Below are 125,258 nucleotides of genomic sequence, written 5' to 3' on the forward strand. Positions count from 1 at the left end.
TCTTTTTTCACATATCATATTATAAAGCTTTCTTAGCTTATATTCAAACATCAACTGATTTTCAAACTAAGATAAGAAACAAAAAAGTTATTATGTAACTTCTGTAATATTTGTAATAATTATAAAGATGCTGTATTCGAATATAGCATATATGTAAGATACTTCAGTTTCATTTTTCTATTCAAGTATAATGTAAAAATGTAAGTACGTTACAACTAACTTTTCGAGCCCTTTATAGCACTAAAAGGAACTGACTCAGCGGAGTGAGGTTCTCTGATACAACACTGTTGTATAACAACTTTTCCGTATAGGAAAAAATTGCCTCATTTCAAAACACTGTTAAGAATACATATTTCAGCCAAACTTCAAGTCCGTATAGCACCCAAAGGAAATGACTCAGGAGATTAATATTTCTGTGGCACAGTACTCTAATGGTAAGGCAACTTTTCTGCTCTATTAGAAAAATTAATACAGAAAAAAAATAATTTTGTCCCTTTACCAATACGGTTAAAAATAGTGGATTTCAGTCAAACTTCAAGTCCCGTGTGGCACCCAAAGAAATTAATTAACGAGACTAATATTTTTGTGACACAGTACTTTAATGGTAAGGCAACTTTTCCGCGCTATTAGAAATATTAATATCCCCCGAAAAATTTTGACCACTATTTCACTCCACCCTACTGTACATGGCTATCTGCTCACGTATATTATTAATAATTTATTTCATACACACAACAAATATAACAAATATAGCTTTCTTTACACAGCACAGCGTTCTTTGTCATAGAACTTTGCCACGTTGCTTCCACGCAGTTAAGTCTTTTAATAACGGCTGGAGTCATTAGTGTTTCGGACGCAAACATGTATGTTGTATCGAAGTAGTGGAGTCGCGTGTTGAGATACTAATAGTATTTGCTTTTATGTTGTTGTATTGGCCTTGAAGGACGAACAAATGCCTTTTCGTGAAGTTACAAGTTCCCTTTAATCCGTGAGGTTGATATACTGTAGAAATGACCTATGCATTATTATCCCGATGTAAGGTAGGAAGATTTATGTTAGTTTTAGCTTAATACCCACAAATCTGTTATACCACAAAGGCCTCCGCACAACTTGTTGCAATCTGGCATAATATCACTAACATCACTACCATCTAGCTAACTATTTGGATTACACACAAAAGTATCACTGTCATGTTAGGGTTAATAATATTTATGGAACTAAAGATAGGTTTTAGACTTCCAAACTATGCTGTGCATAAATGTCGAAAGTCTTATAGAACTGCGTTATCCGTGTGTATGTCGAAAGATATTAGAGCTAAGACAATAAGAGATACCTAGAAGCCGTTTTCTGCCATTGATTCAGCGTCAAAATAAGTTTCCATTTCTTACGTTAACTCGATATTCAATCCGGTAGTGGTTCAAATTAGCTATTTCTGGTTTTAACATATAAAGCCATAGATGAAAATGGCAACTTACAGAGAGAAGCATATGGTTTTCTGCAAACAATTCCACGTGTAAAGGCAACATATCATGACCATCCACAACATTCTACCAAAATTGAATGTGTTTCAAATTTACTATTACTTCTGGTTTCAATAACTGTTTCAACTTTTATTGTCATATCATGAAAACGGTAACATAGCAAGAACTGATTTTCGAAAACGAGTCACCCTCTTAAGAAATGAAGATTATCCAAAATATTCTACCAAAACCGTAAGAGGTTGATATTTCCTGTTATTTCCGGTGTCAATACCAACTTCCGTAGAACATAAACAGTACATTCTTCAAGATATTGTATTTTGCAATTAATTCAGCGTCCAAAGAATAGATTCCATTCCCTTTTTTAACCTTCTCCTCAAGCCGGAATTGGTTCGAATTAGCCATTACCATTTCCAACATTTGTCGCAATAGAAAGAAAACGATAACAGTTTGTGAGAAGCTGTTTCTGTAAATGATTTAAAGTCTAAAGACAACACGTCATGACTATCTACAATACTCAAAAAAAAAAAAAAAAACTGGTTGTGGTTAAACTTTTCTGTAATTTCTGGTTTCAATAACGGTTTCGATTTTATCGCTATAGAACGAAAGTGGCAAAAGATAGGGAGAAGCTATTTTTGGCAAACGATTCAGCTTGGAGTTTAACGTCGCTTTCAGCGGCAAGGCTATATGAGATCAAACGATTCAGTCCCTCAACAATTCAGTTGCCTTCCATATAATTCTATCAAACCGGAAACTGTTCAAATTTCTAGTACTTCCGGTTCCAATACTGATTCCCGTTGAGCAAAAGAGGTACAAGATATTAAATCTGGTTTTTGCAATCGATTCCTTGTCTCAAGAATAGCCTAATCCTTCTCCGTTGAAGCTTTGTTCAAAGCAGTTGTTAAAATTAGCCATATTCTGTTTGAACGTTCATCGCCATAGAATGAAACTGTAACAGATAAGGAGAAGAGATTTAACAAACAATTCAGCGTTTCAAGGCAACATAACATATTGATTGCTAACATCCTACCAAAACAGGAAGTGGTTCAAATGAACTATTACTTCCGATTTCAATACTTGTTTCCATAGATCAATACAATAGAAGATATCAGGAAATGGATTTTGCAATCAACTCAACGTCAAAAGAAGATATTACGACAAATATTCAGAGTCCCAAAAACATTTTCCACCAATCCCTATTCAAACTAGTAGTCGAAGCTAGCAATGTCCGGTTTCAACGTGTATCCTTGCAGAACAAAAACGATAACAGACAACAAGAAGCAGACTTTTGCAAACAATTCCAATTCTAATGGTAACATATCATCACTATACACTTCACCGAAACCGGAATTGGTACAATTTGCCATTACTTAATAATTCAAAACCTTTTAACCCTTATCGCCATAGAACAAATATGGGAACAGATAGCGCGAAACAGTTTTATTCAAATAAATCAATCTCTCAATGCAATATATAATGACTATCAAGAACGCAAAAAGAAGTGATTGAGATTTATTATTATTTCTGCAGTACTGATTTCTTTAAATTATAAATGTTAAAATCCTATCAAAAAGGTGTTTCCTCGATCGATTCAGCTTCCCAAGAATAGGTTTTATTTCCCCTTTTAATGTTCTATTCGAGACGGAAGAGCTTCAAATTTACTATTGGTTCCGGTTTCAATACTGATTTCTATAGAGGAAGAACTGTAAAAATTATTAGGATGTGCCCTTCAACACGTAATTCATCATCTGAATAATGGATTCCATATTTTCTTTGAAGCTCTATTTAAAGCGGATGGGGTCAAAACTATCCATTTCTGATTTCAACGTTTATCGACATAGTAAGCAAACGGTAACAGATAGCTAGAAGGATATTTTATTTACAAACAATTCACTGTCTTAAGATAACAGCAAATGACTATCGGTTGTACTTATTTCTATAGAGCAAACATGGTAAGAGATATCGAGATGCGGGTTTCTGCCATTGGTTCAGCGTCCGAAGTATAAGTTCTATAAAGTCCATTAAGTCTATGTTCAATCCAAAACTGGTCCAAACTAACCATTTCTGGTTTCAAAGCTTATCACCATAGAACAGAAATGGCAATAGTGAAAAACGGTATTTGCAATGGACACAAACTCTGAATTGTATATATATATAAAATATATATATCATCACCACTCCGCTTGGTCTAATTTTGACCTTTGACCTTTAGAGCTGGCGTAAACCAGGTTATGACAGACTAACAGACGCCTGTAACCGTCAAAGGATGTAAGTTGCCATGGGAGCTGGTTTCCCTGGGCACTGATTGTTTAGTTGCTATGTGATATATAGCATTGTGTGCTCATATTGAAGTTCAGACATCATTGAAATTTGGCCTTCAGTCCCACGTGCTAGGACGATGTTGACTATGAGCTGAGGTTGAGATACTAACTGAACGAGGTTCCCCATAAGAAAAATTGGTTTGCCAAGGTCCGTCAAATTTGTTCTTGAGAGAAGAGATGTGTTAGACTCCATCTTTGATTAGTTGCTAGGGGATATAATGTTTCAGTGAAGCTGCATCGAATTTGAAATTGAATATTGCTTTGAGTTGCACAGAGTGCTTGGAGTATGGGCTTGGGTGCAGACGAGAAATAGGTCGTGGTTAGTGTATATTGAATATTTAGAAGATGTGGTTTGAAAATTGGATGTGGCTATGACTAATTTTTCAAAGTAAATTTTCTGCCGGATCAGATAATGTGTGTCAACTACGTCGAATGTAGTCTTGATTTTGTTTTTTATGAAAGTGATTACTCGCTATATTTCATCGAAGATCGGTGCTATGAAATTTTTTTTCAAAGTCACGGTTTTTTGTCGGAAGTGTATGTTCACGTGATGTGTGTTTGTGTGTGTGTGATTGAATCTTGTATAGGAAATGTATGAGATTAGTCTAGGTTGATAAGTGCTGAAGTCTGTTTGTGTACGTTTGACTGCAATTGTAAGAGTATTTGTTTCTGTATCTGTGTATTAAAATAGGCAGGTGAAAGATCATATTGTTGTAAGTTTTACGTTTCATGATTAAACTTTAGTTACATATTATAATAATATGTGAACTTGAATTGAGCAAACGACTCATACAGACATGTATCAAAAAATAATGAACTTATGTCTGTTCACAAAAAACGCTCACTTAAATGAGCGTATGTTTGTTCATGAGAAAAGCACACTTTCCCTTGTTGCATTCGAAGAAGAATGAATGAATAACATTGAATTTAGCGTTAAAAAGAGATACACGCATTTGGTAGTTCCAAGAATAGAATGCGAGATTACTGAATGTCTTCGTGAGCTCTGTCGTTTCATATTTCATTGATAATGCAACTCGTTCGCAGTTAGTGTATGTGAAACGTGTTATTACGGCACTAAGATGTCTGTAGGTGTAGAGAGAAAGAGACGCTAAGATGTTTGTCACTTGTATTCTAATAAAAGTCATTACTATAATATGAAAGGAGATGTGTGTGTGTTTTAGCATTGATAATATCAAACTATCAAACGATATAACTTACTAAGTTGAAAGCTTATCGTGGATCGTAAATTTTTAAATATTTCATTTATTTAATTATATGGACAAATTCTGATAATACTTATTAAGAGAGAGCTGAAATCTTTCAGTTTAACGTTCTACAAATATGCCTTTTACGCTAAGGGGACACATGATTAAGGCAAGTGAATGACAATGGAATTATAATGACAATGTGGAAGAAGAGTACCCCGAGAAAACTCATGGATGCGATGTTGTCCACCACAAATTTACTCACTCGGATATCGAACCAGGGACCCTAAGCATCAGAGGTAAGCACACTCTATCATTGAGACACCGTGCCCCGCATTAAGATAAGTTTGTCTCTTGCATGATACAATTGAATGATGAAAGCGATAGTAGACGTACCTTTGATGTGGGAGCTTATGTGAATCGAAATGAAATGAAATCTATCAGTTTAACGTCCCATGACTATCTCCTTTACGTTAAGGAGACAAATGATTATGGCAAGTGAATGAGGATGGACGTCTACTTCCTAGCCTACGGGTGATATAACGTTCGAGTCTTCTGATACTTTGAGTCATCTATTTCACAGAAAATTTGGGAAACCATTTCCACCACATAAACGAAACCAACTGGTTAGAATCGGGCAGAAAAGATATGTTTCAACTACTGCAAAGCGTTACCATACGTGCCGATACTAGTATTTCTAAGTGTTTGTTGTATCACGACGACGCAATTGTGTTCCATGAGTTGTGTGTAAAAAGCACTGAGATATGTTAAAGAGTTATTAATCTGGAAAGCTTACCGCTATACAGCTTAATGAAAATTTAGACTTACATTCTGTTTTTTCATGTGTAATTTAATACAATAAAAAATTATAGTTTTGTCTTTCACTGCGAAGTGGAACTTTGCTCGACATTATGTGAACGGAAATTCTGATGATACACATTGAGATAAATTTGTTTGTTTGCATGAATTTTCAGCCTAAAATGAAATTTGTGATAGAGTAATGGCTTTCAGGGGAAGTCAATAATGTTATAAAAGTTGATGTAAAGTCCCATAATTATATCCTTTCCTTTAGGGAGACGATGATTACAGCAAGTGAATGATGGTGGGGAAATTGATGAAAGAAGAAACTGAGAGGAAACAGGAATAATCCGTGATACAGTGGCGGCTTTCAGGGTGAACCCAATAATGTTATAAAAGTTGATGTAAGAACTCTAAGTTTAATATCTAATAGCATAATTTCTTGTTTCCTAGAAGTTTCAAAGAAGAAAGCAGGGAACAGATGTAGGTAACTTTATTTCTTAGCTGGAGGGCACGGTGGGTCAATGACAGACCAGAGCATTTACATTTACTGCATGGGGTTCTTAGTTCGATCTTTCGTAAATAAGTTTGTGCTGATGTAACGTCCCATGATTATGTCCTTTCGCTAAGGGAGACAATGATTAAAGAAAGTGAATGATGCTACAAGAACTGATGAAACAAGAAAGTGAGAGGGAACGGGAGTACTTGGAGATACAATGTAGAAAATGACTGGTATTAGTGTTGAATTCATACTTTTCGCGGTCACTGAGATCAACGGTGAAACTCCAATCGCATTCATCCCATTAGGCTACGGGACAGTTGTCACCGGGGGGACTAAGAGATACCGAAACATGTAAATAATCAAAATGACCCATATTAGTGTCAAATCTATAGATTTCGGGAATGAAACGATGGGAAGAAATTTTGCGGTAAAAGGGAGAGAGTGGGACAGAAAGTTAATCCACACAGTGTTTGTAAACCAAAGAACACTTGGTAAGATCTGGGATTTCACCCACCAGAGTTCAATGCTCTAATACTGTGGCGCTGGGTCCAAAAATATGGTTACATTGCTCTTTATTGAAGGAATTGAAAAAGGCTATTTTGGATTAATGTGCATTTACAAAACAGTTTTCTCTTTTAGCTTGTCACAAGCTAGTAACAAAGGAAGGAAATACGCAAAACCTCGAAGGTGACTGTGGTTGCTTTTACTGCGCAAATTTCGTAGGATGTTTACTTGTTGAAGGTTATGCTTGGTTACTAACAGGATACATCATCACGATTTTGACAACGTGACCCTGCATTAAATATGGAAATTTGGCTAATAGTTAAGGATCTGTGGACAAGTCATAGTCAGATGTGGATAAGTCTAGAAATCATGTCATTGAAATCTTCCGGCGGTAACAGTCACGCTGTCCACGTGTGTACAAGTGTATCACGCCATGTATCCTGGGTGCGGTTTCTTGCTAATAGCCAATCAGAACGCAAAAGAGAAATAAGTTTCCATATTTGTGGATCTGACGACAAGGGATGTATTGACTGATATGAGGTTTGGGTGTGTCCCTCGTAAAATAATAAAAAGGGACCTCAAGGTCCCAATGATTGATTCGGGCACTCAGAGACGCAGAGATTCGGAGATTCGGAGCTTCGAGATCCACCAATTCGTTACGTCGGTTATCAAGTTGCTAAGTGTTAGAAGACTTCTACTGCAAGGTATGTACGAGCATTTGTTGCATTATTAATTTCAAGTTAAGAGATATCATGCAGTACTATAAAATGATTTGTCAGCCTATCGTAAAACTTTCAAGGTTGAGAACTGAAGTCGCATATTCGTATTTCATCTTCCATTTCCAATAACTCAAATATTTGAATAACTTGCCTGTTAATCAATCTATATTAATGTACCTAATTATCAATGAACTATCAGATATCAAATTACTCTTGTTAAATCATTCAAATATATGTTGTTGTATATTATCCTTTTAGTTGTGTAATAAACTTAGTTAATAGAATTTATGTTGTTATTCCCCTAGAATAAAACACTTTCTCCCATGTAAATCATGGTGTAATTTAATTATATTTCATTTGTGACATCCGCTACGGAAATAGCGTGAGCAGTTCTCTCATGAATGTGGAATTTAACGAGCTAAGTAAACAGAAAGAGACCTGCACATCGTCACAAATGGGGGCACGTCCAAAGCCTTTTCTTCCTTTTCATTTTTCGGGACGAAAAGTTTTGTGGTGCTGCTATGACATCCTTCCTTTTCTGTTTTGTGTTTTTTGTTTATGCTTTAGTGTCATGTTCATGGTGCATGTTACTTTAAGTGATTTATGTAAGTTGTCGCAATTGTGTTATTGTGGATTCTAATGATAATTAGTGATCTGATTATATTGTTCATAGTGCAATACCCCCCATAAATTCTCTTTTTGTTAGTGCATACAAAAAGTTAATGAAATAATTCGAAATGTCTTTCCATTGGTTCCCCTTTTTCAAACCTAAGAAATTTCCACCAAAATTTCATGCGTGGTATATTGCAAAATCGGGTGAGGCAAGTTGCAAATATTGTAGGAAATCTCTTGCTCAGAAAACCGCGCTCACGAAGGCCTTGCGCTCCGAGTTATGTTCCATGGCAAAGGAAGCACCCGATTTGCCAGTGCAGCAGGCCAGTTTGCCAGTAGCCAGTTCGCCTACCTTACTTGAACCGCGAATAAACCATTCATAGCAGTATAGTTTACTAGATTCTGTGGATAGGCAGCCGATAACGCAAACGCAACGTTATAAGGAAAATTTAGCTAAGTTTGAAGAAACTGGTAATAAAATGCCATCCTTGACTCCTTTGGACAGTACACAATATAAAGCACTGGTCGCGAAACGCACAATTTTCCGTAAGCCAATTTGTTGGGGTACATAGAACCATTCCTTAAATTTGGGAATTATCAAATAACAAGTTGGTGTCCCTCTTATGACCAACTATTCAAATTTTAAAGGCTATTGACCTATTTTATCTTTTTTGATAGGGTTTTATCATTGAACGAGTACAGGATTTATTACCTTTTCATAAGACAGGTGTTTTTTTTGTACCAACCTTAAATTTTGGGAGGAGTACACTTCTTATTGTCAAATTAATAATTGTTCTTAGAATTGGTTGGTATCTCATTCTTTGGGTAAATCATTGTCAAATATTAGTATGATCACGTGATCTGTTATTGACCTATGATGGGATTAGGAGTCCAGGACATTGGTACATTGAAACTTTGTAGGATAATTTGAGAATTGTCAAAATGAAATTACGTCATTGGTTTTGATTATTCCCGCCAAATATAAACGTAAGCAACATGATGTATCATGTGATTGACCTTGATGAGGTAGTGTACAGGGATTCATTTCCTTTTCAAAATTCGTGGAAGTTATCAAATAACACGTTTCTAGACAACAGTTGGTTCTGCTAAGATAAACAATTGACCTAATTGAGACCTAACTACAACATGTAATTATATGATTAATTCTAAGACTTAGGTATATCGAGAGAGGTGTTCTTTAAATTTGGGAATTGTGATAAGCAAAATTTTAGTATGAGGCGCGAAATTTAAAACAATACTTTAAACTTTAGTTAAGCTCATAGTCTAAGATCATTGGTGGTGATTGAATTAACCTTGAATTTTCCGAAATCTGATAGGTAACCTTATTGAATTTTATGACTCATAGACGTAAGGCAATACATGCTACAACACTTTGAAATATAATCACAAGGTGATGTAATCAGTTATTGTTGATGCAATTTGATTGGTTAATCGCTATCTTTCATGGAATCTGATTGGTTGATCACTATCTTTCGTGCAATCTGATTGGCTGAAGATTTTCAAATCTCTGCTGCATTCAGTTTTAAGTTTTGTTTAACATTTAAAAATCATGGTTTTGTTCAATATTTTGTACTCACCGATAAATATGATCAAAACAGTTTATTTGTTAATCGAATAGTTAAAAACCGGATAATGTTTGACGGTTAACCGTGAAACGTTAAATTGAATAGTTAAAAACTGATAAATTTGACGGTTAACCGTGAAACGTAAAATTTTTAGTTTGAAATTTTTTTGTTTGATTTTTTTATGATAATTTGATTCGTTTCAAAATTTTTAGTTTGAATTTTTTTTCAAATTTTTTCGTTTCACATTTTTGTTCGAAATTTCTTTTGTTAGAAATTTTTCGTTTCCAAATTTTTGCTTTAAAATTTTTTGTTTCAATTTTTTGTTTCAAGATTTTTGTTTGATTTTTTTTTGAAAATTTTGTTTGAAATTTTTTTTCGTTTCAAACTTTTGTTTGAATGTTTTTTGTTTCAAAGTTTTTGTGTCCAAATTTTTTCGTTTCAAAAATTTTTTCAAAATTTTTTGTTCGAAATTTTTGTTTGTAAACTTTTTGTTTGAAATTTTGTTCGGAAAATTTTGGTTTGACATTTTTTTAAGTTTGTGCACTCATTAGTAAAGACCCGGAACTGTTTAGAACAAAAAACATCTTGCAACACTGTTTATCACGATGCAATAGTACACGTCAGAACATGGGGTTGTACTTGAAATGAAAAAACACAAATCATTGAAATGGGTCATTTCATTACAGTGCACATACATCGATACCAGATAAAGGATCTGGATATTGTAGATACAATGTATTTTGAAATTCTTGCACTAGTTTATCTTTAGCATATAATTTTAAATCCAACTGAAGTCTTTTAAGGTCTATTGGAATGTCAATAAATGGAAACTGAATGTCCATTTGGTCACAAATAAACTGTTTATCAATACAGGTATGCACCCACGAACGATGTTGACAACCATCACAACATCTAGATACATGTTGTGCAATATGCATAACACATTTCTCAAAATAGTACTTTTCAGGAATATACTTGTTTTGTTGCATGCTTCCACTGCATGTTTAACACATTGAAATACATTGATGAATTTGTTCCATTCCGTTTGCGTTAGATACACCATGTTGCGAGGGACATGCAATGTACTCTTTTTACGTAACAGCACAATCTTCTCTTCGAGGACTGTACGTAGCACCACTTCATGATTTGAGCCTAATGATTTGACTATGGTCACATTTAGCTCATCATGAAAATAATCATTCATTTGGTCGGTTCGTGAACATAATATTTGCCATTCTTCACAGGTCAGTTGTACACCGAATTGTTCTGCTTTGCCCAATCGAATCACAGGTTCAAATGTTCTAGCACTGATACCAATCATCATATGTTTTGTTTGAAATATATTTATTGGATAATATCTTGCGAAGAGGAATTCTTTATCGTTAGAAGTACACATCTTTCCTGCTGAAACGCACTTGCCCAAATAATTTTATGGGCTGACACGGTATTTGCTGATTTCATAGAGCTACGGCTGACGACATAGGCAAGGAATGTGCTGACGTTTGTTTTCATGATTTCATCACATTTGCTGACGTCATGCTGACCAACCAAATTCATAGATCGCGTTCAGCATACAGCTACGTCTGACGTCGAATTTGCTGACGTTTGAATTCATGATTTCATCACAATTGGTGACGAAACCAAATTCACTGATCCGGCTGTGTACTAAATTCAAATTGATGACTTCGACTCAAGAATCCTTTGTAACATAAACATACAGTTCCAGTGTTCAACAAACTTAACAGATCTTGTTTTGATGCTTCCATTGGTAAATATCTTGCTGGTAAAATTATATTATTCTCATTTTCAAGCTTCACTACGATTCTTAATCCAAACTTTGTAGGGATTATTTGGTTAGCTAAGATTCTATAAGGTACATACTGTTGTAAATCAGTAATCTTGTTAAATGATTTCATCACATCACGTGTGTTTAGAAACTGCAGGCAAGTAGGCATGATGACGTTATAATGAATACTAACTCGAACAATGATGCAAAATTGATGATGTTGCATTATCATGTTCTGACGTGTATTATTGCATCGTGATAAACAATGTTGCCAGATGTTTTTGTTCTAAACAGTTCCGGTACTTTACTAATGAGTGGACAAAGTTAAAAAATGTCAAACCAAAATTTCCCATAAAAAAATTTCAAACAAAAAGTTTACAAACAAAAATTTCGAACAAAAAATTAAAAAATGAATAAAATTTTGAAACGAAAAAAATTTGGAAACAAAAAATTTCAAATTAAAAAATTCAAACAAAATTTTGAAACGAAAAAAATTTCAAACAAAATCTTGAAACAAAAAAATTTAAACAAAAATTTGGAAACGAAAAATTTCAAACAAAAATATCGAACAAAAATTTGAAACGAAAAAATTTCAGACAAAAATTTCAAAAAAAATTTTAAAAGATTTTCAAAAAAATTTTGAAACGAGAAAAATTTAACAAAAAAATTTCAAACAAAGTTATGAAACGAAAAAAAATTTCATAAAAAATTCAACAAAAAAATTTCAATCTAAAAATCTTACGTTTCACGGGTAACCGTCAAACTTTATCAGTTTTTAACTATTCGATTTCACGTTTCACGGTTAACCGTCAAACATTATCCGGTTTTTAACTATTCGATTAACAAATAAACGGTTTTGAACATATTTATCGGTGAGTACAAAATATTGAACAAAACCATGATTTTTAAATGTTAAACAAAACTTAAAACTGAATGCAGCAAAGATTTGAAAATCATCAGCCAATCAGATTGCACGAAAGATAGTGATCAACCAATCAAATTGCATCAACAATAACTTTGCCAGTATCAGATTACATCACCTTGTGATTAAATTTCAAAGTGTTGTAGCATGTATTGCCTTACGTCTATGAGTCATAAAATTCAACAAGGTTACCTATCAGATTTCGGAAAATTCAAGGTTAATTCAATCACCACCAATGATCTTAGACTATGAGCTTAACTAAAGTTCAAAGTATTGTTTTAAATTTCGCGCCTCATACTAAAATTTTGTTTATCACAATTCCCAAAATTAAAGAATACCTCTCTCGATATACCTAAGTCTTAGAATTAATCATATAATTACATGTTGTAGTTAGGTCTCAATTAGATCAATTGTTTATCTTAGCAGAATCAACTGTTGTCTAGAAACGTGTTATTTGATAACTTCCACGAATTTTGAAAAGGAAATGAATCCCTGTACACTACCTCATCAAGGTCAATCACATGATACATCATGTTGCTTACGTTTATATTTGGCGGGAATAATCAAAACCAATGACGTAATTTCATTTTGACAATTCTCAAATTATCCTACAAAGTTTCAATGTACTCCCATGCGCAAAAAAAAATTGCGCATATACTGTAACTCACGATTTTCCGCATTTATTCCTTTTTCCTTACGTTTATGGGTAAAATTGAGTTATTAGTATGTGGAGATAATAGAGAGCAATCCATCTAAGGAGATATTTCCAAAAAATATAATAAAATAATAAAAATATAAACAAAAAACAAAATTATGCTCGGTTTTGGGTATACTGGCAACGATGATTTCTAGGGATTTTTTCAGTAGCACAGCACGATTGCGGAGGGAATTCAGTAGGGGAGTCGAGGAGATGGATCAAGGAACTGGATACTGGACTAAAATGTTGCATTTATTTTTTAAAACATAGTGTGTAGATTGCCTGCCAAATATAAATTAGCTTCTGTAACTAAGATGTCGTACGAAAATATAGAATTAAACAGAAAAACTCTTATGTTAAGGTTCGAAGCGATACGCACCATGGTTATGAAGAATATTTCTTAAGAAAAAAGAACAAACACAACGTAGCTTCTGTGGTTAGGTGGATAGAGTGGCGGACTCGTAGATATTTTATTATTTTGACACCACATCGAATCCCATCCTATCCCATCCCATTTTTTTAACAAAACATTATTGGAAGTGTATAACTTTGATGTTAATAAGAACCGAAACAGTATAATAAGGAAATAACTTATTGATAGTATCCTTTAATCGGCGTATTTATTCAGTATTTGAATACGTGTACTATTGGAAACAGTTATTGTTTTCAGTTTATGGTCTTGTATGTTACCTGCCCGTTCTTGAACAGCAGACAACTCACTTCGGATTTGTGTGTCAAGAACAGGAAAAATAACATACGCGACCTTGACAGTCTTCCCAAGTTTACCCCTTGTTATATCGACATGACGTTACATCGAATGATGCTTGTTGTCGTGAAAAAAAGGAAGAAAGGAAAAAGCTAATGTCAAATTATCGTGTGTCTGTGTGTGTGTGTGTGCTTGTGTTTTTTTCTTTTTAGAGTATTGACTTTCTCCCTCTCTCTCTTTTTTTCATATCCACAATTGCAAGAATATATGACCGACCTTTGTGGGTTTATTGGGAATAGGACGATTTATTTTGATTGCTAACAGACGACATTTTTTAACCATTTGCTTTAAACTTTGGCTTTGTGGCTCTTAGCACCCACGAAAGGTCATTATAAACTATATAAGCAGTTCCCGTTTTCACTGGCCGCTGAAAAGACATTGGGGAAGAGAAAAGTGCTTGCCGTAAAGATAATGAATAAAAGAAAAAAACAAATTAAAACAAATAATTTATAAATCTTTATAATACACTGTAAAGTTACGAAGGATTACGGCTAAGAATTTAACGTGAGATTAAAATTACGAGTATTATGTATTATGATTAAACAAATAATATACAATAAGCAAACTACAAGCAAATTATATATTTAACAACCTGAGTGCCTAAAAACAATTACTTCATTTTTAATTTTTATTTTTTTTTAATTATTTACTTTGATTAGATGGCCTTTTTGATTTATAGGAATGATTTTTTTTTAAATTTTATTTATAATTTGCTCTAGCGGCAACGAATGAGAGTAGGGGATAATTTATATAACACTTGCGTTTTATTATGCACTGCACAAGGAGGGTGGGGATTAAGTCAGCCGCAATTTTTTTCTTTTGGGCTTTTTTTTTACAGAAATTTGGTTTTCTGTAAAAGTCAAAAACTAATTTGAGTGTTATGCTTATATTTACTAAATTCTAACGACGACAAAAACACGATTTCAAAATGCAATCATAAGTCTGTGTAAGGAATGTTTTCGTTGAACGAAGCTAAATTATACAGATATATGTATGCGGAACACGAATATTTCCAAAAGATAGCATGAATATGAACGATAATCATACCATATTTCTACATTATATTGTAGCGTGAAAAACTGATATTAAAATGATATAACAAACAGGCATAAGCTTTTTTTTCTAGCACGGCAACACATTGAACTTAACTCATTAAGTTTTGGGAATTACAAATTATCACCTTACGTGTCGTTGTATTCCTATTCGTTTTCACGTTCGAGCGACGAAAGAAGAAATTGTAGTAATAGTGATAAAAATCGAATTCGAGATTTCAATGAATTCAAGTTTCACGCCCCCACATATCGAAAAAGTAATTTTGATGTCTGTCCATCTGTTCGTCTGTCGGTTCGTCACGCTTTTTCATGTATTCAAATAGAGGCCATACTGTTCGACGTATCTGGACCGAATTCTAGACATGAAGTTTTTATAACACTTTAAAAAAACTAACTAACTATATGGCCTATGGAACCCGGAGGTTCAATGCCGCGTTCACAAAAGCTCTCCACTGACTTCTATTCTTAGCTAACTGCATCCAGTTTCTACTTTGTATTCCAATCTCTGCGAGATCCATCTTAATATTGTCCTCCCATCTGCGCCTAGGTCTTCCTAATGGTCGTTTTCCGATTGGTCTTCCAGTCAAGACTTTGAAAGCATTTCTACTTTCTTCCATTCTAGCTACATGACCCGCCCACCTAAGCCTCCTAGACTTGACGACCCTAACAATGTTGGGTAGATCATATATATTGTGTAGTTCCTCGTTATGAAGTTTCCGCCATTCACCATTCCCGTTCCTCTTGGGTCCGAATATTCGTCTTAGGATCTTGTTCTCAAATACTTAGTCTATGTTCTTCCCTCAGAGTAAGTGACCATGTTTCGCAGCCATACAGAACAACAGGCATAATAATCGTTTTGTATATTTTAAGCTTCAAATTCCTCGACAGAATTCGCTACAACAAGAGATTTTGAACCGAATAGTAACACGAATTCCCTGCTTTGAGTCAACATTTAATTTCTTCGTGAATATGATTTTCGTCTGTTAATATTAATCCTAGATATTTGAAACTATCCACTTTACCAAAAGTATTATTTAATATTTTAACGTATCCATAATTTCCTGTATTCCGGTCCCGACGCACTTCCATGTATTTAGTTTTCTCTGCATTTACTTCTAAACCCATGTCCATGCAATAGTTTAATAAGATCTCTGCATTTCTTTCTATTGTTCTCCTATCATCCCCTATTAAATTTACATCATCAGCATATGCCATAACCTGGTCAATACCGTTCAACTGTATTCCCTGGTTGCTATCTTTGATTTTCCTTATAGCGTATTCCAGAACGAAGTTAAATAATAATGGCGACAACGCATCTCCTTGTTTCAGGCCATTTTCGACGTGAAAGCTCGTGGACAAAAATCTTCCTACCCGGACTTTACTTTGCGATTCATTTAAACATATCTTAATTAATCTAATTAGCTTTCTCGGTATTCGAAGTTCTGTAAGAACGTTGTATAATGTTTCTCTCCTAACCGATTCGTACGCCTTTCTAAAAACAATAAATAATTGATGTACCGGGCTATTGTATTCCCACTTTTTTCCGAGTATTTGGCGAATGGTAAATATTTGGTCGATAGTTGATCGATTTCGTCTAAATCCGCACTGATAATCTCCAATAATTTCATCTGCGTATGGGGTCAGTCTTGCTTACAGAATATTTGAAAGGATTTTATAGGATGTTGACAGAAGAGAAATGCCTCGATAATTATTACAGTCAGTTTTGTCGCCTTTCTAATAAATTGGAACAATGATTGATTCTTTCCACTCTTGTGGCAATTCTTCCTTGTTCCATATAAGGAGAATGAGTTTGTGTATCTTGTTCCACAATTTTTCGCCTCCAGCTAAAATTAACTCAGCCGGAATTTCATCTACACCCGGAGATTTGTGTTTATAACACTATCGTTTCGAATTCTATATCCTCCGACACCTAAAAATAAGGGTAGTTTACTGAAGGATGAAAATTTAAGATCATTAAATTGTCTCAAAAACGGCTGTAAAGATTTTGTTTGTATTTTTACAAATATAGTATGAATCATTGCTCTGAAAAAATACGTAAGGTGTAATTTACTGTATGGGATGCATTTTTTTGAACAATTTTCTCAATCACATTTTATAAATAAATGTATCATTAATAACCTGACAATATGACACAACTCGTTCGTCCTGTAAACATTCAGAAGACGTAGTTTAGCCTACTCTTCGACGATTTTCCCATTAACGCCTGACCCAATTTTGTTCATATTTCATAAATAAATGTTACATAAATAACCTAACGATATGGTATAATTCCATCATCCTAAAAAGCTAGAAGTGGTATATTACTTTTCGGAGCAAGTTTTACCCTACGATTTTGTCGATACTTACTCTGGCAATTTTGTTCGTATTTCATAAATAACATAACTCGTTTGTCCTGAAAAGATATACAAGGGATATTTTATTCTTGGGGATGACTTTTTTTAACGATTTTCTCAGAAAGTACTCAGACGCTTTTGCTCATAGTTCACATACAATTATCTCCTTAATAATTCTAATGTATGGCATAAGTTATTTCTAACAGAAATATGACGAATGGGTACTTTACTTTTGGACGTAAGTTGCTTCGAACAAAGTTTTCTAAAACACATTATTTTATTCGCATTTCCCAAATAAATGTTTCAGTAATAGCTGCAGCCTAACACGAGTCAGTTTAAGAAATTCGAGCGAGAAAATTCAGTGCGTTTCATCCGTACCCATTCTTAAATATATTTTTAAATGTTACACCCAATCACAATTTTCCTAAGAAAATCGAAACTTCTTTTTAAATGTGCTTTGCTGTGGCCAAATGGTTCAAGTGCATTGGTTCTGGATTTGATTCCCGGTGAGAACTAGTGTATTTTTATCCAACGTTAAGGAATAGGTGCAAAGAGAAAAGTGTTTAAACAAGTCTAACCAAGCTAATGAATAATACAAAGAAATAATACAATATTACGAAATTCTAGAAGAAACGTTGTTAATATTAGATATTTGCGTGTAAAAGTCCAACCCATGACTGTCAACTCCAAAGGTAAGAAAGTGAAACATCCAATACCAGGTTAATCAGTGGTCTCTAGTTAAAGCTATCCTACTAGGAAATGATTGAGATACCAAAAAATATTGTAATCGCTGGGAGACATGTTAGGAGAATACATTGGGTGAGAGAGTTTAATACTGGAACTCATGAATAGTCTCTGCACCTTCGTTGAGTATTGAAGTGCGTAGGTCTATATAGGTTTGCATTGAAATGAGCATTAATACACAACATCTGTTGAACATTACGGGGGGCTTGCGGACAGGTTTGCAGTACATTTTACGGGGTTCGATATTGTAACGATCCTAGCGAACTCCTCGGCCTTTCCGCACTGTACACTATAAGTTAAATTCGTGCTTAATTAAAACTATGTGTTTAAATTTAACACTGTTAACCGTTAATACCTGTGCACAACGGGCAACAATCCGCCAGTAATTTTTTATTTTTGCCCTTTGTTTTAGCGCCATAAATGTCTTTGTTCATAATTTTTTTTGTCTATGGTTTTGCATATACGTAGCGTGGACATTAAATTTTGACTTCTACGCCATATGGATCTAATTACAAACACACCTATAGAACGAACACAACAAACTTGGAATATATAGTTTATGTATGGAAAATCATACACGAGGCGCTGCACGGGAGAGCAGTGTGCATACATATGGCAGTCAACTTCCTAAGAAATTTATAATAATAATAATAATAATAATAATAATAATAATAATAATAATAATAATAATAATAATAATAATAATAATAATAATAATAATAATAATAACAGAAAACGAAACAGTTATTTACATAATGTATTTATTTAAGCATGGAAGTGCAATAGACTTAAGTTATTTCTCTCTCTCTCTCTCTTTGAAGGCAACAACCTTTAGGGTGCCAAGACGTAGAAAAGGACTTGTGGCACTCATGACTATAGAGTGGTGTGTGTTTGGCACATCGGGTTCCTTCGTTGTTAGCCCCAGCTTTCTAGACCGGATGCAGTTATTCCCGGTAGAAAATACAAGAAAATATACCTTTCTATTACTGTTAAAGTAAATAATTACACTCATTCCCTCAACGTGATACTTGTTTGTTTAACTGTATACAGACAGCTGATCCATGGGAGAATCGTTGATAATAATAAATAAAATAAACTCGACAAATATTCTTGTAATTTGCTGGGCACGCCAGTGTGCCTGTTATCCGGTTGTGGCACACTGGAATATAGGGTATGGCTTTCCAATTTTTCCCCTACTATTTTAACTGCTTCAATTGAAATTAATCTATAATAATAAGAGTGAATTTAGTCTTCTTACCCTTCGATTTAGAAATAAGGTCCGCTAGAATTGTATATTTAAAAAATAATAATACTCAGAATTTTATAGAGTAGTTTGTTTTATTCGAAATGACGTACTTCCTGCAACTGTTTGGGTTGGAATTATTTGAGATCAAATCTTTAAGTTTTACGACCCACGGTTATACCGACTAGGCTAAAGGACACGGTGATGATGAGAAATGAATGAAATGGTGGAATGAAGAAAGTGGGAGAAAACGGGAGAACCCCGAGAAAACCCATGCACATGGTGTTTGTCCACCACAAAATTCACTTGGCGCGAGCTGGGGTCGAACCAATTATCCCATGCACCAAAGGTGAACGCTTTATCACTGAGCCACCGCGGCCCCTCTGAAATTATTTATAGGAGAGAGTGACTACTTTATGAAAACTTGATATCGAACACATTTGTTTAAAAATACCAGCTTTTTGTGAAATATTGCTTAATATTCAGGAAAACCTAAGTCAATAAAATAATAATAATAATAATAATAATAATAATAATAATAATAATAATAATAATAATAATAATAATAATAATAATAATATAATAATAATAATAATAATAATCTTAAATTAAAAACTCTCTGGACCTAGTGCATTGGCACAATTTCACGAATTAAAAAGAGTTTGTTTACTTCTCATGTAAGTGTAGAAGGACTTAATCCCTGTTGCTTTCAATATACGAAGAAAGTGTCCAACTGTCAAATGATATGCTACATAAAATGCCCTATGCAACATAATGTAATATAGAGTCATCATTTCAGGTTGTCTAAAGAACACTTTCGTTTTAGCAAGAAAGGAAGAAAATAGAAAATACTCAGTTTTAACCTAGTAGAAAGTTTGCAGATTTAAGAGAAAATGTACAGAATTGTTGGATATTAAATGTAGTTCGGATTAATGGAGTAAGACACCGTAGTTCATTGTATGAAATATACTGGGAGTGACCAAGCCATTGCCTATGGAAATATCGAAAGAGATACGTTAATGGTGTTAGTTGCCAACTGTTGTAGAAATGAAAAATTTAAGGAAATCTCTAAAACTCTAAAATCACAGATCCAAATTGACTAACTGCTAAGTAAAACTGCTAAATTTGACTAAAGCAAAAAAAAAAAAAAGTCTTAATGACCTGTGTTACAGTTTCAGACACATCATTCTCATATCAAAACTACGATAGAAGTAAATTATGAATACAGGTGAATTTGCAGTTCTGGAATACCAACAAATGATTTTGCTAGATGTAAATTTTGGGAAAACATTTTTATAAGGTTTTAGATTTATTTATTGGTTTGTTTGTTTATTAGCTTCTCCATGCCGTAAACGTCGCGAACACCTAGTGGCCCACTTGCTGGTAAATAGCGATCCGTCAATATAGCGACGCGTCGAAGGATTGCCGCTAGTGTGCCACTAGTGGCAGGGATTCGTCGAGTCGAAGCAGATATCTAGAATCGGGGATATTGAAGTTACCACCACGTAACAGCGAGGACTTCATTTTGATCCCCGCTCCTTTGATTTGTCACGGAGAATCGCAAAGGGACCAACACGAACTGTCGCCAGTCATGTGCATGTGGTTATTATTATATATTACTTTTCCCTGACGAATTGTTATTATAAGGACAATACTTGAGCTCCGGGGGTCAAGAGTAACTCCTGCCTTTACATCATGAAGTGAAAAATCTTGAGATGGGTGCGTATAATTGTATGAAATAGTTGGCAACTGTCGCCGATCACTAGCAAGTGAATATGGGAGAACTATGAAAAAAGTAAATAGACGCTTGCCATGTTATTATAAAATTACATGACGAGTGCGTTTGATCTGATTCCAAACAGTTATCGTCAAATATACACGGTTAATGGAGCACTCTGATTAGAAATATTAAAAATACTTCAACGATTTATCACTCTACAAGCTGTGTCTTCATAATCGCCTCCGTGGCGAATTCGGAAGAACACGCAACTAATAACCCTAAGGTTGGTGGTTCACGCCCAGCTCAGGGCACTTTATTTTTACTTTTTTTAAAAATGTTTGTAGACTCACCTTAATGCAAAGACGATTTAACGTATTTTAGGGGAACAATTTTGTGGTTCGTTGGCGTTCCGTCGCTTCTCTGCCAGTGGTGGTATAATTTTCAAAGCGGAAGTGGAACCAATTTTTGGCTGCGGGACCACCAATTTTTGGGGACATGTCGCTAGTTGCCTATCGGTAGTCCACCGACGCTTACGGCATGGGGTTGTCCCCTCACAAGTGAGGCAGATTGTAATCGACCAAGAGTGTTTGGGAAAAATGGGAAACATCTTCCGACTTCGACTTCTGAATAATCCGTTTAGGATCAAGTCGAATCAAGGCTGCGTCACGGGAAGGTAGAACAAGTGAGGCAATCTTTCCAAGCACTACGCTGAAGAGCCTCTGTCTCATTCAAGACTTAGACTCTTCAGGAAAAGTAACAAGTTTATTACTTGTAATTTATTCTTTGAGTCAAAGTATTTTCCAATAAACCATCGTTTTGTAAGATATTTTTACGATTGTATACTATTAATTTCGAAAATTGTACACATAATATAATTTCCCATCATGGATTTAAAAAAATCAAAATTCGAACAAAGAAAGATCTTCGATCCACATGTCTCTTTCATTATTGACCCTTAATTTATTTTAGTCCTAGGCAAAGCGAATCGACGGGATGGCTCTAAGTGAAAACATTCATTTAGATGGTTAAGTAATCTGGAAATTCCTGCTGTTATTTCACGAAACACAACAAATCTTGAGAAACAAAAACAATTTTGCTTACCAGGGGAAGGGAGTAAATCATCTGCTTACGTTTGCTTAACTAGGAAGAAGGCAAGGGCGCCGATCCTAGGGGGCCGGGCCCCCCAAAGCTCATGTAGGCCCCCTTTGTATTTATGAATATACAATATTTGGCATAATTTGAATGCAATTTGCCTTAAAATCCTAATATATATCATCTGCATTTGAATGCCCTCCCAGAAAAAAAAATACAGAGAAATCGGCGCCCTTGGAAGAAGGTCTAGTGAAAGGAATAAAAATGTGATAACGTAATGTTTGAACAACTCTATCTAATGGAGAAAAGTAAATTAGTATTCAACACTTCTTTCAATTTTAAGCATTTCAAAGATTCTCGTAATTTAGTAGCGTCCAGGATTTGCATTTTTGAAGTACGGGTACTCTATCAATACCTTAACGTTTCAGACCACGCACTTAAGCCGCTTTGCCACAAGAGGCACATAGGAGTTTTTCTTTCGATTTCCTTAGGAATATTGAGAATGGTATGACTTTTAAAACTATGTTTAAAAAAAGAATACATATCGACACAATAAGATGATAATCTAATACCTAGGAAATATATTGAATTGTTTTTCATTTGTTCTCACGCTACCAAAACAGTATTTATTTTTTTATTCCAGCCTTTTAATATAAGCATTTCACACTATTGTCTGTTCTAGGACAATACAATTCTAGTTCATGTATATGCTAGCTTTGGAAATACAGTAGAATTTCGCTTATCCGAAATAAACAGGCAGGCAGAACGCTGGATAATATGGATGTGTTAAGAAAAGACCTGTTAAAAGTAAAATTTATGATATAATTTTACATATTACACATCTAATAATAATGTTTTATAACAAATAACTGCACTGCACTGAATCAGGGACGTATCCAGCGTGAGGGCCTGAGGGCTGTCCCCCTCCGAAACTCAAGCACTTTTTAATAAACATGCTTTTACCCTTTTGAGATTCTTTTATATCAGTTTACTAATAGTCAGTGTCCAAACTTTGGGCAATGTGCTGTCTTGTTATAATTCTAAGAACATACCATAATGCCATTATACCATTTGGAATTAAAGAACAGGAATTAAATAGGATTAACATTTTGTTTCCGTTCTGTTTTTAACTTTAGTATATTAGAATGATACACTCAATGCTCAATGTCTTCTTGCTATTTTTGTTATGTGATATACGTAGCAGACAGTTTTCTTTAGTTACATTTCTCTCGAAAATATGTTTCATTTTGTTTGTGCTATAATGCAGTTTCCAAAGTAAACCGGTTTATAAATGAAAAGTAGGAAAAAGTTTAAGAGAAATACAGAACTGTTGCATTATTATTATTATTATTATTATTATTATTATTATTATTATTATTATTATTATTATTATTATTATTATTATTGATATTGATATTTTTAAAACATTAGAATTACGTGCTTACGAGGATTCGTGTTGGGCCCCCTCCGAATAGAAAACCTGGATACGTGTCTGCACTGAATGATAGATGTATGAGCCAACGTGTAGACGGGCGCGCTAGGCGGTATACTCCAAAGCATGAAAAATAGATTAAGACCACAACTTGCAGTTCTTCTTGCCGATTGGTACTTTCTGCAATGATATATCGGATCATACGGTATGTGTAACAAAGGATGGTCGGATAAGCGAGACCATGGTGTATTGGTGTTTCACGCACCTAAATCTGTAAAATGTTTGTATAAACGATTATCTTTCACTCCCTAGATAAATTTGTGGATATGATCACACACCTTGCCTCATAAAGTATAGTCTTATAAAGAAAAAAATATTTTTTTAGCTAAAAGCTAAAGGAAAGTCAACTTCAGTAATTTACTTTAGTTTTTTTTTAAATATTGGCAAACTAGTCCATTTCATCACGATAAATCACGTTTGATACTAAGATGTCTTTTTCTGTCCGTATATATCCTTTACATTTTGTTGGAGACAAAATTGTTATTTTCCCAAGAAAACAGGGTGAGAGAAGCTATACAACATGAACTGAAAACAATAGCTATTACCAATAATACTGTAATCCTGGATATCAATAAGTTGTCCTTAGTATATTGCTTCGGTTCTTATTAATATGAAAATTATAATGTTTTGTAAAAAAAAAAAGGGATAGGATGGGATTCGATGTGGTGTCAAAGTAATAAAATATCTACGAGTCCGCCACTCTATCCACCTAACCACAGAGGCTACGTTGTGTTTGTTCTTTTTTTCTTAAGAAATAATCTTCATAACCATGGTGCGTATCGCTTCGAACCTTAACATAAGAGTTTTTCTGTTTAATTCTATATTTTCGTACGACATCTTAGTTACAGAAGCTAATTTATATTTGGCAGGCAATCTACACACTAGGTTTTAACCAATAAATGCAACATTTTAGTCCAGTATCCAGTTTCTTGATCCATCTCCTCGACTCCCCTACTGAATTCCCTCCGCAATCGTGCTGTGCTACTGAAAAAATCCCTAGAAATCATCGTTGCCAGTATACCCAAAACCGAGCATAATTTTGTTTTTTGTTTATATTTTTATTATTTTATTATATTTTTTGGAAATATCTCCTTAGATGGATTGCTCTCTATTATCTCCACATACTAATAACTCAATTTTACCCATAAACGTAAGGAAAAAGGAATAAATGCGGAAAATCGTGAGTTACAGTATACGCGCAATTTTTTTTTTTTTTGCGCATGGGAGTACCAATGTCCTGGACTCCTAATCCCATCATAGGTCAATAACAGATCACGTGATCATACTAATATTTGACAATGATTCACCCAATTCTAAGAACAATTATTAATTTGACAATAAGAAGTGTACTCCTCCCAAAATTTAAGATTGGTACAAAAATACACCTGTGTCTTATGAAAAAGTAATAAATCCTGTACTCATTCAATGATAAAACCATATCAAAAAGATAAAATAGGTCAATAGCCTTAAAATTTGAATAGCTGGTCATAAGAGAAACACCAACTTTTTATTTGATAATTCCCAAATTTAAGGAATGGTTCTATGTACCCCAACAAAATTTAAAGGGAACATAAAAATATAAAGGTGATAAATCTCTGTACACATTCATCCTTATCAAAAGACTCATTTACATTTTTGACAATTTTTTACCCCTGAAAGGAAACGAAATTTATAAGAACCTATATTATTATACCAAATTGGGCAATTTCCTAACTTTGAGGGTGAGCCAATGTACCTCTGCCAAATTTTAAGATGGAAGCATCGACGAATCTATATCTTAAGAAATAAAATAGGCCCCTGAACACATTCATATATTCATATAAGGTAATAAAACCGCATCAAAGGGTTCAATAATCTCCAAAATTTGCATTTTTAACATTTTTTATCCATAAAAGGGAACAAATGGACCACTCAAATTTATACTAATACATATTAGGCTCCTATAGTACTATATTAAATGTTTAAATTTGACAATTTCCAAAATTTAAGGTAGAGGCCAATGTACTACTTCCAATTTTCCAACGAATGCACCAATGCATCTATATCTTAAGAAATAAAATAGACTCCTATACATGCGCATATAATCATATAAGATAATAAGACCTCATCAAATGAAATAAAATGGGTTAATAACCTCCAAAATTTGATTTTTTGGTAGTACTTTACCAGTGAAAGGGAACGAGGTGGACCATCCAAATTTATAGTGGTACATATTGAAGTCCTGTAATATGATACCAAATGCTTATATTAAACAATTTCTAAAATTGAGTGGATGTGCCAAGGTACCACTCCCAAATTTTTAAAGTGTTGCATCAATGTACCCATGTCCTATGATAGGAAATTAACCCTTATACATGACCATATAACCATATACGCTAATAGGATCTCATCAAAGGCGATAAATTAGGCCAAAAGCCAAACACGTGGTACAACATATAGCTTATTTTTATACTTGGCAATTTTTTACCCATGAAAGGGAATTAGATGGATCACCCAAATTTATCCAGATAAATGTTGAGGCCCTGTACTATGATACCGAATGCTTAAATTGGAAAATTTCCAAATTTGAAGGAGTGGGCCAAGGTACCCCTCCCAAAAATTTAAAGGAGTGCACCAATATACCCATGTCTTATGATAGGAAATGAACACCTATACATGACCATATAACCATATAAGGTAATAGGACCTCATCCAAGGAGATAAATTAGGTCGAAAACCAAACACGTGGTACAACGTATTGCTTTCGTTTATATTTTGGCAATTTTGTACCCGTAAAAGAGAACGAGGTGGACCACCCAAATTTATCATTATACATATTAGGGTCCAGTACTATGATAGCAAATATTTAAATTTTACAATTTCCAAAATTTAGGTGGTGGGTCAAGGTACCCCTCCCAAAATTTTAAAGGGGTGCATCAATATACCCATATCTTATGAAAGCTAATGGACCCCTGTATACGCCCATATAACTATATAAGGTAATAACACCTCATCAAAGGGGATAAATTATGTCAAAAACCTCCGAAATTTAAATTTTTGGCAATTTTTTACCCATGAAAGGTAACGAGAGACCTCCAACACTACCAGAGGTACATACCATCGTCCTAGGCTACCATACCAAATTTTTAGATTTGGCAATTTCCCAAATTTAAGGAGGGTGGTCCTATGTACCCCTGCCAAAATTTAGGGGGTGGGCCAAGGTACCCCTGCCAAAATTTAGAGGGGGTGGTCCTAGGTACCCTTAGGTCATTGACCCCAGGCCAAGGTCATTGACCTTTGACCTATGACCTTTGACCTTTGACTCGGCGCAATATACTTCGGGGCATACTACTGCAGCTGTATATTACGCAAGCAACTTTCAGACCGTAAAGGAAGTAGTAAATTGTCTGTATGAAGAGATGCCTCGTCAATTCTCATAACACAACAACTGTTGAACAATGATGTGTGAAATGATTTAGCTTTCATTGCTACCCAGTATTCAATTTTGCCAGGCATTGGACCGCGGTGGCTCAGTGGTATAGCGTTCAGCTGTGGTGCTTGAAATCCCGGGTTCGATCCCAGCCCCCGCCAAGTGAACTTTGTGGTGAACTATCACCGTTCCCGTGGGTTTTCTCGAGGTTCTCCCGTTTCCTCCCACATTCTTCATTCCACCACTTCATTCATTACTCATCATCACCGTCTCCTTTAGCCTAACCGGCATAACAATGGGACGTAAAACTCAAACAATTCATTTCATTTCATCTTGAGCAACTCTCTGGAACATTTTCAATCTGTAGTGTACAAAATTTGCTATGTGCCCGGTGCCAAGGGCCAGGTAGTTCGTGAGAAATGTGAGAGAGTTATTGCAGCTAATAAGGACTTGGATAAACTAAAAACAATTTGACAAGTGTTGAAAGACGAACATATGCTCAATGAATTTGATCCACATGTCCTTACTTGCTTCAAATATGCTCCGGTTACATCCGTGGAAGTAGAACGATCGTTCTCTATTTTACAAACGTGCATTACCAGATCGAAGACATGAAACCTCAACCGGCTGAAAACCTCAAAAAATACCTTGTTATCATGTACAATCAGGATGAACAATACCTCGTGTCGACAAACTTTAAGAATGTATTCAATTAAAATACGCGGAACAATTTATCTTTTTATTCGAAATCTGCCAATATTTCATCTTCTGACTGTTGCGTGTTGTGGTTTGAACTGCTGTGTGTACAAATCAAATGTAAATTACGAACTGCCGTTTGTACTTTGTAGTGAAAAAATGCCGTAAAACTTTGGACTGCTATGATAAAGTGTTGTAAAACGCTGGACTGCTGTGTATACTGATAAAGTGTATAAAATTTGGACTGCTATGTGTAGTGATAAAGTGAAGAATAACGCTAAAAAGGTGATTTATTTACGTTACGCGTGCAGTTTTTCTATACGAATCCATAGTATAATTAGTAGTAGCAGCAGCAGTAGTAGTAGTAGTATTTGGAGTAGGAGTAGGACTAGAAGTAGTAGGAGTAGAAGTAGGAATTTGTTAGAAGCCCCGTAGTGATCGTTTTGTTCCACCATGACCCCCATGATATAAATTTAACCGAAGCTGCCTCTTCCATTTTCTTCTTCTCCAATTTCAACAAAGTGTCAGTTTTCTTCTATTACTATAATAAACTATATATATCGCAAACTGCGACCGATCAGTAACGTGTCTTTAGTTTTTATGGCTAGGGCCGCGAGGGAGAAAAATATGCTTGCTGGGTCTTTGCTGATGCAATAAGGTTCCTAAGAAGAAGAAGAACAAGAAGAAGAAAACTAATTTCCCCCAACATAACGCTTCGAGGAGTTCGACAGTGGTCGTTTATTGCCAGTGCCTCGTGCCTGGCGGTACTCTGTGAGGAAGAGAGGAGTGGGATTTCCTATACACCTACACTACAATTACACTTTCTTTTATATTTAAACGTACATACATCTCCTTCTTTTTAATACTCTTTTTTTTTTCATTTTCCACTTCCCATTGTTCTCAAACTTTTTGCCCTGTTCAACTTGGCTTTCAGCCCTCTTTCACTTCTTTTCCGATTTTGATCTTTTCCTGCCTTTGACCTTTTGCTCGATTGTGTCCTTTCTTCCCAATTGTATCCTGTATGCTATTCAATTTTGTTCCTGAATCTCAAAACATCCGTGTGAGGTACACATAAAGACAATTTTGCTTTACTTTAGCTCACATGACATGAATGATGGTGCACCTACCTATTTGACCGATAATGGTTTTAAGACAAGACAATACATGCCGCTTCGGTTGCTCATTGGACATCTGTTTGGAGCATTTGAGTTTTTCTAAATGCTAAATTTTACGTCTTCGTATTCCTTGGGATATAATCAAGCCTTCTTAGTGTGAAATGACATTTGTATGTGTATAATATATCGCCACTGTGAAAACAAGAGAACTAAGTGTTCTGAGAGTAGTAAGAATTTGAACAATATTGAATTAATAAGTAATTAACATATACTTAAGTGTGGCCAGATTCACATAAGGAAGGAATTAGTTTATTCTGACGGCGGACCTGAAGAAATTAGAGAATATGCCACTGCCTGCTGCTCTTGTTGCTCGATTGGCAAAACGTGGGATTCTTAAATCTGATACTCGCGAAACAGGTAAAGAAAATTAATATTTGAGTTTTTAAATACTAGTGACATTTTTAGTAAATTTAGTGCAAGGATAATTATTTTGCCATTTTTGTGTTTAACTCAAATTGTTCTTTTGAATTCATTTATCTGTTTTATGGCTCTATCAATCTACGGGATTTGTTTAGATGTGGGGGACCGGAATTAAGTGAAAAACAGAATTTACAGTCTGAGAAATGAGGTGATGCTACATAAGGGTAATTGATTTGTGTGTAATTTGGAGAGGCGAATGGAATAAAAGTAAACTACGAAGTAAAATGTAAGATAAGCTATAGGAACTACTGAAAGCGGAAACATACGTAAGTACGTATGAATACCTTCTTCATACCTATCCTAACCCGAAGACAAACTGAAATTAGAGTAATTTTAAAATTGTGTTTTACTCAAAACAGCTGGCACCCCCAAACTAAACATGTGCCCAATCTACCAATTTAGGTTTTATTAAGCTCGTGATGTACTCTCAATTGTCGTACATATTTAGTCTAACTTCGTTACTAAGATGCTTGACAAACATCTTGGCACTTGAGGGCGGCGCTCCAAGTTCCCTTTAAATGCTGGTAGCAAATGAGAGACCAGCGGTATTGCCACGTTTATTTTGCACACATCCAGGTCTATTTCCTGTCACCTGATCGCGCTGTAGTTCGTCTGCTTAGCCTTAAACCCCTTTACCACTTGGCAACGTCGCGCCAGAGTTTGCGTCTTCTTTTAGCTGAAATGCCAAGATGTTTGTCACAGGCTTTATATGCGATTATGGGAGTCAAGCCACTTCATTTCTTCTGCTTGCAACCTAAGTTCAAGGATCTAACAGCCACATTTTCGGTTTTTAACAAAGCTATATATACAAAGCATATGCCGGTGTACGTTTCACTTTATTTATCTAAATAAATGTTTTAACTACCGCAAATAGCGGACCCGAGATACCAAATTTACGTACTAAAGTTTATACGTTTAATTTACACAGTATTGCCGAGCGAGCGTTAGCGAGTGAAGGCGGGTTAGAGGACCGCAGGGAACGTTGTTTTCTGTCTTTATTACTGCTCAGTGAAAAGGGGGACCAGTAATCTAAAACCTTGCCGTTTCAAACCCATTGTTTTATTAACCTAGGACTGTATGCTTCATTAATAATGGGAAACACAACAATATAGAGCGAAAGTTAAGAGAACAGTTGCATCTGAACCAGACGTGGTGAAATGCGACAAAATTTTGGGTGCTTTCATTATATAGGGGCTTAAGTTTGTAAAATGCACGGAAAAAATGTTACTTGATTTTACAGTACAGTAGGAGTGTATAAGGGATAAAATTATATACGCCTAGGAATTTTACCTGTTACGTGTATAATAAGGTAAAATATGAACCCAATAATTAAGACATGATGAAGAGTAGTGGTGTGTGAAGGCAGTATACAAGTGATCATAAAAGTGTTACAAGGCTTGTGTGTTGTGATATATAAAATGTCTTTCCACTATCCTTGTTATGCGTATACCCTCCACCGCTGACGCGCCTGCTCGTACGGACGCACCCTCTCGCTACCTCTGGAGCCACTGTGCTGCACTCCTACTCTGACACGGTTAACTAGCGTTCGTGATTTTTAATATCCACCTCCTACAGGTTGGTTTGGGTTTCTAAGATGATTCGTGTTTTATGCCGTTTGTAACCCCTCCTTTATATTTAGCCTTTCTAAGGTCAATCTGACCCCATTCATTCAACTCCTTTCGTAAGAAACACTTTCTATGGAAGTAGGCCTAAGAGTGCGTTTCCTGCTCAGCGAAGTCATATTTCATGAATATAAATAATCCTTTGTTTGGCAACCTAGTACAGAAAAGAATTATTTTCGTATGCGTTTTGTAATTTTTAATATCATCGGGACATGTTTTGTGCAACGGCACGGATTATTGGAATTGAGCGAAAAGTGTGGGGAACGGAGGAAGGCTTTGGCAATTAAAGGAACAGTTGCATATTCAAATGTGGACATCGTGTTGATGATGTGAATAAAGAGTGAGCAAATGGAAAATGATTTATCAGAGTACGAATTGAAGTCCTTTACCACAACGGATTTTTTTTTTTTTTTTTTTTTTTTACCGATATCCTAGTTTACGCGCCTATTCACCGTCGGTGACGTGGTGCTCCATACAGACCCACCCCCTCACTTACACTCGGTCCCCCTGTCTGTACATACCAAACACCCAATAAAACTAATCATGAGGCTGACGTGCTAAAGTCAAACTGAGTGTAATAAATCAAAACACGCATTGTCGAGTGCCTAGAATCTGTGCAGGTGTGATATATCAATATATATTTTCGTAATTGGACTCAACCCGAACGAACTTTTGCAATTTGTAGAACACAAGTTAATGGAAAACGACTTAATGTAAAAATTCAGTAAACAAGTAAACGTACAACAGATGTGAAAATTACATTTTTACTACTAAAATATCAGGACAGGAAAAATGTGATGAGAAAAAGAAAGTAATAGTTTTACATTTTATTTTTTTCAAAGAATGTCTGCGAAGAAAATATAGAAACAGTAGTTTTCGTTGTGCTGTTAGATGAAATGAGCAAGATAAGAAGCAATCAATACAGGAAATCACATACTTACGATAGGAGTCGCGAATAGTTTAATAAATTTTAGAGCCAGGCTCCTTCTAATCCCCATAGATACAGACCACATAAAAGCATTCTTATTACAGCTTAACGTGGAATCCAAAGTACATCTGTTCCTGCCTGGAATTGAGCCCGGGTCTCCCGCGCCGAAGACGCATACGATAACCATATAACTGCAGTGGAGCTCGTTGGCGTTGGCATGACATACTTGAATCCGATTGGTGTTGAGATAGTATATGACTTTGATCCCTTGTTAAACTGTAGGCTAACCTTTGCTAATCTCACTGTTGGAATGAGACGCCGAAGCACAGTCAAACTGGTCGAGTTTTCTTATGACCATTGCGATTTACTAAATTTCTAAGAGACGCTAGACTATTTAATAATAATCACATATAATATCGTTTCATCTGTGGGTTGTAGACAGATCTCTCGTATGGTCATATGATTACCGTAACCTGCGAGATTCCGGATTCAATTGTCATCGGGACTTTTTATATATAACAAGCATTGTGTGGCAAGTGAGATTCCACTTACATTGAGAGGTAGTCAACTCTGGTGCTGGAAGAGAGGATTAAAAGCCCTATGGACGTATGTGGTGATTGCACATCATAGACATAAAAGCTGTACACATATGGTCAGTCATTCTTAAGCTCTCGTGTCAAGTTTAGTTTATTGATCGCAGATAGGAAAATATTTATTCATGATTGGTCTTGTAAAGTTTGATTATATTTCTTTATTTGCTGGTAGAAAACTTCGTACCTTTAAAGTTCGCAAAACTCTAGCCTATGGAGTTTCTTCGGGTGCTTTCGTATAATGTCTGCATTATCTATGAGTTTTAGTGATGTTACGATTTTCCTAGTAATATACTTTTTTAAGTGTTTCACACATTCTAAATCCTATGGATGAAATGTAAGTAGAGACAGAAAACCTATCATAACTGTCGCTTACCTTGCACACTGTCCAGTTTCTTGTAGGGTGTTTTCTGTTAAAAAAATCAAATTCGATGAGAAGCGCCTAGCGTTACTAAGGACACAAAGGAAAGCTAAGATATAACAGAGAATGAGTATATATGATGCTTTATTGATTGCAGGTTTAATAGGAATGTCAGTAACGACCTTGTTTGTCTCCATCACGATATGGGATACTGATTCGTCAACCCTTCAGAGATATGTAAAATGATAATAATTCTACATTTTACAATTAACTGTTGCCTGTTTACTATGTTTTAGTATGCGATTACGTATTACAAGTGTTGATACATTAGAATGCAGGGTTAATATTAGGGTATTTAGTGTTACTTATTTTGCCTTGTGCGTATGTGTGTAAGTTTGAATGATATAAAATTTAGTAGTGGAGCACCTACAAAATATCTGAGCAGGTGCGAGCTGAGCGAAGTTGTGAATTAAAATCCCCACTTAGAAGTATCTCCTATATGTTGCTTTGGCAGGAGATACTGTACTTTTAGGTGTGAAAATTAGTGACGAAATATTTTGGGATTTATCTTTGGTCCCAAAGGAAATTTGAATATTGGTGTCTTTATTTATATTATTAATGTTGTAGCAGGCTGGCTGGTGTTAATTAAAATGAAAAATGGCACGATAATCTAAACATTATGGTGATGTTTCTCATATCTCAAACCTTCTACGTTAATTGTATGTAACTTTTGCCTGTAATCAATAGATCTTGGATTCAATTTTCGGCGGGGCAACGAAATTTCTGTCAGGTGGAAACCGAGTAATGGTTCGAATGTCACTTTAAGCAGTAGGTCCTTTCCTTTATAACCTTACTGTTACATACGGATGTTAAACCTGAACAAAGCAAATGGGAAACCAGAGTTTACTTTAATTATATACAGTTACGACTCTGAAGGGAATTCACATCGGTAAAACTTTAAATTTTATCGCTACACGCTAAGCGAAGAAAGCTGATCAAATATACTGTCTCATATACAGCTGTTTGAAGTTGTCTACTGCTTGTATACAGTATATTGATAACATTATCCAAAATTTGTTGACGGCATCTGTAGCTTATCAATTTGACTTTTAAGTTTTAATTTTCTTTGGTGATATATACATACTAAATTTTTAATTTCTTTCAAATTAAGATCTTTTCTCATACACTACAAACCCAGGAAACATGAATGTAAGTAAGTGATTTATTGAAATCAAAATACAGTATTTTCTGGATATGCATGTGTATGAATGGCTTGGAGCCAGAGTGAACTGAAATAACTCACGTGTTTATTCACTTTTATTGATATGCAGATCAACTTAAGTCGCTGTATTTCAGACTCAAGTCTACAAACGAAGTTGGACTAAATTAGATCTTTACTCTTTAGTATTTTGTTCATGTATTTTAATAATGTGTATAACTGTGCGATGATTTCACTTATGGAGTTTTGTATCATTTTGTCCTCCTTAAAATATTCACAAGTCGCACATCGTACTTCTAGCAAAGATCAGCGCATCGTACTTCTATCAAGTGTCCTCCATGGACCAGTCGACTTTGTAATCAGTGAGTCCCGGCTTCGAGTCCAGGTGGAGGACAGTTTCTTTTGGTGCAAACGGAGTGGTGGTTCGATCCCAGTTTAAATTGTAGGTCCCGTCCTTCATAACCTCGCTGTTGCATGCGGACGTTAAGGTCAAACAAACTTATTTCTATCCATATGTAATCTAAATAAATAAATGGAATCTATTTATACCAAGGAACTGTTTTCTCATTTTTTAACGTGGATTTTTGCCTACTTTGTATTGTAGTGTATTACAGTGAAAACAAAATTGTATTGTTGAGTTCGGGCAAAAAATTTACATTCTTTCTGCGAATATTGTAGTATTATTTTCTTTACTATCATTACTTCCAGTTTATGCATGATTCAAGATACACATTTCCAATGTATTCTCTGTGACGTCACACTTTGGTGATCCCATTCTCAGTAAACTGCATGGAGAGATTAAGGAGCAAATAGGAAAACATGCCTTAATAAAAGACAGTAATGGTAGGCAAACATCATCATCGATGGAGTAGTCGATAGTTTGGCAGATACACTACTCGTGAGTCCATGATTAATTGCACGTTGCTATACTTGATTATTCCATTCCTCTACGTTATCCTCTTCTCTCTTGTGCTCTTATAATACATCTCCTGGTTGGGCATAGACTTATACGCTTGACTGTTTTAAGACAATAAAGACTAATATTCTAATTTATTAATAAGTTTGAAAATTATTCTGAAATTTGGGTGCAGCAACAGAACCTTGTAACTCTGTCATTTCAACAGGGTTCCCTTTTGAATTTAGTGAATTAGATTTTTAATTACTCAGTTTGGAAACTAATTTACAAGTAACTTTGACGGATATACGGAAAAAAGGACAAAGTTTCGTAAATAATTACAGTAGAACCGTTGGTGTTTTGTGGAAACAATTTGCTTATTATATGATGTTGAAACCAATTAAACAGGGTTATTTATTTATTTATTTATTTATTTATTGAAACTCCCTAACCGCCAAAGTTCGGAAAATATTATTTTGAATCATCTGGAAGTACAGAAGCTCCTTCTGGTAATTTAATAGTGAGTAGTTTGTCTTTCTTCCTTTAAGATATAAATACTTTTCTTGGGTGAGGTTTCTAGTCATCATCCTCATAGGTATTCTGCCTTTATTGGCAGATCACTTGCCGCAGCTAAGAAGCTTCCATGCTCCACGGTCCTCCGCTAACCTTTTCGTCTTAACGTATGATCTTTCTGTTTTTATATCATCCATTAATTGTAGTCTCGTTCTCCCCCTCCCTCTCTTTCCCGCCACCATACCCTCTAGTATGTTCCTCATGATACAATTTCTTCTTAGGCAATGTCCCAACCAGTTTCTCTTCCTGTTCTTAATATCTAAAAGCGGTCTTTTCTCCCCCACCATTTCAAACACACACTCATTCGTTTTTCGCTCGACCCAACTAATTCTTTCCATTCTTGTCCACACCCACATTTCGAAAGCTTCCAGTTGATTTTCATCACTTTTGCGTAATGTCTACGTTTCCGCCCCATACAGTACAACACTGCACACAAAGCATTTTATGAGTCTTTTTCTCAACTCTCTATTCAAGGCCTCACAAAACATTTTTCTTCCTCCTAAAGGCTTCTTTCGCTATTTCTATCCTTGCTTTTATTTCACGCTCGCACTTCATATCATTACTAAAAATACTACCCAGATATCGAAAACTATTCACTTGTTCTATTTGCTCCCCTCCCAGTTTTATATTTGACACAAACCTCTTTGTTCCAATCACCATGGTTTTTGTCTTTCTAACATTTATTTTCATCCCATATTCTTCAAAGCCCATCCTCAGGATTTCCGTTTCAGATTCTACAACAAGCTCCATATCGTCTGCAAATCTTATGCATCTAATCATTCTACCGAAATGCCGTCATCATCATGTAGGCTATTTTTCACTATCTCTTCTAGATAGACATTAAATAGTGTTGGCGAGAGGCAGCATCCATGTCGAACTCTCCTTCCAACTGCACTCTCTTCCGTCAGTTTTTCCGCTATCCTAACACTTACTTGTTGGTTAATGTATAAGTTTCTTATGAGTCTTCTATCTTTCCATTCCAGCTCTATCTTTGTTAGGACTCCAACAATTCCCAATTTACGAGGTCAAAAGCCTTTTCTAGATCAATGAATACAACATACACCTCTTTCCCTTTTTCTATAAATCTTTCACCGATTGCCCTTAATAATCCAATTGCATTTCTTGTGCCCTTGCCACTTCTGAACCCGAACTGCTTCTCCTCAACTTCTTCATTTGTTCTTCCATATAACCTTCTGTTCAGTATTCGGAGCAGAATTTTAGCTGCATGAAATATGAGACTAATAGTTCTATAATCCTCATATCTTTTTGGGTTCAATTTCTTAGCTATTGGTGTCATGATGGTCTTCGAAAGTCTTTTGGCCACTCTCCTGTTTCAGATATTTCATTGCATAGTCGGAACAATTCTTTCTTTCCCTTCTCTCCCATATTTTTAATGAATTCGATTGGTATGTTATCTATTCCGGTAGCCTTTCCATTCCTAATCTCGGATATAGCCTTTTCAAACTCATCCCGAAGAATACTAAATCCTTTATCATCCTTGTCTACTTCATTTTCTACTTCAACATTTAGGCTACACGGTCTATCCCTACTCTCATATAAATCTTCAACGTATTCTTTCCACCTTCCTATGACCTCATGTCTTTCGCTGACTACCTTCCCATTCTTATCTTCTACTGCCATCGTAATACTTCCTTGTTTCCTCCGAAATTCCATAGATTTCACCTCCTTGTACATTTCCTCATACTCTAATTCTTCTATATCCTCGCATTTTCTTTTCTAAAACTCTTCCCTCGCTCTGTCTGCTTCTTCATTATTTAACTTCGTGTACATCTTTCTGCCCTCTTCTGTATCAACCCGTTTCCACGTTTTCCTCTCCCTCATTTTCTGCAACATCTGCTCTGTAACCCATGATTTCTTAGCCGTTTTGTACTCGCGGTAACCTACTGCTTCTTCTGCAGCCTGCTGTAAGCAACGTTTAATATGTTCCCATCGTGCGTTACTACCTGCGCCTATCCGTTCCTCGTTTGAACATTTTTCTTCGAATTTTTTAACGAAAAGATTTCTTATTTCGTCGTTTTTCAACTTTTCAGTTGAATATCTACTTCGGCCATTACAAGATTATGATCAGAGAAAATATCAGCCCCGGGAAGGCTCTTCGCGTTCTTTAAGCTATTCCGATACCTGTCCTGAATCATAACATAGTCTTTCTGATATTTTCCACCGTCTATTGGTGATTTCCATGTATATCTTCTTCTCTTGTGCTGATTGAACCAAGTGTTCCCAATTACTAGTGAATTCTGTCTACAGAAATTCACAAGTCCCTCTCCCCTTTCATTTCTTTTGCCTAAACCATATTTGCCTACGATACTACCTTCCTGTTTTCTCCCCACAACTGCATTGAAATCTCCCATTAGAATTATGCATGCACCCTTCTTTTCTCTATCTATAATTTCTTCTATTTTCTCATAATTTTCCTCTACTTCTTCAGTTGCATGCGAAGTCGTTGTGCATATGTCTGTATCACCACTAGATCCTTCGTTTTCCTTTTAAGTCTTAATTAACATCATAACTCTATCATCAATATATTCTACTTTCACTACCTTCTTCTTTAAGCGCTTTCCAAGAATTATTCCTACACCATTATAACCACCCTTTTCATTACCTGAGTAAAACATTCTATATCCTTCGCTGTTCAACACTCCATTACTTTCCCATCTAACTTCACAAGTTCCTGCCAAATCTAGATTATTTTGTTTCATTTCTTTAAGATTTTCTAATTTTCCTTCTGTAACATAGTACGTACGTTCCACCCCCCTATCTTAAACTTCTTGCTCTTTCTTGTCTTCCTTTCTCTGTCTGTGGACTTTCTCGTCCAATAGTCCTTCCCAAGCCATCCCCCTCCCAGAGATCCGAATGGGGGATATTTTACCCCCGAAACTATATTTTGACCGGTCCAAAATATTGCTATCATTCATAAAGCTACATGATGTTATTTTCCACCTAGTAAAATATCTATAGCTGGGCATCATAAATAGAAGAATGTAAGTTATGGCACACGAGCTGTAGTTTTTATTAGCCAAGGAAAGAGTTGTCAAAAGTCACAAAAACATGGGTTTTATTATATGTTTATCAGAAATTGTCGCTGTTGTGGTTGCACATTGCTACACAGTTGGGATGTCTTTTCCAACTTTCCTCTGTAAAGTTTCCAATTCAAATAGTAGTGAAATGCTAATTTGTGACTATGTAATTAGTAATGACAACTTTTTGCTTCCTTGTGATAGCCTCTATAACGTCGAAAGAAATCATTCAGGATTGCCAAAGCCAGCAGTAGATTCTATGTACGGCCCGAGCACGGTGCGATTTTAAGTAGTTCGTATTTTTATTTCAAAATTGAATTTCGTCATTTCGTGAAATGTAACCGTTGAGCATAGCTCAAATAAGCACTTATTTTCAGTATAAGCTTAGCTTGCAAGTTGCACGGAAAGCAACAAACACTTACATAAAATATAAAATTTTGAGGCTAGATGAATTATAGATATAACGTATCATGTCTCTGTTTACCGCACAAGTGGAATATAATTGTATGTCTCAGGACACCGAATTACCATGGTTAATGCAACGAGCAGTTATGCCAGAAAGGTTTTTTATTTCTATGTATAAAACCACGTGACTTTGTTATTTACATTATTGAACTAAATGTTTCAAAATATATAAATAAACTCCGTACCGTTATAAATGAAGATCGTTCATGGCCTCATGAGTCCTGAAATACTTCTTCGAGATACTGAAATTTATTCTCAGTTGTAGGATGGAGTTCATTCACGCCATTATAAGTTCAGTTACGAGACGTTTCCGTATCACTCATTGAATTCTAATGTGCCAAATCCTTTAATGAGTCCCGATTACAGAATATGAGATGTCCGAACCAAGTTACCATGTCTGATGTGTGAAAACAGTTGAAGTACCTGGCATGGACAGAGTGTATCGGACAATATATTTGCTGTTAATATGATCTTGAAGCTTTGCTAGCGTCTACTATTAATCCAATGTTCTCGGGATTGCTGCCAGAGTGAGTGTTGCTGTGCTGAGCTTTCGTTACCATACAGCCGCAACATCTTCATAGCTCTGAAGATGTTGCCGCTGTATGGTAACGAAAGCTCAGCACAGCAACACTCACTCCGGCAGCAATCCCGAGAACATTGGATTAATATTTGCTGTTAGTTTTGCTAACTACCAAACCAAAACAATACTGGAACATTTGTGATTTTATTTCTCTATTAAGTACTTATAGGACCTGTCTATAGTTCAGCATATATTTTGAATCAAACAATGTAATAAATTGGTGGGGAGATACTATTTAAGGATTTGTTGAATGGATGAATTATGTAACTTCTTTGTTTTCTCTTATTACCAACATTCCAGATGTTACATGAGTCTCACTCATGTGCAACTTGTTTCACCTTGTCTTTCAACAGAACAAGAAGGTACGCAGAAAAATTCAACACAATTCACTTTCAACTCAATTTACAGTGAGTACATTTTACGTTAAATATCGTAACTTGTTCAACCACCAAGCCCTTCAGTTTACGTGCAACTGACGGCAATGTGCTTGCCTCTCAATTGGGAGGCTGAAATACCATTTATGGAAGCTGTGTTTGCGTCGGTATTGTACCACAAGAGTACCGAGATGCCGCTCACTTTCCTTCCGTTTATCTTCCGTCTAGAAATATTGGAACTTGGATATGCTATAGCTTATGAAAAAAAACATGTTTCATTTGTTTTGTTTGTATGGAGTTTAATGCCCGTTTTAAGAAGTAAGACTTTGATCTATAGTTCAGCTTGAGACCCGCATCACAAATACTCTCACCAGAAGTCAAACTCTGGTTTGTCAAATAAAAGGCAACAGCCCTAACAATTTAATTACGGACACAAAGCCTTGCATTCCACATTTGATACTCCGAGTAAACGTTTTCATAAGGTGATGTTTTTAGAAAATCCCACAATAATTTTTTTCGACATTTAAAAATATGTTAACAATTTCAATGAGCTCGTGTCTTAAAAATCGATGTCTGTTGAACAATGTTGTAGAGCAGCGTTTCCCAACCGGTGTGCCGCGGCACACTGGTGTGCCGTGAATGGGCCGCTGGTGTGCCGCGAGGAATCGAAACAAAATTATTAATTTTATAGCAATCAAATTGCAAAACCTAGGGAAAAATGTATATTTGTATTTCACCTGTACAGTACTATGAACCTCTACTATGAATCTATCATTTTAAGTTTCACACCAAGTTACTGTTCTGTACATTTCTAATGTTGAAAAAGTATCTGTTATCATTGTTATTGTTGCATTATTGCTTCTTTATTGTTGCAGACTATTTCGTAACTTGAAAAATACGGCATTCAATCCTCTCGACAAATTACCTACATTTGTGTTTTAAAAGTAAAAGAGATTTGTTTGTGCTTCCGTTATTTAGTGATCTTCCTTCTTAGTAAAAGGTTGGATACAGTTTTTAAAAAGAAAGTGTATTTTTAAAAACCTGAGTCCAATATTCCATTGCAATTGTTTTCTATTTTAAAATTAGAATGAAAAATAAGTATAATGATTTGCCACGGGGAAAAACCAGTGATAGAGCTTTCTTCTCTGTGAGAAGGAGATCAATAATCACAGAAAATATACCACTGTGTTTTATATTTACAAATAATAATATGTATAAGTGTGCCGCGAAAATCCAAATAACACCCGTAGTGTGCCGTAAGTTGATAAGGGTTGGGAAACGCTGTTGTAGAGAATACACAGACACAATCAATTACTGCATTCGCGAAGCATCAAACCTATGTCTTCATGTTGTACCGCAGGCGATCGAATGCTCAATCCCTGAACTAGAGGGTTGACTTGTTTTGACAGACACAGGAAACGTCTCCTGTCGCTGGTAATAGAGCTACTTACTGTCAAGAGAAGTCGAACACCATTTCATGCAACAGTTTTTTTTTTTTTTCTTTCTTTCTTCAAGATAGCCACTTATGAGTTGGCATATTTGCTGACGTACGTGTTACCTTGTTCGAGAGCTTTGTTTTCAAATGAAATAAGTAAAATCAAAGAGTGGAAACTTCATTGTTTATTTGAGTTTAACGTGGGATCCAAACCACTTAAGCTCCCGCTGGGAATCAAACCCTGGTATCGCACCCCGAAAACATCTACACTACCCGCATAAACAAGAGAAAGCTCAACAGGAGAAATCATGTCTCACTCGTTAACATGTTGTTTGCTCAAGGAGGATCGGATGCTTTCATTTTGAGTCTTTCCTGAAAGATATTGAAACTCTTGAGTTATTGAAAATTAGTAGGGTCATTCCATGTGAAATCACCAAATTTCAAACCAAAATGTGACTCATATGTTTTAAATTTTATTCAAATTTTGTACATGTGTTGTGGTACTCAAACATAGCACACCTGTAAAATGTTACTACTCTACCTCAAAGGGAACTGCTGTAGGAGCCATTCGAAGTTTGGGGGTTTTGTGCAAAAACACCTAAGTCCACCTTCGACTTAAAGTACTGAAACCGTTAGATCTCTGGAGATATTGAAGCTATTTGAAAATGGTTTTCAATAAAACAATCTTAGAGTTTGAAGTATTTCAACATTGTAATAGTGAACTTCACAAGTGGGGTTAAGCATATGAATTTCACCATCAAAAAGAAAAAAATGTCAAAATTTTTCAAGTATTTCTGAAAAAGACCCACCTAACACCAATCTCAAATTTTCAAAATAAGTAGCTCTGGTGTTTCTCTTTAACATTAAAAAATTAGAAGGATGGTTTCTGGTATTTTCAGGAAAAACAAATTATGACAATGTAAGTTGAGGGCGGATTTAGGCACTTTTTGCACAAAACCCCCAAATTTCCAATGACTGTTTCCAATTTTCCGTGTTGAAAATATTTATAATTGTCAAGACTAAAATGACTGAATAAATGGATTGTGCCAGAAATTTGAAACTTCAAGTACCTTATTGAAAAGACTCAGATTCTGTTATTAGTTCCAAAATCATGGACGACCATGAAAACTGTTGAAAGGAGAACATTTCAAACAACCGAGTATCTCATTCGTAAAGCCCAGAAGATCAGAAAGGTTCTCCTTTAGCCTAACCGGCTTAATCGTTAGACGTAAAACTCAAAAGATTTCATTTCATTTCAAGATCAGAAAGGAGCATTGTATTTTAGCCAAACCTGGTTTTAAAAAAAAAGGATATATTATTCCTACAAACATCTTTAATTTAGTCACAGAATTTTACAACAGTGATGAAGTGCCCTGAAATGCTGGATTGAGTGTCAGTGTCAGTAAGCATATGAATTTCACCATGAAAGAGAAAAATAATGTCAAAATTTTTTAATTATTTCTGTAAAAGGCCCACCTAACATCAACCTCAAATTTTCAAAATAAGTAGCTCTGGTATTCCTGTTTATCATATAAAAAAATAGGAGGGTATTTTTTGATATGTTGAAGAAAAAAAAAACAATTCAAGTCTCATATTATTTAATTTTCTAGCAATACGACTTGCATGGCTAAGTATGTTCCTCTACAATGGTTGATGATTCTTATGAAATAATAATAATAATAATAATAAAAAACAAGTAGAAACTATTCCTTAAATACAATTTATAAAGTTATTTTAAAACAATATGTTCCTATTACGCAGCCTATATAGTGCTGTTTGATTTAATTAAAGAAACACTGAACAATAGCCAACTATCGTTATATAATACACAAATAACATTTACATGTTTGGTTGATTGTAAGCAATTTGAAATATTGAGCCTAAGATCTCTTATCACCAATTTTGAGTTTAACGTCCCGTTCAGCAACGAGGCTATATATGAGACATGAACGTTACTGATTAACGTGAAATCCGAACCACATGGGCTCCCGCCGGAAATCGAACTTGGGTCTCCCGCGCCAAAGGCGCGTATGCTAACCGCTCACCAATTTTAGAGAACGTCTTCTCAGTAGCTTGAATTTCTTCTTTAGAAATGCTGTAATTGCTGCCAGTACCAGTTGAAATACTGGGTACTCCAATATTAATGATGCAGTTTTCGTATGGAATCCAGCATGTGTGAGGTGTTTTTGGCCAGAAAAACATTTTCGTGGGTCCATGGGGATGAAGGAAATTCACATTACTCACGATGTTCCTGTGAATTCTCAACTATTTTTCCAATCCACCATTTCTCTTCAGAAATGCACGCAATAAATTGCTCACATGAAAGATTAATGTCTTTCGATTCTGCTCAAATATTTAAAGTGAATGTTGTCTTTGAAGAAGATACACGACTGACTTCAAGTTTCAACAGGCTGGTGTGTTCATAATAATGCATTTCACGCGTCCCTTGCAACTTTATAGCTTTTCCAGCCTCTTTTGAAGAATTGGACAAAGGAACATATTCTAGCATAAAAAAGCGTTTGGTTACAGTTAGTTATAGTTTGATATTGGTAGTAGTTTGAGAAAATTCGAAGAAATCGGCAACAGTAACAATCCGGTCATCCAGTGGCCTCTGTAAACTAGCATGTCTTGCTACACATTTCAGCGTCTCGACTATGTCATCGCAAACACTTTTGCCGTGACTTGTGGCAAAATAGTTCCACTCACAAGTGAGTCCAAAATCACTCATGCAGGCATAAGTTGTCAAAACTTCTTTTTATAGTCTTTATATTGGGCTGCTGATGACCCATCTCTAAAGTAGATAACGTGTTTAATTTCAGGAAAAACATCATTAACATACTTCAAAAGAATAACTTACAAAACATAAAATATAACTGTATCGTGCTTCAACATATCAATGACACAACATAATGAAACATTTGATAACAGAAGTTAAAGGATCTCTTACGATGTTGCATTTAAAAAGATTAGAGTGTTGCACAGTTGAGTAAAATGCTGGTCCAGTGCTACTCTTAAACTTCATCTTGAATAATACAGGAGTAGTTTTCAGCAAAATCAACTATAATTAAGCATGATTTGTCATCCAAAGTCTCTATTGTCTGTACTTGAAGTAGTTGCTCTGGGATTTGGCTATGAAGTGATGCTGCGCTAATTCCGACCAAAATCTGAATGAAGTCGTCTGTATCTTTAATCATTTGTCGTATACCAAGTTTTAAAAACCCCAAATTATTGTAAATATTTAAACTTTTATAAAAATCTATGTAAACAATTCAAAGCTGGCTTGAGTACAAAATATTAACTGTCTGAATTGAATGAGGGTTGTTTCCAGGATCTAGTCCTCTTTATTGGAATAAGCCCAAAACTTATTTTATTCTATCAGACATACACGTGGAACTCCCAGACAAGCAAATATGAAAGGCATGCGGATTGCAATCCGCACTTTTATATAAAAGGATCATCAACGTTCACTTGAGATCACTTCAAGTCTATACTTCAGTTCTAGACTTGCCATTCGCCTCAGGAGTTACATAAGCTACAGAGGAGGCGGAGTCTTCAAGGTTTCCTACAACTACCTCAAGGATCATAATGTAAGTGCCTTTTCATATTACCTTATCTGATAGTTTTAGATTCCCTGTTTCGTTTCTCAAGCATAGCCTTTATTCTCATTATAAGAACGAGTAATGAAATTAAAACCTCTTTATCACTCAATTATCAGTTTTCTATTCTCTTTAATCCATGTTTGTCTCTATCTCTCGCCGCAATATTCTGTGAGAAATCAACTTAAGATTTTGATAGACGGAGAACCTATAGTCAAGAGTTCAATTCTCAATTTACGCTCCAATATTAAGTATTCTTCACAGAATGACACATTGTCTGCATTTGGGTTCTGTCAGTTTGAATCCATTGTTTGTACTTATATCTTATGAGTGAGCCAGTTCTTTTAATGCATGAACGAGATACTCGGTTATAATTACATGGACGCATGGGGGGATATTCAAAATTAACAAAAAAAAATGGCTACTTACCAATGAATCCTCCCTTGAAAAATTTAAAGGTTTTGACGTTTCGGAACTCGCAGCTGGTTCCTTCCTCAGTGGCAAGGTAAAAAGGATTAATACGGAAAGGAGAAAAAAGGAGTAAAACCAGGAATACATGCCACTATATAAAAGTAACGTATAGAAAAGATCCTGGGATGAATAGAGCAGAATGAAAAAAAAAAAAAAAAAAAAGAATGAACTGAATAAAAAAGAACGTGGTGTCTATGTTAGGCCACTATTGCCAGATCGAAAGTATGCATCAAAGATAGGTACCCAAGTTCAATCAATGTTGCCAGTATCAAGGTTCAATGCAGGTTTTTATTTATGAATAAAGAACGAATCTTTAATTTCCCGTTGTTCTTTTGATTTTGCTGAACCTATTACCTTAATCTGTTTTATATTATGTGAATGTTGTTTTAGATGAAGCGGTAAACCCGACATGCCTTCTTCATGTGACTTTTTTGATTGTCTAACATGTTCCTTCACACGCGTGTTAATATTACTTTTAGTTTGGCCAATGTATGAGGAATCACATTCACAATGGACGCGGTAAATACCTGCCTTATTTAATGGATCGACAAAATAGCTTTTAAATCCAGTGAGATGTTTTTGTAAACTTTTGGGGGGAATACTTAAAGCAGATATGTTATACTTTGCAAGAATACGTTGAATTTTTGTTGAAAGTTGTGGAAAATAAGGAATTTCAATCCAAGTTTTTGCTTCTTTGGAAGTTACCGTTTTGGGGACTTGCAGCGATCTACGTGTTTGATTAAACCATTTTTGGAAAATACACATCTTATAACCGTTTTCTTGTCCTATTTTATATAAAAAATTGTATTTCTTCGTTGAGATCTTTTTGACGGTCACAAATTAATAATGCTCTACGAAAGAAGTTTTTCCAAATATTGGCCTTGTACATTGGCGGATGAGCTAACTGTTGATGTATGTAAGTAGTGCGTGCATTGGTTTTTCGGTATACTTTTGTAATAAATTTATTATGTGATCGGGTAATCAATAGGCCTAGAAATGGAAGGCCGTTATCAGATGCACGTTCAAGGGTGAACTTCAGCCTAGGATGCTGATTGTTGAATTATTCAGATATTTGTGTAAGTGTATTTTCGTTACGAACAAGTAGTAGAATATCATCAGCATAACGGTAATATCCAACGTATTTAAATGTGTCCTGCCGTAAAATAGACGTTTCAATATGATTTAAAACGATATTTGACATTGTTGGAGATAATGTGTTACCCATGGCTAAGCCATCATTTTGAGAAAAGCAATGATCTTCAAATTGGAATATATTAGTTGTTAAACAAACCTCAAGTAATTGTAATAAAAAAAATAGTTTCATAGGTAGAAGCGCCATTTTGTAATAACCAGAATCGAGTACTATTGATAGTAAGCTCCAGTGGTATGGACGGATACATATCAGCAACGTCTATGGAGGCAAGTAAAATGGTATTGGCATTTACAAATGATGATAGTTGTTGTTTTACGTCAAGACTGTTTTTTACAACATATTTAAAACCACTATTGTAACTGCTGAGTTTTTTATATAACCATTTTGATAGTAAATAAGCTGGATGGTTGAAACCTTTTATGATTGGGCGAAGGGGAATGTCGGGCTTGTGCACCTTCGGAAGGCCATAAATAGTGGGAAGACTAGGTGCATGTATTTTTATCATATCTTTTCAATGTCAGTTAAAAGTGGTGAAGAATCAATTGTTGACTGTGCCTTCTTAATAACCTGTGGTAACGGATTACAGGGATATGAAACAAAATTACATTCCTCTGCTATTTTTAAAATACCGGAAACATATCTTTGCTTTGGCATAACAACATATTGGTTTCCTTTATCAGCCTTTAAACACCAGATAGCGTGTTTATTAAGAAATACTCTAAATTGTGTAATAAGCCCTTGTACATATCTGGATTTTGGATATGGTCCTACCTTTTTGTATGAGTATAGAAAAGTATTGATATTGGCCTAGCATTCATTTCTAATATATTGCACGGAATGAATATCAGGTGCAAGGTCAACGGCTTTTTCTACTGAAGAAATTATCTCCTCCAATGGAATGGAAAGCGGAAGGTAACTAAATTTTAAACCTAACCTAAAAATCTGATGGAATTTCTTAGGTATGTCAATATTGGTAGGGTTAAATAATTCTACAGGTGAATCGGACTCTATTTTTGTTGGTTTGCGTTTATTGAAAGTGATATGTATTCCTGGTTTTACTCCTTTTTTCTCCTTTCCGTATTAATCCTTTTTACCTTGCCACTGAGGAAGAAACCAGCTGAGAGTTCCGAAAGATCAAAACCTTTAAATTTTTCAAGGGAGGATTCATTGGTAAGTAGCCATTTTTTTTTTTTTTTTTTTTTTTTTTGTTAATTTTGAGATACTCGGTTGTTTGAAATGTTTCAATAGTTTTCATACTCGTCTATAATTTTGGAACTAATGACAGAATGTGAGTCTCTTCAGGAATGGTACTTGAAGTTTCAAATTTCTGGGACAATTCAATTATTCAGTCACCTTAGTCTTGACAATTATAAACATTTTCAACACGGAAAATTGGAAACAGACATTGGAAATTTGGGGGGTTTGTGCAAAAAGGACCTAAATCCGCTCTCAACATTGTCATAATTTGTTTTTCTTGAACATACCAAAAAACACCCTCCTAATTTTTTAATATGTTAAAGACGAACATCAGAGCTACTTATTTTGAAAATTTGAGATTGATGTTAGACGGGGCTTTTTTCAGAAATAGTTGCCAAATTTGACATTTTTTTTCTTTTTTTCTCTTTGATGGTGAATTTCATATGCTTAACCCCACTTGGGAAGTTCATTACTACAACGTTTAAAATGCTACAATTTCTAAGATTGTTTTAATGAAAACCGTTTTCAAATAGCTTCAATATCTCCAGAGATCTAACGGTTTCAGTACTTTAAGCCGAAGGTGGACTTAGGTGCTTTCTGCACAAAAGCCCCTAACTTGGAATGGTTCCTACTACAGTCTCCTTTGAGGTAGAGTTGTAAAATTTGACAGGTGTGTTATGTTTGGATACCACAACATTTGTACAACCTACGCTTAACCTACCTTGATTTGTTGACTTCGTATGGAATGACCCATTATCCTGTTTTTATCTTAGCTTCTTAAGGAATGATGATTAAGTTGTCAGGTTAGTATTATTCAGTTACAAATTGGAGTATGCAGTCGAAAACTATATTTAAATCACAGCTGTAATTAGTAGTGAAAAATTCACATTTATATTATCCAATCAAGTCCAGTTTTTCAGATTTCGTGAAGAGAAAGATACCATAGGGATATAATGACACCCACTCTTCTGTAGGATGGTATTTCAGTGTGAGTCAGTGTTTTTTCTTGTTTACTATATAATATTTTAGTGTCTTTTTTTGTGAGAGTACCGTTGTATTAAATTTTATGTATTAATGTAATAATAGTAATAATATTTCGATTTCTGAGACTACATTCTCTATTGGTATAGCGGTATTATTATTATTTATCACTATGATTATTTTATTGAAATGTTCTTGGTTTGTCTTGTAAGACAAATTTTTATACGTTCTATAGGTCCAGTCCCACAGACGAAATCTTCAGAATCGGACCATCCATCAGTTGCTACTGGACCAGGTGGTATTGAAGAAGAAGTTATTGCCGAAGACTACGATGACCAACGAAGAGAGATTCCAAACATCACAAATAATAATAATAGTACCATTGATAATAATAATACAGCTAATAGCAATAGTACCAACGCAGATGGATTTTTCCCATTAGAATTGGACAAAAAGCTTAAGGTGGGTTATAGAAAAGAGCTCATTTTGCATCCGGTGCTGTTATATTTCTGTTAAAACTTAGTACTTTCTATGTTTCGGCCCGCACTGAGGCCGTGGACGCGAATGCTTCTACTACAAACCGGAAGAAAGAATAGAAGTGTTTGCGTCCATGGCCCCAGTGCGGGCCGAAATATGCTATAGAAAGTACGAAGTTTTAACAGGAATACAATAGTACCGAATGAAAGGTGACTTCTTTTCTATGTTTAAATATGCATTCTAGAGCGTCTACAAGTTATCAAGGTAGGTTATGTTCCGTAGAATTGTTGAATATTTTGCGAAAGAGAAATCTTTCACACAATAAATTATTTTTAGTTTTTCATCAATAAAGTAGTTCATAATTCCTTCTGAGGTCTCGAAAACCGTTACTGGAGCTACGAAAATAGACTTACGAAAAATACTATGCTAATAGACAGAAAAATCGAATAAGTTTCGTATCTAATTCAGAAGTATTCAGTACTAGGCTTAGTTTGTGACACTACGAACAACATTCCTGCATTTCAACTCCTGCATAAATGTTCCAACATGCCGAGGTCCATTAGTAGCCATTTCATCCATTATTGTTTGTGTATCACTTGACAAAGAAGAAACATTCACATGCTATTTGGTATTTTATTAATGGATTTACCATGCACAGATTCACACATTGTGGTGACTGACTTTTTTGCTTTTTAGTTTGGCAGGCTCACGGTTATACACCGAGGCTAAAGGAGATTGAAGATGAGGTAGATGGTATATGTGGAGTGAAGGAAGTGGGAGGAAGCAGGAGAACATTTAAAAACACCACGCACGCAATGTTTGTCAACCATAAAATCCACTTGGTGAGAGCTGGGATCAATGTGATGACTGGCGGTACCAGGAGTATAGAAAGTTGCTTAATAAGTGAGTACAACTTATCGTCATCCATTTTTACTTGAATTTCCACACATAATTCGAGTCTTGAGAGCACAATGTCATATATCCAGTTGTCTAAATTTTTCAAGAGACTGTTTCGAAGTTTCAAAATACTGTATTAGCAAAAATCAGGATCGTGACTGAAATAGTTGAACACTGGGGATTAAGTTAAACATGTTATTGGCTTTTTGATACATGCTAGCATATCAAGTTATCGAAATAGCTGACAAAGTCAATATTAAGAAAAAATGGACATACGACATTTGTGCTCTCAAGATTCGAGTTGAAAGTTCCATCTTCGTGAGCGAGTGGCTTCACAATTTACGATCACTTCGATTAGAAGTCAAGTCTTTTGCTTACTATAGTCTAGATTATAGCCTGCGACATTCATAGTGCTCGATTTTCGCGATAAGTTTATTTTTGAAGACTCTTGGTAAAAAAACATCACAAGCGGCCTTTGCTCTGACCAGCTTATTTGTTTTGCGACACGTAAGCACCCAGTCTCTTCGAATTGTTTTATACTTCTATCGTATTTTCATTTTCGAGCGACGAAAGGAGAGAAAAAAGCGTGGTGATCGTGAAAAAAGAAAAATCGAATTCGAAATTTCAACGGATTTACACGTTTCATGCTTTCCATGGACCATACATACCGAAAAAGTGATTTTTTTTTCCAACTTGTCAGTCTGTTCGTCCTGATGTATACTCGCCTGGAGGCCACACCGTTCAACATATCGAGATGAAATGTTCCACAAAACTTAAGAGCTTTTATCTCATTCGTCAGGAAAGTTTCTCGAATTTTCTTCCTACCAAGGAGAGTTTACTAAACGGTGAAAATAAAAATTTGAGACTTTCTCAAAAAAGCAGCTCTTAACGATTTTGTTTATATTTCATACGTAAATCAACCTTTCGATAATATCCTCATACTGTGGTAAAAGTCATTTCTGTGGAAGAAATCGAAAGTGGTGGTTTACTCTTGGGGGTGAGTTTTTCTCGGAGGATTTTCTCAACAACGACGCAGCTAATTTGTTCATATTTCATAAATAAATATTTCATTAATAACGTTACAATATGGCATAACTCATTCGCCCTAAAAGGATTATGCGAGGGGTAGTTTATTCTTTGAGGTGAGATTTTTTCGGACAATTTTCTCATAACAACTCAAGCAATTTGGTTCATATTTCATGAATAACTCTGTAATTTTGCGTAAATTATTTCATACTAATAAATTCACAAGGGGTAGTTTACTCTTAGGGATTTCTCAGAGTATCGGAATGAAATTCCTAGATTTCTAGTTCAAATTATATATATGTCTGTAGATTAGATAGATTAAACGTGTAAATAAAATAATAATAATAATAATGCGGTAACAATCAAAGAGAAGCTAGGCTGTGAGCTTTATCAGCGGATTATTTCAAAGCTATGTCAGGGTGTTCGAAGTCAGTGCAACTTGGGGCGTTCCATCATACAATTATGGGTTTACGTATAATTGGTTTAATAATGAAAAATAATTTAGTATTACGAATTCATTTCGCAACCCATCATAAGACTGTCACAACTCTAAAATTTCAATCTTATAAGTAAGAAAAAAAAAATTGTTGAATCTAAAGAAACTTAATCATCTTTTCCTTTTGGAATTACAACATTATTTCAATATGTATAGTAATAATAGAGGGAACTATTGTAGAGAAAACCTTTGTTAAATACGTACAAATTACGATTATTACTCATTAAAAATTAATAGCACTTTAAAACTTATTTTGAATTATGACAGTCTTTTTCTGGGATTACGATTTATACGTTTCGGAAGCAGTTTAAATGAAGGAAAATACTGTAGAAATATTTCATAATTTTAAAATAGTATGACCATGCTCGGTGTTGCCAACTGGTTAGCGCACGTGTCCTTGATACACATGGTCCCTTGTTCGATTGTTAGTAGGGACATAAAATGTTTTGATATTGATCTAGTATTTTGAGGCAGTTGAGGAGTTACTTAAATTACATGGTAGCTTTTCAAATATATATTTGTATTTAAGTATTTCAAGAAACAGCAAGTATTATTTATTTACTTTAGTGTTTTACACGGACGTGAAATAAGCATAATTTTTATATAACAAACTCATATCCGAATTTCAAAATAGAGAGAAAATAATCCCAATCATATTAAAGTTTTTTTTTTTTTTTTTTTTTTTTAAGTTCGTAATTTGTTATTCCACAGAATTTTCTAAGATGGTAGCTAGGTTTGAATGTGTCCATATTGAGCTTTATTTATTTATTTATTTATTTTCAACGAACTTAAAAAGTTCGTTACTGAATTCCCTATGTCTGTGTGTCTTTCTGTCTGTCTGTCTGTTATTTGCGATTTTTTTTCAATTTTGAACCGTCATTTGATAGAGCTTCAAAAACTATCAGAGAAAGTGATTACATTTTTCGCGTCACTTTTACCGTTCCTGAGATATTGGCCAAAAAATGGCCGACTTTCAGAGATTCAAGGAGCCATACCTCGGGAACCGTAAGTCATAGAGAGACCATATTAGTGTTGATCAATATGTAAAAGGATGGTAAATGTTTTGGTATCAAATAGTAACCGGCGGCCACTATTTAATTGGCCACTGGTTTGGCCACTCGCCAGTTGTATAGTGGCCATCAATTAATATCGGTACGAGAATGTTTAACATTCTATTAGAGATTTTTTAACACCGATATCATCTCTCTCTAGATTTACCTTTCCGTGATATTGGCCAAAAGATAGTTCCGATTTCGGGAGATTTAAGGAGCCAAATCTCGGGAACCGTAAATCACACAGAGATCATATTGGTGTCGATCAATGCCTAACATAAGAGGATGGTGAACATGTTGGTACCAAATAGTAACTGGTGGCCACTGATTAACTGTCTACTGCCCTACTGACCGTTCCCCAGATATTGGTCAAAAAGTTCGAATTTCTAGATATTTAAGCAGCCATATCTCGAGAACTGTAATTCATAGAGAGATGATAATTTGCTAATTTTTGTGAGAAAGAGAAGGTGCGGAAAAAATGATTTAGTTTTACATCCAGGAGCAATGACAGTTATCCTTCCCGCTCCATCTCTTCATTCTTTTTATGTTCGTTCTGGCAATGCTCTTGGAGCATTCACAACTGGTTAAGTTCTGAATTCGTAATGTCATCAAGAAACGGGAAATTTTCATTACACAGCCCACGAAGTGAGCCTTCATTTTTATGACGAAACACAATAACTTAATTTCAGATAAGTGTTAATTTCCTATAAAATATCGAAGTGCATATACTCTATTTGTCGTCAATTCTACAGTCCAATAATATGGTGCGCAGTCCATAATGGACTGGTATGTGATAGTGAGAACCAAAGAAGGAGCTAAAGGGAAACGTTGGATTTGCGATGAGATAATTACCACAACTGTATATGAAAAAAAAAAAAAAAAAAAAAAAAAAAACAAACTATCATGAAGCAAAGATTTTGCTAGTTCGTTTATGCCCCAAAAAACAGCCCACTTCCGTAATAAACTGTGATCATTATAATCATAGATGTACATTTTGCGATGTAATTTTCCATGTCCTTCGCATTTTTCTGATTTTGTATACGGCAAAATGCGATGCGATGCCTCTTAAAGAAAATGCTGATATATACATTTAGTTTTTCTTATAGGGACACCACGGCTGCCCTAATAAGTACAACATCTTCCACGAGTGCACCACATATTGTTGTCAGCGATGGGGAAATGGCATTAGAGAACCTGACCGAGCGTATTTAGTAAAAAAGCAAAAAATGTTGTGGAAGTATCCACTTCCAGAACACTGGAAGGAAATATACGACCCAGGAGTGTAAGTATTTGTCTTAAATCTGAGTCAGGTACTGTAATACCAAAAAAGAAATTATCAAAAATATTAAGAAAGCTAAAGGTGAGATATTATGTACTAGGTATAAGAAGACCTTTGTATTCATTGAAAGAGAGATTCCTCTTCATTGACTTGTAAAATACTTAAGGTATAGAAAAACTCATTCAATATTTGGTATTGTACATGCTGTTCCATAAAGAATTACCGCACTCCTTATTGCTGTTTTGAGGCAAAAATTCTCTAAGTCCAACTTCGGGTATCTTCGGAAAAAAGTAAACCAGGTTCGAACCTCCAAGCCAACCTTTGCAATCGGAAAAAAAATTTGCAGATGGGTTTTTCTTCTTTTAAATATGATAAGACTTGTTACCAAGTGTAGAAGTAAAGGCACATTGATTGAAATACTTAATGATACAATATTTCGAAACCTTATATTAATGTCAGCACATGCTTTTTTTGTCATTTAGCTTTCCATACGTAAAAGAACATTTAGATATGTAAAGGAACCTTTCCGTATGTAATAGAAGAATGGAAGAAAGAAATCGAATATAATTCTCGCCTGCGTAGTAAAATGAAAAGAACCTTGTGCATGGGTTTTCTCACGGTTCTCCCGTTTCCTCCAACTTTCTTCATTCCACGATTTCACTCATTTCTCATCATCACCGTCTCCTTTAGCCTAGCCGGCATAACCGTGGGACGTAAAACTTAAGATTTCATTTCATTTAATTTTAAAATAAAAGACAAAGTAGAACAAAAACAGCGTTTGCATTGGATATAAAGGAAAATTGTCTTGAAATTGTGTTATATTTCGTTAGATGATTGGAGCATAGAGTCGTCGTGTTAGCTCAGTGGTAAACCCTTAGACTTCAAATCGTAATTTCGTGGGTTCGATTCCCTTCTGGGTCAATTGTACTTTTTTCCTTGTATGAAATTTTATTTTCCTCAATGCATAAAAAATTGTGTAAAATAATTACATTAAAATACATCAGTTGTGTATATATTCATATTATCATTACAGAACATAAGTAACTATTATGTTTAAATATAACGTCTGAGATAGGTGTTCACAGTACGTCGGTATTATATATGTGAATGTTAAATACAACTTAAGAAAATCGTATAATGGTAATAAATATGTTATGTAGTGTATTTATCTGCAGCTATTTGTCATATAGAGGATACTTCTCAACATTCTTATTACAGCATGTCATTTATGTTCTTGAAAAATTAGCCGAGGCATAAAGAGAGGGTATAAACAAAGAATCCAAAGTCGGAATGCTCGCAAGAAATAAGAACCATGAACTCCAAAGATCACGTGAGCAGACTGGAATTGCCCTTATGAAGCATGCCACAGTGGAAAGTCTTTACATAGATTTTCAGTTCACACCTGATATGCTTCTGTAATATGGAAATGGTGATGCTCTGGGTCTCTCTTTCTCTCTCTCTCTCTCTCTCTCTCTCAAACTTATCTGTATTTATATACATAAAAGTGGATGTATGTTCATCATAATTCTGATATGTCTAGAGCAATTTTAACCATATTTCTTACAGTCTGGGAAAGAGTACTGTCGGGATACATATCAAAAATGCTAAAAAAGGATCGATATTAGTATCGAATCCATAATTTCATGGTCGCTTAGGTAAATAGTTCTACTTTCAATTCCGCTTAAATCCAATTAAGCTCCCATTAGCACCCAGGGTGGTTACGTAGGGACGTAAAAACATCGAAATCAACTGATATTAGAGTCGAATCGTAAGTTTTCAGCGCCGCATTTTCCATTAGTCCAACTAGGCTCGTGCCTAGAGGGCAACACGTTTGAAGAGCGCAAAGTTTAAAAATTAAATAATAATTTAATTTTTATTTCATATGAAAAAGTTAAAAAAATCAAGAGCAAATATACTATTTCATAAACAATCCTCTTTTACTATTCTACCGGTAATATGTTTAATGATAGCGTAAGAAATCTAAAAATAATTCAAAACATGCTTCCCATTTATTTATTTATTTATTTATTTTTTACGTAGTTGTAGCTGAAGCATCTAGTGAGTGGTATTTAAGTGTAATAAATAGTTAATTCACTAATTAAGCATAATTGAATTAAGTTTTATTTTTGTTAGGGATGAAGAGGTGGAGGAATATGTAATTGTTGGAGGCGTCGAGAGCAAAGGTGCGTAGGAACGCCGAGTTTCTAAATGCAGCACTGGTCGCTAAATTAATTGTAGAAGTTTTAATGCCATTTAAGACAAAATTCAGTCCTAGCTGTGGCATTATCCCTTTGCTCTCCTAGGAGGAGTGAAAGGGGCTGACATCAAAATTATATATATATATATATAAATGGCAATAGTGTCGAATCCATAATTTTGGGGGTCGCTTAAATAAATAGTGACACTCCAGATGCCATGTAAGTTAATCCCCCATTAGCACCCCGAAGGGTTGTGTGAAATTTTGAAATGTAAAAGTAATTGAAAATGACCAATGTTAGTGTTGAATACATAGCTTTCGGGGTCCCCAAGTTCATTGGGAGCAGTTCTGATGACCTTTGAGTTTAAGTTCAACTTCCAGTACGGGTAAGATCCCTTAGCACATCTAATAAGGAGAGTCGAAGGGAGTAACATATACAGTGACTCAAAACGACTGATATTAGTGCAGAGTCCATAGTTTCGGGATCACCGAGATAAATAGCAACACTTTTGAACGAATATGCCAGTTGGATTTTCAGTTTACAGGGGCAGCATCGAAGGCGTTGTTCGCACCACTCTAAATATTTTAATGTTTCTTTATAAATGTATATTCCAGCGAAACTCCGGAATGTATGGGACAACCTTTACCAAATGTGGGAGACTACGTTCAATCTAAGAAGAAAATATTTTGGTAGTATGATACCTATAGAGTTACTACTTTTAACACTAGAGGAACAATTGGCGCTGCAAACGCGTTGCCCTTTCAACCATACTGTTGTATGGCAAACGCGAGCGTGTATGGCGCTGTGTGTTACGAGAGACGTTTGTTTGGAAGAAGGAAATACTAATTTTTGGTTCAGCTTATGGCTGTACAGAAATATTCAAAAAAAGAAATGATAAGAATGCATCTTTTAGCCAAAATGCATGTACAATCAAAAAACATAAGAAGCAAATATACGAAAGCAATTCTGTTCCATTAATAATTTGCATGGAGAGGTCTGCGCTGATGCCGATATTTGTTTCGCGGATATATTTTAAACACGAATTCGCCCATTTTTGTGTGTGTGTGTTTGTGATATGATGATGCCGCTTATAGTATTTCTTCTTTATGAGCATTTATGACATATTTTGAAATTTTTATGAAGATCGGTTTTCAGTGTGCGAGGTAGGGGTGTGACATATGTTGGTCGGTTATCATGTCAATTCGCAAATGTAATTTTTGGTTTCTTTTGCATAAGTAATGATTTATTTATATACCTGTTACATGTAAATTAAAAAAAAACATTGTACACTCAATAGAGATGCTATATTGAGCTAAAATGCATGCAGTGGTGGTCTTGAGGAAAGTTACACAGGTAAAGTTAAAAACTGTTATCACTTCAAACTAAGGAAATAAAACTTACCTAGTGTTACAATTATTATATACAAGAGACTGTATATTAGATAAGTTTTCTTTATTTAATTTGAAGATATGAGTGTAATTTTTACCTGTGTTACATCCATCAAGAGCCGCCTGTGAATACATGATATAGGTAGGTATGTTTTCTATATAAATGAAGAATACATTTTCTGAACTAGATGATACAAGGATATATAGATAGATAGATATATAGATAGATAGATAGATATATTAATTCAGCGTGTGTGATAGGAGATAAAGCAATTTATGCAGAGTCCAACATTACACTTTACACGCCGTGTTCTCACAACTGCCTTGCAACGATCTGAAGCACATCTTTGCTCCTTCTTCTTAGAAATTGCAGTCACATAATGATCTTTTCCATCGTAACGGATTTCCGTACGTGCCTCCACACAAGTATATCCAACTATTATACGCTGATATCTTGGGATTGATTTGCAGTGTGTGTCACTGTATGAGGCTTCACACTTTTAGAACCGATCAAGGTCGTAGTCAGCTAAAATGTTTAGGATGGCATAAAAATTTAGAACTGGACCAACCATATGATTACATTTAAAAACCATTAAAACATTTTCCCACTTATGTCATCCGGAAACTTTAGGGGAGGCAAAAAATGGCCCCCTAGGTCCCCTTGGCTACGGTCCTCGAGTCGATCCTACATGGAAGAAACGTATGCGTTTTTTTTTTTTGTTTGTTTGTTTGTTGTTGTTTCGAAATTCCAAATTAGATAGTGCACCTGCCATGTCCATGGCTACTTCATTATCTTTGTAAAAAGAAAGCAAATTTAGTCTATAGCGACCATAGCGTAACTAGAGGTGGACTTAGGGCCAGGACATCCACAGAAGCAAAGCTGCTTCGCTCATAATTATTTTACTGGACGAAAATAACGTGGTAAGTTTATTTTAATTCACGCATATCCATTGCCATTTTCAGAAGTAAGGGGCCCAGTCCCCAGCAAAATATCCTAGTTACGCCAATGAAAGCTAGAAGTACGTTTCAATTTATATGTTGCTTTTTAAGAAGTTTAGCAACTAATATAATGACAAGGAAGTATAAAGTAAGGAACAATTTATTTGCATTAATTTTAGATCTTGGGAGGTTCTTCCCCCTAACACCCCTGTGTACGTTTACGCTTAGAACAGGTGATATTTTCGGAAAACGGTTGTAGGTACTTATTGTATTAATTGCTTTGGGGATAGCTTTTTAAATTACGGGTACACGTGAAGGGTCGAGATTTTCATACATCATATATCATTGTTGTAAATACTATTAATTATTATATCAAAGTCTAGTATTACTGAATTGCTCCAATTTACCTATTTAGAGCAAATAACGTCAGACCAACATTGTATTTTCTATCTATTTTCTTTACTCTCAAAACCCTATAAAAATATGGAGTGGAAACGTGATTTTATGTGAGTTTGCTGAAAGACATTTTATCTATTTTACTTTTGAAATTTTCATTAAAAATCTAATGGCTCAATTTACCTTAAAATAATTTTTTGATAGGTCATTTTTATAAATGTTAGTTACATTGTTTGTAAATAAAATATTCTGTAGATTATTTTGTTTCAAGCTAGACCGATTACATTTTATTATTTCTCAATTATTCACAAATAGCAATTTTTCTTGCAGCTGTCAAGCAGTCTTAATTTACTGTATGAGATTATAAGAAATGTTTTTTGTAGTGGACTATAAAAATACTAATTTATCTGGACTGCATTATATCGCACTGCTACACTGAAAAAAAAGTTATTACATAAAGTGTTTTTTTTTATTTTTTTCCTATTCAAGCTAGTGACTTTATTAAAAGAAAAAAAATATTTCGCCCTCGGATAATATGGTACTGTTTTAATCAATTGGTAACATTGTGTTCTTACGTAAGTGACATATTTTAAGCTATTTTTCACGTGAATTCCTGTTTATATCTTTACTTGAAAGCATCACTTAAACATTGCAACAAATAGCAGTTGACCACTTCTTGCCATACAACTGGAAAACAAATAACTGTTCAAATGACAACGCTTTGCTAGCTGGAATTACGTAGATAGTGTCGCCAATTGTCCCTCTAGTGTTAAAATAGTAACTCTATGATGATACCCCAAATTATGGAAGTTGGGAGGTGTGACATGCAAAAATAATGTAAAACGACTGATCTTAGTGTTATCCATAATTTTCTTGGTCGTCAGGGGCCGCGGTGGCTCAGTGGTAGAGCGTTCACTTCTGGTGCTTGGGGTCCCGGGTTCGATCCCAGCCCCCGCCAAGTGAACTTTGTAGTGGACAAACACCGTGTGCGTGGGTTTCCTCGGGGTTCTCCCGTTTCCTCCCACTTTCTTCATTCCACCATTTCATTCATTACTCATCATCACCGTCTACTTTAGCCTAACCGGCATAACCGTGAGACGTAAAACTCAAAGATTTCATTTCGATCCCAGCCCCCGCCAAGGGAACTTTGTGGTGGACAAACACCGTGTGCGTGGGTTTTCTCGGGGTTCTCCCGTTTCCTCCCAATTTCTTCATTCCACCATTTCATTCATTACTCATCATCACCGTCTCCTTTAGCCTAACCGGCATAACCGTGGGACGTAAAACTCAGAGATTCCATTCAAAGATTTCATTTCACTTTTCTTGGTCGTCGAGATGGATAGTGATGCACCCAATGGCGTTTACATCCAAATTCATCCCCATCTTCACAGGATGAGTGCCTGGGAAAGCTGAAAATTAAATCTCAAAAGTTACTTAAATATTTGTCAAATTCACAGTTTTCGGGGTCGAAAAGCGTTTCTAATAACTTTGGAAGATAGTTTGTACCCACTTCAACGTGGCTTTTTTATCATATCAATTTCTCACCGTGAGAAGAAATGACCATTTCAACTAGTATATATATCAAGCCAACCTTCGCAATCGAGAAAAAAAAATGTGTGGATGTATGTTTCGTCTTTTAAATCAAATAAAACATGTTAAAATCAGAGATGGAGAAGTTCAATGAGTCGGTTGATCACTGGGTGAAATGGGTCAAGTTTTGTGAGTGGGTCAGTGGATCTTGGGTCCAATAGATGTGACCTACTGCGAAACACCACTCACACTGACATAAAGACCCATTCTGTTCAGTGCATTGTAGACAGCATCTTCTGAACACTGGTGAGTTTGTGTACGTTTTACTTTCAAGACCTTCATTTTTCTTCTTTTTTCATTTGTTTCTAATGAAAAAAGTTCAGGTACTTTTGGATTTTGATATTTGCAGTTGTAATAGTAGCAATAGCAATAATAATTGGATTTTGAAATGCAACCTCTGAGCTTTTAGAGGAGCTAACTGCTGGGAAAAATTTTTGAATCACTTGTAAAATATAAATTATTGAATAAAAAAATGAAAGTAACTATGTCTGCGTGATCATCACGGTCAAAGTGCAAAGTAAAATGAAATGACGTTTGGTATATAATCAGGCCCCAATTCCAACTGAGAAGTTATCATACACGTATCACTTTCATTATAATACATATCCTTAGGGGAAGTGCGGGTGCGAATTTTTGAGATAAAATTGTTATTTCACAAGCCGTTCAACTTAGAGAGCTGAAATTCAGTATATAACTGTTTATTAAAAATAAACAGAATGTGTCCTGGCATTTTTAAAAATTTTCTTTTATATGCGGGCGGGGGGGGGGGGGATTTTCTGTATATTGGAAATTGGTAGTAGGTTGATTTGTAAAAGTAATCGGAAACGATTGATATTAGTTGAGAAACAAATTGAGAAATGAAAACTACAGTTCTTCGCATTTTATACCCCTGCTTTCTATTATAACAATTGCTGAACCTTGTGTTTAATATATGGAGCGTTCAAAGAAGGCAATCAAACCATAATGTTGTGAGAAAAATGGCCATAAAGTTAATACTATAAGCTTAATTACTTGGGCATTTTAAATTAGTACGGCATGCTTAATTATATGGAAAATTATTATTATTATTTTTTAACGTTGGTCTACTTTACCTTGATTTGAGACTTTAAAATTTCATCCTATTTTCTAATGAAATGTATCTGTAAGCCAACGAAAATATAATTATATATGATAAATTTAAATTCATCTTAATTTGGAAGATGACAAACACTTTCTAATGAAATGTATCTGTAAGCCAACGAAAATATAATTATATATGATAAATTTAAATTCATCTTAATTTGGAAGATGACAAACACTTTACCATTGTATATTGTAAAGGCCAGATCCACCGGTATTGTAATGGAGCGGTTCTTGAGCGATTGACCGTAGAAATTCAAACTCCGATCAGTGGTAATTTCACAGTCTTGTTTTATTACAAGTGTAGCCTCATTAGTCAATGGAGAGGAGGACGTGGATCATGGGACAGAGTTGATGATGATGGGTTTTGGAGGATCATAGTTGATCACAATGGTTCAGAGTGGTTCATAGTAGGTGGTGGGTCAGAGTGGGTCAATGAGTCACTTGGGTGGTGGGTCACGGTGGGTCGTGGATCAAGATTTCATTGACCCACACCATCTCTGGTTAAAATTGTAGTAAAGAGAAGAGGCTCCGAAGTGCATGTCGCCGATTATGCTCAAATTTTTCACATAGATAGTACCCCACCTGAAAGCAATATATCTGAAACGGTTCACGGTACCACCTCCTAGAACTCGAGATATACGGGTTTGTCTGATTGGCTAAATTAAGACCTCAATTTTTTATTCTTCAACAAGCGAGCATTTTATCATTGTTTCCGTGGCGAAGTCAGAAGAACACGCGCCTAGTAATCGTAACGTTGATGGTTCGCGCCCACCCAGGCTTTTTTTTTTCAGTGTTTTTAGACTCACTTAATTATAAACAAATCACGCATATAGGTGATTGGACATATTTTGGGGAAGTAATTTTGTGGTTCGTTGGCGTTTCGTCGCGTCTCTGGCGCTGGTGTTACAATTTTCAAAACTGAAGTGGAGCCATCGCAGATCATCGCTGCGGGGCCGTCAATTTTTGGCAAGAGGTTGTTAGTTGCCTATCGGTGGTCCACCGACGCTTACGACATGGGATCCGTGAAGTCAGTTGGCACTTCTAAAAGTCTGAAACTGTGAAACAGATGTCAAAACCGGAAAACTCGTATTTAATCTTTTCAAAGGTACCCCGTGTCGAGGTAAAAACATTTGCCTGAGGGCCCCCAAGAGGAGTCCAACTCAAAAATTTGAAAATGGCAAGGTAAATTAAGTCGTATATCATTTAAAAGTATTGCTAAAAGAAAGAAGATTTTAAGAGTCGCGAGTCTCTATGCTACACTTGTGCGAAATAGCGAGCGTTCAAGATGGTAATAAATCCTTCATTAAAAACTCCGTGGCCACCTCTAGAAATGTGAAACTGTAAGCGGTATCAGAAGATGTAAACACTTGTTTTATCATTGCAAAGTATAATGCACCAAGATAGAACAAAAGTGCCCCATTGTAAGTTTATTACATCACTAATGTTAAATCCTACATTCCACGCTAATGTCCTTTAGACTAAAGGACAAGTGATCACGAATTATGATATTAATGGTAGAATATAGAAATGGAAGGAATGCTGGGCAAGATGAGTTTTATTTACCAGTAGAATTGATAGTTCGGCATAAACTTTGACAATATCCACAGTTTGTTTTTGTTTGTTTTACTTTTGCCTTTTTCGAACACTTGGCTACGTAAGGACTAGCCCCCCAGCATGATTGATGCCCTAGCATTTCTTCGATTTCTGTATTCTACCATTAATTTCAAAATTCACAATCACTCTGTCCTTTAGCCTAAAGATACAACCGTGGAACGTAGAATTTTATATTACTGATATAATAAACTCACAACTTGCACTTCTTGTTTTACCTTGGTGCATTATACTTTTGCATGGTAAGACAAGTGTTTACCTCTTCTGATATCGGTTTCACAATTTCACATTTCTATAGGTGGCCACGGAGTTTTCAATGAAGGATTTATTACCATCTTGAACGCTTGCTATTTTGCTCAAGTTTAGCATAGAGACTCAAAACTCTTACCATGTTTTAAATTTTAGCAATATTTTTTCAAATTTTCAAATTTTGAGTTGCACCCCTCCTGGGACTTTCCGGGGGACCTCGGGTCAAATGTTTTTACCTCGATATGGAGTACCTTTGAAATTATGAAATACGTGTTTTCCGGTTTTGACATCTGTTTCATCGTTTCAGACTTTTAGGGGTGCCAACGGGCTTCATGGATACCATGCTTCTTTATTCTCTCAGTTTTCAGATACACCCCCTCCCATGCCGTAAGCGTCAGTGGACCACCGATGTTAGCATGGTCGCTAACGCTCTCGTCTTCGGTGCGAGCTGTCCCGTGTTCCAATTCCCGGTGGGGTCACTCGGTTGAAAAAGTGTAAAAGCTTTTTCAAGCCAGCCATCCTGAGTGAGATATTCCTCATTCCTACCAAGCAAATGACGGCATGGTACCTAACATACAGGTCCCAGGCCACTTCCTTCCCAATCCCTTCCTCCTTTCGTTTCCTCGGATAGTGTGATCGTTGAGAGACGTCATCCCTCATACGTGACGGGTTAACATAGCCGTAGATACCGAAAGCCTTGAAATCTAATTCCAAATCCTAAAAATTGCTGCCCACCAAAAATGTTTTTTTTTTTTTTTTTTTCGTGTGCCCCCTCTCCCAAGAAATTAAAGCTGATGTCACTGGCTCACCGTTACTTCCTGACTCAGCCCTGCTCACTCGAATCTTTTAAAGATAATCTATGTTAGTATTACAAATTATGAACACACAAGATATAAATTTGGAACTCTCTCCGCTGGTCTAGTGGTTAATGGGAAAAAGTGGAAATAAGTAAATAATGATAATTAGGAAAAAAAAGTTACTAAGGAATGTTGGGTTAATGAGTTAACTTTTTTTAATAAAAAGTGACTAGCACTTGCGCCTTTGTACATGGTCCCGAGTTCGATTTCCGGTGAGAGAGCGTTTGAAATTTTAACTGTCCTTGATATTTCTGTGCTTATGACCCTGTCTTTGAGCTTTATGGTTCGAAGTGAAAATAGTAATTAGATAATTAGGAAAATAAATAACTGGGAAACATTCTGTTAAACAATTATTGTTTATTTTTTAAAAAGTTACTAGCATGCCCGCCTTTGGGGCACGGGATCTCGGGTTTAATTTCCGGTGGGAAACCGTGAAAAATCTGAATGCATTACGGTGATCCGAATTGGACCTTAAACTGTAGGTTCATATCTCATAGCCTCGGAGCTGAAAAAGAAGGATAAATTTTAATAAATGAACGAACATAAATTTGGAGGAAATGTCTTCACTTTTATTTTATTTCCAAATTATTGAAATAATTAAAACACATTTCTTTCTCAGTGCCTAGGGAACTTAAACCCCCTTAACCCACACATTGTTCCAATGCTTAAAACATTTCAAAACATAAACTTTACATGTAATACAACAACAATCATTTAAGTTTATACATAGAAAAAGAACAGCATTCCTGTGATACAAATTCATATACAATACACGATGAAGAGGCCGACATGCATCAATGGACTTTATAACTGTTCACGATAGACGGTGTCATTTATTATACTGTTCGCTATAGACGGTGTCATTTATTATACCGTTTCTTGATTATTGGAGTTCAAGCCTAACAATAATTACATAAATTATATCTACCATATACATGTGATGCAGCTTCTGTAATGTGCTCAATAACAATTTGAAAACACAAGATAGAGATGTGAAATGGAGGGAAATATGAGATATTTAATCTTCGTTGAGTTCGTATTTTTATTCGTGAATCCACGAGCTGAAGCTTTCCCATCCCGCCACTCATATGGCAACGTTGGTCAAAGATCGTTCCGCTAGCTGCACAGCACTAGCAGACGATCCGCCTTCCCATTTTCTCCCAATTTACGTTCCCACAGGATATCGTGGTGATTTCATGTTACGCACCATAAAGAATGCCTGGTGTTATATATATAAAGGCTGCAGTAATACGATCTTTGCGGTCGTTGAGGGATGCCACGTTTGTTCTGTTGACATATTTAGTTAAGGCCCATAAGGAAAAATCATAGAAGGTTGTGATTGGAGAACGGGCTTCCTATTGCATTAGACCCCCACGTTCAATCCGTCGACCACGGAAATGGTGGTGCAAACTTTCATGAACCTCTGCAGAGGGGGAAATTCTCATCTTGCTGGAATATAGTGTCTCATATTCAAATACACGTACATCATATCAACGACATCGAGGCCACTTATGGTGGGCAAACTAAAACTTTGAGGTGTGTTGGACATCATATCGAAAATACATGTTTCTCTTTTTCAAAGACACCTTTATAAACCAACTTCGAAATTGTACATATTTATGAGCACAATGTATATTTTTAAATGTATATTTGTGGCCGGACCTAGCAGCCAATTTGTATAGGGCAGAACTTAATCGGTAATAACATTTTTAAGGAATATAATGCGTTACAAACCAAACCGCACTAGGTTGATATATGTTCAGATTTAAATATACACGTTTATGCCTTATCTAGCAGAATGCCTGTTCTTCACACGGGAAAGTAAGTTTTATGGAAAATATTTGGAAGATATATACACATTGTTAAAAATAATAGTTGTTCCCCACAAATCGTTAGGATGCTGTATGCTGAAGATCAGAATCATGCTTAATTAGAAGTTCCAATTTTTTAAATTTAACTTTCCTTTTAATATAACGTTTTTTTTTTTTAATTTACTCACCTACCAACATTAGCGACACAAAGATTACTACTCAAATCTAAATATGGCCTGTTAATGAAGCTTGTTGAATATTGCACTGTCCTAGAGCTAAACGGTAGCATCTGTCTGTAGTTTATGTACTGTGTTCATGATAGTTACTAAATTATATTGTGTTTGACATAAAATAACTAATTGTGGGTTTTATATAAGTAATTACAACGTCGTTTACATTTACGGCACTTCTCTTAATAAACAGCAAAGGCCGTTCATATCCATTTTCAGATAATAAAATCGAAACAGTACAGTTTGCATAATTTAAATCGTCACAATATGTACTGTGGAAATAAACATATATTAATGTTCTAATCTAGATATGGTTACGGCCCTTGTCCTATTTAATAGTAATTGAAACAATGCAGATTTGAAGTTACAATTAAATCGTACGGTAGTTTAAATTTGCAAATTGTCTGGACGCTAGCGTCATCTGTTGGCGTCAAGCAGGCTGGCAGCGCATGTAGCGGCTGTTAACTATTCGTGATTAACGTTCCTCATAGACTGAGACTTTTCCTTTTATAACAAAGACTTCTTGATGCAAGTTTAATTTCACTGGAGCTACGTAAATACTCACCCCAATTCTCACGCAGGTAGTCACATTTCGTAAAACTGCGTTATATTGCCAGCCTAGGCTGCAGGAGATTGTTGATTGTTTATACAAAATTTCAAGCTCTACACCCATTAAATCTAGAAAGAGACTTGTCGAATTACGTCTGAAACGCGCCTCTTGATTCGTATTATGTGATGGCTGGTGTTTAATAATGCAAGTTTAAACCAGTATACACTCAATCACCAATAAGTAACCGTCCAATTCAACTGCAGATTAGTTGATGTGTAGCGCTATGGAGGATCTACAAACTGTCAGGGTTTCAAACATCAGGAACATCGCGAATGGCCACCAGAGGGCAGTATTGTCAGCAGTAAAAAAATTCATGTCAATCAGTTGCGAAGCGTGAGAGACTGACAAGTAAACCTTACGTTTGGGTGAATCGAGTTGCTGACTGAGACACATATGAGAAAGTAGTACTAAATGTGGTCAGTATTTCAGTGAAGTTTTAGGTGCGAAGCTCCAGGGGTTTAGGAGATACAGCTACCAGAACATCACATGAAAGTACAGAATAGTCTTCATACAGTTGGAGGTAAAAGCTCTGTAAGACCTCTTGTAACGACAAAAGGTGCATAACAAATATATGGGTACATATTAGGACTAGGGGGAAGTCATATAGTAAGGGTATACCTGACGGCGGCCATCTTGAAATCCGCCATTTTGAATTAAGGTTAAGTTTTTAAAATAGGAATAGGGTCATGTGATACATGATTTAAGACTCAAATTTAATCAGAAGAACAATGGTGATGTTAATTTTGATTTTCGCGCAATTGGTAAAAAGTTACAGGGAAATTAAATATTGTTGCTGCATATGTATTAGTCCTTTACCCCACCTTGTAAATTTTGTTTTAATGATAATAATTAAATAAAAAGCAGATGGATAAATATTAGGTCTATGGTAAGAGTTGCCTTGTTGACGGCTTTGTTAAATCCGTCATTTTGAATCAGACAAAAGTTTTAAACAAAACGCGTAACAGTGACACCTTATTAATAGCAAATTTTACCATAAATCCAACGGTATAACCATTTTTGCTTTATCATTAACCAGCATTTGTTATCGCATAAACAAGTTGCTAATTTAAATAAAAATGACCAAAGTGGAACTGAGTCATAATTGAACTTGGGTCTTTGGTGTTTTCCAGAAAAGTCCTCAATTAGTACAATCAATATGTAATTCAGAAAAGAGTGCATGACTTGCACAAATGCTCTGCTCACAGTGAGCACACCTGACACAGGCAATCGAGTTACACTTGACACATTTGTCGTTAACAATTCCGTCAAAGCAGTAGTCGTAAGAAGCGATCCATTTAACTTTGTGCTGGTTAATGATAAAGCAAAAATTGTTAAAAATGGTTATGGTAAAATTTGCTATTAATAAGGTCTCACTGTTATGCGTTTTGTTTAAAACTTTTGTCTGATTCAAAATGGATGATTTGAACATGGCCGCCATCAATGCAACTCTTACCATAGACCTAATATTTATCCACCTGCTTTTTATTTAATTATTATCATTAAAACAAAATTTACAAGGTGGGGTAAAGAACTAATACATATGCTGCAACAATATTTAATTTCCCTGTAACTTTTTACCAATTGCGCGTAAATCAAAATTAACGTCACCATTGTTCTTCTGATTAAATTTGAGTCTTAAATCATGTATCACATGACCCTATTCCTATTTTAAAAACTTAAGCTTGATTCAAAATGGCGGATTTCAAGATGGCCGCCGTCAGATATACCCTTACTATATGACTTCCCCCTAGTCCTAATATGTACCCATATATTTGTTATGCACCTTTTGTCGTTACAAGAGGTCTTACAGAGCTTTTACCTCCAACTGTATGAAGACTATTCTGTACTTCCATGTGATGTTCTGGTAGCTGTATCTCCTAAACCCCTGGAGCTTCGCACCTAAAACTTCACTGAAATACTAATCACATTTAGTACTACTTTTTCATGTGTGTCTCAGTCAGCAACTCGATTCACCCAAACGTAAGGTTTACTTGTGAGTTAGCACAAAGCAGGAAGGTTTTTAAAAAAGCCTTGTCACCACATTGAACAGCATGATCACTTATGAGGCATTCGAAAGGGGCTGGATCGTTGGGTTGCACGAGGCCGGCTGGGCGTTTCGTGCCATTTCTAGATGTGGGGCATTTCGATGTCACTGTAACCAGATGTTAGGACTAGTGGAACGTGAAGGCACCAACACACGACGTAAAGGTTCTGGTCGACCACGACAGATCTTAATACGAGAGGATCGTCGCATTGTGCGTGAAGCATTACATAACCTTGTGATGTTCGCGCTTATCATCCGGGCAAAACTAGTGGATTTCTACAACAACTTGTGCCATCTTGCACCGTGTCTCGACGACGTATAAACTGGATTGTGAGTGCACCGTCCTCTGCGTAGGTTTCCATTATAGAGGAGCCAGCAAGAGTAAGTTTCTGACAGCTCACAGTGGCGTTGCTACTACTAATGTGTCCCAAGTTTATAGGGACCGAGCGAAAAAGAGATCTAGAATAAACGCCTGCCTACCTACGCAATAAAAATATATTCAATTTATAAACAAAACATTTAAAAAAGTCTTGTACTTGTTGTGCAGTACGAAGCAAATTTCTCAATTTCAAAATATTGACATTCTAGAAGTGCATATTTTACTTTGGTTTTTATACTTAAAAAAGAGGGAAACTAAGATTAATATACATTATCTTGTTTTTACTCCAATCATCACGAATTTGAGTTCGGAAGATCACGGTAACCATCCGCTCTTAGATCTTGGGAGAACAATAATGTAGTGCTATGTCACACGTGAGAAACACCTTGCAGAAAACACAAGACAAACATCTGGAAACTCCTAGCTTCTCGGACACCCTGTGTAAAAGCATTGCACTTCTATTTCTTATGTGCAGCATAAAGCTATTGAAGAATAAACCAGAGCATGTGAATCAGCAACTGAACCGGTAATGTGTGTATGATTGTTTGTCTTTGTTGAAGTTTATCATTCCTTTTCAGCACCGAGAGTATATGAGATATGGATCTAGTTTAAGATGGAATCTGAACTACTTCAATGCGCTCAGTTTTTATAAATGCTCTATTACCTGTGTCGTTAAAGAAAATTCTATAATATTTGAAAAATAAATAAATAAACCGCTCTCTAAAATATATATAGTAGATAACACATATTTCTTCAAGTGAAAATTTTCAGTGTTCTTTTCTCCTTCCCGGTCTCATCTGGGGATAGAATTAAAACCTAACGTCCTCCAAAAATATAGCTACATAAGGTATAGGAAATATACAGGGTGTTTCAAACAAACACCGACAACGTTTGGAAGGTGATTCCAGACACCAAGATAAGGCAAAAAGTATAGACCAACGTGGGTGCACAAGTGTTTCCTTTCGGAGTTATAGGCTGCCGAAAACATGAAAAATGAACTTTAAAGGTTCATAGCTGCAATACTATAGGACCTACCGTAGTCGGCTTGAGACTTCACTTAGGAACTAATATATGCGCTATCCAAAAATACATCTTTCAGAATCCTACAGTACTCATGGAACAATTTTTCGAGAGAGGGTTTGGCTTCGGGCATATAATTTGAAGTACTCACTAACTACCTCTATAAAAATGTTGCGGAAGTACCGCAGAATTCTGAAACATGGATATTTGGATAGGACACATACTAGTTCCTAAGTGAAGTCTTAACCCGACTACGATAGGTCCCATAGTATTGGAGCTATGGACCTTTGAAGTTCATTTTTTTTCAAGTTTTTGGCAGCCTTTAACTCCGAAAGAAAGCATTTGTGCACTCAGGTTGGTCTATACTTTTTGTCTTATCTTGGTGTCAGGAATCACATCCCAAACGTTGTCGGTGTTGTTTTGAAACACCCTGTATATATTAATATATATATATATATATATATATATATATATATATATAGAGAGAGAGAGAGAGAGAGAGAGAGAGGGACTACATAATTTTTCGGAAACATTTTATATATTTATGAAATTAAACGTAAAAGAAATTGCTCTTTGCATTTTTGTTAATGAATCCTCTTAAGTAATTCACAGATTCATACAATTTATATCCAGACTTCACAGACCTGATTGTATTAAAATATACCAATCAATCTACTTTTGTCAGACCGTCAGGTCATTTAGCCGGGCGGTCAATACCTATTCCAGAAGAGGACTCATTTGATCCCCGACCAAATAAACCTAATAGTCTTCGTCTCCAACTTACTTGACTAGACAACTTTTAAGTTGAATCTAGAAACGGATTTAATTTCATCCTCGACCGGTTAAAGGAAATTTCTCTTTCAGCGCTAACTAGGCTGCTCCTACCTAAGATTTCTTTAAAAATGAAAAAGATAATAAATAAATCCAGCTATGCATCACTTAGATAACTGGGTATATATGTATATATAGCCTGCTTATTTCAAGAACGACATAACTTAAAAATCGCCCTTATTGACTTATGGGCAGAAAATGAAAGGTAGTCTTGACGTCTGCCTGGTAAAAATTTCAGAGATGTGATTTTAAAAGTGAGTGCTAGAGAGCACTTTGTGTCGTTCTTTCGCCCATTTCTTTCCTTTGCGTTACGAAACTTTAGACGCGTCTCCTGAAAAGTTAGAAATTTCGAGTTATGTCGTTCTTGAAATAAACAGCAGGCTATATATATATATTAAATGCCCCTTCAGTCTACATCATTTAGCCGTTCGGGTATTAAGGGAAAAGAACAGTTCCTCCTTTGAAGACGGTTCTTAAAACAGAAAAGATCTCCATCTGGTTCGTCGCATAATGATCGCCATCACGTTTTTCAAGTAGCTGAGGATATCTATCACACTTCCTTCTAAGCTCACTTATCCCAGAAGAAAAATTATCGTTGTTAGATTAAAAAGGAATCACGTAAGACAGCTGTTCAAAAAGTTAAGCGAAAATAATAATAAGAAGAATGAGAATAAGAATTCAAGTAAAAAGTAGACTACCTTATAGTAGGAGTCTGCAAAATAGAAATCCTTAATCTCGTAACCTAACTAAAAGTGACATTTTAGAAGATTAATAATAATAATAATGTTAGATTTTATCTTAGAACCAGTTACTCATTCTACGTGTAAGTCCGAATGAGAGGTAAAAATTTCATCCGCGGCACAGAGGGGTAAGGTTCTTGGGAAGGTGTTTAGAAGGCAGTGGTCAAAAATAAAGTGATCCTCCTCACAAGCAAGGACCGTATTTATACACACACGCTTCCAACTGACTAAGCTACCACACGTTCCACAGATTTATATATATAAATCATTTCATACCTCTTAAGACTAAAGACAAATCTACGGCTACTTTTTCATACTAAAAAGAAAAACAGCTCAACCACAAAATACTATATACAAAAGGAATAAGAAAATTTCAAAACTTTTAAAAAACGAATATATGTATAAAAACTAGCATTACCTGAGTATATACATCAACTATAAAAAGAAAAATTAATATATATATATATATATATATTTTTTTTTTATCGACACACTGGGAATCAAAACTACATGTACCAAAGACGCATGCGCTAGTCGCTACACCAAAGGACTGGTTTCTCCTGCATCACGTGCTGGCACAATGTTGACAGTGTCACTTGCTGATAAAGTTTCGCCGGTATTGCTTTCTTCAGTGTTACTTATTTCACATCAACAAGTATCTTATTAATGGCACTATCATGTCTCATATCCAGCTTCAAATCTTAAAGGATACTCACGCTGTGTCTGAATCTCCTCAAAGCTAAATGTCATTGAAACCGGAAAAGATACATGCAGAAAATGAATTAATTTTCTGTTATCTAATACACAAATACGAAAACGCAATTTCACTTAACAATTCTTTTGAAATGTCATAAAAGTAAACAAATAAGTTTTTCCATGATTTTTCATCCAATCCCCAGCTAAATACCTGAATGGTACCTACAAATTAGACCCTGGTCGATTACTCTCTAAGTTCTTTTCCCCAACAATCTGAATTTTTGACCCCTCCCCTATACGAACTCCCTCCCTCGGGCTAATCATTATTCTGACTGTCTTGCACTTTTACTCACTTCAGGCTACACACAAAAGTTCTCATTTCAAAAATTCAAGCTAGTGATTCTGTCAGTGTTTTCAGTTTGGAGGGTGCAAACCAAAATTGGATTATAAGTAGGATTTTACAAGTTTTCTGTTCAAGTATAACCGTAAAAATTCAAGTTGGTGTGTTTGTTTTCGAAAATTAGAGGATTTCTTCGTTATCGCGGCAGATTTCCTGACTGAAAAGGAAAATATTACAACTGAGTTAAGGTTATATAAATAGAAAATAAATTGCACTTTCTTTTACTTGATAAATATAATACTACAACCGGTATTGTCAAATTTATCTGCATTCTCTTCTCTATAAACCAAGTATATTTATCATCAATCAGATATATATTTAGAGCAGAAAGCAAATAAATAAGTACAACCATTCATACTAATAATGTACTGAAAGCGTTCGTAGCTGCATGGAAGCCTTACTTGATGTTACAAGTTCCAGTGGTCAAAAAAGGTACCATTTCTAGTATGAAAGATGCAAACAGTTATAGAATGATAATTTATGAATGCTTATAAATATAAAAGAAAATTTCTTACCATTGGATTGTCTTCTGTTTCACTGAAATACTTCATACAACACAGCAAAGGAAAACCAGAGAGGAACACATGCTCCAAATGCATTATCTTGAGTAACATGTGGATAATACACCACCTTCCTCTAACGAGAAACGTTTAAAACCAAAAGCATCTCACCTGAGTCTTTTATGCATCTTTGGGATAAAAAAGCATGTAGCATCGATTAACTTTGAGGTGTTAAAAAAATAAATAATATTACCGCCTCAAATGTTGTTACGCACGAAAGGGTTAAGAGTGACGTCGTTGCATTACCAGAAAAGTGTGATTTGTGACTAAAACAGAGTTTGGAGTTCTCAAATGTATCCAAAGAAAGTAAGTTTGAAATACCGAATAACATGAAAAGTGCTAAAGTAACTAGCTGTCTGAAAGGATACATAACTATGTTATCACTTGCTAGACCCTTTGGGTGAACTCTGCTGTGTGAACGGGAGTTTATTGTTCGAAGAAACTTTTCTTCTGACAGAGGTTTTCATCCAGGGGCAACCAAGGCTTTACGAAGATTATACTTCAAATATGAAGGAACCTTTATGCATAGGCTTGGGAGTGGAGTGCTTACACCTGAACAAAAGTTTGAGTTCAATTCTATCACATGTGAAATTTGTAATGAGCCAGCACTATGTGCGTAAGTTTTTCCAGGTGTGCACTCTTCCTCATGCTTTATTGCACCAGTTATTTAATCCTCATTCGTTTTAATTTTTCATTGTCTGTATTAATCTAACACATAATGTGCAATTTAACTAGTACGTATTTCATTCATGATGGAAACTATTCGTATGTGAAATGCTTCATTTGTACAAACGTTGAATTTCCAGTTTGTTAGATTGCAAATTTCTTGCCATAAAGTATTAATTATGTTTAAAATTGGTAGGATTAAGATAGTTTACGAAGAACTTGTGTAGTGTAAGACATGCGGTTTACAAGAGAAGAGTTTTGTATAACTAAGTCCTATATATGATTGATTTGCACACTATGCACACTATTGTACGTAAGGTCAGTGGCATTAATACTTTACTATTTTTCCATTTCTAGTGGAAGGCATTATTACTGGAATACCGAGACAGATCAAGTATCGTGGCTGCCCCCTAGACATCCTCGTGCAAAAATCACGTTTCCAGCTGCTCGTTTCAGGGAGGAACTACAAGTGATGCCAATGGAAGATGAAGAATTGGAGGAAGATGAAATGCTTAGTGAAGACGAATCTGAGTCAGAGGTGTGATTTTTATTTATCTCATTTAACGTTGTTCGCACTTAACGCCATACAAGTAACAGCACTTTGTAGAATAACTTCTTCATATTTCTAAAACTCAGTCACCTTTGTCTGTAGTTCTTTATTTGAATTGCGTATTGCAGCAGGGGATGTGAGTTACATTTTTAAATACATTAGTTTCTAGTACATTCTAATTGTATTCCGATAAAGCCTTCTTTTAGCGCAGAAAGGATGTGAGTCACAAAAATCTGTTTCAAAAATCAGTCCATGAAAGTTATGGACCCTGAGATTTTTAGATATTTCTCCCAAAATTATCCGACGGGGACTTATATCTCCTTTTGCGAAAAATTATACAATTAAGGCGAGATTAAAAAGCGATAATAATGAATAGATGGCCGCACTTTGCCCCCATCTTTCCAATGTATTTTTGTAGGGAGCGACAATATTCAATTGCAATTTAATCAAGTGCAAAAGATATTCAGTCTTTGACCAAAGAGAAATTGAATAAATAATCAGAATAATGTTTTTTTTTTTTCGGCTAGCATACGCTAGCTTAAAATATATAAAACGATAATCATGCCTGTTGTTCTGTATGGTTGTGAAACATGGTCGCTTACTCTGAGGGAAGAACATAGACTGAAAGTATTTGAGAACAGGATCCTGAGAAGAATATTCGGACCCAAGAGGAACGAGAATGGGGAATGGCGGAAGCTTCATAACGAGGAACTACATAGTTTATACGGTTTACCCAACATTGTTAGGGTCGTCAAGTGTAGGAGGCTTAGGTGGGCAGGTCATGTAGCTAGAATGGAAGAAAGTAGAAACGCTTTCAAAGTCTTGACTGGTAGACCCATAGGAAAACGACCATTAGGAAGACCTAGGCGCAGATGGGAGGACAATATTAAGATGGATCTCGCAGAGATAGGAATACAAAGTAGAAACTGGATGCAATTAGCTAAGGATAGAAGTCAGTGGAGAGCTTTTGTGAACGCGGCACTGAACCTCCGGGTTCCATAGGCCAGAGAGTTAGTTAGTTAGTTAGTTAGCATACGCTAGCTACTGCCCGAAGAGAGTTACGCCCTCTGTAGGGGAAGAGATGTAAAAGTACTATTGAACTTAATTGGAAAACAATAGATGGGCTATGGGTAGTGAAGAATCTTTATTAACAGTCAATTGAGGTCATTATGATTTTATAACCATAATCATGCGGAGTAAGGTACAGATGGAAAGGAGCATCAAGGCTGTAATGAAAGATGAATGAAGTGCAGTTCACATCACAACACATAGGTTCTGTTAGTATAACAAATGTGTGTTATCTTCTCGCCTAGGGGCGACGCTAGGCATTAATGAAGACAAGGGTGCCCTGTTAAAACGGTAGGTATTACGGTGCATATGATGGCCAAACATGAGTAAGATGAGCATCGGAAGAGTATGGTTGATAGTATATACTGTCAGGGTGGTCTGGAGGAATGGTGTAGCGGTACAGAGTAAGCAGTAATGAAAGTGGAGGAGTGAGAGCAGCAGAGGAGGAGAAACTACGAGCATATTCTTCGAAAGTTTGCTGTAGGAGGGAATGATTGGACTGCAGACGGCGGGTAATATATTTTGTGCGAAGTGTTTCCAGATGGTACAGAGTGTGCAGGAATGTGAGGCGAGCATAGAGGTCCCGGGTTAGACTGGGCAACTTAATGCGAAAAGCGATGCGCAAGGCATGGCGTTCAAGAATGGGTAGTTTTTCATAGTATGATACTGGTGCAGATAACCAGGCTGTGAAACCGTAGACCAGTATAGGTCGCAGAAAAACTTTATACGTGTTCAGGATAGTAGGTGCAGAGAGCCCCCAGGATGTTCCAGCAAGGCTTTTCAGTAAATTTAAACGACCATATGTCTTTTTTGAAATATCTTGAAGATGTGCCGACCAGGTAAGGCGGTGATCGAAAGTAAGGCCAAGATATTTGACAGTACGAGAAAGGTTGAGCGGTACCTCTTGAACAGTGAGATTCAAGAGACTGGGGTTACGGTGTATACGAGAACGGCATGTTGGAGATTGGAATACAGTAGCTTGAGTTTTAATCGGAATTTATTTTCAAGCGCCAGTGAGAGCACCAATCGACAAAGGTATTGATTGCGTCTTGTAAAGAATGTACAGAATGTACAGTAATGGTGACAAAGCAGATCCTTGTGGAACCCTGGAGTGAAGGAAAATTGGAACAGAGTAACTGGAATTTATGTAGACGTAGGCCAGGCGACAGATGAGAAAATTAAAAATGAAGCGAAGATACGCAATAGGTAATCGGAGTTGCTTCAGTTTGAAAATAAGAGCTGGATGCCAGACCTTATCGAATGCCTTTTCTAAGTCAAACAGGACCCAGCAAGATGGATGTCCTGTGTTATAATGGTTGTAGATGGAATTGGTAAGGCGAAGAAGTTGGTCGTTGATGCTGAAAGAGGGTCTAAAACCAGCTTGTGCGAGGGGAAGCTTGTTGTGAAGTGCCAGAGATCAGTGAAGACGTTTAACGAGGATACGTTCCAGAATTTTGCAAAATGTTGATGTTAATTGAATGGGGCGGTAAGAACTGACAGTGTGTGCAGGTTTGCCTGGTTTGAGAAACATAAGAGTTTTAGATGTTTTCCAGACAGCAGGGATATAGCCCGTACGAAGAATAAATGTACGAGGATCATTCAATAAGTAAAGAGAGAGTCTATATTTTTAACACTAATCATTTTTTTTCAGGGGTGTTAGCTGGCAACCTTGGGATATGCTCTGATCTGCTGTTTCGTAATTTTATGTCAACATAACTTCAAAAATATCAATTCATCATGGCAAGTCCTCTAGAAGATTGCACCTTAAAAGAACAGCGCTCAGTCATTAGGTTTTTAGTCGCAGAAGGTGTAAAACCAAGTGAAATTTTTTCTCGAATGTTGAGACAGTACGGTAACAGTTGTATGAACCGTGCGAATGTGTACAAGTGGGTTGATCGGTTTAAAAGTGGCCGAACAAGTGTAGGTGATGAACCCCGATGTGGACGTCCAGTGGAAGTTTCTGGTTCTTCGTTGGAATCGAGGATTGACGGACTTATTCGTGATAACAGAAGAATTACTGTTGAAATGATAGCTGAGGAAGTTCAAGTAAGTGTTGAAACTGTTCACAATGTCATTAGGAACATTTTAAAGTACAGAAAAACGTGTGCCAGATGGGTTCCCAGACAGCTTACTGACGCTCATAAAGAATCAAGGCTTTCCATTTGTCAAGCCTTAACGCAACGAAGTTTGATTGAAGGAGACGCTTTTTTTTTTGAAAGAATAGTGACTTGTGACGAGGCCTGGATCCATCACTACGACCCTGAGACCAAAAGGCAGAGTATGGAGTGGAAACACACTAGCTCTCCAGTTCGTAAAAAATTCAAGGTTCAACCTTCCGCTGGTAAAGTGCTGCTGACCATCTTTTGGGACTCACAGGGTCCAATCTATTGCGATTTCCTTGAAGATCAGCGAACTATCAATAGCCTATACTATTCTGAGATGCTAGAACACAAAATTAAACCAGCTATCAGGAGCAAACGCCGTGGACTCTTGTCAAAAGGAGTCATTCTTCAGCACGATAACGCCCGCCCTCATACAGCCCATTTGACCCGAGATAAGCTTCAAGAATTGGGTTGGGAGGTCTTATCTCATCCTGCCTACAGCCCAGACCTCGCCCCATCTGATTTTTACTGTTTGGACCACTCAAAGACGCCCTACGTGGAAAAAAGATTTGCTAACAATGAGGAAGTTAAGGCAGCGGTGCAAAGGTGGCTTCGGGGTAAATCGAAAGATTTCTTCGCCAAGGGAATTAGGAAGCTGCAAGAAAGATGAGACAAATGCATAACTGTAAAGGGTGATTATATTGAAAAATAGCCTTAGTTTTGAAAGATTGAAATAAATCTTTATTGAGCTATAGCAATTTGTCTCTTTACTTACTGAATGCCCCTCGTATATATAAGTGAAAGCAAATATAAGACAGCATAGGGGCTTTCTCGAACGTGCCTGTATGTAATAGAGTCCATGCCCGGAGCAGTGTTACGCCTATGAGCAACAACAGAAGTGATGTTAGATATCAAGATTGGCGCAGTAAGGGGATTATTTTCGGGAAGAGTGTGCTGACTATTAGGCTGTAAAAGCGGAGAGTCCAGATTTAACTTGTCGACGGGGTGAGGACGATGAGGAAAATCAAGTGTTGGTGGTGTAAATATGTCCTGAAGGTACTGTGCAAAAGCATTAGCCTTGTCAGTATCAGTATGAAGAGGCGTATTATTGTCGATAAGAGGGTAAGTTGTTCGAGTATTTTGCCCAATGAGTTGGCGAAAACTCTTCCAATACTGCGTTGGATGAGAAAGAGAACCGAAATGATTGCAAGTTTTAATCCAGCACCGTAGTTTGTAAGCTCTGAGATAGTTGTGGACGGTACGTTGAAGTTGTCGGTGGTGAAGCAAGGAGTCTGGGTTGCCAGTAGCAACGAAATCCCTGTACAACTGACGAGAACGTTTTACCAACGGCATGTATGTGGAGGCAAAGATGGTTGAAAGCCAGAAGTAGTAGATGTAGGAATGTATTTGGCAGTAGCATTTTGCATGACAGTAGTCAGAGATTCGAGACAATGATAGAGGTCTGATTCGGTACTTGGTGGCGATAGATCAGAAAGATTTTCTATGAGATGCGATCTGTATGCAGTCCAATTTGTCTTATCATAGCGATAAGTAGTTCGTGGAGGTATATCCTGAGAAGTAGCTGAGCGAGTTGCAATAAGGAGTTTGATAGGAGCATGATCGCTGCCAATAAGATCAAGAACCTCAACAGAGCTACGATGAGATATGTTGCTCGACACAATAACTATATCCGGGGTAGTCTGGCTAGAAGGCCTGGTAGGTTTCGGCAGTGGTAGTGTCACACCGGTAGTATGGCTAGTGATGTAATTGAGGAACTTCTCTCGGTGAGTGGCCGACCGGTTATGTAAATTAACATCTGCCATGATTATGTAGGTGCGAAAATTATTCGAGACGTATTGAAAGAAACTGAGTGGAATGTCATGACCAGGACGGATATATAAAGTCGCAACTGTTACATAGAGTTCCTTATAGTATAAGAACGTGATAAGATGTTCAGGAAGATTGTGCAAAAGTAGCGAATGACTGCGAAATGGAATTGAAGGAGAGAATCCAATCGCAACTCCCCCGTTGGCTCGCCTAGCTGCTATGGTGCTATCATGTCGTAATAATTGAAATGTGGGTATGCGGCGTGTCAGGTTATGTCTGAGATGTGTCTCATTGAGAATAAAGGCATGGATCTTTTCTTCAAGCAGAAGAGCTTCAAAGAGCGGCTTGTGTTGTGGCAAAGAACGGATGTTCAAAAACAAGAATGAGAGAGCCATAATGCAATGAAGAGTGATAAGATGGCTGTCAAACTTCGGTTTCCAGTACATTAGAATGATAATATACATGATTGCCGGAATATGTAGGACAGATGTTAGCTTGGAAAATTGCCTTGGCTGCGTACTGAATTTGTTGAGCGATGTGGTTACGTAAGAACGGATGGATGTTTTGTAAGGAGAGAGTGAGAAATTTTAAAAGCTGATGGACACTTACAGGCTGTTGGAGTGCTGGATTTGTAGGTGGTTGGATTTGTTCAGGTATGCGCAGTGGCACTACTGTCTCTGGTTTTGAGGGTTCAGGAGCAGATTTGGATTGGCACTTATAGCTGTATATTGGATGGCAATTTTCTTGACATGTGGAGCATGTCGGAGGTGATTTCAAATTAGAACAGCTACGTGTAGGATGTGGACCCGAACAGTAGCCACACTTAAACGGGTTCCTGCACTGAGAAGTAAAGTGCTGACCATAGACTTGACAGCGCTCACAGCGAATAGGTAATGGAGAAGTGCGAGAAGGTTCCACACGATGACGCTGTTTGTAAATATATGCACCACGAGTAAGCAAGTCATCAATACTCTGTTGTGAATTGGTAAGGACACGCACCATGTAGGTGGGACCATGGTCGCCTTTGATCCGGATACATTTGATGATAGTGTAGCCTTCTAGTTTGAGTTCTTCAAGGATCTCATCATCAGTATAGCTCGGATCTACCCCGCGAATAACAACAGATAGAATGCGTGATTTTTTTCAGTGGTGGTGGCTGTTTGGTGCGTTAGCCACTGAGCTTGGTCATAGTAGATTTTGTTCCGAAGATCTCGAAGCTAAACTTGTTCCGTATTGTACGGAGAAATTCTGGATCAGGTGTCTTGATAATCAGTCCGTTCCTGGTCTTTACGATCTGGGCGATAGTGGCACGAGGCATGCACTTAGTAATCTGAACAAAAAGTAGTTTTGTATTAGTAAATTTCGGATCAAAGTTCTGAAGAAGATAAGAATAGAGTGAAAGTCGACTCGGTGGAGGCAGATCAGGAAATTGCTTATCGTCTCGAATGTCGATATGCATTGAAGATTCAGAACTAGCATCGTTGATCTTATGCTGTCGTTGAGCAGGTGGCAGTTTGGTTGATGCTACTGGAGAACGGGAACGAGCTGAAGAGCCCTGGCTGGAAGAAATCCGTTCCAGTGACTGACATCTCCGTCTTACCGATTTCGCGGAAGAGCAAGAGGGTTGCGTTACAATTGGCGGTAAACCAGGATGTTGGCCAGACACAGGTTGAGATGCCATAAAGCAAGTCTGGGCTGCTGATAGTTTCAGTAAGTCGCAGTGAAGAAGATGATGGTGATGAGGATGATGAAGCTAAGCTTCCAAAAATATGTACACTGATATGTACGGTAAGCCAGTCTCCACTTGGGTGAAACCCTTAGTCTCTCTCACTCTCTCGCCCGTAACTAAGACTTACCGTGCTTGCGTCCACAAGCACGTAATAATCCTAGCCTAGACTTGACACTGCAAGCAATGCCTCCAGTGAGAAAGCTGGATACTAGAGCCACAATAATGCGTGGAGAGACCTTTCATTGTCGAGTCCATTTAATTTTACTCTTCAGGAACATGCTCCCAATATTGAAACACTCACAACAATGAAAGAACCAAAAAATCAGATTGTTATTTTCACAGATTATTTTATGATTATTTATTCAACTTGTTCTTAGTGAAAGTTTGAATGTTAATCTTTCGGATTTGATTGAATTATTGTGATTGTTGTCATTCCCTACAAAATACATTGGAAAGATAGGAGACACGTGCTATCGTCTATTAATTTTAGTCGAACCTTTACGCTTACCTTAATATCTTGATCTTTCATTGTGAAGTAGATTTCGATTCACTCATGTCATTTTATTCAGAGAAAGGATACACTATAGTCCGCGTCACCCGAATTGGCGTGTGGCATCAGCCAATAAGCTCGCAGTGCGATGTTACCGAACCGTCATGGAGGAATCTAATCATTCGTAATAGATTTTGTTAGTATTTATGGACAACTAGCAGCGTTCACCCCGCTTCGCTGCGGTCACCCCGGAACGCAATAAACTTTGTTACTTAGATAATTTTTACTTTTTCGCTTTCAAGTGATATGATAAAAACCATAGAAGATTGCAGTAAATCTTAACATTATATCGCCTGTCATTTATGTTAACCCGCCCCGCTTCGCTGCGGTCATCCCGGTGCTGGCATATTGTAAAAGTGTCTGTAAAAATAAGCAAATCAATTAAAAAATTTTAAACAGAAGATTCAAGCTATTTTCCGCTGTATATCGCCTGTCATTTTGCAGTAAATCTTAACATTATATCGCCTGTCATTTATGTTAACCCGCCCCGCTTCGCTGCGGTCATCCCGGTGCTGGCATATTGTAAAAGTGTCTGTAAAAATAAGCAAATCAATTAAAAAATTTTAAACAGAAGATTCAAGCTATTTTCCGCTGTATATCGCCTGTCATTTATGTTAACCCGCCGAGTGACACGATCATGCGGGTTGCATATAAATACGTTTATTTTTACCTATGATGAACTAATAACAAAGGATTTGTACGTTATGCACACTTGAATGGTCAATTATCTCAAGACACTGGTAATTAAAAATTAAAGTGATATGATAAAAACCATCTAGGGTCCAAATCCTAATAACCCCCCAAAAATGAAAGAAATTGGTTCAGCCGTATTAGCGTGATGAGCGGACAAAATTTTGTACGTTCTCTTTTATATATATAGATTGTGAATGATTAAATTCCTCCCTAACGGTTCAGTAACATCGCACTGCGAGCTTATTGGCTGATGCCACACGCCAATTCGGTTGATGCGGACTGTAGTGTTAAATTACATGCCAAGTGATATAAGCAATCTTTCCGTGAAATTTTACAAAAGAATAATGTCATTTAAAATTATTTTAAGTTAAATTGAAACAAGAACTTACATATTATTCGGTAAGTCTATCCTTTTCACTTGTTATAAATTAAAATCATCTTGAATGAATTAATGAGGACGTCTCGTTTTTCATTATTATTGTTTTACTTTGAGACACAATAGGAGTGAAGAAAATCTTGTGATTGTGAAAATAATAAGTAATTTCAACTTTAGAAATAGAAAATTAGAACTTTTACGTTGTATGGCCTTTATATTCTAAAAAAAAAAAAAAAAAAAAAAAAAAAAAAAGCTATTTAAAAAAAGTTCGTATTGTGGACACAGTTCTAAAGGCCTCATCGTTTCTTTTTTTAATTCAAGATTTTTATGAGATTTTTGTTTGTTTCTTTTATTTTCCCGAATAATGAAAATCGAAAATTGCGATTTTCTCTAAAACTGCTGTGACGATTTTCTTTTTACAATATCTTTCATAAATCAATATTTCATTAAGAACATTGCAATGCGACATTAGTAATTTCTTTTGGAAAAGTCCAGAAACGGTAGTTGCGGGGCTGAGGTTTTGACGATTTTCTCGAAAACAGCACAGGCGATTTTGTTCAAATTTCTTAAAATAAATGTTTCATTTGTAACCGTTCTCCGGATCTGCTCCTGACGTCCAACCAATGTGTACTTTAAAAACAGCTTAGCTTACCTGGTTAAGACATTGAACAATGTTTCCAAAAAGGAATTACAGAACTTTTCGCGGATCGTTCTCAGGTCTCGACAATGAGATGAGCATAAAGCACCGAGAGGTTCGGATGTCTCGTCTCGAAATCCGACCTCACTCGCCCTCGCGAAGGGAATTGTCCATCGCCCTCGAATTGACAATTAGCCCTCGCCCTCATGCTGGAAACTTGTTCTCGTCCTCGCGAAGGAAGTTGTCTATCACCCTCGCACACCCTGCCCTTGCAGTGAAAGTTGGCCCTCGCCTTCGTTCACCCTTGCCCTCGCGAGGATGGTTGTCCATCGCGCTCGCTCGCCCTCGCTCTCGTACTTGAAACTTCTCGCCCTGGCAGTGGCAGTTGGTCCTCGCCCTAGTTCACCCTCGCCCTCGCGAAGGGAGTTGTCCTTCGCCCTTGCCCTCATATGATTGAGGGTGAGAAAGCCCTCGAGAGGTCCTCCCTCGCAAGGATCAAATCCTCAATTTTCCAGCCTTTTTGATGAATTATTTCCTTAACATACGTCCTAAACAAAGAAAACTAGTTCAGATAAAGTATGAATAGAGTTTCCTTTACATCTTTCGGTACAAACTGGTGTTGCCCATGAGACGAGGCGAGACGAGAAATAATGTTTATCATCTTGTCTCGTAACTTTTATAAAAGTCTCGTGTCGTTCTGTAAATTTACGTACAAAATGTATTTCCTTATCTAGAAATTCTCAGAATCCTTCTGCATCACGAGAGGTGTAGGAAGAATGTATCTAAATATCATATAAACCATATTTATTATTGAAATATATTGTGATTTGAGTATCTTTAAATGTTTATAAATGCTCTTCATTCTGATCGTACAATTACTTTTATCAATTTATAGATTTTACGCACGGATCATTTAGCACTGAAATAGGTTTGAGACTGCTCACGAGTGTTGTTTTCAACATATAGTTTCTTATAATTATTAACATATAAGGAGATAACGTAAAAGATTGAGTTAGTTATTTGCATGAAATTAGTTCGGTGAATTTCGTTTACAATTCCAGCAATAACACCCTTTGTACGAGGGTCACTACGAAAGTTTTGAGATACGCATTGTTGGGGTACAGTATTTGAATTCCAACAATTGCGTTCGGTAGTGGTATCCAGAACGAAGAAGCGAAGCAAGTTTCAACTCGCTTCGCTTATCGGCGTGGCCGTATCGCTTTTACTTGTTTGTTGATGTGAGCAGTATTCGGCTGTCTAGAATGGAGCTCTAAAGGGAACATTTTCGGGCAATGATCCTTTATGATTTCAAAAGTGGTTTGACGAAACACAAAGCCTTGACCGTTTGCAGGGGTCATTTGGGGACTTTGCTCCTTCCCGTGCTACAATTTTTCGGTGGTTTGGTGAATTCAGAAGAGGCCGGGCATCACTTAAAGATGAAGAGAAAGCTGGACGTCCAACAAAAGCTGTGTCAGATGAAAACATTGCCGCTGTGGAACAAATGATTCGAGAAAATCCTCAAACAACTTTCAAGGACATTGAATCTACAGTGAACATTGGATCGCCAGCAGTAACAAAAATTCTTCATGATCGTCTTCGGCTCAGGAAGGTTTCATCTCGTTGGGTGCCTCACACTTTGACTGAACAGCAGAAGCGCATATGTGTGGAATGGTGTGAAGAAATGCTTGCAAGATTTAATGTAGGCAATTCTCGACGCGTCTCTGACATTGTTACTGGTGATGAGACTTGGATCTATCAATTTGATCCTGAAAATAAACGCCAGTCTACAGTTTGGATCTTTCCAGACAAAAATCCACCCACGGAAGTGAAGCGACCGCGAAGAGTGGGGAAGAAGATGGTCGCAACTTTCTTCTCCAAATCTGGCCATTTTGCATCTGTACCATTTGAAGAACAAAGGACTGACACTGACAAACATTTTTTATTTATTTGATTATTATTATTATTATTATTATTATTATTATTTTGTTAAGGTACACAGTAAGTGTACTTTCTTCAATACGCTTTTAAATTAAAGCAGCAATAGATAAGAGAGTTTAATGAAAATTAATTACATAAATAGGAACTCATGTGCTGTGCTGTGTTGTGCTAATGCAATATTTGTGCCCTCAAAGAACGTAGAGAAAATGAAATGAAATGAACTCTTTAAGTTTTACATTGTACGTTTATGCCGGCTAGGCTAAAGGAGATGGTGATGATGAGAAATGAATGAAATGATGGAATGAAGAAAGTGGGAGGAAACGGAAGATCCCCGAGAATACACACGCACACGGTGTTTGTCCACCACAAAGCCCTTGGTGCGAGCTGGGATAGAACCAAGGACCCCATGAATCAGAGGTGAACGCTCTACCACTGAGCAAGTGTGGCCCCAAGAACATAGAGAGAAACACAAGATATACAGGTTTCTTCCTAATCCACTGGGTTCCACATGTGTTACCAAGTCTCATACACGTGCTAAAAGACATACATGACGAAGAGTGTGTTATTGTGAGAGAAGTCAAATTCACGATTTCAACTTATTTACAAGCTTCACCCCCTCCCCAGATTTTTTTTTTTTTTTTTTTAATCTTTCTTTCAGTTCGTTCATTTGTCGGTATGTACACAGACTTAGAGGTCACAACTCAATGCATCGAGACCAAATTTTAAAATTAAAACTCTTTTTTGAGGTCCTGAAGTTATTTTTCGACTTTCTTTCTTCTTTGAAGTTCACATAAATTCAGATAGTTGACGGGAGGATGAAAGATGAAAGTTGCTACTTTCTCGAAAACTGCTCTAACGAGTTCGGTTGTATTTCATAAATCAGTACTTCATTAGCAACTCTACAGTATGGCATGAGTTCTTTCGAGAAATTCTAAATAGATAATTCTACTGGTAAAGATGATTTTTATTATTTTTTGAAAATGTCTAAAACTGGTTTGCTCATGTTTCAGTAACTTCGTTCATATTTCAGAAACAAAAATTTCATTGATTCTACAATATTGCATGATTTAAGAAGAAATGTGAACGAGAAAATTTAGTACATGGCTTGTACCTTTTATTTTCTCATATTTTAAGCCACCGTGTTCAGTACCCCTAGGAAATGCTGAAAGCTAGATAGTGTAAGCATTCTATAAGAATTAAAATCAAGAACAAATAAACATTTATTATTTAATGATTAGTATGACAAGTGAAAATTCTGCACCTGCTTCCATATAACAAAATAAATCCATTGTTTTCAACTACATAGGGACAATTAATTTATAGTGACCAGTGTAGTTTCTGAGTCAGGTACAGGCTCCTCCTCCTTTCTACGTAAAAGATTCAATGAAATAAACTATTCTGGAAGTGAATATTGTCAGAGATTATGCACTGATTGTTTATTGGAAAACGAAGGATGGAATCACAGTGTAAGGATTTTTCTCTGTTTATTTTTCAGGAAAGTGATGATGAGAACAGGGGAGAGAACTGGCGTGAAAATCGTGAGAGGCGTTGGGAAGACCGCCAGAAGTCTAGAGGGCGATCAAGGCATGATAATGACCTTGATCCAATGGATCCAGCCGCTTATTCAGATGCGCCAAGGTAAGGTTTAGTAGAAGTATGATTAATGCGTGCTTTCATAACCATGAACATCTAATAGTTAACATTTAAGAAGTACCACTGAAAATAAGAGCTAGAGCTGAATTAGTTTTGTGGACATCGTTTTCTGATAACAGGCTAATTAAAAATAACAAGGAGAAGGTACTATATATTGGGTGGATCATTTAGCTTGCTACGCCCTTGTAACATTTAATCTAATTTACAAACAAGGGTGAAATTATATACCGTGTAAGTATCGGCAGGGGGACATTGGCATATTTTGTGCTTGCACAAGGTTAACAGTGTTGCCAATCCAACATGAAGTTGTAGTTTTCTAAATGGCAAGGGAAACGGTTGAACACGTGTCCATTTGTTTTTAGTGAGAAGTTTATGCATTGAGTTTAATATTCCTAATTGGCGGGCTCGCGACATATTGTATGTTTTTACATACATTTTAAACCCCTCTAATCTCTCCCTGAAGGACGCGCCCTTGAATCGAAGTAATATGATAAAAACCCAGCTTATGGTAGGTACTAACTATGTTCTAAAATTCCTTTCAAACTGTACAAAAATTCTTTTTAAACCCTTCAACAGTTTCCCTGTCATGTGATCACAAACTACAGCCATTATCGCTTTCAACGCAAAGAAATAAATTATAGAAAATTAGGAGTTCTCAAAAACGCTGGGACACAAATTCTCTTATTTTTAATGAAGAGTTTATACAGTATACCATGTTTCATCTTCGTAATTTGACAGAATCATGAGTATTAAATTTTTCCAATAGATTTTGACTCTCCTCTCTTCGTCTTAGAATACGCATTTTAAACAAAGTAACATGAAAAATATGTAGTTGGAAGAACATGATAACTAGATCAAATAAATAATTTCAAACGGTTTAATCTTTTTTTCTGTGATGCGAACACAAACAAGATATTTTTCTTTTCATTTAATAATTACAATTGAATACCGATACAGCAAATTTGATCAACCACAAATGGAATTCGTTACTCATTATTACCAAACTTTTTTTTTAATGGTATTATCTTCTAGTGATGATCCCTTCATAAATATATATTTTAGACCAGGGGTTTTCAACCTTTTACATTAGCGTACCAGCAAAGCGTTATCTCCATAAGTCGTACGTGGCTCACGTACCACTAGTGGTACGCGTACCATATGTTGAGAAACTGTTTTAAACCAATTCTGAAACTAGGCGCGTGCTAAGAAACACGATTGAAGATAGTAATTATGAACATATTAAGATTATTTCAATCCAAGTTTTGAAGTATACTTTTGGAGGTGTTTTTTTTTGGGGGGGGCGATTATATGTGGATTTTACCCCCCCCCAAAAAAAAACGAGATTTTTGGGTTGAGGAAAATTCCATCAACCATGACCAACATAGAACATGTTTATATATATAACATCGTAAATACTTTCTTGTCACAGTTTTTTATATGCTTGGAACAAAGGGGTGATGAAATTACAAAATGAAATGAAATCTTTAAATTTTACGTCCCACGGTTATGCCGGTTCGGCTAAAGGAGAGGGTGAAGATGAGAAATGAATGAAATGGTGGAATGAGGAAAGTGGGAGGAAACGGGAGAACCCCGAAAAAACCCACGAGCACAGTGTTTGTCCACCACAAAGTCCACACGGCGCGAGCTGGGATCGAAGCAGGAACCCCAAGCGCCGGAGGTGAACGCTCTACCAGTTAGCCACCGCGCCCCCTGATGACGTTACAGTTATAACCAAGGTAAAACGTATGATAATTTCATGTGCAAGGAAACAAATAAGATGCTTACCATAAACAAAGCCACATTCAGAACTCAACGTGACACGATGTATGTAGGAATATAGTGTCCTTTAGGAATGCCATTCGTCGATAGGGATCGAACAAAATTTAATGGGTGGAATACGGTAGCTTTTTCATTTTAACAGTGCATTTTACCTTATAATGGGTGTTTTAACTTATTTTTGTCCTTTCGAGAAAGGCTTACGATAAACTATATGCAAGCCATGGAGCGGCGAAAATGTTTATTTTTCAATTGTAAGTTCATAATGCTCTATAAATTAGATAATAACTGGTACCTTTTTTTATTATTATTTTCTGTGTAATTACACGCAACACAAAGTTCTTATTATACTTAATTTGTGTTGAATTGGTTGTCTTTGGTTTTTAATATTATATTAGTAATGAACTTTCAAAATCTCTCACCTTCCGTTTCGTAATATCAGCTACTATAATTTTGAGAATCGTGTTACAGTACCCGGAACACAAACGGTCAGGTTTTTCATGTGGCATCTTGCATAAGCAAATTATAATATTAAGGATGAAGTAAATATATTGTTTTACAAAAACTGGAAATTAAAGAAATCACAGTTCGTACATACTTTTTTTTCAATGTTTTTTGTTATAACTGCTGCTATTTTGCCACTATGTAGTATAGGTGACCATTTCACATTGGACTCACTCGGCCTTATTGATCTCAATTGAGCCCGCGCTCGGGCTTACTTTTCTCAAGTGGGCTTATGGTCACTCGGACTGGGCCTCATTTCTCTCACGGGGACCGTTGTGGCTCAGCGGTAGAGTCTTCAGATCTGGTGCATGGGGTCCTTGGTTTAATCCCAGCTCGCGCTAATTGAACTCTGTGGTGGACAAACACCGTGTGCGTGGGTTTTCTCGGGGTTCTCCTGTTTCCTCCCACTTTCTTCATTCCACCATTTCATTCATTTCTCATCACCGTCTCCTTTAGCCTAGCCGGCATAACCGTGGAACGTGGAACTCAAATATTTCATTTCACTTCATTTTCATTTCTCTCAGCTGGACTTTCGCTCACTCGGGCTTAGACTCACTCCTCACAAGTGAGCTCGCACTAATTCGGGCTCACTTCTCTAAAGTGGGTTCATGCTTACTCCAGCTCGGTCACACTTTCTTCAATAGGGCTCACACTCATTAACTGTGCTGTAACTCTCATTCACTCGGGCTTGAGCTCACTCAACTAAGTGGGACTAGCACTTAGTTATTGGATACATGAGCGCTGGATTCGTGAATTTAGATATCTATGGCACGGGAGTGTGAGTTCCATCAAAGACAATGAGCATACGAGAAGCCAGTGCAAATTAACTTTGTCTGCTCTACGTGCATAATCCCATAAGTGTCCCAGAGTGCGAAGTCATCACAGTCAAAGAGGGGTGAAGTGAGGAATGTGTTGAAAAAATAAAAAAACTTAGCGATGGACTGCTTCGAGATACATAGATTATGTGTGAACATCTATTTATTGCTAAACAATGTGGTTAGTAACACTATTTTATTTGTTAATTACATAAGAAACATGCTAATTATATATGAATTGCTATAATTAATTTGCGAACTTCTCGCAATAGTGTCACCTTATTCACACACACCCACAGTAACTTAATGGTGAGTGAAATTTATTCCAAAAATATTAAAAATGGAAATTCCTCCCATCTTCCCCAAGATTTGTCACTCTGAGGTGGACAGTAAAGCAACGTTTAAAGAGTATGTTTTACTAGACAATTGACTAAGATGTTATTAAATTTAGGAACTGAATTCCATATAAAGTTGGACAGGAAAGCTCAAACAAAACATTTGATACATTCAACAAATATAAATATATATTTTACACACTATCCTGACAAGTAAGTAGACATCCTCAGGGCAACGTGATTTCGTAGAAGTACCGAACGAACACTTAACTGTCGATAAGTACGATGTAAGTGGTGGAGTGAGCATGCAAAACAACAAATGCTGCGCGGACATGGCAGTGAAGAGCCGACAGAGTTTAGCTGAGATCGCATAGTTTCTCATTGAATGTGTGGTAGAAATTAATGCATCATTAGTACTGTTTTATGTGTATATTAGCAATTGTTACTAGGATTAAAGTGGAGTTCAAAAACACGCTTATACCATAAATCGGATAGACCTTTACCAACTCCATGCCTGAAACGTGTGATCTTTCAGAGTACAAAGTTCCAGCCATCCAAATCTGTCAATGACATCGCAGCCACGGTTTACAGATTTGAACGTACCATCAAAGTAGTATGTGCATAGTGTGGGAGTGTGGGAATGTATAGACAAGTCACGAAAAGAAACCTGTTCTTGCAGAACCACAAATGACACGGAGACACAATTGAGCCTCCACCATGTGCAACAAGCAACAACAACTTTGGAACATTGTTGCATTCTTCGATGAAAGCCGATTTTTCCAACTATCGGAAGCGATCAACAAACCTCTGTTAACCACTTGTGTGTCTTTCTGTTTCATGATAACTTTCGTAAAGCATCCGATTTTAATGAAGCTTGATAGTATGTACCTTATCCATCTTCCGAAATAAGCCAACACTAGACTACATTCCATTTTAAAAACCCGTAAGATTCATTCTGAATGATGATTTAAGTTAAGGAAGACCTAAAGAATTAAATTCCGGAGGTTGCCGGAAGAAATTACTGGTCAGTTTTCAAAGTCCCATTATAATAGCTATTGATTCGTTAGCGTTGTAATATTTAAAAGATAAGAAATTTGGAGTTCATACAGATAAGTTCTGACAGTTATGAATACATTTGCATAGCGATGTAAAATTTTACATTAGCTTCTTCGCAACTGCAGGGCATTGTTCTGAAGTTAACATTCCATGTTGAAAGAATAATTAAAGATTATGGCAAAGATTTTTCCATTTGGGTCGGGTTTAGGTTGCCATCTCAAAATTCGTAGCGTGATTATATACTATTCACAGGCTGATACATTGGTTATGACGCATTTTTTCATAAATATGTTCGGGCTGCAGCACTTGAGCCATGTTGGTATAAGGCATCAGAAATGCAAATAACTCTGAATAAATCTAAATTGAATCCGATATTTTATGTAATCGCCTTCTAACGCAGTTCATCTACTGTAATTCTTAATTTTGGCAAACAAATAAGTTCAGACTTCTTCAATCGTATTAAAATTCATTGGAGTTTCAGAGTTATTTCTCGGGTTCGATTCCCGGTAGGGCCACTCGGTCGAAAAAGTGTAAAACGCGTTTTCAGGCCAGCCACTCTGGATGAGGTTTTCCTGGGTTTTCCTCATTCACACCAGGCAAATGCCGGGGCGGTACCTAACTTATAGGTCCCAGGCCGCTTCCTTCCTTCCTCAATCCTTTCTTCCTTCCCTTTCCCCGAATTGTGTGCTCGCCGAGGGACGTCATCCCTCAAAAACGTAAAGAGCTAAATGGCTTTTGATGCCGAAAGCCCAGAAATCTAAATCCTAAATCAGAGTTATTTCTAAAAGTATGAAGAGAGCATCTTCAACAAATACTTCTGATGAAGCATTTAAAGCATGTTTATTTTTTACTGATTTGCTTGTCGTGTTGCAACCAACCAGAGCGTGCAATCCTGGTAAAATATTGCAAATTTCTTTAAGTGATTCAGCTGCTAAATGACAGCTTAAAATATTTTGTTTATTCAAATCCTTCAAACCAAATACCTCGACAATCAGTTTTCGTCAGTCTTTGCCAAAAGTAAATGCGAAGCAGTAAAATATCTGTATCTGCGTTCTTTATTGTAACTTCTTCAATCCTTCCATGAAGGGTATGAGAAATGACTGAATATTCTACAATCTGCCTGTAAGTGAATTGACTTCAATTCTGTCACGCCAAATGAGCTTTGTGATGGACAAACACCTCGTGTGTTGGTTTTCTCGGGGTTCTCCTGTTTCCTCCCACTTTCTTCATTCCACCGTTTCATTCATTTCTCTTCATCACCGTCTTCTTTAACCTAGTCGGCATAACCGTGGGACGTAAACCTTACAGATTTCATTTTATTTATTTATTTATTTATTTATTATTATTATTATTATTATTATTATTATTATTATTATTATTATTATTATTATTTTCAATTCTGTCGCTTCAGATAAAGCATTACCTCGTATTTTAAGCATTAATTGAATCTTCATATACCTCAGAAATAAAAAGCTCTGTTTCAAAAATGAAATCTTCCAGTTTAACGTCCTACGATTATGCCCTTTAGGATAAGACAGACGTATAATTAAGGAATGTGAATGATGGAAGAATTGGTGGAGTGAAGACATAGCAGGAAACAGAAGTACCCGGGAAAACCCACGGACACGATGATGTTCACCGCAAACTTATTTGGTTGGTGATCGGCCACTGTATTATATATACAGTGAAACCTGTCTTCAGCGGAATCGAGCGGGACTCGCAAAAATTTCCGTTAAAGACAGGTTTCCACTTAATGGAGATAGACCTTTCCGTTAAAAAAAATATATATGCTTATAACGAACATAATGAAAAAATATATTGATGTACGCAACTTATTCAATTACAGTACTTTTTCCTTACACGGATTAATACCCAAAAAAACTTACAATAAGCACAAAATATGCTGTGCACACTTTCCTTTATTTTTCCCAATAGTCAAGCAGGATTTTTTGCATACATTGCTACTACTTGGCTGCGGTATACTTCAGGACACAGAAAAGCTTTCTCTGGAATTTTGAAAGTCCTCTGAACTCTTTCCTCCTTGTTTTCACGACACGTGATGGAGATATATAACTTCTGCTTTACCTCAATTCCTTTTTTCCAGAACTTTGTTTTGTCAGTTTTCTTCTCATTTTTGTTGGCTGTCGCTAGTTGCTACACAAGCGGAACAGAAGTACGCCTACAAAGAAGACTGCCAGCTGACATGCTACGTAGGACTAGCGAAAAATTGTGGGAGCTGAATATGAGTAGTGATTGACGAAGGTCAACACTGCCCATAAAGATTTAACAAAAGAACGAAGTATTTATCGCAGGTTTACCCTCTCACAGGATGTTTAAAAATTTTCTAAACGATGTAGTCTGAAACTCCGAATTTTCCGTTAAAGGTTTATTTTGCTTTCCGTTGTCCGCATAATACAGTTTTCGCTTAATGAAGGGACTTTTACATGTCTTTTACTCCAAAATCCATGGGACCATGAAATATTTCCCTTTAAGACAGTTTTCCGTTTAATAAAGGGTCCGTTGAAGGCAGGTTTTACTGTATATATATATATATAGTAGCCCAACTTCTTATTGAAGACAGACCTGCTGAAACCCTGGAAAGAGTATTACTAGTCGTAATCGAGCGTAAAGTTTATCTATAATGGAATAATTTCATCGCATTACTTATTAGCAATTTCAATTCCAACCAGTAATTCTTAAGCTTTGAAGAAAGTACATGTCTTGTTTAATCATGTATTTAAATGTCTACACTAAAGCAAACTTATAGGGAATTTTCCTTGAAGGAAATATTCGGTATATTGTTTCGAATACTTCGGCATAGTGAAATCTATCAAGAAAAAATATTTTCTTATCATAGTCAATTATTTAAATAAACAAAATTCAAATTTTTGGAAACTTAATGTCTTTCACACTATTATCCTTAACCGATTTCAATCTCAACCAATGAGTTGATTGGGATGCTTTATAAACGCTGCGCTTTATTCAAATCATTAACTTAAATAAAAATGAAGTCTGACTAAAGCAAAAATTTATTATTACTAATTTGTATAGTTTCACCAATATATCGTTGCGTTCATCAGACATTATTACCGGCATTGTAACACAGATTGCAGTTGTTTGGTTTTATTGGAGTTTAGCGTCTCTTTTAGGATCATCGAGGCTACAAATGAGACGAGGACCTACAGGTTAAGGTAGAATCCGGGCTATCGTAATGCATTCAAAATTCATTATTCCCCCATTGAAATCAAAATTGGGACCCGGTGCACCAAAGTCGGGTGCGTTAGTCACTTGAGTAGTGGAAACAGCTAACAAAGATTAATAGTAATAAGTGTTTGCTTTGGTCAGATCTAAATTATTCGTAGTTCTAAATCTAGAATAAGCAGTATTCCGATCAATCAAATAATTTTTACGTAGTTTATACTTTAAAATGGTATTATTGTACCCTCATAGCAGAACATGCCGCGATCTGCGATGTGATCGCAGAAAATCTGCCGCGCCTGTGCAGAAAAATTGCCAGAGGAAAAAAAGAAAGAAAAAAAAAACAGCCAACAGAAAACTATAAAAACATGTCTGCTATGTGTAGATGTTTTAAATGCACAGACGACTCACATAAATATAGTTTGAACTGTTTTTCACGTCTCGTAAAGCGTATTTTCAACAATCATAAGTATTTCTTCTGCAGAAAATTTTTGCAGAATTCCTGCAGAAAAGTTGTGACTCACAAAAGCTCATCGCAGAAAGACAAAAAAAGTTCTGCCATTGGGATATGTACAAATGTGCGAACTTGCAATAAAAGGTGGGATTTACTCCCTAATCTTGATGGAATACAATCCCAGACAATACTCATTTCAGGTTTATGGACAAACGTCGTGTGCGTGGGTTTTCTCGGGGTTCTCCCGTTTCCTCCCACTTTCTTCATTCCACCATTTCATTCATTACTCATCATCACCGTCTCCTTTAGCCTAACCGGCATAACCGTTGGACGTAAAACTCAAAGATTTCATTTCATTTTATTTTCATTTTTCAATAGCCGTCGAGTTGTGAAAGTTTGCATGAGCATTTATTTTGACATGCTGAATACAATCAAAGAAGATAAATTACGCTTTTTCTCTGCCACCACCAGAACGTTTGTTTTAGACACACTATAGAATGATGAACTTACAGTATATTAAAAAAAAAAAAAAAAAAAAAAAAAAAACTTTTCATTATCAATCGTGTTTGTGATATACAAACATCAACAATAACTTTACTGGGACAGAACAATACTAACCGGTAATGAAATACATAGTAACAGACCGGATATTGGTAATAGTAGCAACAAAAAAGAGGTACATCTAATAGACACTACAAAAAATCCTACAAAAACACATAGAGAAAAATACAAACAACTAGCCCAAAACTTTACAGGACACTGGAAGATAAAAAATGAGAAAATAATACCATTAATAATAATAATATTAGATACAGCAGTGACCTACAAGATGTCGAGAAAGGCACTTGAAACCATTGGAATTGAAAAAAAATATAAAGAAGAAACAGAAAAGTGTAATACTGGACACATGCAGATTGTAGGAAACTTCCTGCAAGTTCCAGAATAAAGGGGGAGAACACAGAGAATTAGTAATATACTTGGATGTCCCATATATTACTATGTTGCCTGCTCAGAGGAAAAGTAGAGAAAAATATAATAATAATAATAATAATAATACAGAAAACACTAGTCTAAAAAAATCAAATTTGTTACACGCCCACTTATCCAGATCACCTTTCATGAGAAAAGTGAGGCCGAACCAAAGAGAGCGAGAGCCCCAGAGAGTTTAGGCTCACTTTCCTCAACTGGGCTCACTCTAACTTATTTCATTGGCGCTCGGGCTCACTTCATTCAATTGGGCTGGGGCCCACTTCTTTAATTTGGGCTCGCGCTTACTCGGACTTTCGTTCACTTATTTCATTGGGGCTCGGGCTCAATAATAGCGCGAGTTTGGACATCTCTGACCTGTAGTGCACAGAACTCATGATTTCTAATAAAATTCTTTAGACCTCAAAGACAAATAATGTGCAGAAATTTCAAAGAATCATGTACCTGATGTATCAGTTGCAAATTTAGCTTATACAAGGTAGTAGTCCAAACGAAGATATAAGGTTACAAGGTGAAAGATGACGCATCTGACAAAGTGAAAATATATTGCGTTTGTGTTCCGAATTCTGTAATAAGGTGATTCTTCTGTTCGGAGCTTATAATACACTTTCTTGTATGTACTGTATAGATTAGTAGATTGAAAGTGCCAGTGTTACTGCATGCACATGTGCCTTTCCTTCATAAACTGAAGCTATGTGACAAGTTGAAAAGCATCAGACACTTCACATGACTCCAACAGATAGCGGATAGGTTTCTGGAGCATGCAATGCGTAACGAGGTCTGGTTTTATGGTCAACGCTCAGGCAAGAAGTACTGGTCACCAGTTGAAAAAAAAAATGAAATCTTTGAGTTTTACGTCCTACGCTTATGCCGGTTAGGCTAAAGGGAACTGTGATTATGAGAAATGAATGAAATGATGGAATGAAGAAAGTGGGAGAAAATGGGAGAACCCCGAGAAAACACACGAGCACTGTGTTTGTCTACCACAAAGTCCACACGGCGCGAGCTGAGATCGAACCAGGGACCCCAAGCACCGGAGGTGAACGCTCTACCACTGCGCCTCCCTGGTCACCAGTGGAATTCCAAAAATTATCGTGAAGAACCACTCTACCTGACAAGAATAGATTTATGATGTATGTTTTCCTCGAAGTGTGTACATTGGCACGGCATTATGTCACGAGACTGCCAAAGCGCTCTATACTCTTGAATATTCCAAAAATACTACCAGTCAACGAGTGTGACAAGGTTACTTCGAGCAGGAAGAGACAACGTGCCGTATCTTCCACAAGACTATGGGTCGCATCAACCCTGCGTTTTCGGATGACAGATTACTCATCAGTAGACTTCGGATTTTAGGGCAAATGCCTATTTTTTTTTCTTTCTTTTCGCAGTTCGGCAATAAAACTTTGCATCTTTACGAATTATGAAAATTTAGGCCTATTGAAACAATGTTGTAGTGACTTAAAATGTCCTAAAAGAGGTGATAGAACCTATTTTTGTCTTTTTTGTTCTTTAAAAGCCTAAAATAACCTAAAACAAGAAAATAGCATTTTTTTTTCATGTGTTTTCTTAACAATTAAAAAATAAACACGTTTTATTTACAGAATAACTCTTGTGAAAGCTTTGTAGCAAATGCAACATAAAATGATTCATTTCATGTCTGTTCAATACTCCTTCAGAAACTTGTCAGAACAGAAGATAAGAAAGACATATTTAAGAGTCCGAATACAACAGTACACTCGCTAAGATTTGGGGGTGGGGGGAATTGGCGATTCCTGCATTTGGGTAAGCGTCGATGAAACAACAGATGCATGCAACAGATATGTAGCAAATGTTGTAGGGAAGTTCAATGAAGATGGACCTTCACCTCCTCACATGATCAGTAGTAAGGAACTTCAGAAAGTAAATGCCCACTCAATTGCTTACGTTGTAAACAAAAGTTCGCAACTCTTATATCTCGGTGGTGTAGATGATTCCAAAGTTCTCCTTCTCTGTACCGACGATTCCTCCTACATGACTGCTGCCTCTAAACATCTGAAAACCTTCTACTCCAATTTAATTCATGTTACCTGTACGGCACATGCGTTTCACAGGATTTCTGAAACCATCAGAAATGAATTCCCTGAAGTAAATAACCTTGTTTGAAACATGAAGAAAACCTTCTGTAAAGCTCCATCCAGAATTGTTTTTTTCAGAGAGAGAGAGAAAAAAAAATTCCGACATCTCTCTTCCTCCGCAACCTGTTTTAACACGCTGGGGAACATGGATTGAGGCAGCTGCGTACTACGCTGAAAACTTGGATGCTATTGCGAAACTTGAATGCTATTGTGAAACTTGAATGCTATTGGATGCTTGGCAGCCGCGTACTACGCTGAAAACCTGTTGTCGAAGAACTTCCTGGTGAGAGTAGCAGTTCGTGTCTCACAGCTTTGAAGGAGCTTGTGAAGGACGCAGCAGTAAAGAGAGATGTTGTGTACATAAAGGCAAATTTTTCTTTTTGCCTGTAACAATTGCCAAATTGGAAGGTAAGGAAAGAACACTTGTTGAGCAGGTGACAGTGGTAAAGAAGGAGAAAGAAAACTCCACCGTGCTACAGGAAAACTTGGGGAAAAAGTGGTGTAAATGGGAAACTATGATTAAGAAAAACCGAGAATTTGATGTGTTGGATCGCACGGCAAGAGTTTTGACGGGGAAGAAAGAGATGCTTCCAGAAGGTGTTTTTTTTTTTTTTTTTTTTTTTAATGCAAGCAAATTCAAATGTGCATCTATATGTATTGTTGAGAGACACAAATAAAGATGTTTGGGAAATTTACAGTTGAAATTTTAGAGCCTATTTTGTAATTTTTAGCGCGTATTTTCGTGTTTTGAGGGACTATTTTAGGCGCCTAAAACGTAAGATTTTCGTGTCTAAAATTCTGAATTCTACTCATCAGGGAGCTACGGAGGGATCGGTCATTTGCAATTTTTATTTATAGTACATATATGAATTTATGAAAGCAATCTCGTATGTCCAAGAATTACATAACGTGAATAGCGCACAACACATCGTAGAATGAGTTACTGTCCGTAATGCAGAAGTGTAGTCGAGGGGGACACTTTTAAAAGAGTAGTGATCCTTGTTTAAATATTGGAAGCGTAAATAAACTCAGAACAGAAGAAACTTCATACTACAGTACCTGGAACTCAAACGTCGAGCCGGGTTCCACAATGGCTAAGTGGTAGAGCGCTCATTTCTTGTGCATGGGGCCCAGGTTCAATCTATCTCGCCCCAAGTGACCTTTGTGGTGTACAAACACCGTGTCCGTAAGTTTTTCAGGGTTTTCTCATCCTCCAGTTTCTTCATTCCACCATTTCATTCATTATCACCATCACCGTCTCCTTTAGCTTCGGTACATAATCGTGGAATGTAAAACTAGAAATTTCGTTTCACAAACGCAGAGACGGGCTGATTTTTTGTGCCACACACTGTATTTGTAGTCTTTCTACTTTATTATTATTGTCATTATTTATTACTGTATTGTAATTGAGAATTGCACGAGTATGCTTGATGAATACATGCCCGAAACATTCCTATTGCATTAAAGTTGTATTGCACAGGAACAAAGAAACATGGACATTTCAAACTAGGCTAATTACAATGCATAGGAAGTGGCATTTATAACATGTTTGAAGTGTATACCATCCATTTCAATTCTTTTATGCAGCCTGATTGCAAAATTGGGGGTTGCAAAATTGGATACCATCTTTGTTTGAATGTCAATGCTCAAAATTTCACTCTCGATACATGTTTTCAGATCGCCGAGGTCTAAGAGTTCGTGTAGTAGTAGTAGACATGGTCCTTCACGCAACCTCATAAAAATAATGGATTAAAGCTAGTTGAAAACGGAGGGCAGCTACAGCTCATAGTGCTTTGGATAATCCAGTGCGATGGGGACTTGCAGAATTTTGCATAACCTATGCTTATGAGCGCTGGTCCCGATAATCCTTTAATGACGGGAATAAATAATTTCTCAAGCATTTGGCTGTACTTCTAAGGTGGCACATGTTCTAAAACCTCCGTGTTCGATCCCAGCTCGCCAAGTGAACTTTGTGCTGGACAAACACCTTGTGCATGGATTTTTTCGGGGTTCTCTAGTTTCCTCCCACTTTCTTCATTCCACCTTTCATTCATTTTTCATCATCGCCGTCTCCTTTAGACTAGCTGTCATAACGTGGGACATAAGACAAACCTCCGTGGGCAGAGCATACCACACAGACACACGTTTCGGGTGAAAACTTGAACTTACCTAAATGTGGTTGCAGGCTTACAAAACTATTCAGTCAAAAGAGTCATTGGAATACCTGATGACTCACGATCTCCCTTTTGGAGTTCATTGGGCATTGTCTGCGCAAATTGCAGTCCTATCCCATGTGTTCCTCTGTTAGTGGCTGTTGGACAGGATTTCGTAGAAAAGCAAATAATCTGACACCAAAATGCGTTGCATATTGCTGTGTTCAATTCCTAATGCCTAAGATGCACGTTTTGTGAACTTTGTTAAGCTTCTTGCAATTTATTCACTAGGTTTATTATTGTGTGTCTGTCTGGGCCAACGTTGAACTTAAAACTTTACTGGGAATGCTCGCCACAACAATTGTTCCGAACTTTCGGCTGCCTGAATGTATTCTTTGATTGTGAATATCCGCTGCTTAGTGGTGCAGGCGGCCATTTTCCAATCCTGAGTAATTGAAAAAAGAAAAGAAAAGAATCATGGTTTACAAAATGCCTTGATGTAACGACAATATGACGCAAATCTTATACCGTTACACTCAGTATTAGCTGAGAAATTGACATTTATTGGTAGATGTGTTCTGAGCCATCCTCTAAATTGGTATATAAATCAAGTTATCTTGTTTCGACCTAATTTAGTTTTACATAGTATCATGTGTCATATAGGAAGTACGATCCTCACGTGTAGTATAAAGTTGAAAATTATTTTTCGATTGGACTCGCCGGGATTCCAAGTTGATATTCGTGTTTAGGCTAGTTTGATTTTATTGTAGACATAATCTGACCACTCGTATGTCGACAGGTGTAGGCGAATTCTACATTTTTTATTATTTATTTAGGGGCAGTTGGACATCGGGACTTGGGAAGAAGAACGAAGCCAAAACTGGTGCTGACACGACAGCTTCAGGGCCTTTGTACCAGATGAGGCCGTATCCTAGTCCTGGTGCCGTACTTAGAGCCAATGCTGAAGTTGCGAGATTTCCAAAAACAAAATAAAGGACCAGGAGTTTTATTTAAAGACTTAACCGTGATAACACAGCTATTTGAAATGTCTGTAAATTGTTTTTAAGTACAATTTTCTCTTGGATTTCTTGTGTATATAAGTGTGTGTGCTTATATAGAACAGTAATATATATTTTAAAGAAATAAAGACTAACTTGGTGTTTGTTATTGATTTTCCTTTTTTTTTTATCGATTTTCTTTTTTACTTTTTCAAGCCAAAACTATCGCTTTCGTTTATTGCTGAAAGGTTCGGACGAAATTCGTAAGAAAAAATAAAAAAATGAATTTCCTTTAGTGTTATATCCTAGTTTTGTACTTCTCGCCAGTAATAATAATTCAGCTCGTAGTCATAAAGTTCTGAAAATTTAAAATACTGAAGTGAACAATCGGTGTAAAAATAACACTCGAGAACCACTATCATTAACCATAAACAATATCCGCTAATATCAAGTCTGTATTGTCACTGTTGCTAATTACCAAAATTTTTGATTTTATAAAGCTTGTTAGACACGTACTAATTTTATATCCTGTGGGGAATTTTATCCGTAATAAGTATGGTCAATATAAACCCATTGTTTGTCCAAACTACCTTTATTAAGGTTTAGTTTTGGTTTCTTCGTTCTGATATAGTAAGATTCATAGACTAATCTTTCTATAAGCGACGATGTCTTGTGTAGAATGTTAAACTTCTTATGACATGCTTTGATTCACCTAAATGTTTGGATAATACCGAGACTGCTGATTTCTTATCTTTGGTATCCCTGAGGCGTTCTTATATGCTACTGCCTACATTTGTTTTTTTCTATGGAGACATTAGCATAAAAGAACTTACCACGGATGCCAAAGATGTGTGCTAAGAAATAGTACTGGCGTGAGGAAGTATAAAACTGGAATGTAACACAAGATGAAATTCAGGAACTCTTATGAATTTCGTTCTTCGAAATAAACTTACAATAGTAATCGGAAGCGCCAGCAAGGGCACAGCTGAACTAGAAAGGCTCTAGTCTTTATTTCTTTAATTATAAGTTCGTAAAACAAGAAATCTGTGACATACATATATATATATATATATATATATATATATATATATATATATATATATATATATATATATATATATATATATATATATATATATATATATATAGTTTGATAAGTCAATGTTGTAAATGTTAGGTATTCTCACAATTGCATAAGAAATTGACCTAGCAGTGTGAATTGCTACACTAGTAGAAAACGACGAAGCTCATGTTTTATTTTTTTTTCTCGAATATAAAATTTCTTTTTCAATAATTTTTCATTCTTGTCTTTTCTGTGTTCTTGGTTGTACATTTATATGTAACAGGTGAATAAGGAGTTCGAATTATTTCGAAAAATGTTACATGTTAGTATATATTTGACCTGTTTGTTCTGTTTTTTTAAATTCTTGATCATAATCATGTAAAGTGCACTTTCATTTTTCTTCACTTTGTTTTGGTTATTAAACATAGAGTACCACTGTCATGCCTTTTGTAATATAAATCATGTGAATACATTTTTATATTTAAAGCGATCTTCCTTCTGTAAGTCCTTCTTTGAATCAGGTACTACCGTTGCCACACCAACACAGAAAGAACTACAATTTGACTCCCAATATGACCATCCCTACTTCTGGCATCCGTTGTTTTGAAATTAATATTAGTGCAATTCAGGGAGGTGTATTTCGGTAGCAAAGTCTTACAACTATCCCACATTGTTTGATAATGTAGGAAAGAAGTATGTTATTCTGTGGTATTTAGCTATAAAACACAGAACACTGAAGTGTACTAGGGAGAAGCATGTAAATGCCATCGAATACGGCAAAACTTCTTTCCTCCTCCCCATACAAGACTTTGTGTGTTATTTGTCCATAAATTACGTAAGGAAATCAATAACACATTTATTTTAAAAGCCGAGAACTTCCCACCTGGATGTTTTCAGTGTATAATTGATATTAGTCGCACTACAAGGATCACCGCAAAGGTTTTTTTTTTTTTCTTCACAAAATTGGAAATGAAGCAAGATATTCTGAAACATGCAATTGGAAGTACATATGTAATTTAGTACATATGTAAACGTTACATGTAAAGAGTCAGATTTGCACTCATGTCCAAAATTATTGTCGCATGTCTATAACTGTCTTCTTGTAAGAATATAATTTGATAATGATTTTGCAGAGTACTATTAGTACTGATACTTTGTGTATAATCGGGAAATGTATATTTGTGGTAAATTTCATAGGAAATGAATTATAAATACGAAAATTAGAATGAGTAAAACAAAATGTTGCTAAATGGACAAGAAAGTTTTATTTTCGTTTTATTGTTCGTATTTACTGCTCTTTTGACATGAAATTTTCCACATACATATCTTTGCCGATTGTATACATACTAACATTGTAAGAAATACTGGGCGAATTCGTTATCAAATTATATTCCTACAACAACATATTTATAGATATGCGACAATTATTTTGGACATGAGTGTACATAATACCCTCATAAGAAAATACCAGTAGCTCGAGAAAAACGAGTACAACAAATTATTCGTTTCATGTGTGTTTTATATCGACATTACAAAGTGTTACAAGTACAATTGCAATAGTGCGTAAAGCTCAGAAACATATACCAGTAGCATCTAGGGTCCTTCGAAATAATCTCGAAAGCCTCTACTAGATGGCAGAATCATGATGCTACAGTAGCGCCACATGGCCGAACTGTAAACGTTACTGTACTACTACACTTTCTCTCAACGGAACCTACGTCAGGCTATTCCGGAGAAACGTTCTGAACGTCTACACCGTACACTTTCTTGAGAACGCGATAGCCCATACGGCAGCGTGTATGCAGAGTCATCTCTCACAATGGGGATGGGAAGATTTGGGCATCCACCATATTCGCAATACTTATCACTTTGCAATTTCGATCTCATACCGAAACTGAAGGAACTATTGCGTGGAACACGCTTTTTGAACACGTGAAGACATTTCCACAGAGTGAGCCGTGAAATTAGAAAATATGCTCATAATGAGTCCACGAATATTCAGCGCCTTCCACGTTGTTGGCAATATATGTTGGATTCTTTTGAAGACTACTTCGAAGATGCCATTCGTATGTGTTTCTAGTTTTTACGCATAATTGTAATTGTACCTTAATAGTTTGTAATGTCGTAATGCAAAGTAAAAGACATATGAAATGAACGGTTAGCTGTACTCGTTTTTTTTTTTTTTTTTTTTTTTTTTTTTTTTTTTTTTTTTCTCGTGCTATATCCTGATAGGGATATGTATGTTCATCCAACTTCCTACATGTAACGCTTATATACGTACTAATCTTCCATTTTGCGTATTTCAGAATTTCTTGCTTCGTTTCCATTTTCGTTAAAAATAAATAAATAAAAGTTGCCAAGACTTCTGCAGTGACCCTCATATATGGTGGTAGAAAGTTTGCACTTTTTATGATTCAACATGTGTCTGGGAGCTGAAAAATGAACTGCAAGTACTTTATTCTCTTGAATCATTTTTGTGAGAACAACCCAGCAAATTCTACGTAGTAAAGAGCAGTTATGAAAGAAGAAAAAAAAAAAGTAAAGAAAGTGAGTATCTATGTAGTTAAAATTTCCTCTGGAGGACAAGTCATCAAATTGGAGAGATCACTATTAATGGTTTTAAGTAATGTACGTCTATAGTAATATTAGTATGCCTGCCACAGGAACAAGGACGGTCACAAATCTTCAGGTGCTCTCCAATGTGTCAAGGAGGAGACATTATTATTATTATTATAGTGAAACCTCTGATTACACAGCCACACACAAAAAATAAAAGTTCTGTGCACCAGACCCCAGAGTATGGATTCTATGTATTTTGTTACACAGAATTCCAAATTTCGAAAACCCACGAAGATCGATCGTGTCAATTCTTTTTTATGGACGAATTTGGATAGGGAGGAAACACGTAAGAGGCCACACAAAAAAACAGAAGTTCTGTCAGCGGACCCCAGAGTATTGATTCGATGTATTTTGTTACACGGAATCCAAACTTCAAAACCCAATGACGATTGACTGTCAATTTTGTTTTATGGGCGAAAAGTTTGTGTCCTCCCTATCCAAAATTACCCAAGTTTTTCGCCCCAAAAAAGGGAATTGACACGATCGATTTTCCTGGGTTTTCGAAATTTGGTATTCTGTGTAAAAATACATCGAATCCATACTCTGGGGAGTTCACATAGTAATTGAAGTATACAATAAATATAAGGTATAATTTTAAATTTAGGTTAATATCGACTGCACTCAGTTTTATTGGGAAGATTTTCGAATCAATGTGAGAAAGAATATATACCTCGTTGAAATTTTATCGTAAAACTAATGAATTTGCTGTTTCATTTGTGAAGTTACACTGTGATGCAAGCTCCAAGAGAGGAAGGAGTGAATTTATCAGGAAAGAGAAGTTTGCAGTAAAATTCTTGGCCGTACGACAGGCTTTTCACGATTGTTTATACGCGTAATTATTGAAGGTTTTCTAGGATTTCCATCAGAAAGCAATTTATTGTGGACACTTAAATGAATAATTTGCAGCTCAGCTTGCAGCTGTTCTGTGGTTGTGGTTCACCAGGTCAGTTACTTTTGAGGAGAACGGCAGAAAGTATTTTCTATGCTAATTGCTAATAAATTATGAAGGGGTAACTAAAAATAGAGAGGGGGAAAGAAGATTCTCTATGTCTGAGTGTCTCTGTGTCTGAGTGTGTCTGAATGAAACATTTTTCTCGGTACAAAAAAGAAAAAAATATGGAGATATCCGTTAAAGGTTGCATTGCCTTTTATTATTATTATTATTATTATTTAATACAGGGAAAATTACTTCTTTTAATGAGATATATATTTTATTTTTAAATTTCTAAGTTTTCCTTGTTTATTGATTTACAAATGCTGTTCAAGGGAAGAATAGCTCCGTCTTGCTTGTTTATCCCAGTGACAGTGAAAAGTGATTAACTCTTTCTAACAGTGGCAATCCTCAGAGACAGTCCACACACACGTGACCACAAGTGGCCTTCTGACACTTTTACTGCTGATCACAAAAGTTGATTTTGTGCGTAATTTCACCAGATTTTTTCTAAGAGTTTCGTGGAGAACGGGGTGGGGCTTAGTGACATTTCATTTGTAATGTCTTTCTTTACACCAATGGTTCAAAACCTTTACATATAATCTTCAATAAAATGTTCAAGGAAAAAGAAAAGGCGTAGTAGTACCAGAGTATGAGAGCCGGAAACGTAAAAGGAACTAGGATAATCAATGATGTTACAACGTAAATCAATTGGGTAATCTCAAATTTTAAAATTTCCACATTATTGTAATGTTGGAAATGCGCATTAAATAAATGAAAGGAGAGCTCGTTCGTGGTTAAGCGGTTAGCGTACGCGTCTTTCGCGTGGAAGACTCTGGTTCGATTGCCGGCGGGAACTCATGTGGTTCTTATTCCACGTTAATCAGTAGGTCCACATCTCATATAGCCTCGCTGCTGAAAGGGACACCTAACTTAAAATCAACTCAACTCAATAAATGAAAGGAGGAGCAAGAATACTGCCTAACAATAGGTGTAGAGTGAAGAAGTTGGACAGTTGATAAATTGTAAGTAACCATTAATGATTTATTTATCGAATGTGGTGAACGGAAAGTTCTGTTTTAAGTGATAGCAATGGTGTGGTTTCCGAGTTTTACTTTTCCTTTCTACCATAACTCGATATGAACAACGTTTCCCATATTCAGTTTAAGATGTGTATACAGGTATCCTGGAACGATATGCACTTGAACCTCCCCTCTGATGAAATTCTGCGTACGGTATTGGATAGCAGTATTCATATATTTATTTTCAGCAAGAATTAAATGAAGCATTGCTATCATTTTTTATTTCAAGAAATAAGGTTTATTGTATGGAAAATCTTATGTTTTTCTTTGTGACGAATCATCTTGTTTCAGGAGTAATCTGTTTACATTGTTTCACGGAAATGTTCGTTGTTAGTGCAATGTTATTACTGCATACTGTTACACAGAGGCTAAAAATTTATGGAATCTTTTTAAGGTGGTTCTAAAAATATTTCCTTGAAATCTGTTTCAGAAAGGAATTGAAAATAAAAATTATCATTGTAACTTGGGAACTACGTATAACCTAAATAAAAATAAAATCTGATCAAAGCAACCTTCTGTCATTAAGAATCTCTGTGTTTCAGTTTCAGCAATATCCTTTGCCTTCATCAAACACATTATGAAAGTATAATCTAAGGCTATGGCTTATGTATTTCAGGAAACAAGAGCAGGTCACTTCCGACAACCAATAAGATTGATCCTTTCATTTTTACAGCTCCAAGTTTTTAATTAGCGTCTTCTGTATATACTTCTCCACTTTCTTCTAAATAAGTATTAAGTCATTTAGGTTAGTCCCGATTTTTTCCAACTGAAATCAGGACGTGAAAATGTCTCCATTTTTCTTAATTGGTCAGTTGTTTTATTTTACATAGAATTTTTTTTTCTTACAAAACTTGCTTCATTGCTAATACGTACAACTTACATGAACCAGATAGCATAATATAAATCACCACATATGTATATTATATCAAAAAGCATTTTACACAAAAATATAACTACTCCATGGTAGGGTGGAGAAATTCAATTAAATCAAGAAATGAACGTATTGTTTAGTAGTGCTTTGATAGATAAACCCATAATATTATATTAATTAGTATTGTTCAAATGTTGCTAAGAGACAAATGGTGCACAGGAATTAAGGCTAGACAAGACAGTGATTTGCCGCAATCAAGTTACGGTGCATCCACCCCACTTAAAGTCTTCCTCTTGTAGCTAAATTCACCCTAGATTACAAAGCTTCTTTAATTGTCACGTCGTCACAAAGCCTTCGTAATTTTTACAACGCGATTGTTATATATATACTTAATATTTGTATATTTTAAAAATTTAAAAATTAGGTAGGATTCAGTTCTATGCCTATATTACAAACATATACAATTTGTTTATTTACGTCCAGTGGGGAAAAAAAAATCGCGTTATGTGTATTTGGAAAATAAGAAATATAATAGCTGGGGAGGGGTCAAAGAAAAAAAAAAATGATATGAACTATTTTATTAACTTTATATTTTGTAAGCTGAAATATATAAGGTAAAATAAAAAGTTGTTACACTTAAGTATGGAGCAAGAAAACATGTTTAGATGGAACCGTAAATATTGTGAAATTGTGATACTGAAAAACAGAAAATTGTAAATATTTGACTGTAAAAGTTTAAGCAGTTTTTTTTTCTTTCTTCAGTTTGCATCGCAGGATCACATTGTTCACATCACACTGTTCTATGTTCACCAGAATTGCATGTGACAATGGTTGCAATAGTTGGTGGCCATTCTTCTTTTGCCAGAAGCACAAAAGAACAGATTTTCCGTGCACTTGCGGGGTAGCGACCATTGGCATTTACATATCTTCAGTTTGCATCACAATTTACACAGCACATTGCTATATGGTCCCCACATATTGCATTGTGACAGTGGTTTCAGTAATTGGTGGCCATTCTTCGCTTGGCAGCACAAGAGGAAGAAATTTTCCTTGCACCTGCAGAGCAGTCACCATTGGAATTTACAGGTATTCCCAGATTCTCGGAGATTATCGTACGTAGGTTTCTCTGCAGTGAGGGTGTTTGCAAGCGAGTTTGCATGTGTGGAGTTGCCAGTTCCATACAATTAACCATCTTCTACTTCCTCTTCCTCCCCTTCATCACTTTCATCAAATGTTGTACGATGTCGCTCTTCATGTTCGTTGTCATCATAATCTGAAAATTTCTCATTCAACAACTGTTTTTACGATCGATTTCCCACTCTTCTTCTGCATCAGCCATTACACTGACAATATACAAACTGCCACCACCAGAGGTGACCGCTTTGACCTAACCTCACGCTCACAAACTCATTTCGACCTCACGCTCACATAACCAGTCTGACCTCACGCTCACTCAACCTTACGTTCACATCACCAGTCTGACCTCACGCTCACTCAACCTTACGTTCACATCACCAGTCTGACTTCACGCTCACTCAACCTTACGTTCACATCACCAGTCTGACCTCACGCTCACTTCGTGAGGTTGAGGTCGAGTGAGCTTCAGTTCCGAACTCGTGAGCGCCAATTTCGTGAGTTTGGGCACAGCTCTTCCCGCTAGCCTATTGGTCAGCACGCGCACGTTTGGTGCACAGGGTCGTGGATAGGACTTGCGATATTTGGATGTATCGATCGATAGTTTGAAATGTCGGGATTTTTCGATGTCGATTTTTTGATAGTTTTTAGTATTTGGATAGTTTTCGATGTTTTTAGTATCTAGGTATACCGATACCACTTTCTCAAAATAACGAAAACTATTCATATAACACGACCTAGACTTTCAGTACTTCAACGTTCTCTGTTCCACAGGATTACTACCTAATACAATCAAATATGACAAACACACGTCGATTTATCAGGATCACCCACCTTAACAACATATTTCATATCCATCCTTAATATTCTACTAAAACCGGAAATGTTAGAAATTCACTACAACTTATGGTTTCAATATTGATCTACATTAAGAAAAAATTATGAAATAACGAGAAGCTCTTCTTGCGCAATCGATTTAGCTTTTTAAGAATAGCCACCATCTTTATTTTTAGCCATATATTCAAACTGGAGGTGGTAGAAATCAGCAACTTATAGTTTTAACGTTGATCGCTCTAGATTAAAAACGGAAATAGATAGTGAGAACAGGTTTTCTGCAATCAAGTAAGCACGAATATGTCCTGTCTCCATCGTTAGCTCTCTACCAAAATCGAAAATGGTAGGAATACTACAACTTCCGGTTTCAATACTGATCTATCTAGAGCCAAAATGATAAGAGATAGCGAAAAGCTATTTTGGAATCTAGTTACCGTTCTAAGAATATAGAGAATACTATGTTTTCTCTACTGATAAGCAAATTCCAGATCAAGAACAGGGTGCTCTTAAAAGAGAGAACTTGTATAGATTTAGGATTTAATTCCTACCCCAAAAGTAAGGATAATTTAGATAAAACAAAAAACTCATTTGATCTGAAAAAATCTACGACTGATATAGTTTATTCCTAGGGTAAGTTTTTTTTTCCGTCTCTCTTTCCCCAAAATGGCAGATAATTTTGCTTATATTGAGCACTAGCCTCCGGCTAGCTGGAGGTCTCACTCCCATGTCCATGTCCACGAGACTGTTCGGCGTACGGCCTTACAGCTCATGACTCTGCAAGCAACTGAATTTTAGTTGAAATACCCGGGGCTTTTGTCCCCAGTCCCCATACCCACATCCAAGTTGCTCGGTCTACGGCCTCGCACCTCGTAGACCTCCAACCGTACCGAGTTTTATTTCAAATACGAAGTTTCACTTCTGTAACATTTCTGGATTCCAAGATATAAATATCTTATTTTCATTTTTCTCTTCCCACTCCTTTTCTTCCCTTCTATTACATATATAAAAGAGCTGAAATACGTATCTAATTATTTTAAATGAAAGGTCCAACTAGCACATTCCATGTCTCCAAACTTCAGAGATTCCTACATATCGACATTTTACTTTAATAATTAGAATCCATTCTTTTCTCCCTTTCCACCTTTTTTCTTCCCCTTTTTACTAAAATATCAAAAAACGCTTAATAGCCTGCGTGTCTTTTTTTTTTTTAAAAAATAAATAATTCAAATACTAAATTTCAAGTCTATAACCTTAAGGGTTGAACATTTTACTATAATAATTGTGATCTTTACCTATTTTTCCTATGGTTCTTTTTCTTTCCTTCCAAGTCATATATCAAAAAAACGCGTGTCTAAGTATTTTAAATGAGAAGCCTAAATACCAAATTTCATGTTCCTAACGCCAACATAAGAGAAAATTGTATCTACGAACTTCTAGGGAATCAAACGTCATTCTCCCATATTTCCTAACAGTTTTATATATATATATATATATATATATATATATATATATATATATATATCTAACAGTCATGGAATAACAAGTATGGTAAGTTTTCTGTGCTGCTTTCTTTTATTTCGAAACTCAACCAAGCAGAAAAATTATGATGTTTATTTGATGAACGCTCACCATAGAGGTGAGTTGTGTTTTACTAGCATCCTATGCAGCAGCGAGGCTATATGAGCTATGTATCTACAGCTTAACATGGGATACTAATAAAAATAAAAGAAAGAAGGGAAATTAACCATGCATCATATTTTAGGGAGTAAGGTTTACCAAAAATTCTCTATCATTTACCGTGTCCATATGTGTGTGTGTATGTGTGTAGAGGTGAGGAGGAGGGGCGTCTTGGATATAAAAATTCTCAAAAAGTACTTTATGCTTAACTATGAATTTTAAACAGAATATAGCAGGTCAAAAGTTAGTAGTCGAATGAGTTGATGGAGATATTGAAACCGAAAGAGGAAGAAACCCATTAATTCTGGTTTAACGTTGATAACTATATAGCAAAAACGATAATCGATAACAAGAAGCCATTTTGTGCAATCAATTAAGTGTTAAATGAATACATTTCATATCCATTTCTAAAACTCTACTGAATCCGGGCCTGGCATAAGTAACTTCCGGTTTTAATGTTGATCACTATCCCTTTCAAGACCACCCGGGCAAAGTGGTACACACGTGTGTACCACTTACTTAGTCCTCTGCTGTGTGAACACTAATTAAGATATCGGGATGAGTTTTTCTATGCCAAATATGATTGCACCATAGTTTATTCTGACCGAATTTTTTCCTGGGTGTCGAATTTCCCTCTCAAATTGGAGTTCAAAGTCGAAATTTCAAGAATTTTCGAATTTCTAATCATCTTTCTCAGTTTTACTTGTGAGGATTATACCTAGTATGGATACCTAATTTTTTTAGACCAATTAGAATAACTTGCAATCAGTGTCGCCAACTAGAAAAAATAAAATTTCCCCTATTTTTTTTGGGGGGGGGGATAAAAAAATTGAAATTTTCGAAATTTGTTTATATATCCATACCTATACGTACTAACGCAAGTCAACTTATGTCAGCCAAACATCAGTCCTTACTGAGCAAAAGCAAATACCGACCGTAACAATTGAGTAATTAGGGGGTACACACAAAATTCCAATTTAGATTCCAAACCTTGATTTTTACACTTTTCTGTTTACCATAATAATTTCTTTTTCTTTTCTTTTTTTAAAGGTTCGTTTCTTAGATATTGACTTGATACTTGCAGGATATATTAATGGTGGACCAAATTTTAAGATTATTTGCACGTATCTTGTAGCAATGTTTCCAGCAGTAATTCTCGATTTATCTTAAAAATTCGGAAAATTTCCCCTTTTCCCCTCCTAAGTTTCCACCTCTATAACTGACTCCCTTTTATAGTCTACATTGGAACAAACGCACTGCTCTCTGAAAGCCTCGTCTTTGGCCTACACAACGCATCATAGAAAGTTTCACTTGGATAATTTGGGGAAGTACAGTTGAAATTTACAGTAGACCTTGTCACTCTAAGTGGAACGATCATAGGGCTTTTCTAAACGTTGAATCAGATATTTTTGGTAATGACATGCTTAGTTTATTAGATATCATCATGATACTTGTAGGATATATTATTGGTATAGCAAAATTTATATTTAAATAGTTTGCGTCTGTCTTCTAACAGTGATGCCAGCCACAGAAAATTAAAATTCCCGATTTTAGGTATAAAATTCGGAAAATATCCCATTTTTGCTTCTATAACTTCCTTCTTATAGGTTACATTGGAACACACGTATCAGGATCTAAAAGCCTTGTCTTTAGCCAACATAACGCACCATAGAGTGTTGATTGCATAATAAGGGACGCTGCAGCTCTTGCATAACTGTAGATTTTAGCTTCTGAGGACAAAAAAGTGTCAAAATTTCGCGTGTATGATGAGAAAGATTTTATTCTTTCTGTCTTTGTATGACAGACAGCGACTTCACGTTTCCACTCTATGTTGTAAATACACAAAAGAATTATTTGAAGTGACTTGAACCCATGTGATGATAGTGTTGTCAGCTACAAAAAATCTTAAAATTCGATAAGTGATTTTTTTTGTTAATTTTCACTCTTACATTTCTCATCATAATTTCCTTCCTGTTGGCAACACTAAAATCAAACTTAGCCAAAAATTGCCACATGTTTGCTCTAAAAATCAACGTCTTAACCATATCAATCACATTGATAGTCTTTGAGTTATATTTCATTAACTGAAAGTCGACGAAAACGCCGAAAATCAGGTGGTCTCGAAAGGACTGTAGTGAAAAATGGTAATAGACATCAAGAAAGGGGTTTCATGCAATCAGTTAGGCATCTCAAGTATGTACGATAGATTTCCACCCTTATACTTAGGTATATCTACTAAAACAGGAAGTGATAGTAACTTAGACCTTCGTTTGGTCTAATGGGTAGCACGCTGTCCTTTAGTGCGTGTGGTCCTGGGTGTGATTCCCAGTGGAGATACACTTGAACGAAGAAATTGGTTCAGATTCCACTACAATCAATAGGTTCACGTCTCTATTAGCCGCCTTGGCATTACCATGAAACGTTAAACAAAAAGAAGAAAGAGGGAGATATCCACTAGTAGTTTCAGTTTAAATATTAATTATGAAATCTATCAAGCGATGGATACGAAACTCCTCCATATGGTGTACATGTGACACTGCTAGAACTTGTTTAAATCTAGTAGTAGATTTACTCCTATACAATTAGCCAGTCTGAACCCCAAGTAGTGAGGAGTGTTGGAACTACTCAACGAGCGTACAGTATGTACCATATTATATGAATTGTATTAATTTTTACGAGTTATCGTGGAATGTTTTTCTAAACTGAGAATAAAAAGTTGGAGCTACAGTCATTCTCTCATTCTTTGGTGGTTTTAAACTTAGGAGTGGAAATAATTGGCTAATAATAATAAAATAAATTTTTGAAAGAGATGAAAATCAAATATAATTTTACATTGAAGGATTGCCTCACATTTTCCAAGTCGTAAGAGTATGTTATACTCCATTATTAATGGACTTTCATTCTTAAATGATTTAAACCACGTGAGGTAAGGATTATGTGAAAGCCGCAATAAGCATATGCACCCTAGGTCTTAAAATTAAGGTAAACTAGATAAGCTTTTATGTAACATACTTTTAGTTGGTTGGTTTAACGTCTAGTTCAGCATCAAGACTATATCCGGCGTGAACCTACAGCTGAACATGGTATCAGAACCAGGCAGCTTCGATGTAAGGAAGTTTACTTGTGAGCTTTGGTCGGTGTAAAAATTTCAATCTTTACACCGAAACGTCCGCTCTTCCTAACGAAAGTAACTCATTAGGTATCCTCGTCGGTAAAAAGTGCCTTTACATCGCCGTGACGGGTATGTGACCGCGTAGTACTCTAAGGAAGGGATAGTTGCATAAGAAATTGTGATTAATTTTGAAGAGTTTTTATTTTGACTAGGGAAATAACGTAGGTATAGGGAGTAAAGGCATAGATTAGAAGCATCAGCGCACTGTCATCTCTGAAAAGATTCGTATTCTCAGTTTTTCAATTTACTGTCTTATATCTTAAGTTAATAACTGCTAACAACTGCTACTAGCTCTTTTCACTCTTCAGGACTTTACTACGACATGTTCGCAGGGCACTTTTCTAAGTCCTAAATGTGTGCGTGAATTATTTCATTTCCCTCACTGTAATTATTTGAGAATGGAAACTGATTACGCTGAACGTGAATATGTTTTTCTGTCCTAAAGCAAGGACCGTAATAAATGTAGATAATGTTCTTATTATTATATAAAACACAGAAGTATTTATTCCGTATATAGAACAATATAATACAGTAACTAAGGAACATCATATTCACTAACGTCCGCAGGATTTTTTCCAACGGGGGGAGGCAAAAAAACGATATAGAGTTTTTCGTTTTACGTATACTGAATCAAGGAGCCTAACCTCTCTTGTGCTAGTTAGTGTGCCAGCGAGGAACAAGTGTTGCAATACGCATTTGGGAGCAAAGCACACATACAACACCTAGAGGGTTGACGGAAGTTTTCACTTTCGAAGGGCAAACTTGCTTTTTGATCTTCATCTCATCATCTTGTTCATCTTTTTCATCCTCGTTTGGGCTTCGGCCCTGGGCAGCTTCATTAAGATGGCGGACTCTAGCAACACTGACGGACAATCGAATCTCGGCAAACATTTCGGCTTACCCGCTATAGTTTCTACCAACCTAGGCACGCGCTCTGCACAAACGGCACCCACTGCACCTTCCAACCGCACTCGGCACTTTTCTTGGGGAAGTCAACCAATATCGTCTGTATGTAGAGATAGACATCCTTCAAGTGATTCTACACAGTCAGCGAAACGCATACGGTCACGGTCCCCAACGGTATCAATGGATGTAGAACTTAATCCGCAACATACTAATATTGCTACTGGGGTTCAAGGTACATCCTCAATTCAGTCAAATGTCGATCCTCTTTACCATTTCATTCTCACTGATTACGATACGAAGTACACCAATCCCAAAATGATTTTTCTTCAAATCATGAAATATGTTCCACGTGTACGGGATACTCTGGTTCAGATTGTTCCAACTAAAAACGGTTACATCCTAAAATCTAAAGATCCAAATTTTGGAGTTACTATTCGCAACAAAGCCTCCTACGAAATCTTTGGTAAGAGCGCTAAACTAACAAAATTAACGGATAAGCGGCAGAAACAACCTCCACCACCTCGAAAACCACCATTGCCATCGGTCGTTATTAGAGGTGTCTCCCCAGAGCTCACCGATGCAGAAATCCAAGAGGAACTGAAACAAGAAGGAATTTCAGTGGATAAATGCATTCGAATTAGAAATAATAATGGTCCGACGTACATGGTTCGTGTACTTTCTAAACAACAAGATACTATTGATTACCTGTTACGTTTTGGTGCACCTATTTACAAGAAAATACATCGTGTAGAACCATCTAAAACACAAGGACCATTATCTATACGCTGCGAAAAATGTCAGCTATACAATGACCATACTACAGCAGCTTGTTCCAATCCATCTAAGTGCGGATATTGTTCGGGGCTACATGACACCAAAGCATGTCCCAACTTACGAGGACCCCCTAAATGTAACATGTGTGGCAGTGGGGATCATCCTACGTATAGCTATCGTTGCAAAGCGAAACCAGTACCAAAACCAGAACACCCGGAGCTAACAGTTCCCCTAAAAACGACCGACACGACAACTCAACCAATCCATCTTACCACCGTTAACAGTCGAAGATCTTCTCCGCTACATTAGTTTGGTGCTCCAAAATATATTTCCCTTTCAGCGAGCCAATATCCTTCACCACATTATCTCAGCCGCAAAATCAATTTTTCACATCAATCTACATGCAACATATTCTAACAATTATGTTCATTTTCACATTGGATCTCTGGAAACTGCTGTTTAATATAATCTGCATAGTATTATTCATCATGGGTATTACTTTCTTATTTGTTAACATACGGTCCTTTTCGCAGCATAAACTATTATTAGAAACACTGTTATTGGAGGAACGTATCAATGTCTTTGCACTTAACGAAACCGCTTTAAAACCGAACGTGCCAGCCCGCATTCCCGGCTATCAACTACAACGTCATGACTATCATGATCACCTGGCTCGTGCGCAGGGAGGAGTTGCAATAGGCTTTTCTCCAAAATATCCAGTTAGGTCATATAATCCGCCAGCTTTTAGTACTTTCCCGGAATATCTCCTTTACTCCATATACTTTCCTTCTATAATCATCAATTTTAGTACGATTTATATTCGACCACGTCAACCTATCCCGCTAGAATATTTACAATACATCGCCCATAACTATCGAAATATTATCATCATGGCAGACATTAATATACATAGTCGCAGTGATCGTGAAAAAACAGACTTTCAACAGTATTTAACTAATAATCTCCATCTTCAATTTCATGTCCTTCCTTCGCACACTAGACCTATCAGTCAGACCACGCCTGACGTTGTCATTACTTCTCTGAATCTTCTTTCAGACTGTCAACTAGAAGTTTTGGACTCGATTGGGAGCGATCACCATCCAGTAAAACTCACACTAACTCGAGGACAACGTCCACGCCAAGAAATCGCCCCTCGTCATGTTCCGAGATATGATAAGGCTAACTGGTCTCTTTTCCGGCAGGATCTTGAACGCATTCTTCATTGTGAAACGCCTCCAACTAATGAAACTGAGTTGCTTTCATGTGTTTCCACTATCACTAAAGCTATACAAATTAGTGCTCAGGATCATATTCCGACAGAACAAGTGCATCCGCACAGGCCGAAATTACCGCCAACCTACATTCCACTTATACAGCAAGCTGGAAAACATCTTCGAGAATATTATAGAACCGGTAATGATGCATATTTACGCCTACATCATCAATGGCAAAGAGCGGTTCGTAACTATCTTGTTGCTTATAAACGTAGAAACTGGATAAGAACTTGTAACAACCTATGCGAGGAAGCTCATCCTTCTCGCTATTGGAAGCGGTTTCATCAGCTTGTTGGCAAAAGCACTACAATAACCTATCCTCTCATAGCTGACGGTACTCCTCTCTATTCTGACGCAGAAAAAGCAAATGCATTTGCTGCTCAGTTACAGGACGTTTTTATACCATCAGCTGCTTCCAAACGTTGTGAACGGACAGATATATCTTGTCTTCCTGCCTTACAACCTTCCACGGAGCATGTCATTGACCCAAATCATCCTCTTACTTCACCCATCACAGTCAATGAACTCCATACGGCACTAGCACGGAAAAGAAATACAGCACCTGGGATCGATTCGATATCTTACAGACATATCAAAGAAGCTCCGCCATCACTCCTGCTACTCCTAGTAACAATATACAATTTCATCCTTAAATCTGGTTTCTACCCTTCAGATTGGAAAGTCTCCAAAGTTTGCATGTTTCACAAACCTAATAAACCTATACACTCAGTAACGTCTTACAGACCCATTCAGCTCACCTCAGTATTCAGTAAGTTACTGGAAAAATTCTCGTTTGCCGACTCCATAAGTACCTTGACACAACTTGTCTGTTACCTATCCATCAGGCGGGCTTTCGTCCTGGATTTTCCATAAATGACCAGCTACTTCGTCTCTGCACAATAATTACTAACCAATATAACAAAGCTTTACCATCATGTCTTATTCTCATGGACCTAGAGAAGGCGTTCGATAAGGTTTGGCATTATGGCCTCATTAAAAAACTGCAGTCGTTCAAACTTCCCATGTGCTATCTCAGGTTAATATATTCTTTCATTTCAAATCGTATAGCTTATGTTACAGTTGGTACAGCACTCTCCTGGCCGATTTTTCCTCTAACTGGTGTACCACAAGGATCAGCTCTCAGTCCTTTATTATATATCCTTTATGCGTCCGATATTCCTTCTGTACCCCGCAACGTCTTTATTTTTCAATATGCTGATGACACAGCTTTTCTTGCACTCGGCAAAACTGTACATCAGCTTAACATTGCTTTACAAGCAACACTCGATAATTTCGTCAAGTGGTGTAAGAAATGGCACTTAATGATAAACTCCGAGAAAACACAAGCTCTAGTATTTCTACCGCCTAAATGTCGTTCCAAAGTCCATAGAAACCCAACTCTCTTACGCATAACTGTTGATGGTTACCCTGTACGCCCTTCCATCACTGCTACCTATCTAGGCGTGGTTTTCGATTCAAAGCTCAGCTGGAATGCTCACTTGAAAAAAAACAACGGACAAGGCCAATCTTAGATTAAATCTTTTGCGACGCCTCACAGGAACAACTTGGGGACTTAAAGCCGATATTTTGCTTCACACTTACAAAGCATTCCTCCGTCCGATCCTTACTTTTGGGCATACCGCTTGGTGCAATGCTTTTGTTTCTTTTTATGAAAAGCTCAGCATACCGGAACGACATGCTATTCGACAAGCGTATAGAATTAAACTTCCATATCCGACGTGGCTCACGTATGAATATATAGACTTTCCTAAGATCACCGAGCATCTCGCACAACTTCGCCTTAGGTACGTAACCTCTCGCATCCAAACAGGCCATCCGCTATTCTTGGATATACTTCACACCGACTCACTTACCGACGCAGCATATCGATACAAACACTCACCTTTAAATATCTTCATATCTATGTATGTGAAACACGAACATCTTCCTGCGGCTGAAAGGGAAATATATGAAGTATATGTCATTGATCATCATCTTCCTCATCTCTTTCCATCTTAGCACAGAGATCCTCATCACTAACAAGGGCTTCCCAATGTGTTCATTAGTCCCGAGCCGCCTCGGGACAGAAGATTTAACCCTGCATCTGTCTTGCTAATATAAATCTGTTTGTGACGTGTAAGCACCTCACCTCATTTTTCATAATCATCATTATTCTTTATTCTATTATATTTATTATGTATTGTGATTTCTATTCGTATCTTAGCACCTCAATAATATATCTGCACTTTTCTGCTATATATTATTTCAGAAACAATTTATGAATTTATTATGCATTTAATAATATTTGTGTTTATGATTACTGCACTTTGCCCATATATAATATCCTTGAACTCAATAGTGATACTCTAAACTCTATGCCAAAGAGAGGGCGTAACCCTCTAATGGCTGGGAGTAGGAACTTATTTTCTACTTGATGAAACTTAATTTATGAACAAAGATTTCACTATGTTACCCTATTCCCGTACCCTTAAAAAAAATCGTTTTATTGCCCTATATATGTTGTTAAAATTCATAACATTAATATTGATAGCGTATATCGTCTTTCGCCGCTGTATCGCATTAGTCAGATCATTCATCTCCAGACATGATGTCGAGAGAATAGGAAGAAAGAGATATGAACAATGGCGTAATTAATTTTACTGCGCCCTGGATCGATCGATCATTGATTTTCTCATACTCCCCCAGGTCCCTGCTCCAGGTATTTCAGCTGCTACCTTATATATATGGTTCCATGTCAGAACGGCAGACAAAAAGGCAAACACAGAAAGGCCCGAGTCAAAATGGCCCGCGACAAAAGGGACCCGCTACAAAAGGGCCAGACCAAAACAGCCCCATGTCAAAAGTGCCCTCGTGAAAAGGTCTCCGCAACATAAGGGCCTGAGTCAAAAGGGCCCGAATCAAAACACCCCTTACAAAAAGGGCCCTGGCCAAAAGGGTCACACAACAAAATAACGCGAGTCAAAAGGCTCTGCGTCAAAAGGGCCCGAGTTAGCCCTGCATCGAAAGGAACCGAGTTAAAAGGTCTCCGCAACAAAAGGGCCCGAGTAAAAAGGGGTCGAAACAACACGATCCACATCAAAAGGACCAGGTCAAAAGGGTCCCAAGAGAAAAGGGCCCTAGTAAAAAGGGACCTGCCTCAAACCCGGGTCAAAGGGCCCGAGTCAAAAGTTTCCGGGTCAAAAGATCTCCGCAAAAAGGGCCCGAATCAAAACGCCTCTCATAAAAAGGGCATGGATCAAAAGGGTCCCACAACGGAAGGACCCGAGTCAAAAGGTCCTTTGTTAAAAGGGGCCCGGGTCAAAAAAGCGGCCCCGCTACAAAAGGGCCCGAACAAACGGTCCCGTGTCAAAAGAGCCCGGGTCAAAAAGTCTCCGCTACAAAAGGGTCCGAGGCAAAAAGGGGCCGAATCAAAACGCTCCTCATCAAAAGAGCCTGGGTCAAAATTATCTCGCGATAAATGGGCCCTGCGTCAAACGAGTCCTGGTCAAAATTGCCCCGCTACAAAAGAGCCGAGTCAAAACGGCCCCACGTCAAAAGTACCCGGGTCAAAAGGTCTCCACAAGGATAGGGCAGAAGGCAAAAGTGGCCCCGCTAAAAAGGACACGAATCAAAACGGACCGCGACAAAAGGGCTCGGGTCAAACGTGTCAGCAACAAAAGGGCAGGAGTCAAAACGACCCTCATCTAAAAATCCGGGTCAAAAGGGTCTTACGACAAGAGCCCAAATCAAAAGGGGCCTGCTTCAAACGATCCCGGGTCAAAAGGGGTCCCCCTAACAAAGGGCCCGAGTCAAAAAAGGCCGCGTCAAAAGGTCCCGGATCAAAAGATCTCGGCAACGAAAGGGCCAAAGTCAAAAGAGTCCGAATCAAAACGCCCTTCATAAAAAGGGGTCGGGTTGGAATGGTTCAACGACAAAAGGACCCGAGTCAAAAGGCCCTGCGTCAAACAGGCCCGTTGCAGAAAGGGGTCGCTCTACAAAACGGCAAGAGTCAACGGACCTGCGTCAAATGGGCCGGGTTAAATGTCTTCGCTACAAAAGAGCCGGAGTCAAAAGGCCCGAATCAAAACACCCCTCATCAAAGGAGCCCGGGTCAAAAGAGTCGCACGACAAAAGGTCTCGAATCGCAAGGGCTCTGCGTCAAATAGGCCCGGGTGAAAAGGGGCTCAACTGCAAAAGGCCGAAGTCAAACGGCCCCGTGTCAAAAGGGCCTAGGTCAAAAGTCTACGCAACAAAAGGGGCCGAGTCAAAACGCCCCTCATCAAAAAGGCCTGGGTGAAAAGAGTCTCACGACAAAAGGGTCCGAGTCGAAAGGGCCCTGCTACAAACGGACCCGGGTCAAAAGTGGTCCCGCTACAAAATGTCCGAGTCAAAACAACCCCATATCAAAAGGGCCAAGGAGAAGGTCTCCGCGGAAAAAGGCCCGTGTCATAAGAGCGCTGCATCAAAAGAGCCTAGGTCCAAAGGGTTCTGCGACAAAATGGCCCGTGTCAACAGGGAACTACGTCAAACGGACCCTGTTCAAAAAGTGCACCGCTACAAAAGGGCACTGGTAAAAACGGCCGGGCGTCAACTGGGCCTGAGTCAAAAAGCCTTCGCGTCAAAATGGCACAAGTCAGAAAGGGCCCGGTAAATACGGTTTCACGGGTAAAGAGCTTGAGTTCAAAGCAAGAGTGGGTATCAGGCATGCACAGAGGGATTGTGTCCTCTTAGTAAATTGAAGTGTTCGTGCAAAAGAAGGAAATATCTCTGTGGTTATTAGTAGTAAATAGGAAATTTGAATGGTGATATTAGTTTTGTTTGCTTGTTGATTGTTTTGCAACAATCGCTTTCGCTTAAGTCATTCTCTATGAAAGTTTGCTTGCACTCCCGTTATAGGCGGACTGGGTGTATTAGGGCCTAGGCCGCGGTTACCATCGAGGGCCCTCAGATTATAACACCAATTTTTAAAATATCGTACAATCAGTGGCGCAGCCAGCTATGAGCTCGGGGGCTCATGCCCTTCCCAAAACAAACCTGGTGTATCTTATACAGCCGCGCTGCAGACAAATTTTGGTGAAATTTCAAAAGAGATCAATGCATAAATGCATATTGAATTAAGTCAAAGCATTGTCGAAAGAGAAATACCCAGAGAAAACCCCTACATTAATTTCTTAGAGTAATAAATGTTAGTAAAGAGTGCGTCATTTTATGCAAAAATGAAGATGTACAAAATAATAATTGTAGTGCAAATTTTAAAACTTCTAACCGTTAATAATAGGGAATTTGTGAATTGGAATTTTCATTTTAAGGTATTTTAGCATGTTAATAATAAGGATAACTAAATTGCTTGTAATGAGGAGAATTCAAAGTTTCAATTTTGTCCATATCAAATGGTGTAGCACGTCGTTTGCGGACTACTGTATTGGATATTCTTGGCCCCTCCAGAAATAAAATTCTGGTTTCGCCACTGCGTACAATGATCCATCGCGTTATGTAGTTGTAAATTCGTTGTTACTTGATAGTTTTTGCAAGCTATGATTTTTCATTGGTCATTGGAAATTTGATGTCACAGCAAGCACAGGATTTCCACAAACAAACTTTCAAGAGAATATTTTATAATTATTATTGTATTGCCACACGGGGTGTCTTCAAAGTCCTCTGACTTAGGATAATTCTGTTATTATCAAAGTTACAACAAAATGTAAGAGGAGAAACTGTCTTCAAATAGTTTTTAATAGACAGTAACTTCAATCATTTATGTTGTGGATCCAGGTAAATGGCAACGTTGCATTTTCATGTAACATTATGCGCATATAGAGCGTACAGCCCAAACGCTCGATTTGTCCGATTTGAAAAATTCTTTCACTTTAGATTGAAAACATTATATTTGGAGACGGTTTCCCCTCCTACATTTTCTTGTAACTCAGATAATAAGAGAGTTACCGTATGTCATGGGACTTTTGAGACACTCTGTATAGTAGCTGAAACACTAACAAATAATTTCCAATAGCTTTTTACTATGGAAAGAACAGGACAGCTTACTGAAAATTGTAACAACTAATAATAACTTTTGACTCTGGAATGATCACGACGTTTTACTGAAAATGAAAAACACTGCTGGACCACTAAACAACTAATAATTTTAAAACGTTAAGACTCTTTTCAGTTCAGATTTGTATGGCAGAGTTCCTGAATAACTTCGGTCACAGACACTAAATTTAACATGTCTCTTTCCATTTTCATTAGTAAAAATGTGTCCAAAATGTCTTCACAGAAATTAGCTCTGAGATTTGTTTACTCTCTAACTTTAACTTTGAGAAGCACCTTTCACATGTCACTTGTTCGCATGGTAGAGACGACGCATGTTTTTATGCAATGTATAAATCATTAAAACAACTAGACTGACAGAAATTGGTACAAAATTTTCCCCGCACATGACAAACAATTTTTACACAAGGTGTTTGCAGCATCATTATCACTCTTGCCGTGAATCCCGCCCAAAATGTTCCATATCCCATAGCATGCTGAGATGCATAATCATCATCATCTTCTACGGATTCAGGGGCATCGTTCTCTCCAGGACCATCAAAACCAGAACGTTTTGTGACAGAATACACGACCAAGAACTGCTGGAGGTCTTGGTATATTTCCTCCTGTTTTATATTTAGTTTTTTCGCAAGAACTCTGAAAGCTCCTGCAGACACACCATTCTTCCCGATTTTCGAAAAGTGCTTGGGATCCAGCATTTGGAGTTCATTTGGCTGCTGAAATCTATCACTGACACATATAACAGCTGTATTCAGAATTTTCGTTGAAGTTTTTTTATTCTGAATAAATCATTTTCACTTATATTTAAGTTCTTTCCCAGTTCATCTACCAACTTGTTGAACTTGTCGTAGTTTGTCATGTCCGTCGTGGTTTGCATCAATCATTTTCTTCCAAACGTCCTTTCTTTTGTAGTATTCAGACAGAACACGGCACTGGTTTAACCACACCAAATAAGTTTTCAGCTTCAGGGATCTACTCAGTCAAATTTGTCATAACCAAATTAAGACAATGAGCCATGCATT

General features: G+C 36.5%; 1 protein-coding gene across 1 annotated transcript; it reads left to right on the forward strand.

Moving 5' to 3' along the window:
* Window positions 1-28,894: 28,894 nt before the first annotated feature.
* LOC145688347 (polyglutamine-binding protein 1-like) lies at window positions 28,895-103,404 on the forward strand. Its single transcript, XM_081762488.1, has 6 exons — window positions 28,895-29,230; window positions 49,007-49,233; window positions 53,826-54,001; window positions 74,693-74,873; window positions 87,301-87,443; window positions 101,690-103,404. The coding sequence occupies exons 1-6, from the start codon at window positions 29,158-29,160 to the stop codon at window positions 101,844-101,846; spliced, it is 957 nt and encodes a 318-aa protein (XP_081618614.1). The 5' UTR covers window positions 28,895-29,157; the 3' UTR covers window positions 101,847-103,404.
* Window positions 103,405-125,258: the final 21,854 nt, after the last annotated feature.

The sequence above is a fragment of the Thermobia domestica genome, chromosome 6 (genome assembly GCF_964235325.1).
Source record: "Thermobia domestica chromosome 6, izTheDome1.hap1.1, whole genome shotgun sequence".
Classification (NCBI taxonomy): domain Eukaryota; kingdom Metazoa; phylum Arthropoda; class Insecta; order Zygentoma; family Lepismatidae; genus Thermobia; species Thermobia domestica.

Bases quoted from the DNA above. Each gene is read 5' to 3' on its own strand.
- LOC145688347 (XM_081762488.1), top strand. From the start codon at position 29,158: ATGCCACTGCCTGCTGCTCTTGTTGCTCGATTGGCAAAACGTGGGATT. The intron at 49,234-53,825 runs GTGGGTTATAGA...TTTTTCTTATAG, and splicing joins AATTGGACAAAAAGCTTAAG to GGACACCACGGCTGCCCTAA. The intron at 87,444-101,689 runs GTAAGGTTTAGT...TTATTTATTTAG, and splicing joins GCTTATTCAGATGCGCCAAG to GGGCAGTTGGACATCGGGAC.